The sequence below is a fragment of the Mytilus galloprovincialis genome, chromosome 9, assembly GCF_965363235.1.
Source record: "Mytilus galloprovincialis chromosome 9, xbMytGall1.hap1.1, whole genome shotgun sequence".
Taxonomy (NCBI): domain Eukaryota; kingdom Metazoa; phylum Mollusca; class Bivalvia; order Mytilida; family Mytilidae; genus Mytilus; species Mytilus galloprovincialis.
Genome location: NC_134846.1, coordinates 15,859,340 through 15,972,302, shown reverse-complemented (window position 1 = coordinate 15,972,302; position 112,963 = coordinate 15,859,340). Strand labels below are relative to the sequence as shown.

General features: G+C 32.8%; 4 protein-coding genes and 2 long non-coding RNA genes across 8 annotated transcripts; 2 read left to right on the top strand and 4 right to left on the bottom strand.

The window, feature by feature from the left end:
- Positions 1-17,981: 17,981 nt before the first annotated feature.
- LOC143046655 (uncharacterized) lies at positions 17,982-21,093 on the bottom strand. The gene is made up of 4 exons (XR_012969208.1): positions 21,037-21,093; positions 20,402-20,477; positions 18,788-18,843; positions 17,982-18,042 (listed from the first exon to the last, which is right to left on the bottom strand). It is a non-coding gene; the product is annotated as an uncharacterized LOC143046655 (long non-coding RNA).
- Positions 21,094-21,151: 58 nt separating this feature from the next.
- On the bottom strand, positions 21,152-23,056 carry LOC143046654 (uncharacterized). Its single transcript, XR_012969207.1, has 3 exons — positions 22,845-23,056; positions 22,275-22,407; positions 21,152-21,497 (listed from the first exon to the last, which is right to left on the bottom strand). It is a non-coding gene; the product is annotated as an uncharacterized LOC143046654 (long non-coding RNA).
- Positions 23,057-38,488: 15,432 nt separating this feature from the next.
- On the top strand, positions 38,489-80,667 carry LOC143044509 (zinc finger Y-chromosomal protein 1-like). Of its 3 annotated transcripts, none has more exons than XR_012968696.1 (2): positions 38,489-38,577; positions 41,443-42,527. XR_012968696.1 is itself a non-coding variant. In XM_076216562.1 (2 exons), the coding sequence occupies exon 2, from the start codon at positions 79,619-79,621 to the stop codon at positions 80,546-80,548; it is 930 nt and encodes a 309-aa protein (XP_076072677.1). In that variant the 5' UTR covers positions 38,518-38,577; positions 79,473-79,618; the 3' UTR covers positions 80,549-80,667. The 3 variants fall into 3 exon arrangements, 2 of the variants coding, with proteins under 2 accessions (XP_076072677.1, XP_076072676.1); XM_076216562.1 differs by lacking the exon at positions 41,443-42,527 and adding an exon at positions 79,473-80,667 and having other exon boundaries at positions 38,518-38,577; XM_076216561.1 differs by lacking the exons at positions 38,489-38,577; positions 41,443-42,527 and adding exons at positions 74,464-74,509; positions 79,473-80,667.
- On the bottom strand, positions 65,294-66,512 carry LOC143046653 (uncharacterized). The gene has a single exon (XM_076219775.1). It carries the CDS (start codon positions 66,382-66,384, stop codon positions 65,380-65,382), a length of 1,005 nt encoding a protein of 334 aa, XP_076075890.1. The 5' UTR covers positions 66,385-66,512; the 3' UTR covers positions 65,294-65,379.
- On the bottom strand, positions 67,492-74,323 carry LOC143046501 (uncharacterized). Its single transcript, XM_076219658.1, has 9 exons — positions 73,745-74,323; positions 72,438-72,875; positions 71,850-72,009; positions 71,276-71,368; positions 70,777-70,914; positions 70,061-70,494; positions 69,492-69,743; positions 68,970-69,068; positions 67,492-68,502 (listed from the first exon to the last, which is right to left on the bottom strand). Exons 1-9 carry the CDS (start codon positions 74,282-74,284, stop codon positions 67,492-67,494), a joined length of 3,165 nt encoding a protein of 1,054 aa, XP_076075773.1. The 5' UTR covers positions 74,285-74,323.
- Positions 80,668-106,206: 25,539 nt separating the features above from the next.
- Positions 106,207-111,388, top strand: LOC143044508 (uncharacterized). The gene is made up of 2 exons (XM_076216560.1): positions 106,207-106,281; positions 109,572-111,388. The coding sequence occupies exon 2, from the start codon at positions 109,674-109,676 to the stop codon at positions 110,955-110,957; it is 1,284 nt and encodes a 427-aa protein (XP_076072675.1). The 5' UTR covers positions 106,207-106,281; positions 109,572-109,673; the 3' UTR covers positions 110,958-111,388.
- Positions 111,389-112,963: the final 1,575 nt, after the last annotated feature.

Genomic DNA, 112,963 nt, shown 5'->3' with positions numbered 1-112,963 from the left:
AACAATTTAACAGAACACAAAAACATCTATCTATAAACACATTCATTGATTTGTGTGTCAAAAGATTTATAAAAAGACAAATGGGGGTACATGGACAAATTTTTTTAAGGCATTCAAATGTTTAAAACCAGAGGATTTCGAAAATCTGACAAAAATTCCAAAACATGACAAGCAAACATACTTAAATAGAAAGCAAAATGGACTAAGTGTGAAGGTGACTAATTTCCAACGTTCGGTTGTATTTTTTGTTATATGTTTTTTTTTCTATTTTCATTGGATTAGAAAAACTTTTTAAGTAATATTTATTTTGTTTTCTTTTGTTATACTCTAACATCACTTTCCCAGGTCGCCTGGCGGCTAGGTGACTTCAATAATGTTAATCCCACCATATTCTATATGTATCACACGTCATGAGTCCGTACTTCAGGTCGATCTTATGAGCTAAGCCCTTTTGAACTGATTTTTATAATTTAGTCTTATGCTGTATATGTTGTACTGTAACCCCACTGTCAAATAAACTCATCATAGATGCCAGAATTTAAATTGTGTACGTCACAATTTTGTTACACATATGAAAGACTCAGCAGTGACACTCAAATCTACAAAGTTAATGGGAGGGTTCCAACATGTTTAATCCCGCAATATTATATATGTACAGGTCTAGAACCTGTACTTCAGTGATTGTGGTTGGTTTGTGTCTGTCATAATTTTATTTCATCAATTGTTTCATTCGGATTTTGATGGATAGTTGTCTTATTTACAATTAAACCACATGTTCATATTTGTACAAGGATATCGTACACAATAAATGAGTAGTCGTCACGAAAGTGTTTTGCAAGAGAATTAACAAATATCTGTAACCTGACAATTTGAGAAAAATTGTACACTTAAAAATTTAAAATTTAAAAAAGAAATGTATACTAGAAATAATTTATAGTTTCAAAGATTCAATTTTTAAGTTTTCTTGTAAAATTCCTAATTGTACTAATACAATTTTGTATTTATTTGTTTTATAATTCAAACAAATGCTCCATCTACATGATAGAACCCACAAACCACAACATCTATTGAAACATAAAGTTTATGTTGCAAACACTTGCCTGAGATTGAATAACATTGATCTTTAGACCTATGTCACAATAAGAATGAAATACGGCAAATGAATCAAATAGAAATTTATCACGTGAAAAATAACTTAGTAGTCAATATATGTCATACCCTATCTTATTTATTTTAATCCATGTCGTTGTCAGTTTATTTTCAATCTGTGAGTCTGACTGTCCCTTTGGTATCTTTCGCCTCACTTCTATACTGTCAATCATTTGCATCCATCTGTTAATTAGCATCTGAGTGAGGAGTTTATATCACTTTGTTCGTAGAGGTAACATACATTTGGAGGTGGCTGATTGTCACTCCTGTTTTTTTAAACATGAAAAATCATTAATTTAGACTTATATTTTCGTTTTTATGTTGTAGTGTTATACCACTGTCCCAGGTAAGGGGGAGGGTTGGGATCCCGCTAACATGTTTAATCCCGCCACATTATGTATGTATGTGTCTGTCCCAAGTCAGGAGCCTATAATTCAGTGGTTGTCGCTTGTTCATGTGTTACATATTTGATTTGTAATTTTTTTTGTACATAAATAAGGCCGTTAGTTTTCTCGTTCGAATTGTTTTACATTGTCAATGCGGGGCCTTTTATAGCTGACTATGCGGTATGGGCTTTACTGATTGCTGAAGGCCATATGGTGATCTGTAGTTAATCAATGTGTCATTTTGGTCTCTTGTGGAGAGTTGTCTCATGTTGTAAAGGTAAAAAGTCATGTGTATGACTTTTACAAAACGGTCACTTTCAGTTCTGTTACATTAGGTAAGTTTTATTCGGAAAGTATACAAATATACTTCCTTTTACTTTTGATGTGTTAATTGTTCCAGGTAAGTTTCTTTTACTAAATACTGAATTATTATCTTTTGATAATTAAAGCATACGTGATTGAAAAATAATATCTGTTCTTAAATTATGATTCTTGTTTACCATAGATATGTTGAAAGTAAATGTTTTATACACATTAGAAATTAAATATTGACAGGTTACTAATGTATGATGTATGAGATTTTTGTTTTATATGATAGTACGATATAGTATTAAATATTATTATATTTTTAAGTAAATATAATAAAATATGAAAATGGAATTTTCCTGCTGTCGTAAATGATTCTTCGTCATCATGATTAGATCAAAAACAATATCCTTTTTAATGTTCGATAAAGTAAATTAATTTCCAATATTTAGGTAGGGATCATTCACATGCTGCTGTTTTATTGATTTTCAGTATATATTTTATATATAAATGTTGAAAACTATTAGCATATATAAACTCGTCATAGACGTGAATTAAAATTATGTACGCCAGACCGCACGTTTCGTCTACAGAAGAATCAGCATGAACAGTTCCGCTAGAATTTATAAGTTATAAAAGGCCAAAAGTACGAAGTTAAAGAGAATTGACGACCCAAAATACGTTAAAACGATAATTCATGCATTTCTGGAAGTTAAATTAAATTTGTATCATGTCTCCCAAATTAATCAATCTAAAATTATCCTCATAGGTTTGTTTAGAAATTACTAGTATTATGCCTTCCGTGGAATTTGGTCTTTTATTTTCAATGAAAGATCAAAGATGGTACATTACTTGCGGGAAAAGAGATGCGAAATAAACCAACCGGGTATTCAAACTCTTAAGTCGGAAACAAACTGGCAATGCCTTAGAAAAAAGCGGGAAAAGACAAAAAAATAATCGACAGTACATAAAACACAACATAAACAACTGAGCTACACGAACCCAATCAAATACCGGGTTGATATCATGTGCTCCGTTAGGGTTACAAGTAGATCCTGTTCCACATGTGGCAGTCGTCGTATTGCTCATGAAAGTGCAAAAGTATATAATTTTATTTGAAATGAACCAATAAAAAATTCTGGTGGGTAAACATGAAAACAATAATATGTGTACATACTGTCAAAACAATTCAAAACGAGTTAGTTTCCGAATTAACTTTCGGAACTGTTGTTATTTAATTTCTTCCGGGCGAAATGTAATTCAGTATTATCCCTTTTGTATTAGAACTTTATATATTGTGTTTAATCAACAAAAGAAACGAAATAACCTTTGTATTTAAGTATTAAACATCCATTGAACAGGACATTTTCTTTCTACTATTAAACTTCAAATGCCAAAATAATATCTATTTACAACAAAGGTTTTTTTTTAAATAGATAAAGTTAAAAACAGATAAAAGTTCGTTTGAAATTATGAATGAGATAGTTGACAAAAATTCATATGAATGACCTTAACATTTTAATTTGTATTTTTTATCGTGATAAAAATAAAATGTCAATTGTCTTTCAGGTACTGTTTTTCAAACAAATTCACCAAAGTAAACTTGAAATTTTATTTATCCTGATTTAGAGTAATTTCTCGCAATTTGATTGGCTGATATTGTCCTAATAAATTTCAGTACAATTTTTTAATACATTAATTGGAATTATCTCCCTTATTCCTTACGTCAATTGGAATTATCTCTCTTATGCCATGGACCTAACAAGAAAAAGATAAAATTTGAGTTGCTTTATAGTTCTAATATTTTTAATTTTTCAAAGTTTTAGATTAAATAGCTAAAATATGTTTTGTTGATATTGTCCTAATATTGAATTTGAATATAATAATATGTAATATAAAAAAATAGGATGAATTCGTTACACAGTGTTCAATTGTCCTAATACAGAATTTATCGGGTCACCCGATATGAATGTTATTGACCCGATAAATATCGTATTAGGACAATTGCACAAAACTAATAGTGCTTTTTATTTGCTTGGACATTTTTTAATCATTATTTTAAGAGCTTGACAATGTATTGTCCCCTTAGAAATGTTCTTACTTTTATACATTTAGATTTTCCTTATTATGAATTAGTAAGAAACACATTTGCCTCATCATGTTTTACCTGGTTAATATGTTTAAAGGGGTAAAAAAAATGCTTTTCAAAATCTGATATGACAAAATGTGTTGTTTGTTTTTATTTTAACTGAAATGAAATGTTTTTATCTACAGGATCTGCCTACCCTTCTAGAGCACCTGAGATCACCCCTAGTTTTTGGTGGGGTTCATGTTACTTATTCTTTAGTTTTTTATGTTGTGTACTATTGTTTGTCTGTTTCTCTTTTTCATTTTTAGCCATGGCGTTGTCAGTTTATTTTCGTTTAACTAGTTTGACTGTCCCTCTGGTATCTTTCGTCCCTCTTTTATCAGTATCATGGCATAAATTATTTGAATTTAATTCAATATAATTATATAATTTGATACTTTCCAATTGTCATAATCATAATCCCGACATCTTTCTTCGTATGTAATATTCACGAATTAGACGTATCATTAAGTTTGCACTTAGATATAAAAAGATGTAGTATAAGTGCCAATGAGAAAATTACTTATGTAATAAACAACTAGACGAGTGCACATGTGAAACAGCACAGTATCATGTTATGGAAATATTTACTAGTTAAATAACCAAAAGTGAGGAAGTTACACTTTAAAAGGTCAAACATTACGAAATAGGCTTTCCGTACGGTGACCTATAGTTGTTAATGTCTGTGTCATTTTGGTCTTTTGTGGATAGTTGTCTCATTGGCAATCATACCACATCTTCTTTTTTATAATTTCCGTTCAATGAGCGATTTGCATTAAATTTTGCATAAGATTTACAATTACAAAACTCTTTTTACATGTATCAAAACACATTAAGCAATCGTTTCTTGGTTAAGCATGAATTGAAACCATTTTACCAACGTCTACATATAACAATGTATTCATTGTATCATGCCGTGGTCAAACATATCTTTTTAATATTTAAAAATCTTTTTATTTCAGGTTATATTTCGCTCTTAACTTCTTTTTTATTTTTTAACAAATGGTTTTATTTCTATTGCAAAAATACTCTTTTTCCGTTCATTTTAGCAAAAGATCATTTCTGCCGGCACATGTGTGATGTACATTGCAAACATAATTGATATGTTTCTGTTCTTACTGATCCATTCAACTGTCCTACTGAGAGTTACAGGCCAACGTAAGTTAAGCTTTGTTAACAAAGCAAATCTTTATAAATTTGGTACTTCCGATAATTTTTGCCAGATCTTCTTTCATCAGGATTATAATTTGATAGTCCATTACGTATATGAACGTATCGCGTAAGGAAATTGTGTTTTAGGAGATTTTTTTCTCTATCCGCCGACAATACAATAGATCTTCTTTTTTTCCTCGTTAATTTAACACTTCTCCTGCTTGGTAAGTACGTTGTTATATTGTTATATAGCATACATTTGTCATGCTTTGATACTAATATCTAAGTTACAACATTTTTCGAAAATCCAACCAAAGAAAGTACAAGAACATTTAAAAACAAATTAAGTGAGGTAAGGACCCTATATTGTATTATAGTTCAAAGTTGAATTTTGTAACTTGATAATATAGTGTTATTAACTGGCTGTTTCTGTATTGGCATTGGTATAGATTCAAGGTTTGCTGTATTGGCCTCGAGACCCGTAGGGTCGAGGGCCAATACAGCTGACCGAGAATCTATACCAGTGCCAATACAGAAACAGCCAGTTCATAACACTTTTATTAAATGATTATAAGAGAACTAAAAACCGGAAGTGAACGTCCCGTATTAGCCCATGGGCCAATACAGCTTTTTCCCCGCTTTTTTTCTGTATTGGCCCTGTTTTTTCCGTTTCAAAACTTTAAGACGTTACAAAACATTGCACATCATTTAACCTGTTTATTTTATGACTTTAATGTAAAAAATATTATACAAATGTTTTTATGCATAACGATACTTCCAAAGTTAAGTAATGGCGTAAGAAAATTGAAAACCGGAAGTGAACGTCCTGTATTAGCCCTAGGGCTAATACGGCTTTTTTCCCGCTTTTTTCTGTATTGGCCCGGTTTTTTCCGTATTGGCCCTGTTCGAAGAGCAATATTAAATCTTGATTGATATCGACAGTGGAACGTTTTTAGTATTGCACATGCTGATTTATCCGTATTAGGGCTTATTTACTCATATCATTTAATAAAATAAAATACTTAGCTAATGCTTAGAATGGCATAAATTTTATGAAAACCAATTTTTGGCTTATCGGAATATTTGGGTTGTGGTCAAAATAAATGAATAAGAATTGCAGTAAATATCTTAAAAAAAATAGATGTTTTAAAACAAATGCCAAACAGACGTGGCACGTAAGGGAACTAAGCAAAAAAGTAAATGCAAGAGAAGCGAAAATTGAAGAAATTAAAAAAAAATGAAATAATGGGATCTCCTTATATCTATATGAAATGCCTCCTAATGATCAGAGGATTAGTTTTTGTGTAAGGAACATGGCCCTGCTGATGACACCCGTTTCGAAAACCAGCAAAGCACTCTAATTTGCAATTCAACATGTTTTACCATCCATACCCCAAAATATGCTATTTAAAGATATGTGCTTTATTTTTATTTATATTTTACAGATAATCTTACGCCGTTTGGAACAGCTACACAAAGTTCACATCTGGCTGTTAGAGGGAAACCTCAGTATGCTATTCACCCACCTATATCAAATGACTTTTCTCTAAATATTTGTTCCCACACATTCCCTAGCAATTCATCGGCTTGATGGATGTTTCAGTTTGCTTTCGGATTGGGTTTCATCACAGATATTGTAATCTACTACAGAAAAGACTGTACGTATATATCAATATATTATAAAAAAAAAATACCATCTAACAAAGCTAGGCTTTTTACATATAAGATATAGTATGAAAGCAATCATTATAAATTAGGTGCATTCGCGGCGTAACTGTATAATTACCTCCAACGAGAACAATCTGCATCAAAAATTGGAAAGCCAACTTGATTTTACGGCTTTATAACCGAATTGGACATTACAAATATATTCAAATCCATATCAGGTCAACTCTAATGTGCTGTTGGGATAAAAACTTAGTTTGTTGTTATCTTCTTTATTTCATGTAAAATTTTAGAGCCTCCTCATTGGGTTTTTGATTATGTGATTAATTGGCCGTTTTAATTGTGATATTTGATTACCAGACAAAATATTTCATGTTTTTTTTTTTATTATTTGATAATCAAGAACTGTGTTTCTGATTATTTATTTATCTTGTTTAAAACAAATAAGGATTATGTGATTATATTGACAAAACAAATGTGATTATGTGATTTCTTGGACACCCCATGAAAAGCATCATTTTAGAACTATAATTATGATTAAAATCTTGTAAGGGCTAGCCATTGAGTATTGGACCAATCAAACCATTTTTATATAACAGTTGCAAATCGCATGGATGGATTTGCGTTATATGTGACTAATACAACAACCATTCCACCTGTTGGTTATCTTTGCTATGAGGATCCCGATACTGGTCTTGTCTTCCAAACATTACTCAAACTAATCAATGTAGTGCACTTGGGAAATATGTCATCTACTACGATAATAAAGGGTCACGTGATGGATCATCGGTCAGCGGACCTATAGTTGAATTATGTCACATTGCCATCAATGGTGCGTACAGTTTCATCCCGTATCAACTCTATTTTATTTAAGGAAAGTTTATGTCCTACTGTGTACTTTTAAATCTTTTATTCCTTTTAATTTATTGCATCAGCTTTATATATTAAAATAAGGTTGGAGTTCTCAAATATGTTCGACATTGATCTGTTGTTTCTATGAGTATTATCCAGCATTTCATGCATAAGATAAGACGTAGAATACATGCAACAATACTTGAACTGCTCCACTGTTTTAGAGAAGAAAAAACACTTTAAAGCTAATTCTAGTACTTTTCTTACAATAAGATTAATGTTTCGAGAGGCAAGAGGCAAGACCCAATAATTTAGACCTTATAGTATACACAGACAAATAAGACAAGCAATGGTACATCAAACAATGATATTTATATAAGAATACTTGATAATGCATCGGAAATAAACATATTTATTCCAAAACCAGTTGTTGGCATGACACGGGTTAAGTTCTTTTCATATATTTTATAACGGAATGACACTAAACCACTAACAGGAGGGATTGTGCTTGATTTTCATATGAGATGGGAGTGTTGAGATCTCACTAAACATGTTTAACCCACCGCATGTTTGCGCCTGTCTCAAGTCGGGAACCTCTGGCCTTGGTTAGTTTTGTTTATTTTTTTAATTTAAATTCATTTATATGTTTTGGAGTTTAGCATGACGTCCAGTTTCACTGAACTATTACACATTTTTATTTAGGGGCCAGACGAGTCCAACCTCTGAGTGCGGGATTTTTTCGTTGTGTTGAAGGACCCATTGGTGGTTTCGGCTGTTATCTGTACTTTGGTCGTCTTTTTGACCTTTGACATATTCCCAATTTCCATTCTCAATTTTATAAATGTTTTGAGAAGTCTACCCTCAGTCTTAGCTTATTTTTGTTAAAAGGAGTAAATTTGTTAGCTTTAGATAATATATATTGAAATAATCTGAAAGCTCTAGGTACTTTATTGTATAATGATATGATGTACGACTGTTAACATTTGGTCGCTATTTCGTATTTGGAAATAATAACTAAAAAATATCAAATGTAAAAATCCCGTGGCATTTCGACTCCAATTTTCATTTTCTATGATTATAAATTTTTCCCACCGTAGTTCAGTGGTTTCTTTGGTTACTTTGAGTTCCCCAACCAATTAAAACTGGCTGCCACGAAATATAATAATAGTGCTGAATGAGGCGTTAAGCACAAATCAATCAATTATAGTTGGTAAGTTAATACTAACTTTAACAAATTATACGCCTTGTACTTTTGAGAACTATATGGATTATGAAAGATAACAACCTAAAACAATTTCAAATGTATACTTATTATTCCTTTTCAAAAAATTCTCAAATGAAAAAATACAGTTCTGTATACGATTGCATCTTATTACATAACATTATAGTGTATGGCATTCGGTTGGACACTTTATCCTTAAAATTTGAAGTTATGGAAAACGCAGGAACTTAATACATGACAAAAAAACAAAATAACTGTATAGGAAATAAAACACCAAGAAAACTAGGAACTCAAGTAATAGCAATGTTTCTCCTGCCTTAACATTTGTATTGTTACACTTATATATTATGACAAATTACTTGTTTGTTTGTTTGTTTGTTTGTTTGTTTGTCTTTTTCTTTTTCGTTTTTCACCATGGCGTTGTCAATTTATGTTCTACTGATGATTTTGAATGTCTCTTCGGTATCTTTCACCTCTCTTTTATATAAATATTAATCGTTGTATCATGGTGCTTTTCAGGTTGTCAAAAAAGCCACTGGGGAAGTAACTGCGAGGAATTGTGCTCCGAGAATTGTATAGAGCAACATTGCGACCCTGGAAATAGTTCTTGTGTTTGGGGTTGTAACACTGATAATTGTTTAAATGATATTTGCAATACATTTACTGGAGTTTGCACTGATGGTTGCAAGGAAAGACGAACCGGAAACTATTGTGACAGGTGTAAGTTATTGTATATTTACTTACTTTGTAATAACACAACCTATCAGGCCATTAGTTACTTTTATGTATTGTTTCACATGTATTTGTTGCGGGTCTTTTACAGCTCACTGTGCTCACGGTATAATTCTTACTCGTTGTGACGTATAGTTATTAACTTTTACCTCATTTTGTGTCTGGTGGATAGTTGTCCCATATAACATCATCTTATTTATTTTTATTTATACTGGCTATTCTGATTAAGTTTTTTTGTGTTGACGCTCACATTATAAAACTCTTTGATCGTGTGTACTGTTAGAAGATTTTTTTATTAGAAGTTATTAATATTGCCATTTAAGTCTTCTCTTACGAATTTTATACTTTTGACATCCTTAACTCTTTGATCTTACTAGTCACATATGCCATGTGTAGTGAATTGAAGGCTAATGACATGTATATTTTAAACCACACCTGTTGACAAAACGTCCTGCTAATTATGACATGCTTAAGATTAACAAATAATTAGCTGTTTAATTTAGTTGATGTAACAAGTGTAACCTTCAATACATTCGGTAGAAAAATAATTCTACATACATTTTTTTTATAGATAACATGGCATCAGACGGTTTAGTCGAGCAAACCCCAAATGGTAGCCAACCAGGTAGTTAAGTAACTGATGGAAATAAAACATCATGTACTAAAACAGAGGGAACTGCAGTTACATTTCAGGTTGACCTTCAGACAAACAACATTTTAACTGGAGTGTATATGACTTTTCGTGTATGTTGGTTAACAGTAGATATTCATAATAAAAGAAGATGTGGTATGATTGTCAATTAGACAACTCTCCAAAAGGGACAAAAATTAACAGAAATTAACAAATATAGTTCACCGCACGACCTTCAACAATGAGCAAAGTCCATATTGCATAGTCAGCTATAAAATGCTCCAAATGACAATGTCAACTTAATTATTTCAAAATTGGATATAAAAAGATCTTTTGGAAATTATGAGAACTATCTTACCTGTTCTTAAAAGCTTTAATAGTTGATGTAATTCCACAAGCAACTATTTTTGTCATAAATGTTGACCGTTATAAACCCTTACCAATAAAACTTACTTAGAAAGACAATTTTAAATTGATGAAATTAAAAAACAAATCTACCCAGCGGAAGTACATAAATGTGCATCTAGTACAGACAAACTGGTACTGTTAATTTTATAAGGGACATATCGCTCCAATTTTATTTTTCGAAAGCAATAAAGTGCAAGGGTAGAATATTCGTCTGTTTGACTCACTCTTTTCTTTTTATTTCTCTTTGTGTAGCAATTTATTAAAATGAACAATTCTTGGGACATAATATGATTGTTGTTAACAGCTATTGGGATGACTTTATTGACATTTATATTATTTTCTTATCAAACTTTTGCTGACAGGGCAATCAAAATAGATTTATCGATCAATACCAATGGTTCTTTGGAATTATTTAAATTCTGATCAATAATAGACATGTTCATATAAAAAAAAATGTTATCCATCAATATCAATGAGACAGCGTTCTAACAATTGAAAAAGAAGTACAGGGACAATAAATGGCTGACCCGTGTGAAGAGAGAGCAATATATCTCTTGCACGTTTATAAATAAATATGTTGAAACTAAACTATTAATTAAATGGGTAAGTCAAGCAGTATAATTATGTCTGTTTCAACTGCATTTTATGGAAAATGATTTATTTTGAACTCATTATATTGTTTTAGAACTAGCAAATGCAACAAAAGATGGTAATCATACAGTGTATGCTTCAAATACAAGCTTTTTCTTGGAAAATGGAACTGTTTTATATTATGGAAAAGGTTTCCCTACTGAAATCATCTTCAGCGCCGTTTTCAGATTTTTGACGTATGTACCTCAAATTCAGGGTACATCTTATGAACTTGAAGTATGTGAAATTGGCATTGTCATGAGTGTTTTTATCTCAACAAAATATAACGATTGGAAACATTATATACCAGGAGGTAATAGTCACTACGTGAAAGAAATTATTCAGAATCCTTATAAACTTGCATCACAGTCACATGTCCATTTGTTTGATGTGTTTTATCATTTGATTTTGCCATTTTATTAAGGACTTTCCGTTTTGAATTTTCCTCGGAATTCAGTAGTTTTGTGAAATTACCTTTTTTTCACAACAATTGATTATCAAGTAAATTTCTTTATACATATAGGTCGACTATTTCATTTCTAAACTTTGCATTTACAGAAATGTTATTTGTTTCATCAAGAAAGGGTTCAAAATGTATACAAAGTGGTAAGATAATTCAAGGTTTCGCAATATTGTCAGAATGGACGATCAAAGAACTTTCTCAAATTCATCATTATTTAAAAGCGGCAAATCTGAATTAAGTTTGAAACACTTGCATCTTTAATTTAGCAGTTTTTAAAAGCTACCAATCTAAGACAGTACATTAAAAGACAAGAAAAATCACCTGTAATATACACTACATATGCTACATTCAACCATCATTTTTCAACTTCTTTGATAAATTGAAATTCAAACCAAGAGAAAAAACAAAGAATACAATTGGTGCAGAAACAAAAAGTGATGGGTTCAATAAGTTTTGAATGTGGATAATTTCCATCTTTCACATAAAGTCAATTTGAAATATAACTTCATAAAGACACAATAAAGCCCTGCACAGTGCCGATACCAACAGATTGACAATTAACTTGAAGTATATATAGTACATGAAGTACCGTTTTCATCTTGAAACGTAGAGTCAATACACAATTTCAAATCAATTATAACTCAGTGTATTTAGTTTTTTTTATGTATGATTCATTATGAATTGATATTTGCTTAACGTCTAGTGGCATGTTTTTCCTGTAGTTTGATGACAAAAGCTCATTCACAATACAAAACAAAAAGTTGGTTCAGTAATAGAGGTCTAGCGTTTTGAAGGACTGGACATTTTGAACTTGTTTTATTTTTACATTTTTTTCATTAAAAGTCCTAAACTTTGGAATTAAGATTTTATGTCAGTCATATCAGACATATTACAGAAGAAATAATACAAACTTTAGCATTACGTTTTTATATACTTATATTCTCCCGTTTAGGTTGTCCTCCTTCCCTTTACGGTCCTATATGTAATCAGTCGTGCCCAGTAAATTGTCACGGACCATGTGACCTTGAAATCGGAAATTGTGTATTTGGCTGTTAAGATGGATGGATTGGAGATAAATGTGGACAAGGTACACAGTGTGGCAATAAGAAGATGTGATGAAATTTCAAAAGAAGCAATTATCCACTAGTAACAATTCGAACAAAACACCAACTGTTTGATTAATGTATTTAACAATAACTAATATATCAAATATAATAGACAGTTACTATCAACATCCACTAAATTACAAACACGTGTCTATTACATATTTACTTTTGTGTATTATTAGTAAAATCCCTGAAATAACAAATGTAAAACAATTCAAACAAAAAAACTATCAACCAGATGTATGTACAAAATGATGAACGAAAAACCAAAAGCAACAAACGGCAACATCTAATCGGGGACAGTAATGTAACGGCAGACATACCACAAGAATAACCTTGCAAAAAAATCGGGGGGAAATATGAGAAACAGCAAAAAACGGCAAATACTGCATTACAAACTCCTAACTTCGGACAGGCAAATAAATAATGTGGCGGGGGTAAACAAGTTTGAAGACGCGCATCTTTCCCTAAACTGGTACGGTGATATAACAGTACAACATAACACAAACTATAAAATTTAGTTGAAAAGGTCTTAACTGATTAGATCTTTCAGAAAGACATGTAACAAAAACACATCCTGGACATGGCGGAGTATTTACACATCCCAACAACAACAAAAGTACAGATCTGAGAGTACAAGCAATTACTGACATCTAGTTCAAAGTTAATCGCAACTCATAAACAATCCTGCATCGAAGACTACAATATTAATTGGTAAACACCAACCTTCATAATTATTTAGTGTAAAGACGTCATTAACAGTCAGAGAAAACATGACATTGTGTAAAGCCAAATATTTAGACAGATTGTAGAACCATGAATTTAAAGGATATTTGTATTTATAAAAATAATATTTATTAGATTTTAATTTACTGATAAGAAAATCAATATTAATACCAATAAAAACAATATCCAAAGGTATTGTTACAGTGTTAAATTGGTAAACTTTATAAAACAAAAAACAAACAAAAAATATATTTAAAGGATCGATAAGAGTACCCGAATCGTATTCAAAATTTTCGTGCTCGGTTACCATCATCTCTGTAAAAATTTAAAATGTACCATCCCGTTTGCAATTAGTTTTCTGCAGGTACATTCAAACCTTCGAACCAAGTCAATTTTTGTTTTGTTTTTTGCAGATATGCTATATATTATGTCATCGTTATTGAGGTGTTTGTCCCACGTTGTTTTATTGTTAAGTAGCTCAGTACATATGTAAAGTTAAACCGTTTAAGGCATCAACTAAAGTTCCTAAAACCACGCTCTGTGATTAAACTCACCATAGATACCAGGCTTCAAATTTGTACCGAAACATGCCCATCTTCAAGATAAATATTTGAATTCCAAATCACGAATTTGAAAACAAAATTAATCTGTGATATAGAATTTTAACTAAATTTTTGGAAACTCCAAAATGTGATTTTATAGGTTTAACTTGAGGATTTTAAATCATTTTTTCTCACATCCGTCCAACTTATTTAACTATTATGTTAATATTAATAGCTAATTTGTATTATAGTTTTGGTGTGCACCATTACGACGATGTTAGAATGGAAATATATATACATATCACGATTTAACCAGACATTCGATATCAAATGATTATGACCAAATATATACAGCACATGTAGATCAATAAGCTATTCACGTACAATTCGTCTTTAAGCAAACAATAAAAGTTATACTGATTATTGGTTTACTTATTTTTGATTATTTTTTTTATTATTATTATTAATAATAATATTATTATTATTATTGGTTTCATTTGAATTTCAGTTCGTGCAAATATTAGAGAGTGAGAAAAGTTTATTATGTTTTTTTGTCCATAAATTTACGAATTTTGAACAGCGGTATACTACTGTTGCCTTTATTTATACCTGGCTAATCCTTATGTGATATCAATGTCACAAATGATATTGGATATGTTCCAGTTGTCGTATACATAAAGTCCTCTTTTACTCGATTATGACATCACAATCGAAGAATTTTAAATAAATGGTACTGCACATGATCACCTCAACGTTGGCCACTTAGTCTATGTGACGCGGGAATTGTTAACACTTCCAGAGCAACTGGGTTTGCAATATAGTTCATTTCGACAACGAAACAACAGAAACACTGAAGTGAAACAAAAAACAAAAAACAAACGACAATGCACCCAATTCGTGATGGGATCATAACTTAGACTCCGATCGGTCGATACGATGGTTTAACATTTATTGCAAAAGTTCGTGATGGGATCAAAACGTAGAGTTGAAAAAAGCCATAGGGATGAAGTCGTAATCCAAATTCCGTATGGACTTTTTAAAGCTTTAACATGATTGTTTTACATACTAGATAGAATAAATTCGTCCCATTACGAGACAGGTCTAGACTCTTTAATACATTTAAAGATACGATTAATCTTAAATGAAAAAATTATTTTCAATCATCGATAACTGTTTATATGCGAAAACTTTCCATATTTGATATGAGTGCAAAAGTGTAATTTTAACACAAATTATAAAATCCGAATTGACGCTGAAATCGTATCACGTGACCTTAACTATTTTTTGCATAGCATGGAGGCTGTCGTCCCTCCTGTTTTATAAATTTCTAACGCATTTATGGATGTCACTGTGGCATCATATCAAAACAGGTGTAAGACGAGTCTTCTTGTTGTGTTGGTCATTTACGTGTATGATACTGGGAGTATTTGTGAAAGCTTTAATTTTTTGGGGACAAAGGCGTTTTATCACTTTATTTTACTTGCTTTAAATTGGTCTCCATACTAAAGACAAAAATGTGTTCCAAGCTGTAATTTTATTGTAGTTACACTATGGTTAAACTTCTGCTGCTTTTCGTTTGATTTCTGTGGACAGCATTTCAGCCGTTAGTTCTCTGTCAGTTACGCTAAATGGTTTGCTCGGTTCAAATACAACATCTGTTCCATTTATAGTGTAAGTTACTTTAGATTTTTCGAACGCTCTGTTGACTGTGTCCGAGTCTGGTGTGAGTGAACTGTCATCAACTTCAATCTGGAAGAATACAATGCAACAATTTTGTTTAAACAATAATCTTCATTAATAGTAACTCTAATAGGTTTTCAAACGTGAATATTCTTTTTTAATCTGTAATTAACAAAATTCGCCTACACTTTATATTCTTTTAAAATAGGCTGGCTGCGCATTTAGTCATATTTAATTGCTGATTTTACATTCATTGAGAACGATCAAAGTTGATATAACAGATATACTTATAATATTTGTACGTTATGCTTGCTCATTGGAACATTCTTTGTTCGCATATAGATATTTATGCTTTAATTTTTCAGTATCCCTGAGCTGCAATTGAAGTCTGTTTGTTGTGTGTGTATATATTCTATAGTTTTGGTGTAGAATATAGTTTTGTTTTTCTTAGAATATGCGAATATGAGACTCCCATCATAAATAATTACACACCATATAAAAATACTATGTTATGTACGTTTTTGTTTCTTTTGCTTCAATTTTTTTTCTTAATTTCACAAACTAAAAAGACGAAACATTTTTTAAATTAATCTGAGAAAAATTGATCATTACTGAATTTATTTTTTTAAATGATAATGGACAATATATGATTACAATTCAAATACACCCTAACATTCGGTCATATCGGTTTAAAAATACCATACCTGAAATTTGTAATTACTTGGGTTTAATTAGTATAAAAACTCATCAAAGATACAAACTTATAATTTGGGATGCAAGACATAGGTTTCGTGTGCATTACAGTCATTCGAGAGGCTAGAATTAAATATGAAATTAAAAACCATTAAAACAAATCTGGAAAAAGGCCTGCGAAATACGACAAAGGCAATCTATGCTTGGAGCTAGAAAAACCTGGGTGATTCGAACATGTCTATTAACTCAACATTTTAAAACATTACCTCGCACTATTTAAAACTTACTTGCCAGTGGACTCTCTATAAACAAACAAAGGTCTTACCTTTGTAATAAGTGTCACGTTGATAGCTTGTGTTATATCCTCTACGAGGTATTTTAAACTTTTCATATTATTGTCAACCTCATCAACGTCTAATTGACACACTAAAAAATAATGCCTTTAATTCAAATATTGACAGACTGGTAAATATACTTTTATCAGTTACATTCAGCTACAATTTTTTTTCTAGTTATCGGCCCTTGGTAGAAGACATGAAAATTTATGACGATATAACACAGTTACTCAACAGAATAAAATATTTTGCAAATTAAAAATATCGTCCATTCAAAATGTTGTCAGAGCGGGAAAAAATATAATATAAAAGCCGACGGAATGAAAACTATTATTTTATTGATATAATTGAAATAGTAAAATGCTATTCAAAATAACTTTTATAAAAAAAAATTGGTACACTTTGAAATACATATTTTAGTGTTCACCGCATTTTTTATATTATTTCTTCGTCGACAAAAAAAATAGATCTATTTCTTAAATGGTCTGGAATCACTGAACTGTTTTATTTTGACATAAATACAGTTGTTGTCTGAAAAGACGGTATGAGACGTTATGACGACCATTATAGGTCTATGTATTTACATGTTGTTGGGTTTTTTTTCTGATGGATTAGGAGTATTATGTTGTTTTGTTTATGTCTTATTGGAACTTTATTTTTCTTTTGATAATTGCAACTTTGAAGAACGTATTATTTTTGCTAAATGGGTAACAGCAGGTCGATTTCGGAAAATAAAAAAGTTGCCCGGCCATAACTTAAGAAAACACTTGCCTAAGAAAATATAAAAAGGTATGTTATGTCCAACAAAATAAAGAAAATATAAATGCACACAGTGAAAATTCATATTTGAAAAACTTAATTTGCAGCCATGGTGAAAAAGATAGGCTAGCATAGTAAAAAATGAAACTAATATAAATAGAAAGAACACAAGTAAAACAAAAGCATATTGTAATATTGTTTTAAATTGGTATTTCGATTAATTATGCACCTTCCTGTGGCTGATAAGTTATCGAATTGTAGCAATCGGGGATATGTTGAAGATCGGCAAAATATCACGGCTAGCATTACTTTGGTTACATAATTGTTATTCACGAATCAGATGAGACCCGTTTTCAAAGTTGTTTAATTTTACTATTGAGTTATTCCTACTTGATTCCACAAGATCTGTTTCGTCCATTTGGTTCATTTTACAGACTGAACATTTTGCAGCACATTGGTCTGTATCTCTCTTCTTTCCTGTAAAACAAGTTGTAACACATTTATGGTGGGTTTTTTTTAAATCACAGACACTTAAGTACACGATTTCGTTTTTTTTTTTCCTTGTTGGTACTGAATATTCCCAATTACCTACTATTGTGTCTGTTTGTTTCGTTCACACATCGTTGTAAATATAATGGAATTTGATATGCCAGTCATACAAGTGAGATGTTAAGCTAGCTATAAACCATGTTTAATCCACCATTTTCTATAGAAGATAATGTATGTATCAACTCAGCAATATGACAGTTATTTCCGTTCGTTTGATGTGTTTTAACTTTTTTTTTTTTGCCTTTTGATAAGGGGCTTTCCGTTTTTTCGGAGTTCAGTATTTTTGTGATTTTACTTTTTATAATATATGTTATTGACTTTTGCAACATGATTTTACAGCACGAACAAGTCAACTATCGCGATAATTAATAATAGTTAGCATGTATAGAGTTGTTTTTTTTTATCAATGTCAATTATATATTATCAATCATATAATTCTTTCCCTCATTATTGTTCTTTGATGTTTGTTAAATTGTATATCATTATGATATGATGTTGACATATGTGTCCCTATCATTTGGAACGAAGTACAGTATATACCATTTTATACTATTTGATTAATGCACGATACTAGTAGTTTAAATTACGTCCACAATATGTGACTTTAAAAAAAATTGAATTAATTTAAGGTTTAATTTTATTTTTAAAATGTCCTTAGTATACGAAAACTTACTTCCAGTTAAGATTTTTGCGTTGTTTATAATTGGACAAATATATAACCAAGGTTGCCTACAAATAAAAAAGCATAATTACAGAAAGTCATGAAAGTATAATATAACTTTTCAAAATATGAATTATGTTTAAAAAATGTAACAGTAAAGTAGTCTTTACTCTCGTTCATATCTTTACACATTTGTTTGCTAAATATAGAAAGATAAGCATCCATGTTTACTTAGGAATTTTCGAATTGTAAGTGGCTATTGGTCTTGTGTTAGAGGAAAATTGGATTAACACTGCTTTAACTAAAAAAAATATAGATAGAACTGGATTTGGTTTTAAAAGTAGCATCTCTTCCCTATGCTAAATTTGTTTTAACAATAAATAAAATCGTCAGTTTTGTAAGTATTTTACTGATAACAGTAAAATTCATCAAAGATAGTAAGTGTAAAATCTCAAACCATGCGATAGAGGACACCTGATGACCAAAATAAAATTGTATTGCATGTTGTCTTGTATTTATCTTGGGGTTACTTTTCGAGTTGGATATCTGTTACATTGGAAAGTATCCCAAATTTGTTTATATTCACAGCTTTGGTATCGAATTTCATACAGTATACGACCGACAATTAATCCTATAAGAAAAAACGAAACTAATAACTAGAGGTAGAAATACAAACACAAGAATCACATGACGACTATTAGCAACTGGGCGTGAAGTTATCATCAATCACCCTAACCGTTGATATATTAAATATCGAAATCCAATGTGGGTTGTGTTATGAAAAATGCAGTGGATAAGTTTTTAAGCGTTTTCTACTTCTTTCCTTTGTTTGACAGGAACGGGTTCCCTGTTATATCCCCAGAAAGTTTAATCCAATAACAATCATATTTCAATGGCAGATGTTTCATCCCCAATATTTGACAGTCAAATTTCAATTTTTTTCTCATACTTTTATCACATTCATGGTTTCTGAAAGAAGGCTTGGTGGCCATGATCGGAATTTAAGAGAGCAATACTCTTTTGAGTATTCAAAAAGTCCTCTTAATTAGTCCTAGTTAATACGAAAAATAAATTTGAGCAATTTACTCAGACAATCACCAACCACTTATATTTTAGAATCACGCAAAATTTAAAAGAAGTTGAAAGCTTAATTAATACATTTGAATATACAACAAATACAGCCTATTTATATAAACATCATTTCGTTAAAATATTCTATTCAAAAGACGGCAGTTTTATCAAAGAACTTCATCCGCGGGCCGTGTACTGGGCTGTAATCTGTTACTGTGTTACTTTTCCTGTCACTTCATTCCCCAGTCAATAGCAATATCTAATTATATATTTGAGCATCGTTCATAGATCGTTTTCTAGAACTCAATATTAAGATACATGCTTTTTGGGGGAAAATGAATAACTATTATTCACCTTTACATGATTAAGAAACGTAAAAAACTACTCTTTTTCATCTTTTGATTTATTTTGTAAGGAGTACGCTATTCTGCACTATCTTACAAATATAACGAGAAAACTATAACCTTATTTCATGGCATTGTAATTCAGGTAGTAGTTAAATCGCTGTATTATTAAACACACAGTAACAAATAAATAAGATGAAAGATACTTCACTTTCTAACGGATGTACAGCATTCTGGAAATACGCAACATTTAACTTGGAGTGGCTTCTTCAAAATGCATTTCAATCCTGTAGAATGAAAAACCATGTGTTATACTCGAATAAATGAGAAAATAGGCCATAACATTTACAAGATCGATGACAAGTCGCATTCAGTAATAAGTCTGCAAAATGAATAACATGAACACGTTCAAATTAACAACTGAAGACCTTACAGACCCTACTGCTAACTGAATCATAAATCAACACAATGAGTATAAACAACGGTTTATGTAATTGTATTGAACGTCAAGTGACTTTTATTAAATTTACAGAACGTATATAATGACGATAACAAGTTAATTGTGTAAAGAATATAATTGTGTGCTGATCTAGCTATAGACCAACAATGCGATCAAAATTGTCTTTAAAAAGGTTCACTAGGTGATAAGGCCAAACGTGCCAAATGACGCCATCCCATCCGGACAATTGACTCTGAACTAATCATCTGCTCTTACTAAAAATGTCTCTATCGTGATTAGCGGAGAAGAAGCTATTTATTCAGATGCTTGGTTTTACTCAACTGTTGTTTAATTCAGCGACGAACAGAAATTAGGGAACTTATAAAAATGTGAATATCAATACTCACGCCTTTTAATCCATTCTTTAAACTTCAACTTTTTAAATATTTTCTTCCATACAGCGCTCGCTATCCGGAAAATTTTTCGAAGTCTATCCCACCATTTCAGGACTAATCTTTTTAGACCACGACCAATTATGTTTACTGCTTTCTTGATTGCTTTTCCTATCTTTTTGAATATATTTTTTGCTTTCAATCTCCTGTCTAAATCAATAAAGGTTGAACGTAATAAATCTGCATTTAATGCCAGTTCCTGTAAAGCAGTAAGATTGCTCTTCCTTATGATACTTCCACTTTGTAATGCCACATTTGCATTATTCTTTGCATATCGTGAGAATCTCACTCGTCCAAGAATATCTACCGATACTTCAACTCTGCTCAAGACAACAGTGAGAAATTGTATTGAATTAATCACAGGCATCACCGCTTTAACTTTTAAGGCGGCAAAATCGTCATCCGGAATAGCTGGACTAAATAAATATAAAACATAACAAGTTTAAGCGTATATGCCTTTATATAGATTCAGCCCCGCCATCTAACATGAAGGCGAAAAGTGAGTGCGTGCGATGTTAGGTATTTCCCAAAAAAATCCCAACATGAAGTGTAAACACATGTTTTTGTCTTGCTCACTTCACTTCGCGCCTCCAATTGTTAATACTTAGTCGATATCTGCATGAGTATCTTTGTTTAATTCATGTACCAAAAAAATGATTCCGTTGTAAAGAAAATAGCTTTCTTGCATAGGAAAGAACCTGACAGATTAACTGAACTCGAAAAATTGTTTGTTTAACAACTCATCGAAGATAAAAAGGATTTTGATAATAATTTAATCGGGTAAATGAAAGGATACAACTTAAAATAAAAATTCGTTTACCAATTTCCTTAATTGATCCTTAGTTTGATTAATTGATTAATTGGTGTTTAACAAAACTTTCAACACTTTTGTGCTATTTCATTGCGGTCATTGTTTATTGGTGGAGGTAGCCAGAGTACTCGGACAGAGCCAGCGATCGTCGGTGTGAATAGTTATTAAAGGTATCAGCTGGTTTATAATTTAATACGCCAGACGCGCGTTTCGTCTACATAAGACTCTTCAGTGACGCTCAGATCACAATAGTTAGAAGGTCTAACAATCCTAGTCAATTTAGATTAGAGTCGAACGCACCTGCCGCAAGACATTTGAATAGCGATAAACACTGTTGTTTTAAATTCAATACTTGGCGAATTAGATAACAAGATGTACATACCGTTGGCATTTGCTATCACTGCAGTCTTTACATTGTATGATATTTTGTAAGCAGACAGATGATTGGTTTTGGTATTTCCCTAAATCTTTCGGTATATATTCTAAAATATCAACTCTAACTTCTTTGTCGATACCTGCAGAAATAAGAATTACACTTTGTCATAAATTTGCTATTTGAAAAAAAAAACATCATAACAATAATTTCGTCTTTACAAAGATTATGTCTTGGTGCCTTAAAACTTATTCACAGCGTGATAACTAACGTTCGTATCATAGACGAAAATAATTGATTTTTTTAAGCCTAATTATTTAATACCGATTTATCAAAACTTTTGCCTGAGCCGAGTTGATTTTTGATTTTATAAGAAACTAAAAAAAATAATCAAGGATATTTATAGTCTTATACAAGCTAAACTCATTTAAAGCCAATAGATGAAGAAAGCACACCTAGTAAAGATCAATTAATGATGCCACATTTAAAGCATCAATAACAACAGTTCAATAAATCACTTGTCTATTGTAATTGTGGCCTCAATAACCGTTTAACAGTAGAGCAAATGAAATTATTTACCATGTTTTGTATCCTGGTCAACTTCTACAAATGCGCTATTTACCACTGCTGGCAGCGTTAAACACAGGAAAAACAATTTTGTGTATAACTCTATCATATCGGAACACCACAACAAGGTCTTTCGAATCCTACCTGAGGTTGTGATTGCGCACAAAGAACACCTGGTTGGTTCTTTTTATAGTCCATTTTCGTAATCCATACATTCATTGACACCTACAATCTATAATATTTGATACTTTAATAGTACTTTATGAGTAGAACAAACCGTTGACTTCATATTATGTCAAATGTGAATATACAACCAGTGGTCGTATGAAACATGTAAGCCACGCCTACCGCTGAGATAACTTTTTAAAGTACACACTCTTGCAAGTCGTGCGTCGACACAAACTCGTTTCCCCTACAAAAATTTAACCTACATCAATATTCTTGTTTTATTATTAGTTGATAAATATGTTTATATTATTTACTTTTATCGTTAGTTTGTTGGTGGTGTCTTAAACTAGTACAGAACAGCGGTATACTACTGTTGCCTTTATTTAGATTGCTTTAAAAGACACGGTATTGACTTGATCATGTTGATTGCAAGATATATGTTATGAATAGAAAGTAAAATCACAAAAACACTGAACACAAAAGAAAATTCAAAATGGAAAGTCCCCAATCTAATGGCAGACAAAATCAAATTATTAAACACATTAAACGAATTATGGACAACAACTATCATACTCCTTACTTGGCACAGGCATTTTCAAATGTAAAAAATGATGAATTGAACGTCATGTTTGTGTTGAAATATAATGAAATAATTTAGGTTATATTAATACATATCACGACTCGTCGTCACCGTCTAACATTAATATAGTCTGAAAATTACAGTTAATACTTGCAATGTTAAAGCTCTTGGTTTTAATGCATTTCACGGTATTGCTATTTTGATGGTACATTGAGTTAAAAAAAAAAGCTACATATATTTTGTTTTCAGCATAATTTTAGAGAGCCATTTGTAAAAGTAAAAATTTTAACGATGAAACGAAAGAAACTTAGAAGGGGCAGAAATTTTGTTTAACATTAGATGATTTGCCATCAACCACTCAAGCATTGCGTGGGTTCCTACGGTGGTAATTTCCCGATTTACACGGGTATATGATTTAACGTCCTCATTCCAACTGGACGTGGCTTTTTTTCAATATGTCGCTGTCAAACAGGTGCCCTATTCCTCGATAAGGATAAAACTGTCGGACTTTTTAATTAACTGTTATCTTATTCTTAGTCTATCACCAGACTATTTGTGTTGGAATTTTCAAGTCCATTACGTACTAACACCGAAAATACTACATAAACATCTAGTCACTGACTATGCAAGAATGCAACAATTTTGAAAATATGTGACAATAAACGATAACACTGATTTACGGTCAAAGATACCAAACTTTTGATTTTGTTCGCAAGACACGCGGTTTGTCTACAGTAACGTTTGATTTAAAAAGAGGTTGAAGAGCAATGGGGTGGAAAAAAAGATGCAGTGCTACAACATATTTATCAGTGACAGAAGTCAAATCATCATTTGCATCAAATGGTTTTTTTGTCCATGAACTATATCTTACAACATTGTATTTATCCAGCTTTCTATTATACAGTCAATTGAAATCGGCTTACTGTTAATTCTAACGGAACAAATTTACTACATGTAAATTTATGTAATAAGCTTATATATGTATGCATCATGTGTATAAAATACGTAAGCACTTTTCCCTTCATAACTAACGTTTACAAAAGGAATTATACAAAAAGAAGGAAGTTTATAAAATAACCCAGAAAAGTTCAAAAACAATCTTATTAAAAATTATTTAACACGACATGACCATATTTTTTAACAATCATCAGGCTTAAGATCATGCACTCAGACAGAAATCCTTTTTCAAAATCTGACATGAATATTTGATTGTATTTATATTTTTGCATAGTAATTTGCTTGTTCCTTTTTTATTACTCCGTCAAAACCAGTTTGATTTATCAATCATTATTTCGGTATTATAGGTAAGTAGAAATTCTCGATGTTTTCTAAACTTATGATATTGCTTGTGCGTTATACTACTGTTCCCATTATTTATGCAGCAACATCAACATTTTAAATTAATAATGTTGTATTGTCGTCTCCAATTTGAGTATGCATTTGAACTGGTTTAGTACAAAAAAGATGTGTGTATTCTTGCCATTAAAAAGTAAAATAACAAAAGTACCAAAAGAACCAAACCTCAAAGGAAATTCAAAACGGAAAGTCCTTAATAAAATGACAAAATAAAAATCTCAAACACATCAAACGAATGGGTGACAACTGCCATATTCCTGAATTGGTACATGCATTTTCGTATTTGGATTAAACCTGCTTTTATATCTAGCTAAACCTTTCACTTGTAGGACAGTCTCATAGAATTCCTTTATAATGACGTAATGTGGGAGCAATACAAACAGACATGATATGTAAAAACGTCACCGATTGGGGTACAGCAGACAACTAAAGTTGTAATGACGTAGAATTAGGTAAATAAATAGGTCACATTACGGCCTTCGAAGATGAGAAAGCCCAATACCGTCAGCTTTAAAAGGCGCTGACACAACAAAATGTTAAGCAATTTATACGACAAAACCAAAGACCTGATTCATGACAAAACAAGAACTGTAAAAAAGAAATATGACAGTCAGAAACCACCTAAAACCCTTAACTTTGATGCATGGGACTGTCAATATATAATGTGGATGCTTCCGATGCGCTTTCCTGTATTTCCCGTCATGCAAGTTCAATTCCAAAAAAAAGGGTATGTTTACTTAGAGTTAAAACTGGCTCGAATTTTTTTTGTTTTTTTTTTAATCTGGCCAAAATTATACACATTTCACATACAAATAATTGTGACAACTATAAATACAAAATAACTTTTTTGGGGGAATATCACATTTAAAATGACAAAGTAAAGGCCTTCTTAAGTACACTTTATTTGTAATGTAATGTAAAAAAAAAACATCATAGATACCAGGATTAAATTTTTTATTTACGCCAGACGCGCGTTATGTCTACAAAAGACTTATCAGTGACGCTCGATTCCAAAAATAAGTAAATAAATAGGCAAAATAAAGTACGAAGTTGAAGAACTTTTAGGACCAAAATTCCTAAAAGTTTTGCCAAATCCATATAAGGTTATCCAGTTTTTGTCAGATTTTCAACAATTCTCAACAGTTTTGGCAAACTTTACTAAGGCCACCACCCCTAATCAAAACACATTTTGGTTCAGTTGCGGTGAACGGTTTTCTCAAGCTTTTAGAACGCAAAATGCTCAAATCAACGTACTAGTATTTAGACATTTTATCCAAAATATGTTAACTTTGATGTCTAGAATGTTCTGTTATGACTTTTGAAGATGGTCCATTTAGGGATTAGGTTATGATAAGTTGAAATACAAAGCCAATTGATGTATGATAACAGTTGTAAACTGTTATGACCAAACAATATCTGAAAATTATAACGAAATACATGATTAACCAATAGCTTTCATTTCTTTATAAAATACAATTTTAGACAGATTCGTAACAAATTATATCAGGACCACTGAGCTGATGATAACTTCAGGGACTGATAGTCCACATGCCTGCATCGATTTTGTTAAAAGCCATAAAATATATGAAAATATTTGATTTTTGTTTTCATGCATTCGAAACACTTTACTTGGGAGGAGTATCAGCATACCATAAGGAACAAACTGTAAAAATCAGTTGGAAAGGATTTGAATCATTATATCGTCCCAAATGACATTTAACAACTAGAATTCCTTTATAATGACGTAATTTGGGAGCAATACAAACAGACTTGATATGTAAAAACGTCAACGATTGGGGTACAGAAGATAACTAAAGTTCTAATGACGTATAATTAGGTAAATAAATAGGTCACATTACGGCCTTCGAAGATGAGAAAGCCCAATACCGTCAGCTTCAAAAGGCGCTGACACAACAAAATGTTAAGCAATTTATACGACAAAACCAAAGACCTGGTTCATGACAAAACAAGAATTGAAAAAGAAATATGACAGTCAGAAACCACCTAAAACCCTTAACTTTGATGCATGGGACTGTCAAATATATAATGTGGATGCTTCCGATGCGCTTTCCTGTATTTCCCATCATGCAAGCTCAATTCCAAAAAAAAAGGATATGTTTACTAAAAGTTAAAACTGGCTCGAATATTTTTTATGGTTTTTTTGTTTTTTTTTTTTTTTTATTGGTTTTTTTTAATCTGGCCAAAATTATACACATTTCACAAACAAATAATTGTGACAACTATAAATACAAAATACCTTTTTTTTGGAATATCACATTGAAAATGACAGAGTAAAGGCCTTCTTAAGTACACTTTATGTGTAATGTAATGTAAAACCAGATGCTCCGCAGGGCGCAGCTTTATACGACCGCAGAGGTTGAACCCTGAACGGTTGGGGCAAGTATGGACACAACATTCAAGCTGGATTCAGCTCTAAATTTGGATTGTGATTAAATAGTTGACACAGCATAGGTTACGGACACAGATTGAATGTGGTCTAATGAACTTAAAATATTTTGTTTGCCTTTGAGCAATTCACTATGCTGTTGAATATTAATCCTCTCAAAAACATGTTTGAAGAAATTTTCTTTTTATTTATGAAATCTGAAATGAGAAAAAAATTACCCCCCCCCCCCTTTTTTCACATCCCCCTTTCCCTTTTTCCAAAACTGATCACAATTCAAATTTCTAATGGAGTTTGAAACAATAACTACTCATTTAAATACATCATAAAATATTAAAATGTAACAAAAGGTGCTTGTTATCACTGAATGGTAAAGATTGTTTTAATTTATCAGTTGGTAGTAAAAGTGAATATACATTGTTTATTGTATAAAACAATGATTTAAGTTGATTCAACTACTATTCTGGACAAAGAAAGATAACTCCAATCAATTGAAAATTTCTTGCTATTGCACAATATTGTGCAATTAGATATTTCTTGCTATTGCCCAATACTGTGCAATTGAAAATATTTGCTATTGCAAAATACTGTGCAATTGAAGATTTCTTGCTATTGCACAATACTGTGCAATTGAAAATTTCTTGCTATTGTGCAATACTATGCAATTGAAGATTTCTTGCTATTGCTGAATACTGTGCAATTGAAAATTTCTTGCTATTGCACAATACTTAATATAATAATTTTGGATCCTGTTTTAAACCAACTTAAAAACTGGGCCCATAATCAAAAATCTAAGTTCATGTTTAGATACAGCATATCAAAAAAGCCCAAGAATTCAATTTTTGTTAAAATCAAACTTAGTTTAATTTTGGACCCTTTGGACTTTAATGTAGACCAATTTGAAAACGGGACTAAAAATTAAAGAAACTACATACACAGTTAGATTTGGCATATCAAAGAACCCCAATTATTCATTTTTTTATGGAATCAAACAAATTTTAATTTTGGACCCCGATTTGGACCAACTTGAAAACTGGGCCAATAATCAAAAATCTAAGTACATTTTTAGATTCAGCATATCAAAGAACCCCAAGGATTCAATTTTTGTTAAAATCAAACTAAGTTTAATTTTGGACCCTTTGGACCTTAATTTAGACCAATTTGAAAACAGGACCAAAAATTAAGAATCTACATACACAGTTAGATTCGGCATATCAAAGAACCCCAATTATTCAATTTTTGATGAAATCAAACAAAGTTCAATTTTGGACCCTTTGGGCCCCTTATTCGTAAACTGTTGAGACCAAAATCAAACCCAACCTTCCTTTAGTGATCATAAACCTTGTGTTTAAATTTCATAGATTTCTATTTACTTATACTAAAGTTATGGTGCGAAAACCAAGAATTATGCTTACTTGGGCCCCTTTTTGGCCCTTAATTCCTAAACTGTTCAGCCCTCAACTCCCAAAATCAATTCCAACCTTTCTTTTGTGGTCATAAACCTTGTGTTTAAATTTCATTGATTTCTATTAACTTATACTAAAGTTATTGTGCGAAAACCAAGAATAATGCTTATTTGGGCCCTTTTTTGGCCCCTAATTTCTAAACTGTTTGAACTAAAACTCCCAAAATCAATCCCAACCTTCCTTTTGTGGTCATAAACCTTGTGTCAAAATTTCATAGATTTCTATTTACTTAAAATAAAGTTATAGTGCGAAAACCAAGAAAATGCTTATTTGGGCCCTTTTTGGTCCCTAATTCCTAAAATATTGGTACCAAAAATCCCAAAATCAATCCCAACCTTCCTTTTGTGGTCATAAACCTTGTGTTAAAATTTCATAGATTTCTTTTCACTTTTACTAAAGCTAGAGTGCGAAAACTAAAAGTATTCGGACGACGACGACGCCAACGTGATACCAATATACGACCAAAATTTTTTTAAATTTTGCGGTCGTATAAAAAAACATCATAGATACCAGCATTAAATTTTTTATTTACGCCAGACGCGCGTTATGTCTACAAAAGACTTATCAGTGTCGCTCGATTCCAAAAATAAGTAAATAAATAGGCAAAATAAAGTACGAAGTTGAAGAACTTTTAGGACCAAAATTCCTAGAAGTTTTGCCAAATCCATAAAAGGTTATCTAGTTTTTGTCAGATTTTCAACAATTCTCAACAGTTATGGCAAACTTTACTTTGGCCACCACCCCTAATCAAAACACATTTCGGTTCAGTTGCGGTGGACGGTTTTCTTAAGCTTTTAGAACGCAAAATGCTCAAATCAACGTATTTGGACATTTTATCCAAAATATGTTAACTTTGATGTCTAGAATGTTCTGTTATGACTTTTGAAGATGGTCCATTTAAGGATTAGGTTATGATAAGTTGAAATACAAAGCCTATTGATGTATGATAACAGTTTACAGTTATGACCAAAAAATATCTGAAAATTATAACGAAATCCATGATTAACCAATAGCTTTCATTTCTTTATAAAATACAATTTTAGACAGATTCGTAACAAATTATATCAGGACCATTGAGCTGATAACTTCAGGGACTGATAGTCCACATGCCTGCATCGATTTTGTTAAAAGCCATAAAAGATATGAAAATACTTGATTTTTATTTTCATTCGAAACACATTACCTGGGAGGAGTATCAGCATACCATAAGAACAAACTGTAAAAATCAGTTGGAAAGGATTTGACTCATCATTTCGTCCCGAAGGACATTTAACAACTAGTGGATACATATTGTAACCCATAGTGTGGTGTTGTAGAATATACATTAGATGGGATTATGAGGAAATACAAAAAAAAAAACATAAAAGGGGCAGTCAATGAATTAACATAAACAGCTGAATACAGAGCCAGAAGAAATACTCATTAAGTAAAAGATTGACAGACAGTGACAGACAGTGACAGATCATTCCATGAAAATGATACAATATGCAGAATCACACCAGGAATCAAGGATACAATAATTGTCTTTGTCCAAACTAACTAAGGACATTTTTACCACGTGTTAGATTGTGGTTTGTCTGAACTTTTAACTACCGAACGTGACTTATTCCCGATTGTGACTGTTTTGCTGAGTGCGAATTCGCATTGCTATAAGACGTGTTATGGTACTTTTCTATCCAAAATTCATGTATATAGTTTTGATATTATATTTGTTATTTTCATCGGATTTTGTCAAATGTTTTATCGTTTGTGGTTGTAAATCTTATTGTTTCCTGTTGTATCCGCGGGTTATGGTTAAGATAATTAATCACCCAGTTCATTTATTAGATTTTTTTTTTTAAACGATGAATCTTTTATTGCACATTTCTCTGCTGTTTAACAAATTACTCGACTCACAGCATTCAGTCGGGTAACCCTGTAAATTAGTTACTGTTTAACCAGGGAGATTACACAGTAAATTTATATTTATATCTATATATAATATGAATCAAGATTAGTTATTATAAATACAATACATTGATTTTAACAATTTGTCAACTTAGTTTTGTGGAGGTCATTATTATGTAAAGTAAATACGGAAGTTGTACTATCTATTGTCCGATGTTGGTTATAATTTAATCATTGACCTTGTAACCTAATCAAAATATTCCCGTGAAAATTGAGATGATCAAATGATTGAAGGATAACACGTGGAGTGATTTCCAGAGCAAAGGATCTTTATTAGATGTTATACAATGTATTTGGTTTATAGTTTGATTTAGAAGAAACACCGACATAGATTGATACTAGAATACAATTCTATATTAATAAGTATTGTAATTTTCATTGTTATAAATAAATATTATATCATATCAGTATTAGAAACCTAATCATGAATTCTATCCTCATTCTATCCTATTTTGGAGAAAATCTTTAAAAGTTCAAATTTGACCTCGCTTGGAGCGTTGATCTCTTTGGCTAACTCGGTTGTGACTTTTTATGTCCTGATTTTGGTTGTATTGTGTATTCGTTTTATTCTGTAGCTAGTCACCACTTCGGTGTTTTCATGTATATCTATTATATAGTCATTTTTATAAATTTACAGTTTGCAAAAATACGATTTATTCTAAATAATAAGGATGTTCTTATCCCAGGTAGAAAGTCCTGAAAATGGCCATTGTCATGTTATAATTTCTTTTCTGTGTGTTACATGTTAGTGTTGTGTTTCTGTTGTGTCGTAGTTCTCCTCTAATATTTGATGTGTTTCCCTCAGTTTAAGTTTGTAACACGGATTTCTTTTTTTATCAATCGATATATAAATTTCGAACAGCTGTATACAACTGTTGCCTTTAATTAGGTTAAAATGAGGGATTTTGGCGAAAATTTTACCAGATCGGTCGGATGTTAGCCAAATTAAGGACCAGGAAACATAGAGCGCAGGCGTGGACAAGCTTAAGGTTCATCATAACCTTTTGGCTAAAATGTAATTTTGGAGGTGTATTACACCTCCAAAATTACTATGAGTACAGACAAACTGGTACATCCAGGAAAGTTTTAAGGCATGGCAGGAACTAGATATATAAAAGTTATATGAAGTCTACGTTTCAGAAAATTAAAAACTTACCTGGATTTTGATGTTCATTTTTTTCCAGTCTGCAGAAGATAGCAAAATAAACAAACACCCGAGTTTCATTTGATACGGTCCACTCAGTTACACAGTTTAAACCTGTTAAATAACCTATTGTTTACAGGTGTCTATTGTCCATCTATTGTCCATTTAAATCAATACTACTCACAACATTGATTATATGAGGGGAGCTTCTCAATCGTTTTCACTACTTAGTTAATTTTTGCACCTTCTGCAGGAACGAAAAAAAATGGATAGCAAAATCTAGAAAAGTTTATAATTTTCTGAAACATAAAATGCATTTAAAATTTATATATCTAGTTCCTGCCATCCCTTAAAACTGTTGCAGGTGTATAGGTTAGTCTGTACTCAGAGTAAAATTTGGGGTGTAAATACGGCCATTTTAGCCAAAAGGTTATGATGAACCTTAAGGTTTATGTACCCTTCTGTAGCCATTTTTGTACGAATTTTTCAAACCTCAATTGTATCAAAACTAAAGATATAATAAATAATAGAGATAGGCCATTTAGTACATGTTCCAAGGGGAAACTTGATGCAAAGCATTATATTTTACTGTTTCATTGCATTTGATAGAAAAAGAGGACTTTGTGGCAAATAAATCAAGATTTTTCTAGAAAATCCACAGCCTTTAATACAGAGATTTTTGTTATAAAATTTGAAACATAAATTACTCACTTGATTTTCTATGATGTGCTAGTGTTTATTTTTTACAAAAAGTTCTAAGTAACCTGTAAATTCCAAAACACCTCGTGCTGAGTCACTAAAGTCGAGCGCACCCTAAAAGGTGTACTTGATTTTGGCCATAGTTATATTTGTCTTAACCAATAACTGCATTTATAAATTAAACTTGTTTTAAGGAAATCAATGCTAGCACTGCATGCAATAATCCTATATCTATCAGTCATCAAATTGCCAAATATGAGAGTACAAGGATAAAGGCTGTGGATTTTCTATAAAAAATCTTGATTTATTTGCCACAAAGTCCTCTTTTTCTATCAAATGCAATGGAACACTTAAAAATAATGCTTTGCATCAAGTTTCCCCTTGGAATATGTACAAAATGGCCTATCTCTATTATTCATAATATCTGTAGTTTTGATACAATTGAAGTTTGAAAAGTTCGTACAAAAATTGCTACAGAAGGGTAAATAAACCTTAATATTTAAAATAAGACATGTAAGTTAACATAACAAACATTATTTAAAAAAAAATGTCAACGTATGCGCTCTGTATTTCCTGTCCAATAATCATTGGAAATTAACCCATTTTCATTGATTTGCCTTGGAAAATCAAAATAAGTACTATTTGTGACGTCATGAAAAATATGCAGGAAGGTAAATTTTCAACAAACAGAATTATTTCCTATTATTATATATCTAGATACTGTATTGAATATGATTCATTGTTATATTGGTCAATAAATTCTAATTTGGAACTGAAGTTAAAAAAGGGAGCCATTCAAGGGACTTAACGAACCTACTTCGTTTAATAATTTTGGCATAGAAAAAATTAACGACAAAATTTAAGACTACCTGCACTGATGGTGGTAAGTGGTAGTGTATTGCAATCTCTTAATGTTCTAGGATAGAACGATTCTTTCCTCACTCTTGTTCTAAATGTAGGAAATTTGAAACTTGCTGTTTAAGGAGGATACCTTAGGTTGCGGTATATTTTTTGAGGTAGAATTTGCGTGCCTTCTGTATTACCATTTACTATATTGTTGGCAAGTTGATGCATCATTACTGGTCGTGCTGCTTTTCTGCGATCTTCAAGGGTTTCCCATTTGAGTTGGTGAAGTATATCACTATCAGATGAGGTGTTTTGATGTTTGTTAGTGGCGAATCTTGCTTCCCTTCTTTCAACCATTTCAAGCCGGCGTTGATTGTTCTGTTGGAAAGGCTCCTATTATGTGTGTGCATACTTCAAAGTTGGTCTAACTAGGGGTATGTATACAGACTCCTTTCTAATGGTGTTGTTAATGTTGATGTTACATTTCAGAAATCCAATGATCTTTTTTGCGTTGTTACGTATGCGTCTGGTGTGTTCGTTCCATTTCAAGTGGTTGTACTTAGATATTTAGCAGAGGTTATAGGGTTAAGGGTTTGCAGTGTGTTCTCTCTAACAATAGGTTTTTGCTTTTTCCTGAAACTTGTAAGTAAATGTACGTTGCATTTATCTGGATGAGAGGCCATTTTCCATTTCGTTTCAAAGATTGCCTATTTGTTGAGGTTTTCTTGTAATTTCTCACTATTTGTGTCTGATGCAATGGTAAGATGTACTATGGTGTCATCTACAAAGACTCTAACCCTTGAGCGAATTCCTTCTGGCATGCCTTTCATATAGAAATAGGAAAAACTGGGTTCGAATAATGAATCTAGTTCGACGCCTGATTCTACATTGATTGTATCACATTTTCCCCTTCTACAACTAACAGTTGTTTCCTGTCAGAATTGAACTTTTGCATTCGTTTGACGGTTTTACCTCTGATGCCATATTGATCCAGTACGTATTTGTTAGTGACTGTGACGCACCTTGACGGCGTTTGCCTAATTGTGTGTATCTATTTTAGATATCAAAATATTATAGTCAATGCAGAATGAAAGTTTCAATAATTAAGGAGGGATGTTTTAAATTTTAACAATTTGACCATATATGTTAATGAAAAGTATGATACTTGTGGGTATCCACTTTCGTTTTAAGGACATCTTCAAAGGTTCAAATAATAATATAATAATGGCAATGGGTGAAATTTTCGGCGCATTTTTCTAGGGAACTTGAAGAATAATAGTTTTCTGAAATTCATTGTCAATATTCTTCCTGTTCTCGTCAGAATGCGATACTGTGTGATGATGTCAGGTTTCTAGGCTTTGAAGTCACTTTATATGGCCTATTAATTAAGTTTAAGTTTATTTACTACATGTGTATCATTTCGGATATATTTACCGTAAAGTATATAACGTCACATTACTCAAACACCGAGTACCCAAATTACATCTATTTAGCACAAAAAGCATCGAAAATGGTCAAAGTTTTCTTAGGGACTTTACAGTTTGTTATTTTCATTATGCTCGTCTTTCAAATAGGAAGATATATATTTAAATATTACATATGATGTAACATTCTGCTGTTTTCATTTGATATTGCGATCACGTGTTGCAAAGGTTATTTTACGTATCCGAAGCCTGGTTTCTGTGACGCCATGTTTGATGCGGTTTTTCGGATGCCCAGCAAAGATTTACAAAAATATAATGTAAACTTTTTCGAATGGAGTTTATCAATAAATGAAATTTTATAAATAAAAAAAAATCAAACAGATCTGCATTATTTTGTAAAACAGCTATCAATAGCGGAGATCTCTGAGCTGTAAGTTAAAACTGGTTAAACCAATTTATCAAAAAGATTAATAGAAATTTCGATTTAGAGATTTCCCAATGACGCTATCTTGGTTTTAACCAGAAATATGACTTTTCTTGCTTTGTGTTCTAGCTAGGACTTCTAAATTTGAAATAAAGAACTGTAAGTGTTACCATTTCTCTTTATAAGAGTTCCTGGGAATTTATATTCAAATACATTTCTTGTCATATTACCACTGAAATTTAGAAATTAAACTAAACTTTTTGTGGCTGTATAAAAATCATTATTTTAATTTTTATATCTATACTATTAAACGAGAAGACTTTATTTTGTTTGTCGCTTCTCTTCCTTCCACAATTAATTGATCATCATGCCTCTGTGTCCTATTGGTACCATGCATAGTTACATTTGTCATCCATTCTTATGAGTATTCCATTTGTGTTATTATGGGAGAAAACGAAACTAAAGGTGTCAGACCACCAATTAAAAATCCCTATCTGTTCAACCAAATTTTGCAATTTTCACAGCTTTCTAAATATTTTACCTTAAGTTTAACTTCATAGAAACCGGGTATATCCTTAATTGTACATGTATCAGCTTTCTACATGCCAACCATACCTTTAAAGCCTTCTAACAAAATAACTGACCTTCAAACGTTCTAAATTGGAGGGAGTAATTGGTGGTCTGACACCTTAACGCGTCCGGATAGTGTTTCTGTTATTGGACGGACTTTATGTCATAGACAAGACTTCTATTTACAGGACTATTTTTTATAAGACTCAGCTTAGACTCGGGGACAGAGCAATTATTTTCGCATTTATCTTTATTTATACTATGATCATACCACTATTTATATGGAGACTCTCTATATCAGTGACCGCCTTGGATAATAAACTTGGAATTGATAGTAAATAGATATCATATACAATTATGTATGTTCATTGTATGTATGTAGAAAACGCTACTGAAAATAATTGAAATTAACAGAAACAAACAAAAACGGACTTTGGGAAAAGGAAAAGGGTTAAAAAAAACATTGTCCTGTCTCCAAGTACCTATGACTTTTAATCCCTTTCCTGAATTTCTCCAGTCCTGAAATATTTTACAAAATTTTATCTTTAACAGGGGGGCAAGCATGAAATTTGAAAAAGGCAGGACAGGAATATATTGATAAAAAGGCAGGATGAGACGCTTTGCCAAAAAATAAGCAGGATGACAATTTATGTAACAAAAGGTTATGATATAGTTTTAAAAAACAACAGGATCTAATAGATAGAAAATAAAAAGGTAGGAAAGAAATTACAACTAGTAAAATAGCTAAACCCCTCCCACCCCTAAAAATCTAATGGCAGCTCCCTTATTTTGAACAGAAATTTATGAATTATATTTTCTGTGACATTGAAAGCCTTTTAAGGCGCTAAACCAGTCAACTTGACAAAGGGCTTCCAACCTCGGGACATTATGAAAACGATTTACATTATTAAAAAGGGCACGTAACACTCACTGGATCCGCCAATACTTTGAATCTCCTTCATACTCACCATAAGACGTTGTCACTGAGATATAGTATACACAGGCACTTGTCTCAGAAAAATAATATTCTTATATACCTTAATATTAAGGTATATAAGATTTTTTTCTGAGACAAGTGCCTGTGATAGTATAGCAATATTATTCTTTTTTTGGACATTATATAAGAATGATTTTTTTTTAAATCTTACAGAACACACATGGTGTTTTATTTCCTAGCTGTCTCCAAGTACCTACATGTATAAAATAGTTATCAAATTAAAGGTACCAGAATTATAATTCAATACGCCAAACGCGCGTTTCGTCTACACAAGACTCATCAGTGACGCTCAGATCAAAAAAGTTGCAAAGCCGCCAAAACAGTACAAGGTTGAAGAGCATTGAGGACCAAAAGTATCAAACAAAATTGCATGTGCCAAATATGGCTAAGGTAATACATTCCTGGAATAAGAAAATCCTTAGTTTTTCGAAAAATTTAAAGTTTTGTTACAGCATGTACAGGAAATAGATAAAAATTACCATATAATTGATATGCATGTCAACACCGAAGTGCAGACTACTGGGCTGGAGATACCTTCGGGGACGAAACGTCCACTAGCAGTGGCATCGTATAACTTTTGATCCCTTTCCTAAAGTACTCCAGACTGGGCAGTCATAAAATATTTTACAAAATTTCAGTGTCCTTCAACACTTTACAAACTTTCAACCACGCTCTAACATGTCTAAATGCCCGCGATTTCGCGGGTGTGTTCTAGTAATATTTATGTTTACTGTTCTCTAGACCTTCTTTACTCTCTAATATCAAAAGAAACGATCATCTACAAATTGTAGTGATCCAAGGGTTTATAATAAAATCTACTGGGATTGGTCTGATTCGGACCCGACTGATCTTTTTTAAGCCAAATCAATTTGCCGTTTTGCTGTTATTGCAATCTAATTAAAAACCGATCTCTCGTCGCTCCTGTTTCTGATATGTCGCGTGGGCCTCCTTTTCCCCTTATTGGATCCTTAAATTTACCCTACCGGGCCATTTTACACTTGGATTTTTTATGAGTATAGAAAGTCCCTGTTTTACATGAAATTCATTTTTTATCAGCAAATTTAACAGTTTAGTTTTATATATACAATATTTATTTTAAATCAGTTTATTTGTGATTTTATATCATGGGCTTTGATATTTCATTGTTAGTTTAGTTACTGTTTCAACATATATGTGAATCTTCTTCTTTATATACAAAAAAAAACTTTCTGTACAACATGCCTGGTTTAATATATAATTGTTAATTGATAATGATTAAAAATATATATATTTTTGATTTCATAATCATTTTCAATTTTTATATCCAGGGACTTTCTATACAAAAACTATATAGAATAATTAGTATAGAAAGTCCCTGGTATATTTAAGTATATATATCATATATAATTTAAGTATTACTTTTCAGTTTTTATTTTTAATTTTTGGTAGAATCTATAAGATAAAAAAAAAACAGATGCATATGGATATATATGTGTTGTAAATTTAAGCGCTTATGATATTTTCAATGTCATACAATGCGCTGTAATAAGGAGTTAGAAACACATTTTTACGTCGAGGCGTGTTGTCAACTTGAGTGGATTTGTACATATCGATAATATCTCAGTATACCTGCCGTACAATTTTATAAAATTGGATAATCTCCCTTTGTTTACATTTCTGGAAGCGGAAAGCTGTTCGATTAGATTATGTTTAAATTGTTATAATTTATAGTTTTAAACATGTAAGTTTTCACTTTTCAAATGACATATTCATAACAATCGTAATATAGATATGTAATTTTTACACACACAATGATAACATTTACTGTAATAATTGTACGTCGCTCTTGTCAAAAAAAACTATGGAAAGCATGTTTAACAATGAATAAACGCCTTGTTGGTTCTTTGATTTAATTTGGGACAATAAACAGTCAGTGGTACAGTACTACGTATACAATATTAATTATTTACTTGAAGCAGTAAATAATAATATACTTATTCAAATAATTTTTGTTTAAATGAATTATCTTCCATTAATTTTCTTTAAAATAAGTTAGCTACGTTTGTACTAATTTTTATAAGATTCATATCATTAATTCAACAGAGAAGCAAAGATCTTAAGTAATTGCTCAAAGCCTTCCAAAATTGCACCTTGGCGGCCGCTTGTAAATGTGCAGTGTAATGTGAGTGTTTTGAACTGATAACAGACAAATGAGATTTTCATCGTCCATGAAATAAGTAAAGACACCAGCAAAGGACAGATATTTGAAATTCTAATAGCACAAAGAATTCCCAAGAATATCAATAAAAGAGGATACTTAGAAAGTATGACTTTTTTACTTGTATAAGTAAATAAATCTGAATGTGTAAGGGATATAACTTTAGCCAATAAAATAATTAACTATATAAGTAAATGAAATACAGCTTGTATCAGTATCATACAAATTTACTTATATATATATATATATATATATATATAGGTACATTAATATTTATTTTTTTATGTAAATAAAAATTACTTGTACAAGTAGAACCCTTGACTGAGTGATATATGTATTGACTGAGACTACTTAAAACTACTGTTATATGATGTCAGATTATGTAATAAACATACCAAATATTCCTTGATTATTTGATTATCTTGCTTTATTAGGGAAAAAAGGAATGATTATGTCATTATATTGTCAAAACATTTGTGCTTATGTGATTATTTGGACACCCTATGAGGGGCCTCATAAATCATCAAAACCTACAAATGCATATGTAACTAATTAATCCCATTTGGAAAAAGTATAGGTTAAAAGACAACCAAATGTATAGTCTGTTGTTTTGTATCATTTAACCTGTTAAGTCCATTTTTCTCATTTCTCATGTTTTTGGCCTATTAGTTTATATCTCAGTTGCCCATTGCTTCCTATCTTCTTAACTCCATCCTAATGTCCATCCAGGCCCTCATTTGTAGCTTTATGTATTATAAAAATATAAAGAAGATGTGGTATATTTGCCAATGAGACACCAATCCTTGAGTCCTCGAGAGGCAAAAAATAACACAGAATGAGAAATAAACAAATATATAGGTCCCTGTAGGGTCTTCAACAATGAATTCAACCCATTCCCCATTACTTACTTACTTAGACCCTTGGCTCCTACGGGGAGCATAGACCATTGAGGAAATCCCTCCATAAGTAAGTATGTAAGATCACTGTAGGGCCTTCAACAATGAGTTCAACCCATTCCCCATTACTTACTTACTTAGACCCTTGGCTCCTACGGGGACGGAGCATAGACCATTGAGGAAATCCCTCCATAAGTAAGTATGTAAGATCACTGTAGGGCCTTCAACAATGAGTTCAACCCATTCCCCATTACTTACTTACTTAGACCCTTGGCTCCTACGGGGAGCATAGACCATTGAGGAAATCCCTCCATAAGTAAGTATGTAAGATCACTGTAGGCCCTTCAACAATGAGTTCAACCCATTCCCCATTACTTACTTACTTAGACCCTTGGCTCCTACTGGGAGCATAGACCATTGAGGAAATCCCTCCATATGTAAGTATGTAAGATCACTGTAGGGCCTTCAACAATGAGTTCAACCCATTCCCCATTACTTACTTACTTAGACCCTTGGCTCCTACGGGGACGGAGCATAGACCATTGAGGAAATCCCTCCATAAGTAAGTATGTAAGATCACTGTAGGGCCTTCAACAATGAGTTCAACCCATTCCCCATTACTTACTTACTTAGACCCTTGGCTCCTACGGGGAGCATAGACCATTGAGGAAATCCCTCCATAAGTAAGTATGTAAGATCACTGTAGGCCCTTCAACAATGAGTTCAACCCATTCCCCATTACTTACTTACTTAGACCCTTGGCTCCTACTGGGAGCATAGACCATTGAGGAAATCCCTCCATAAGTAAGTATGTAAGATCACTGTAGGGCCTTCAACAATGAGTTCAACCCATTCCCCATTACTTACTTACTTAGACCCTTGGCTCCTACGGGGACGGAGCATAGACCATTGAGGAAATCCCTCCATAAGTAAGTATGTAAGATCACTGTAGGGCCTTCAACAATGAGTTCAACCCATTCCCCATTACTTACTTACTTAGACCCTTGGCTCCTACGGGGAGCATAGACCATTGAGGAAATCCCTCCATAAGTAAGTATGTAAGATCACTGTAGGGCCTTCAACAATGAGTTCAACCCATTCCCGACAGTCCGCTGTATAACATTGCAAGAATAACAAATGTAAAACAATTCTAGCATTGAAACTAACAGGCTGATTTATGTTCAAAATTAAAAATGAACACAAATAGTATATACAACCAGTGAATTACTTGGGACAGGCATGTATACATGGTATACACGATGTGGTGGGGTTAATCTGCAAATCTATTTAAATTTGATTAAATAGCATAAAATCTTTAAAAAAAAATGGCTTTTGCATAAAAAAAATCTGACTCAAACAATTTTTAAATATCATACCCCAACCACCACCCACTCATCCACTCCCCACTTGAAGTTAAATGGTTGCTCCCTAAAGAGATATTTATCTTTGAAGGGTTTTTGAATTCTCATTTATATGTTGTCTAATTTTACAGCACATGTTGATTCTGCTGCAAGTCCAGTCTCCATGACAACAGAAATAATTACATGTAACCTTGACATTCTGATATAAAGTTGTTAAGAGGAATAGTTATATAAGATTTCCGAGGCAGTCATAGAAAATTACACAATACTGAATATGAATGAAGTACATTATGGTATATATGGACTTGAAGAGGAACTGTTACCAAAAATAACTGATAACTCCAAAATGTCTGAGGAAGGAGCTGGTCAGAGTTCTGATATGTCTATGGAAGGGGCTGGTCAGAGTTCTGATATGTGTGAGGAAGAGACTGGTCAGAGTTATGATATATATGAGGAAGGGACTGGTCAGAGTTCTGATGTAAAAGTCCATGTAATATCAGACACGGGTAAAGTACATAAATATTTGTATAAATTTAAAGGTGCAAAACCTTATAAATGTGGTGTTTGTGACAAAGCATTTAATGATCAAGCTTCTGTTGAAAGACATATCAGCAGCCATACCATTAGAATTGTCAACCCATTTTCATGCACAGAATGTGGAGCAGAGTTTGAGGACAAATTGTTGCTGGAACAACATAAACTGCATGCAGAATTTAAACATTACAAATGTAAACAGAGTAAACGGTGTAGAAGATCTTTTCATACAAAACATGGATTAGTGATACACGAGAGAACTCATCGGGATAAACCTTTTCACTGTAGTATTTGTGATACCAGTTACTATAGTAACATATTGCTAAAAAATCACATGGCTAATGCACATAATGAAACACTTTATAAATGTGGACTCTGCAAAAAAGTTTTTACACAGCATGGGTTACTACGTAAACATATGAAAGAACATGCCAACGATGAGCATTGTAAAGAATCTGGTAAAGTATACAAGTGTGACGCATGCCAAAAAGAATACAGCGAAACAAGTAATTTACAGGCGCTCTCTATGGATATTGATAACAAGGATCTAAAAATTTATTTTTGTACCGATTGTATGTCAAAGGGAATCAATGTTCACCAAATGAGCAACAGCAAGTATGCATGGAAATAACTAGCCCTTTTGTCGTATTTCTGTCATGAGGGGGAGGACAGGGGTAAGGGAGACAGGGAGAAAGGGGGTAGGAGAAAGGAGAAAGGGGGTGGGAGAAAGGGGATAGGAGAAAGGAGAGGAATGCTGGGAGACAGGAGAAAAAGTTGGAGAAAGGAGAAAAAATAAAATATCTCTCCTTTTAAAATTTTTTCTAATATTTCAAGAAAAAATATCTCAAAAGGAGATGTTTTATTCTAATTGGAGAAAGGAGAACGGGGGTAGGAGAAAGGAGAAGAGGGTGGGAGAAGGGAGAAGGGTACCCCCTGTCCTCCCCCTCTGTCATGGGTTATCATGAATGTTTCCATGCCTTATGTTATAAATAAAACTAGGTGGAAAAGTTTTATTAAGGGGACGACCATTTGATATTCGGAGGAGAGGGGGCAGGAGGATTTTGAAAATGAATAACTCAGCGCTGCTAATCACAAAAATAAATGGTTTGTTCTGTGGTAGTTTGAAATTAAATTACCTGACTTGCAATGTATTGGAAATAAATAACTCAGCAGGTATGAGATGGAACCAGATTCTTCATAAATTAATGTTTGAAATGTCTGCAATTTGTTTTCATTTAACTTGAGCCTATATTTTCTCAGGAACGCTTACCTCACTTTTATTTACAGGGCCGTAACTACATTGAGGCAAATGCATCACATAGGAAATTTCAAAACCAAACGCTTGCTCCATATTAAAATGTGTTCACGGCGAGTGCCTTACAAGAAGCAAGTTTTGTCCTCCCTCAGACGTAGCCCCTATTTTTTAGGATCAATTTTTCTTATTTGTATTTTATTCATTGATGTTCCTTATGTATTCTGTTAGTATGTTGCATTCCTTTTGTAATTTAGTAATTTTTTTTATCAACTTGACCATGAGTTTAAAAAAAAAGACAGAAGCCACAGACTAAACTATGTGAATTACATTTTTGCTTTATCATGCATATTGGTCTTTTGATGTTGTTCCTAGAAACTTAAGTCTTATTCTGAATCTATACATTTTGCTTTGAGACCGTGCCAAAATATTGTCAAAAAAATCATTAAAACAGAACTTGCATTTTCAGATTAAGAAAGAGTCTGGGGAACACCCAGAAAGCATCTTTTGTTCTATAGCTTCTTAGGCCTTCAGCGGCTCCAAAACCCTTCAAAAAAAATTTGCCTCACTCTTTTCGGCAAAACATGTTTGCAAATACTTTTAAAAAAGGCTAGATACAACCAAACTGTAATACTGTATATGTATGCAATACATGTATATGCAGTTGGGAGTACAGAAGATTCATTTCTGCAGAGGATGATGATTAATTCTGATTAAATGGTACATACTTGACTATACATGTATTATCTATAATAAACAAATAATTTATAAGATTGTATGTTTTAAAATATTTTAAATATAGTTGTGAAAATAAATAATCACTCCCTTGCTTTAAAATGAAAATGAAAAATCTTGCTTCAATAGTGTAGAAAATAGACAACCTGTCCTCCTAGTTTACAAAAATAAATACCCCCCCCCCCTTCCGAATATCAAATGGTCGTCCCCTAAATGACTGAAAGTTATAAGAGGGGGGGCAAGGGGTTTAACTGTTATGCTGTTATGGGGCATTTTAATTCTTTGTTATCTGTTATTCTGAAAATATATTTACTGTTAGCTGTTATTGTCTTATTCTTTGTTAGCTGTTATTGGACTATTATCTATTTTGTTATCTGTTATTGTGAGAATCTATTTGCTGTTAACTGTTATTGAAAATTGGAATGTTAGCATTTTGACAGCCAATCTTCCGTAGAAATTGAAGATAATTGAAAATTGTGATTTGAATGATTAATAGTCTCATTGGCACGCTTACCACATCTTCTTACAATGTATATCTATTGGGGTCTTTCTACTGGTAATATCGGGTGGCCCTGTATTTGCAGAAGAATTTCAGTAACATACATCACATAAACATATTAAAATCAATTAGATCCAGGACCATTCCAGTATATATTATTATTATCCTTTGTAATAAATTCCGTTGTCTGTGAACATGTAGCATTTTGTATAAATTATAATTCACTTATTACTTGTACAATAACTTATAGTATGGATTTTGTTATAAAAAAAAAGCATTGGTACACCCTATAGATTTTTTTTTATTCAATGACCACATAATAATCTTTATGCTGTACTATTACACCACTGTCCCTGATTAGGGGAGGATTGGACACCAACTAGCATGCTTAAGTTGACGCAGTCACATTCTGTATGTGCCTATTTCCAAGTCAGGAGCCTGGATTCAGTGGTTGTAGTTTGTTACTGTGTTACTAAGTTTCTCGTTCACTATTTTGTGGATAAATTAGGCAGTTAGTTTTCTCCTTTGAATTGTTTTACATTACTAAGTGGTATGGGTTTGAATTTTGGCTTTGGGAATTATACAACATCTTTTTCTTTTAGCATTTATATTATAAGTGCTACTCCCTCTCTTTTCATTTAAATGAAAGAGAACCCTGACCACCGTATTTTTAAAAGCTTTTTAACTGCTTCACATGGCGAAAATTGAAGCTCAGAAACCATTGATGCAAATAAAGATGTGTCTTCAGTTTAATTTTTCGACAAATACCCTTTTAAAAATCCTACAGCTTCTACAATGCTGTATCCAAATTTTCCATATTCTATAATTTCACATAAGATGCATGATTGGTGTTTCACTTGGTGTCATCCAAATTTTCACTAGGTCCAATTTCTATTTTACTATCAGAATTGTCACTTGAGTCAATTTCTATTATCAGAATAACCGTAACTGGCATGCGTGTGTCAGTTACATGTCCTGTCTCCACTGATCTGGGTATTTTTGTATTTTATAAGTAAGTTTTATCATGAGGTCATTAAATAAAAAAAATATATAGTGCATCAATGTTTTTTTTTATTATTTGTAAAGTACAAATGTATATATATTGCTTTTCAGAAATAAAAAATCTAAAAATCAAATTGATAACAAAGAGTCACTGGCTGCACTACTTTCAAAAATTAAATAAAAAAAACTAAATCATTAAAAATTGATCCCTCAAATGCCTTAGATTAAAAATATCCGTATATCAAAAACAGAAACTAGTAATTTCGTTCAGAAAAATTCAACATCCATGCTATAACTTATATTGTACAAGTTACGGAAAAAAAAATCAACCGAGGCAGAACTACCTCAACGGCCGAAACGTCTTGTTTACACAAATTACAATATTCTAGGTCCATACCACAAGTTATATACTAAGATCTACGAGTCATCTACTGGATGGGTCCTGGACAGATTTATTTTCATATTTCATTTACTGTTATCTGTTATTGTCCCTTTTCAATTCCTTGTTATCTGTTTTTCACCAAATCAATTCACTGTTTTGCTGTTATGGGGACCCCCCTTGCCCCCCCTCTTATAACTCCCCTTCGTGTTGATAACATAACTGTTGGTCCGGCTCAACAGCTTATTACCACGTTTCCAGTTTTGCAACATTAGTGTCTCATCAGTTGATTTATTTCTTCAGTTTTTCCACAACTCTTTAAAATACAGACTTACAAGCAAAATATTTAAAAAAAAATACTTGAGTGCAGTTGTCAAGGTCGAAGGTCATTTGCTTTGTTTAGCAACATAAACAAATGAAGAGATGAGTTTTATCTTGTTTAAAGAAAGTTGTATAAGAACTTTTGTTCATTCAACTCTTAATTCAAACTTGATCTTACTTTGTTAAAGTATTGTAATAATGATCAGAAGTCTTTATAAAATATTTATTGCATTTCAACAAACGGGCCCACAGCCATCATAGTTAGGAGATAACTGTATTGAATTGTTGATTTGATGGTTGGAAATTAAGTTTACTAGCAACGGGTAAGCGGAGCCAGTAGGCGGAGATTTGCGACCATCAAATCACCAATTGATGCTGTCATATGACGTCTGCACTTGTGTGTATTTAACATAGCATCAGTTATGAAATGATGCCATGAAAATTGGTTACGTTATCAAAATGAACGTTACAAACGATGTTTCATTCGAATTTTTATTGATATAATTTGTGTTGTACATTATAATTTATTAGTTTATATTTAAATTTCTCTTGGGCCTTTTTTATGTTCATATTTTTTTACTTGACCCATTATGTGCACGAAGCAAAGGGAAACAGGGACAGACGAACGAACGGACGCACACAGACCAGAAAATATAATGCCCCTCTACTATCGTAGGTGGGGCATAAAAACTCTTTCTCAAATTAGGTAATATTAAAACTGATTGTAATGATGAATAATATAAATCATTAATCAGTCTTTAGAACTGAGGGGGGTCAAGCTATATTAGACTAGCTAATGATTGTGTTTTTACATAAATTGATAATTTCACTCTTTAAATATGTTCTATTGTGTTGTCATGATTCAATTTGTATTGAATTGTAATGACGTATGTAATTAGGTCTTTCCACTTTTCCGTGGAAAGACCTATAGGTTTTGTTCTGATTATTATTAGGTCTTTCCACCTTTCCGTGGAAAGACCTATTGAATTTGTTCTGATTATTATTATTATTATTTTTTTTTTTTTTCTTCCGCCTAATTTTTTTTCTTGCGTATTATTGATGTTTCAAAAGATGTCGCTTAGATATTTGGAATATGGTATCGTATAGTTTATACGCTTTAAAAATTTACAACTGTGTAACAAAATACTTTACGTTGTAAGAGTTATCTCCCCAAACACTGTTTTTCTTGTGGCCACTACTCCTTCGCAACCGTTAAAGATTACGACAAATTTATTTTACCAAATTGCTCGTTACATCTTCAGGATTAGGATATTCATTTGGACCGAAGCTTTACGGAGACTCCATATGAGAGTTATTCCCCCTTTTCCCTTAAATTAAGTGATATGCATTTCTAAATGGTAAACCATAAGTGATAAAGACATAGGGTCTTTAGATTTGGGGTCCTTGGTCCAAAATAATAAAAATGAGGTCAAGGTCAAAGGTCAAGGTCATATTCTAAATTTTGATTTTGGCTTATTTTCATTTATTTTCAAATACCTTATGACATATCGACAAATAATTTTTCATAAATTGTTAGTTGCGACATGTCCTTACTTGTATATTTTGATTGAAAGGGTGCGCAGGCAATAAATAGGAGTTTTTGCCCATCTTACATTTAGAATTACGCGTAAAGTGATATTACTAATAAACCAAACATATTAAAGACCTTGGGTCTTTTGATTTAAGGTCCTTGGTTTGTGAACTTGAAATTGAGGTCAAGGTCATAGGTCAATATGACGTTCTAGATTTTGACCTTTGCTTTAAATTCATATAAATACATCATACAGCCATAGGAACTAACATTTTAAACTGATTTTTAATATTTCAATATCAAAATAGATCTTTTCTAGTGGAAAGACCTACAATTGTTCTCTGAACAATTGGTTTTTAATTATTATTTTTTTTTTTTTTTTTCTTCCGCCTAATTTTTTTTCTTGCGTATTATTGATGTTTCAAAAGATGTCGCTTAGATATTTGGAATATGGTATCGTATAGTTTATACGCTTTAAAAATTTACAACTGTGTAACAAAATACTTTACGTTGTAAGAGTTATCTCCCCAAACACTGTTTTTCTTGTGGCCACTACTCCTTCCCAACCGTTAAAGATTACGACAAATTTATTTTACCAAATTGCTCGTTACATCTTCAGGATTAGGCAATTCATTTGGACCGAAGCTTTCCAGAGACTCCATATGAGAGTTATTTCCCCTTATGTAAATGATATAAGTAATATGCATTTCTAACTGGTAAACCATAAGTGATAGAGACCTAGGGTCTTCAGATTTGAGGTCCTTGGTCCTAAAAAATGAAAATGAGGTCAAGGTCAAAGGTCAAGGTCATGTTCTAAATTTTGATTTTTGCTTATTTTCACTGATTTTCAAATACCGTATGACATATCGACAAATAATTTTTCATAAATTGTTAGTTGAGACATGTCCTTACTTGTATATTTTGGTTGAAAGGGTGCGCAGATAATAAATGGGAGTTTTTTGCCCATCTTATATTTAGGGTTACCCGTAAAGTGATATTACTCTTTAACTAAACATATTGAAGACCTAGGGTCTTTTGATTTAAGATCCTTGGTTTGTGACCTTGAAATTGAGGTCAAGGTCATAGGTTAATAGGACGTTCTAGATTTTGACCTTTGCTTTAAATTGATATTAATACATCATAAAGCCATAGGAACTAACATTTTAAACTGATTTTTCATATTTCCATATCAAAATAGATTTTTACTAGTGGAAAGACCTTCAATTGTTCTCTGAACAATTGGTTTTTAATTATTATTATTATTATTATTTTTTTTTTTTCTTCCGCCTAATTTTTTTCTTGCGTAGTATTAGTGTTTCAAAAGATGTCGCTTAGATATTTGGAATATGATATCGTATAGTTTATACGCTTTAAAAATTTACAACCGCGTAACAAAATACTTTACGTTATAAGAGTTATCTCCCCAAACACTGTTTTTCTTGTGGCCACTACTCCTTCGCAACCAAAAAAGATTACGACAAATTTATTTTACCAAATTGCTCGTTACTTCTTCAGGACTAGGATATTCATTTGAACCGAAGCTATCCGGAGACTCCATATGAGAGTTATTTACCCTTATGCATATGATATAAGTGATATGTGTTTCTAACTGGTAAACCATCAGTGATATAGGCCTAGGGTCTTTGGATTTAAGTTCCTTGGTCCAAAAAAATGAAAATAAGGTCAAGGTCAAAGGTCAAGGTCATATTCTAAATTTTGATTTTAGCTTATTTTCTCTTATTTTCAACAACCGTGAAAGATATTGACAAATTATTTTTACTAAATGGTGAGTTGCAACATGTTGTAACTTATAAATTTTGGTTGGAAGGGTGCGTAATCAATAAATGAGAGTTTTCGCCCATCTTATATTTAAAATCATGCCTAAAGTGATATAACTCATTAACCATACATATTACAGACCAAGGGTCTTTTTATTTGAGGTCCTTGGTTGGTGACCTTGAAATTGAGGTCAAGGTCAAAAGTTAATAGGACGTTCTAGATTTTGACCTTTGCTTTAAATTCATATTTATACATTATAAAGTCATAGGAACTGACATTTTAGATTGATTTTTAATATTTTGATAATAAAATAGATCTCTACTTGTGGAAAGACCTTCAATTGTTCTTTGAACAATTGGTTTTTAATTATATCATTGTTTGTTTGTATTGCTTGACCCAAATTATGAGTGTGTTTTTGCAATAAAGATTTATTAAAAACAATTAAAGAACTTGTCCAAAAAAACTCTCACTCAATATTTATACTGTTGTTTGTGTCTTATTATACCCTACCAGAGATATGTATACATTTGTCATGTTTGTATATTGTCGAGCCTGCAACTTTTGTTGCAGAAAGCTCGAACTAGGGATAGTGATCCGGCGGCGGCGGCGGCGTTAGCTCACTTCTTAAAAGCTTTATATTTTAGAAGGTGGAAGGCCTGGATGCTTCATACTTTGTATATAGATGCTTCATGTTTCGAAGTTTCCGTCAGTCACATGTCCAATGTCCTTGACCTCATTTTCATGGTTCAGTGACCACTTGAAAAAAAAGTTCAATTTTTTTGTAATGTTGAATTCTCTCTTATTATAAGTAATAGGATAACTATATTTGATATGTGTATACCTTGCAAGGTCCTCATGTCTGTCAGACAGTTTTCACTTGACCTCGACCTCATTTCATGGATCAGTGAACAAGGTTAAGTTTTGGTGGTCAAGTCCATATCTCAGATACTATAAGCAATAGGGCTAGTATATTCGATCTATGGAAGGACTGTAAGGTGTACATGTCCAACTGGCAGGTGTCATCTGACCTTGACCTCATTTTCATGGTTCAGTGGTTATAGTTCAATTTTTGTGTTTTGGTCTGTTTTTCTCATACTATATGCAATAGGTCTTCTATATTTGTTGTATGGAATGATTGTAAGGTGTACATGTCTAGCGGGCAGATGTCATGTGACCTTGACCTCATTTTCATGGTTCAGTGGTCAAAGTTAAGTTTTTGAGTTTTGGTCTTTTTATCTAATACTATATGCCATAGGTCAACTATATTTGGTGTATGGAAATATTTTATAATCTGTATGTCAGTCGCGCAGGTTTTATTTGACTGACCTCATTTTCACGGTTCATTGCACAGTGTTAAGTTTTTGTGTTTTGGTCTATTTTTCTTAAACTATAAGTAATGGGTCAACTATATATGTTGTATAGAAGCATTGTTAGCTGTACATGTCTGCCTGGCATGGTTCATCTGACCTTGACCTCATTATCAAGGTTCATTGGTCTTTGTTTAGTTATCTTGGTTAATGTTACGTTTATGTGACAGTTGTAATAAAGCTTAGCTTAATACTTAGGACTATCAACATAATATCAATGATTAGTATAGAAGGCGAGACATTTCAGCGTGTGCACTCTTGTTTACATATTGCATTAGGCAAAAAAAATTAACATGTTTGTATCCTATTTCATCTTTGAAAAAATAGGGTACTTACATGTAGGTAGAGTAATAGGAAATACACATATCTTTTAATTTGGCCTTATATTCATTTTAACCCACGGAACAAACTGAAAATGTTCATTTGCCTAGGTATAGTGTTTTTGGCCCGTTTGTTCGTCTGTCAGTCCGACCAGCATGTTCTTGTCATCACAACTCCTCTGAAACAACAAACCAGACTCGTATGAAACTTTTTTGATAAAAAGGACATACTGTGTAGATGTGCATATATATCGATAGGAATTTATCATTCAATAACGATCAATACTTCTTACAGGTCTGAGGAGTCTCTTCAAAATTAGAATTTCTGCCTAAATATACTGGTAATATTGCAACAGTTGTCATCACAATTCATCTGAATCCACACAACGGAATTTCATGAAATTTTGAAGATAATAAGGACATAATATGCTTATGTGAATTTTAACAAGACATGTTAATCAGTTGACTTTTTTTTTAGAAGTTACAAGTCTTTGAACTTAGAAATTTGTTAATAACTTGTCTGCCCATCGACATGTTGGGTCAGGGGTATGTAAGCGTGCATAGATCACTGCGTTTTAAGTCACATAAAAATTCAAATGAAAAATCAATGACCTTTCGACTAAACTGCCTAATTATAATCAAGTCAGGAGCAGATTTAGGGAGGGCTGGCCCCATTTTTTTGGAGGTTTTTTTTGTTTTTGTTTGCTTATATAGGGAATCACTGAAGCATGACTGGATCGGGACCCCTCCCTTTAGGCAATCAGTGGGCCCGGACTACGGAAAAATCCTAGATCCGCCACTGCAAGTTATAGATCTTGCAAATTTCAAGACCTTTCCTGTCGACCGTAGGGAATCATAAATGTACATATGCAACTTTTTCAGTCATAATTACGTTCGACAACTCTGCATGTTACTTGTTTGATTAGGATAATGTAAAATTTACTGGTTGCCTGTGTGATGATTTAGAAAATTAAAGTATCAAATATGAATGCGTGTTGATTTTTCTTAATTGCATTGGCGGATCAGGGGGCAGGGGACCGCCCCCCCCCCCCCCTTTTCGTTGAAAAAAATGGGTTGATTATATAGTGAACTACTGAAGCACGACTTGAGTGGGTCCCTTAGGTCAGTCAGCGGGCCCCCTTGTGAAAGGTTTTGGATCCGCCACTGATTTGCCTTACTGATTTTATAGACTCTTTACAACTTTTACCACGAGTTTGAAAAAAAATCGAATGTAATATTCCCCCTCTTTTTTCATCAGTTATCAGTAATGGATGATCATGTGCATGGTGATCAACAATACAGGCTACAGCTATGGTCATGAACATTTTTCATTGTGTGCAAGTCAATAGTATCTAAGATATTAAAAAAAATCATTTAAGTATATTTATACGTTGAAAATTGAAATGGGCGAATTTGTTGGTGGTCTGACACCTAAATAGAGGAACATAATCCAGATAAGTATGAGCAGAGACGCAATACAAATTCCTTTTGTGTTATATGTCTCTGGTATGATTCATATATATTCTTAAATGGGACAATAAAACAAATCAAACGAAATTAAAGGGAAGTGCCTGGGGGTCACCCCCACCCCGTTCAGTTTGAGAATATGCTACTATTATCTTGTAAACGGTCCAGATCCCCACCCCTAAACCATATGTATTATTGTAGGGGACAATAAAACGAATGGAATGAAATAAAAGGGAAGTCCCTAGGGGTCACCCCCACCCTCTTCAATTTGAATATGTGCTATTAATTTGTAAACGGTCCAGATCCCCACCCCTAAACCATATATTTTCTTGTAGGGGACAATACAACAAATGGAATTGATTAAAAGGGAAGTCCCTAAGGGGTCACCCACCCCCTCTTGTTTGGAAACTTGTCAACGGTCCAGATCCCCACCCTTAAACCATATATATTCTTGAATGGGACGATAAAACACATCAAATGAAATATAGGGAAAGTCCATGGGAGTCACCCCACCACACATGTATGAAAAACTTTTGAATGGTTGATATCCCCACCCCTAAACCATATATATTCTTGTATTGGACAATAAAACAAATCAAAGTCCCTCGTGGTCACCACCACCCCCTCCTGTTTGAATACTTTTAAATGGATGGGACCATAGGAATGGCGAGTTATAGGAGCTTTGTTTGGGAGACTTCGTAACAGCATCCTGTTACAATTACTTCTTGTTGTTTATTACCTTGGTGTGGTTTCTCCCAACACCATGATTTTTATTGCTATGTTTACCTTTGAAGTGTGCCAGTAGTTGATGACTACAATAAACATTTCTCGTGTTTCCTGTCAATAAATGACAGTCACAAAAATGGTGAAAAGTGTGAGATTTGTTAAATTTAATCAGAGATATATTATAACATGTATAATCTGATTTTATTGAAGAATTCTGCACAACTTTATTTATAAAAAAATATATTCAGCATTTGTTCTGACAGTGTTAGTTTTTCATACCTAAGAAACATAATTAAAACAAACAAAACATCACCTGTAAGTGGAGTATAATTAAAAGAAAATAAAGACTTATATTTTAATTGAATTTATTCAATCTTTTTTTTATAAGTTTAAATAATAAATGAAGATTATATAAATATAATATGTATGAAATTTATCTACATTATTTTATTTTATTCATTTTTTTGTATCATTACTATTATTTTTCATTTTTAACCGGATTTTTGTGACAAAAATGTCGGTTATTGATTTGGGAATGTACGGCGGGCGGTCGGTCGGTCGGGCGGGCGGCAATCAAATGTTGTCCGTGCATTAACTCATGAACCGTTCAACCAAAGCTTTTAAAATTTTAATATGTTGTTACTGACAACTAAATGAAGGTCAAGTTCAATAATGGCGATTTTGACTTTTACCGTTCAGGAGTTATGGTTCTTGAAAGATTGAAAAATGGAGTTTTCAGTCGTGTCCGTGCATTTACGCATGAACTGTTCTACCAAAGCTTCCCAAATTTTAATATGTTGTTACTGATGACAAAATGGAGGTCAAGTTCAATAATGACGATTTTGACTTTTACCGTTCAGGAGTTATGGTTCTTGAAAGATTGAAAAATGGTGTTTCCAGTCGTGTCCGTGCATTTTCTCATAAACCATTCAACCAAAGCTTTTCAAATTTTAATATGTTGTTACTGATGACAAAATAGAGGTCAAGTTCAATAATGACGATTTTGACTTTTACCGTTCAGGAGTTATGGTTCTTGAAAGATCGTAAAATGGTGTTTCCATTCACATTGTTGCATTTACTCACGAACCATTCAATCTTAGCTTTTCAAATTTTAATATGTTGATACTTATGACAAAATGGAGGTCAAATTTGATATTGACGATTTTCACTTTCACCAATCATCGTGATATTGCCAGGACACAAATAAATGTTAATAAATCCGGTTTGCTGTCGTTGTGACAGCCTCTTGTTTGTTTTTAAAACATGTATATATTAATTAATATCTATATGTTTAAACTAACTATAAATACAACTTATTGTAAATATCAAGTTGCCATTCTTAATTATGAGATTATGAAAGAATCTTAATTATGACATTATGAAAGAATGTAAATAATTTTTCAATCTAAAAATACTTTTTGTATATAATTTTTAAAATTCATTTCATTTACCTTTTTATAGCTTTCAGAACTAAAACTAAATAGAAAATGATTGAAATAGGAAGAAGCGAGAGAATAGTTGACATGTTATTATATGTCACTGTCAGACCATGCAGTCATGCTTTGTTGATTTTTATTACTTTCACCTGCAATCAACAGGTCATAAAACCCTCCAAGATGGATGGACGTCAAGTTGGTTACCTATTCCCTATTCCCGATTCGTTACCTATTCCCTATTCCCTATTCGTTACCTATTCCCTATTCCCTATTCGTTACCTATTCGTTACCTATTCCCTATTCCCTATTCGTTACCTATTCGTTACCTATTCCCTATTCCCTATTCGTTACCTATTCGTTACCTATTCCCTATTCCCTATTCGTTACCTATTCGTTACTTATTCCCTATTCCCTATCGTTACCTATTTGTTACTTATTCGATTTTTAATATCCTTCCCCCTTTTTAATTAATTATTATTCTTCTTCTTCCTCTTCTTCCTCTTCTTCTTCCGCCACTTTAAAAATGAACTTGTCCGCAGCATTTCTCCAAAACTACTTGTCAGATTTACTTAGGGTTTCATAAAATGTTAGACTAATATGTCTAGGTGAGCCATCAATCGTTCATTTGTGCATTGGGGTCTATTAAGGGGTTTTTTTGGGGGGGGGGGCAGAAAGAATGGAGGGGTTTACTATAGAACCCTATGGGATTTTATTTTCTAAAATTTTCAAATGAATATAACTTGAAAACTGTAAGTGATAGATACATGCAGTCTTCAGAAATGATTAAAGGACAATAAAACAAATCACATGAAATATAGGGGAGTCCCTGGGGGTCATCCCTACCCCCTTCAATTCGAGAATATGCTTTTTACTTGTAAACGGTCCAGATCCCCACCCCTAAACCATATATATTCTTGAATAGAACGATAAAACAAATCAAATGAAATTAAATGGAAGTCCCCGGGGGTCATCTCCACCCCGTTCAATTTTAGAATGTGCTATTATCTTGTAAACGGTCCAGATCCCCACCCCTAAACCATATATATTCTTGTAGGGGACAATAAAACTAATTAAATGAAATTAAATGGAAGTTCCTGGGGGTCACCCCCACCCCGTTCAATTTGAGAATGTACTATTATCTTGTAAATGGTCCAGATCCCCACCCCTAAACCATATATTTTCTTGTAGGGGACAATAAAACAAATGAAATGAAATAAAAGGAAAGTCCCTAGGGGGTCAGCCCACCACCTCTTGTTTGAAAACTTGTAAACGGTCAACATCCCCACCCCTAAACTATATATATTCTTGTAAGAGACAATAAAACTAATCAAATGAAATTAAATGGAAGTTCCTTGGGGTCACCCCCACCCCGTTCAATTTGAGAATGTACTATTATCTTGTAAATGGTCCAGATCCCCACCCCTAAACCATATATGTTCTTGTCGGGGACAATAAAACAAATAAAATGAGATAAAAGGGAAGTCCTGAGGGGGTCATCCCACCCCCTCTTGTTTGAAAACTTGTAAACGGTCAACATCCCCACCCCTAAACCATATATATTCTTGTAGGGGACAATAAAACAAATAAAATGAAATGTAGGTAAAGTCCCTTGGGGTCACCACCACCCCCTCCTGTTTGAATACTTGTAAATGGTGGAGATCCCCACCAGTAAGCCATATATATTCTTGTATGGGACAAAAAATCAAATCAAATGAACATGGGACCATATGAATTGCGAGTTATGGGAGCTTTGTTTGGGAGACTTCGTAACAGCATCCTGTTACAATTACTTCTTGTTGTTTATACTCTTATATCTGGTATTAGTTCTAAATTTGTTGAGGTAAAATGATCTTTTTATGACCTATTTATATGTGTTTGTGCTCAACCGATCCTTTTAATTTATGTTCGATACTCATTTGTTCCTTATTTGATTTTTATACGTTCTACCTTTTAACTGCTTTATGTCCGTATGTTTGAAGATGGATCTTGGTTCGAAGGGATGAAATCACCGTGTTAGCGCTTGCATAAAAAAAAAAGATGTGGTATAATTGCCAATGAGACAACAACCCACAATAGACCAAAATGACACAGAAACTATCAACTATAGGTCAATGTACGGCCTTCAACAATGAGCATAGCCCAAACCGTGTAGTCACCTATCAAAGGCCCAGATATGACAATTTCAAACAATTCAAACAACAAAACTAACGGCCGTATTTCATATACAAAAAAATAACGGAAAACAAATATGTAACACAAAAACAAACGATAACTACTTAATTTCAGGCTCTTGTCTAGGGACAGGCACATACTAACATAATGTGGTGGGGTTAAACATGTTAGCAGGGTGTACATCGTTTCGGAGCATGCTATTACCTTGTTTAATTCGTTCCATCACTCGCTTATAATTCGCTTATAATACATGTATCATACGTTGCACCTTTTAAAACATGATTTTCAATTGTTTTGTTGTCTCTGGTGGTAGATTTGGGTTCTTAGAGGTGATATAACTCTATAAGCGCATATGTACCCGTTCCAGCGCTCGGATAATACCCTGTTACTTATTCGTTCCTTATTCCCTTTTAATGCGCGGGGTAAGTATACGTTGCACCTTGAAATAAATCGTTTTTTAATTGTGTTCATGTCTCTGGTGGTAACAATGTGTTCTTAGAGAAGAAATGACCCTATTAGAGCGCATGTACCCGTTCCAGCGCTCGGTTAATACCTGTTACCTATTCGTTACCTATTCACCTATAATACGTTTGTTGTACGTTGCACCTTTTAGAAAAGGATTTTCACTTGTGTTCATGTCTCTGGTTGTAACAATGTGTAATTAGAGATGAAATGACCCTATTAGCATGCATGTACCCGTTCAAGCGCTCGGATAATACCTTGTTACTTATTCGTTCCTTATTCGCTTTTAATGCGCGGGGTAAGTATACGTTGCACCTTGAAATAAATCGTTTTTTAATTGTGTTCATGTCTCTGGTGGTAACAATGTGTTCTTAGAGAAAAAATGACCCTATTAGAGCGCATGTACCCGTTCCAGCGCTCGGTTAATACCCTGTTACCTATTCGTTACCTATTCGTTACCTATTCACTTATAATACGGTTGTTGTACGTTGCACCTTTTAGAAAAGGATTTTCACTTGTGTTCATGTCTCTGGTGGTAACAATGTGTAATTAGAGATGAAATGACCCTATTAGCATGCATGTACCCGTTCCAGCGCTCGGTTAATACCCTGTTACCTATTCGTTACCTATTCGTTACCTATTCACTTATAATACGTTTGTTGTACGTTGCACCTTTTAGAAAAGGATTTTCAATTGTGTCCATGTCTCTGGTGGAAGCAATGTCTTCTCAGAGATAAAATGACTCTATTAGCGTGCATGTACCCGTTCCAGCGCTCGGATAATACCCTGTTACTTATTTGTTCCTTATTCGCTTTTAATGCTCGGGGTAAGTATACGTTGCACCTTGAAATAAATCGTTTTTTAAATGTGTTCATGTCTCTGGAGGTAACAATATGTTCTTAGAGACGAAATGACCCTATTAGAACGCATGTACCCGTTCCAGCGCTCGGTTAATACCCTGTTATGTATTCGTTACCTATTCACTTATAATACGTTTGTTGTACGTTGCACCTTTTAGAAAAGGATTTTCAATTGTGTTCATGTCTCTGGTGGTAACAATGTGTTCTTAGAGATGAAATGACCCTATTAGCGCATATGTACCCGTTCCAGCGCTCGGCTTATACCTTGTTACCTATTTGTTACTTCTTATTTCAAGGTGCAACGCATAGCACGCGTATTTAAAGCGAATAAGGAACGAATAAGTAACAGGGTATTAGTCGAGCGCTGAAACGGGTACATATGTTCGATTAAGGTTATTTCACCTCTAAGAACCGACAGTTACCACCAGAGACACAAAAATATTTTTTTTTAAAGTGCAACGCATTACACACGTTTTAAAAGCTTATAAGAAACGAATAAGTAACAGGGTATCACTGAGCGATGAAATGGGTACATATGCGCTAATAGGGTTTTTTCAACTCAGATCAGAGAACACATAATTACCACCAGAGACGTGAAAGCAATAGATAATCGATTTATTTCAAGGTGCAACGTATACCACGCGTATTTAAAGCGAATAAGGAACGAATAAGTAACAGGGTATCAGTCGAGCGCTGAAACGGGTACATATGTTCTATTAGGGTTATGTCACCTCTAAAAACCGACAGTTACCACCAAAGACACAAACATATTTCTTTTTTTTAAGAGCAACGCATAACACACGTTTTATTTTTTAATTTAAATATATTTATTTATAGTGGATTGGGAAACAAGTTTTGCAACTTATATTTACCCCTTTCCACTTTTCGGGTGCGAGTGCTGCCTCTAAGAACACATTGTTACCACCAGAGACATGAACACAATTGAAAATCCTTTTCTAAAAGGTGCAACGTACAACAAACGTATTATAAGTGAATAGGTAACGAATAGGTAACAGGGTATTAACCGAGCGCTGGAACGGGTACATGCGCGCTAATAGTGTCATTTCATCTCTAAGAACACATTGTTACCACCAGAGACATGGACACAATTGAAAATCTTTTTCTAAAAGGTGCAACGTACAACAAACGTATTATAAGTGAATAGGTAACGAATAAGTAACAGGGTAAAAACCGAGCGCTGAAACGGGTACATGCACGCTAATAGGGTCATTTCATCTCTAATTACACATTGTTACCACCAGAGACATGAACACAAGTGGAAATCCTTTTCTAAAAGGTGCAACGTACAACAAATGTATTATAAGTGAATAGGTAACGAATAGGTAACGAATAGGTAACAGGGTATTAACCGAGCGCTGGAACGGGTACATGCGCTCTAATAGGGTCATTTCTTCTCTAAGAACACATTGTTACCACCAGAGACATGAACATAATTAAAAAACGATTTATTTCAAGGTGCAACGTATACTTACCCCACGCATTAAAAGGGAATAAGGAACGAATAAGTAACAGGGTATTATCCGAGCGCTAGAACGGGTACATATGCGCTTATAGAGTTATATCACCTCTAAGAACCCAAATCTACCACCAGAGACAACAAAACAATTGAAAATCATGTTTTAAAAGGTGCAACGTATGATACACGTATTATAAGCGAATTATAAGCGAGTGATGGAACGAATTAAACAAGGTAATAGCATGCTCCGAAACGATGTACACCCTGCTAACATGTTTAACCCCACCACATTATGTTAGTATGTGCCTGTCCCTAGACAAGAGCCTGAAATTAAGTAGTTATCGTTTGTTTTTGTGTTACATATTTGTTTTCCGTTATTTTTTTGTATATGAAATACGGCCGTTAGTTTTGTTGTTTGAATTGTTTGAAATTGTCATATCTGGGCCTTTTATAGGTGACTACACGGTTTGGGCTATGCTCATTGTTGAAGGCCGTACATTGACCTATAGTTGATAGTTTCTGTGTCATTTTGGTCTATTGTGGGTTGTTGTCTCATTGGCAATTATACCACATCTTTTTTTTTATGCCAGCGCTAACACGGTGATTTCATCCCTTCGAACCAAGATCCATCTTCAAACATACGGACATAAAGCAGTTAAAAGGTAGAACGTATAAAAATCAAATAAGGAACAAATGAGTATCGAACATAAATTAAAAGGATCGGTTGAGCACAAACACATATAAATAGGTCATAAAAAGATCATTTTACCTCAACAAATTTAGAACTAGTACCAGATATAAGAGTATAAACAACAAGAAGTAATTGTAACAGGATGCTGTTACGAAGTCTCCCAAACAAAGCTCCCATAACTCGCAATTCATATGGTCCCATGTTCATTTGATTTGATTTTTTATCCCATACAAGAATATATATGGCTTACTGGTGGGGATCTCCACCATTTACAAGTATTCAAACAGGAGGGGGTGGTGGTGACCCCAAGGGACTTTACCTACATTTCATTTTATTTGTTTTATTGTCCCCTACAAGAAAATATATGGTTTAGGGGTGGGGATGTTGACCGTTTACATGTTTTCATTTTATCTCATTTTATTTGTTTTATTGTCCCCGACAAGAACATATATGGTTTAGGGGTGGGGATCTGGACCATTTACAAGATAATAGTACATTCTCAAATTGAACGGGGTGGGGGTGACCCCAAGGAACTTCCATTTAATTTCATTTGATTAGTTTTATTGTCTCTTACAAGAATATATATAGTTTAGGGGTGGGGATGTTGACCGTTTACAAGTTTTCAAACAAGAGGGGGTGGGCTGACCCCCTAGGGACTTTCCTTTTATTTCATTTCATTTGTTTTATTGTCCCCTACAAGAAAATATATGGTTTAGGGGTGGGGATCTGGACCATTTACAAGATAATAGTACATTCTCAAATTGAACGGGGTGGGGGTGACCCCCAGGAACTTCCATTTAATTTCATTTAATTAGTTTTATTGTCCCCTACAAGAATATATATGGTTTAGGGGTGGGGATCTGGACCGTTTACAAGATAATAGCACATTCTAAAATTGAACGGGGTGGGGATGACCCCCGGGGACTTCCATTTAATTTCATTTGATTTGTTTTATCGTCCTATTCAAGAATATATATGGTTTAGGGGTGGGGATCTGGACCGTTTACAAGTAAAAAGCATATTCTCGAATTGAAGGGGGTAGGGATGACCCCCAGGGACTCCCCTATATTTCATGTGATTTGTTTTATTGTCCTTTAATCATTTCTGAAGACTGCATGTATCTATCACTTACAGTTTTCAAGCTATATTCATTTGAAAATTTTAGAAAATAAAATCCCATAGGGTTCTATAGTAAACCCCTCCATTCTTTCTGCCCCCCCCCCCCCAAAAAAAATACCCCTTAATAGACCCCAATGCACAAATGAACGATTGATGGCTCACCTAGACATATTAGTCTAACATTTTATGAAACCCTAAGTAAATCTGACAAGTAGTTTAGGAGAAATGCTGCGGACAAGTTCATTTTTAAAGTGGCGGAAGAAGAAGAGGAAGAAGAGGAAGAAGAAGAATAATAATTAATTAAAAAGGGGGAAGGATATTAAAAATCGAATAAGTAACAAATAGGTAACGATAGGGAATAGGGAATAAGTAACGAATAGGTAACGAATAGGGAATAGGGAATAGGTAACGAATAGGGAATAGGGAATAGGTAACGAATAGGTAACGAATAGGGAATAGGGAATAGGTAACGAATAGGTAACGAATAGGGAATAGGGAATAGGTAACGAATAGGTAACGAACAGGGAATAGGGAATAGGTAACGAATAGGTAACGAATAGGGAATAGGGAATAGGTAACGAATAGGGAATAGGGAATAGGTAACCAACTTGACGTCCATCCAAGATGGAAGTAATTACTTGGTGTTTTTTGGGAGGGAAATCTGTGTTTCACAGTGTGACACTGTGATACACCAGAATCAGTGTTGGGAGTAGAGATTGCATCCTTTTTGTGTGTACTGTATATTCTGGGGCCTGTAACTGTCTAGTCTGACGTGTGTACAAAGTTTAAAGGGGCACTAGCTACGAGATGTATAAAAAATTTAAAGTTTGATTTTTTTTTTTTTTTGTTCAATCAATAATGAAAGTGAAATCATTGGAAATAGTGAAATAAAAATTCGCTTTTTGCAGCCAAAAAGGTTCAATTTTGTCAAATTACGATAAGAAACATTGATAATTATTTATTCACTTGCAAGTGAATGAGTCGACCACTTTAAATCCGTATTCATGTGAACTTCAATTTAACCCCTAGCTAGAGATTGACATCGCATGCATTGTATGTGTACTGGTTATTTAAAGAAAAAGAATGTCAACAATGAAAGTAAAACTACGGTAAATCATTTGATTACCAATTCAATGCACATAAAATCATTCTTATACGGTTAAAAACAATGAGAAACATCTATTTTTAATCTATAAAATCAAATCAAACAGACCAAAATCCAATTGCACTGTTGGTTTAATTTATTCATATCTTTATTTATGTTTACATTGCTTATATGGTAATCTGAGGTCAAATCGATAGCTAATTAGATGGCGTCTGGACTGAAACCTATATACTATCAACCCCATGCTCTGTAAACTGTTTATTTTAGACTTTTGATAGTTTGGATAAATGTTTTACATTGTTATAAATCAAATATGAGAATTTGAGTCAAATCGGTGACAATGAATTTGACAGCTAGTGCCCCTTTAAGGTGATAAGGAATAGTTATATTCTTGGCGCATAGGCGGATTCAGGGGCCCGTCCCCCCCCCCTTTTTCGTAGGAAAAATTTGGTTGATTATATAAGGAATCACTGAAGCATGACTGGAGCGGGTCCTCCTTAGTTCAGTCAGTCTGCCCCCACTTATGAAAGGTTCTGGATCCGCCACTGACTTGGAATGTCAGTGTAAGATCACCCCATTCGTCGAATGGAATAACTTTTTTACATCCCAGCTGTTTTAGATTACATGAAAAACGAGTTGCTATTCATAAAATCTAGTTAGAACGCCCAGAACCATTATAATATACTTTGTATATTTAATTGTACTATATATTACACTTTATGACCCTCGAACAGGATGTTTAAATATGAAACCATGTCAACTCGCCCCACTCTTGTTTACCAAATTGCCCCATTTATAATAAAGGTTAAAATCCAATTGAAAAATCATAGATAGATAGAGATAATTGTAAGCAGCAAGAATGTTCAGTAAAGTAAGATCCACAAACACATCACCTTCACTAAAACACAATTTTGTCTTGAATCCATGTGTGTCCTTGTGTATTCACATAGACCAAGATAAGACTAGAGACACATGCTATTTTGAGCCTCTAGTTTTTAAGGCCTTAAGATTTTGAGCAGATTTAGTATATGTGAGACTACCATCTTGTTTGTGTCCGCATGTGTTGTTGAAATTGCAGATTTTTCAAATTTTTGGAACAGGGCCATTCGTGTCATTCTGACGCATCTAGTTTTAATTTGGTAACATCTTCTGATTTGAAGTTTCACATTGTGTGTACATTTGGCATGTTTGGTTACTTGCATTTAATATGTTTACTGGTCTGGTGTTCTTTCGTTTGTTTGTTCATTTGTCTCTCCAGCTTCAGGTTAAAGTTTTGATGATGTTGATTCGTCCAATTAACTTGAAACTTAGTACACATGTTCCCTATGATCGGATGACTCCCTGCCCGCAGTCTTGGTGACTTTTTTTTTAAAAAGGATCCTAATTTGCATGTGTCCTGTTTTGTTTTATCATAGAACCTACATCCTGGCAAACGTATGCAAAAAAGGATTGGTTCTAAGCAACATGAAGCTTTTCAAGTAACATATTAGCCACTTTGACATTTTGTTTTCATAACAATAACTTGATCATTATTAATATAAATTGAATAAATTTTAATTACAATGTCTGAGGCGGATTTAGAGTGTTTTTTCTGGGGGCCTGGGCCCCCCTTTTTTGGGGAAAAAATTGGTTGACTATATAAGGAATCACTATTACTGAAGCACTGGAGCGGGCTCCCTCTCAGGCTGTCAGTCGGCCCCCTTATGAAAATTTCTGGATTCACCACTGACAGTTGCTATATATATATATAATATTTCAAGAAAAACATCAAAAATATCTTGAAAATTAGTGTTTTCTTATTCAAAGAAATATATTCTCAAAACCGAATTGTGACATTTTGTACATGACTTTTTGTCCTGTGATTTTTATGTCCTACATTTGTTTTTATACCTTCTTTTTTTTGACACATTATTAGATCTATGAATGTAAAGTTGGTAAAGGATCGAGGCTGGTCGTGTTTTTTAAAACGCTGATAAAACGGACACGTAACTACAAATACATTTGCCTAATCTGCATCACACAGGTTAAGGACGTATGAATAAAATATACGTCTTTGTACAATATATAAAAAAGATGTGGAATACAAGGTTAGTTTATCACATTATTTTCAATGTGTGATGCTTATAACATCTCGTGTTAATCTTAGCTAGGGTATTCGGTTTATGCAGTCCCTTTTATTCGTAGCCATCAGAAAAGATGGTGCTCAGTTTTCTTCAAGAGCCTATTCTCTGTCATGTCGCAGTGGCTTTTTATTTTACTTATGCAACTGGAAAATATATAATAAAACTAAAAAAATATGAAAATGGAATTCTGAACCAGTAAAAAATCATTGAATAAACTGAAATAAAAATGTGTTTTCCTTAAAAATCACAGAAACAAAAAACAATAGCTTACGCAAATCTATGGAAATGTGCAGCTTAACAACTTTTTTTTTTTTTAAAGATTTCACTTTTTCTTTTACGTACAATTGCTGTTAACATGTTTCATTGTTTTATGGTCTGATTTTGTTCTCTTATGTACCTTAGCATCCTCTGTCGAAGGATGTTATTGTACATCGTATATTGTCATTGTTTGCTGTTAAATACTTGGTCTTATCCCATTTTCCGTTATGAGTATGGGGTGAGGATATAGCCTAGCCCAAACATCAAAGCAGGGACCGAGTAAATTATATACGCGGGATAGCTGTTTGGCCAAAAATTAAATAATATATATAAAATATACAAAATTGAAATAATTTATTATTAGGAAACACACATATATCATATGTCATAAGAGACAAAATCGTCTTAACACAACATAGCACTATTTGTTAGATTTACATTTCAGAGTAAATTTCACGGAAACATCTCATAGGCAAATCCGTCAGATGTGTCGGAGTATTCAGTAGGACTTCCAGGCTGAGGTCTTTGATACATACAATTCCAATTAAATGATTGTTCATAACTTGTAAATCCGAGAGACGGAGACTCCATGTTTTTCGCAATATGTGCTGTTGGTATACAAATGTGATTTGCTGAAACTGGCGACGATGAAGAAATAGGTGAAAACGATTCTGAAAATCCGGCAGATGTATATCCATTTACGGGAACATATGGAGTTTCTGGATTAACTGATACATCATACATGTCATGATGATGTTGGTGCTGGAAGTAGTTTTGAAAATAGTTTTCTTGAACACTTGCCACTGGTGACGACGTCTGATACGTGAATTGTTGAACTTCACACTCAAATGAAGATTCCTGTATTATAGCACTATTTGTGGAGTTGTCATTTGAAGGCACTTGTACGTTATCCGTCACGGCAACATAGTTTTGTGGAGCTTTATCCACCATGTCCAAGGTCTGTGATAACATCCATATATAGTTGTCTGCCATTCGGAGTGTCTCTATCTTTGAGAGTTTGTTTTCACCAGGATTGACGGGTAGTATGGATCGGAGACTCTCTAAAGCATCGTTAAGTCCGTGCATACGGTTACGTTCTCTGTCATTAGCTTTTGATCTGCGGGTTTTCTTCGACTTCTCTACAAGAGCTGGACTCCTATCAAGTCGACGAGACTTGTTGTAACGTTTCCTCTTTGGAAGATTTTCAGCTCCCGATAAATCAGGTTTAGGTAGTCCTTTTGTTTTAGTGTCTGGAGAAATATTTTTAAAGTCTATCTTTTCTACAAGAGATGCTGCGACGAAAACGTCGTAATTTTCAAATTCATTCTCCGACAAACTGCCAGGTCGTGATATAGACATCGATGATGAAACTGAATCAGCAGTACAAGGACTTCTAAAGCTGCTTGATGCTGGAGAGATTGAATAGCTGGCATCGAACTCGAACTTCATCGTGTCCATGGTGAATTTAAATTTGACTCAGTATATAAAGTGTAGCTATATATTTTCACTTTTAAAATAGATAAATAAAGAATGTGATTTCTCTTTAACCAAGCAGGTCTTTTAAATACATTTTGGGCTAAATTATTTCTTCGACATGTCTTCTCATACTTATGCATGAGTTGATCAATTACTCTGGAATCTTATTGACTGATCAAATCATAACTAACGATAATTTCGTGTGTTTATTCGAGCCATTGTTCTCAATTATCCAAACATATTGGAATTACTTGTGAAAACAGTCAGACACTGATTATTTCAAGTTATCGACCCATAAAAACACTGATTATTTAACAAAGTAATCAACCCATTGAAAATTATAATTAATACAAGAATTTTTCAAATTGTATTGAATGTTTTGGCATGTCAAGGCAGAATACGAAACTGAGTCATTAAAACAAGTATTCGTTATTTTAAGCTAAAGCACATTATCAGAGCTTTTTAAAGGTAAAAAACACACTGTTGAATATTTTAAAGTTGTCAGAAGATTTCATTGAATTTTTACAAATTTGAACCGTTTTTTAAAAGTTAGAGTACTATACCATAATAGTCTTATGGTTTTTTTTTTTTATTGTTTTAATTCTAAACGCGGAAAATTTTGTTCTTGTGTTTTATGATTTTCATCTCGATCAGCAATATGATCTATCTCATCATTAGAGACATATACATTTTGAAATACATTTATGTCTCTGTTATCCGATGATGCATCGCCAAGAATAGAGAATAAGCAAATAAGTCCGGATTCTAACGACGGAAATATTGAATTAAAATTTTAAAGAATTTACATCTAGAAATGACTTAAGAATTGTTTAAGTAAGCAAACGAAGACAATCCCCTTTCCCATTATATTTAAGACTCTAAATCTAGATTTCAAGGTGACAATCAGTACGTTTTTGGTTACGTTAAATTACGTTTCCAGTTGGTTGATGTCGATATCTGTGCTGAAATTATGAGTTGTCTCCACTTTATCAAATCTCGTCCTTAAACTTTTTGTTAACTCGAATAATTCAGCGCCCTCTATCCACTACTTTTCTCGAGGGCTTGAAGGCAGATTGATCATTGGTCGCGTCAGCCCTGTACAAATTGTACAGACCAATCAGAGTCTATCCCATGGCGAGTATGCGCAATGATCACTTCCGTAGTAAATACCGCTTGTTTGTCAACTAACTTTGAAATGTCCTTTTTCATTGATGGTTTTGAATTTGTTGGTTTGCCAAAATACTGATTAAGGCCTCTGGTATAGGAGTCTATAATGTCGTTGCACCCTTGTAGACTTCTTCCACATCTCTGAATGGAGGCTGAGGACATATTGCCATGCAGTGAATTCAATGCATCCTTTGCCCTCATGTTTAAAAACTCAAGTGCTTGGTCGGCTGGAACATTACATCCCTCAACTCCATGAATGTTTATGCATCTGTTGTGTCTTAGCTGATGTGCTAATTTTGGCGGTAAAAGTGCCATTAACTGCGCTTGTAAACGAAAGGCTAAAAGGCGATATTTGGTGTGATTATTCAGTGAAAATCTAAGAAAGTCAAACCTCCACATTCTCACTAGCCTGTCCCCATCGTTCTCCTTTGAAGAATCTTCTCTAATCCAGTCTTGGAGACCTTCTCTTAGCAGACAACAGGAATAATTGAATTTGTAATCTGGTTTTTCCTGCTGTTCCTCTGACTTGTTTAAAGTAGACTGTTGGTCTAAGTCTGTCTCTCTATCAGGTACACTCAAATATGTGAGATGTCTATATGGGCAGATGGCACGATGGTTTAGTCTACATTTTCCGTCCCTAAAAAATGTCTTTTGGCACCCTGGAAAGCCACATGGTACTCGATTCTCCTGATTAATTTTATTTCCAGGTCCTTTCTGCTTTAAAGATGGTGTCTCAGTTTGAAGGAATTTGGAAACTATACTTTTTGATAAATTTTCCATAAAAGTCTTCTTCTCTTCCTTTGTTTTAGTACTTAGGCTCTCTTCAATTTCATTCACTGAGTGCATATTTAGCACATTTAGAGCAGCAAGGATGACATATCCTTGTGTCACAAAACGCAGGAAGTCCCGACAACTATTTACAGCATCTTTTACCTGCAATACAATAATGGTACATATGAAAATCAAGAGAAAAAAAATCTAAATCCCATAAAAGTGCGATGTGCACAATACTAGTCCTTCGCTCATCAACTGGGGTCAAAGTTAGAAATATATATATAATTTTGAGATTAAGAACAGCAATAAAAGTGTTTTCTGGGCTGTGCATGTTCTAATTTTGTATCACAGATGGATTCCCTTAACCTTTATATCAAGTATACATGTAGTTCAATTCTTTAAATTTTTCATATTTTTTTCTCACAAAAAATGTTTATTTCTGTGCAAAAACAGTATAATTATGTTTGGTAATCCCAACTCTTGTTTTCAATGTGGCTTCAAACTTTCAGAACGATCAAAAGTGAACTCTAGTTTGATACTTTTAATTGTCAAATTTAAAGTTGGAAGTGCTGACATATGAAGTGTCTGTGATGTGTCCTTATCTATATACAAATACTAAAACATACCTCAGACTTAACACCTCTATGTTCAAAAAGGTTTCGTAACTGAAATAATGTTCCCTTTTCTGGTGAGGAAGTTCCTTTAAACAGCTGGTTGAATGTGTCCTACAGATAAAAATGTGAACAGTTAGTGGAATAAAAAGTATCTTTGAAAAGATTTATAACAATATAACTTTAATTAAATCAGAATGATGGAGGGTCCGGCACATTTTTTTTTTGGGTACCATTTATAAATTAATTTTCCAAAATGTATTGGTCAGGTGATATCAAATACTATTGAACAAGTTAAACAAGAAATGTACAACACTTTACAGGTACTCAGATGGTTAAAGTTTATATGGGAAAAAAACTGTTTATTTATACTTTGGTAGTCATATAAACAACATGACAATCTGTATCTATATAATGAAAAATAATAGTTCTGATATTTGAACAATGAAATACTTTGAATTGGATTGTTAAAATAAGTGCAAGTTGCTATAAGTTTAAATGCTTTTATAAAAATAAAACCTCAATACTAATTCACACCTGCAATGATATGACATGGGCATGCCAGTCTTCGCTTTTCCAAATAAAACCTTCTAGGCGATCTTCTTGTGAAATCCCATCAGCTCTGGCTCTCTGTGCTCCTTCTCCTCTTTCAACCGAGAGTCCATCCCCTCCCATCAAAAGTGGCATCATCTTATCGTGTGCTTTAGGTGTATACTGTTGTAGATGTTCTATAATTTCTATCATTTCTTCCGTTTTATTTTCATCTTTTTCCAAAATGCCAAGTGGTATCTGAAAAATATTATCATTGATTATCAATAAAAGTACACATAATAACAGCATGTGTTGAACTTTTTTTAATGTTTGTCCTGTTTAATACATGTGTTTAAATTAAATTTGAATTGATTGTAACCATTTAGCTTATTTATCTTTAAATCATCTTATATAACATGAATAATATTAAATATAACACGCATAAGCAGCAACAACTTTAATTTTCCCTGTTAAATATGGAAAATTCTAAGTAGTAGCTCAGTTTTCTAATGCTGATAAAATGAACATCTGTTCGAATTAAAATTGGTTTAAAGTACTTTACACTTGGAACTTACCACACAACTTTTTTTCCTGGATTCTTTTGAAAATTGATGTGGTATATGATAAATTACAAATTCCTTGCATTCTTTCAACTGTATTATGTTCTCAACAAGAACCCTTTGAATTAAAATGTTGTACTCCTGGTTCAGTTGAGTGAAGTCTTCTTTGCTGGGTAGGAAAGCTTCATTTGGTATAGTTAGTATATCAGCCTGAGGTACACAGTCCTCCAGGTCATCTGCCGAAACTCTGTCTTGAACAGCTAAAGCATGGACAAGATTATGCATTTTGTTAGATGTGTCTTCTGTTTTGTGTCTAGCTTTAGTCATCATGTTTAAGTTGTCCATAACGATTTGGAAGGAAGGTATTTCATCTGTTTCTGTCGCCATAATGGTGGTGTAAGGAGACTCTGTAAAGACTTCTGCTGATGTACGATCAGGTGTATCTAGATCTGTTAAAATCAAAATGTAAACAAATAAATTACTTTTATTTCATATCTAGACTCGTGGTTGAATCAATAAAAATAAATGACCTTTCAATTTTACTTTTTTTGTTATGATTGATAAATAAAAAAATAATTTCATTTACCATAATTTTATGACAACCAATTCATGCTCTTACCATACATACATGTACGGGTAAGGAAAAAAATATTCAGTAAGCATATACATGTATATCACAATTTACTTATAAATTGTTTGCCAGACACAAAACCAAAATAAAATCAACATACCATTAGATGAATGTGAAGTCCTAGGTGTCTCTGATAGGGGTGAAACTGGTACTGCTGTATACATGTATGTAGGTGATTCACTTTCGGGAGTTGAACATTCAAATGGTGACTCACAGAATAATTTGACTGGATTGGTACCTATAAAATAAATATGAACCATATAAATATATTTATGTACTGGTGTAAAATATATTGAAACATTTAAGTAGAATGAATAATTAATTACAAAGTCTCACAACTCTCAGTGGAAGGTATTTGTACTGATAATGTCAAAGCTAGCTAATTAATAGTTTAATGTCAAAATATAGCACTTTTACACTTTTTTCTGTTTATTCATATTACTGTACATGTGCAACCATGGATTTAGACTTGTCAAGAAATTCCAAACAGCAAAGTACATTTAACATTATATTCAATCTGCTTGCAATAATATATACATGTACATGTATTAATTACTAAGTTTTCAATCATGAAATATACATTATTGAAGTGAAATTACCTGTATGTCCTTTTGCTGGTGTTTCCAACACTGGCAATGTAGTATTACATGAAGTGAGTTCTTCCACTGATGACAATGCATAGTTATGTTCATCTGCAGAAAATAAAAATAAGTTGTTCATCTTGAGTCTTAAATATGAATCCATCAACATGCATTTCTTACTAAATTCAGAAATTATTAAGATGTTTTTATTATTGTGAAAATTGCAACAGGGTTATTATCACAATTATAATTCAAAGTTAAAAACCTCATTTTGGAATTTTTAATATGAATTAAATAGGATTTAAATTGTATCAATATCGCTAAATATTCTAAATTGATTAAATTGCAATAATAAATGCATGTAATATATTCTGATTTGACAGTACTCAAAAATAAGTTTAAATCATCAAAGAATATTAATATCAGAGTGCTGCTCTGTGCCATTTTTTCTCTTGTGATGAGTTAAAATGTACATCTCATTGGCAATCATACCACATCTACCTTTTTATATACATAAATGAATTTCTATTAAATAAATAGTGCATTTCAACTAATTATATAAAGTTCAAGAATTTAAAGAAGTTTTAATTACCTAAATGAGCACTTTCTCTTAATTTCTTGGTGTAATGACTGGCTACTCTATTAGCCCAATTCCGAACCGGCTGGTCAAAGTTTTGGCATATCTTGTCTACATGTCTGATGGATGATTTGTATGAGCTGCTCAAACCTGCACGGTTAAATGTAGTGTAAACCTGAAAAACAAAACATATAAAATATTCAAATTGAAACAATTCAACGATAGCATTACAAATACTGATTGATAGAAACTCATTTTACTTTACATATACATGTATATTACATGTATATATACAAGTTTCTCTTTTAAAAAACTTTGAAGTTTGAATTTGCTTATTGTTGAAGCTCATAGGGTAACTTATATCATGACATATATAGTTTTTAACTTCTATGACATTTGGTCTTGTGGAGAAGCTGTCTCATTAGCAACCATACCACAACTTTTTAATTAATCAACATGTTCCTTTTGAAAATATTTTTTTGTTTGACAAACCTCAGCCAGATCTGTTAAACACAAACGTTAGCTGTTCAACACTTTCTACATTGCAGATTGTATATTTTTTGTACATGCATGATATATGCTACCATGAAAAGATATAGTTACCTTGGTGCGAATGTGACCTCTGAACATCAGAATACTATTAATAGCTTGTATTGCACCCATCTGTGAGTTTCTGTTGAAAAGCAATATGGCTATGCTGGAAACAATTCTTGGTATATGTTTATTCTTATTTCCAGCAATCAACAACATCAACTCTGTTACCAATGGACATGTTTGTTTCAGTTCATCGTAAGCTTTCTTCCATGAAAATTTCTCTAGATTCTTTGTTCTTAACACGCTATCCTTTGCTTGACATATTTGTTGCAGCTCCTGGCTCATCTTTTTTTTGGTTATTTGAAAAATGTCCTTCTTTAAATCCTCAATCTGGAGTAAATGGTTAATTGCTGTTTTGTACTGCTTCAGCACAATTGCTCTGCAAGCCAGTTTACTTGAACCTTTCAATGTAGTTTGTCTTGAACTTCCTTTAAATCCCAGATGTACCTGTGAAGACAATATACAATGTACCAACATGAGAACAAACAAGGGAGTAATTTGCATGTACATTTGTACCTGCACAGGGACAAATCCAGAAGCTTGATGAATTTGGGGCACCTGACCATGAAGCCAAAATTATATGTTTCTTTAAATATACAAATGTATATATGCAAGTGTTAGTGGTAATAAATAATAAAATGGAAAAGAGATACATACATTCCAACATTAATCAAGTAAAAATAAATATTGTTGGTTATGATAAAAAAAAGTTGAATGAAGACACATAAAAGATTTCATAAATTAATACAAACAGTCTTGACCCGTAACAATTTATATTTATATATAAAAATATATTTTCTTAATTAAAAAACAGATTTAGATGGTTATTATTTTCCTGGTCAAAAGATTTAACATTTTATAATTTTTTGATTTTTTCAAATTTAAAAACAATAAAATAATCATACTATTCCTATTAACATACATTTGTACATGCAGTTTACATTAAAGGATCAAAGAGACATATTACACATACATGTAGGTGTCAATATTTAAACACTCACAGATAAGTTGACAAAATCACAGATAAAGAAGATGGGATTAATTAACAGTTGGTTAAAGAAGACAATTCCAGCTGTGATTAGTTTCATGTCCAGTTGACAAATGGATAAAATGATTCAGTAGCAATATAATTATGTTACAAAATTGTCTCACTAAACAAATCCTTGAGTATACATATATATATTTCTCAGTCTGTATCATTATGTCTATATTACATACATGTGCCAACAAAATTTATCACTGTATTAAACTTAAAAAGTACACATTTTATAACACATTAACTTTAATACCATATAGAATTATTATAAATGACTAACCTTCACTTTTGGACCTGGACTGACAGGAGATTTTGTAGTAGATTTAGGGGTCTGACGAGGAGTTTTGTTGAAATTTAATTTCTTCCTTCTTGCTTTTGGAGTTTGACATGATGCTGGCAATGGTTTCTTTCCATGAGGTGTGTATCCCGACTTCACTGGAGTCAAACATTCCCTCGATCTTTTCTTGGTCGGAGATCGTTTTTCCTCTGCAAGTGGGCATGGCGTATAAACTACAGTTGTGTTTTCTGGATTCAGCGATGAAAATTTTGTAGATGCTACACTTTTCAAAGAGTCTGTCAAAGTAGAAAGTTTCCTCTGACTCCTATATATACCCTGTATAACATTATAGCACTTACTGCAAACAAAACAGTCTTGTTCAAAATCACTAAAATCATGCAGTTCAACACCACCGTAAACTGACTTTAAAGTTTCTAATATATTGATCTCACCGTGAATTTTATGAATATTCCTTCTACATTCCTTTGATAAATTTTTCGGATCAAACACGTGTGTACAATGAAAACACGTCTCTTGCTCCATTGTACATGTTTACAAACAATTTTAACTCCTCCTCTATTTCGCGCCATATGTCAAAATATATTGATCCCATGATGCAGCTCGTTTTTTAAATTTCCGGTTGACGCATTTTTATCGTGGATGCATTCAGGCGTTAATGGAGTGATCGAAGTGATCGTAATATAACGACTGGATTATTCGGGTTAACTTTTTGTTTGTTTACAAATTTCAGATTTCTCATATTATTTGGTAAGATGAATTGTATTTAGATTTTTACACTTAACACTCTATGGAATATGATGGGCATAATTATCACAAATACTAACAGCTAATACATGTATCTTGTCAGTCAAAATAATAATGACGTCTGGAATTTTCTAAATTATTGATCATTATTTATTTTTTTTGACGCCTTTATAGTATACATCGACAGGAAGGAGACTGAGTCCAAGCAAAAATTTAATAAAGCCTTCCTAGACGTCATAATTAATTGGACTAGTATCTTGGTATCCAGTACTGCTGCAACTTACAAAGGTTAAAAAGGATAAACATGTTAAGGTTCATGTGGACCCTATGGTTAAAATGGCCGTATTTTCACCTCAAAATTTTCTCTGAGTACAGGCACACCTGTACATCTGGAAAAGTTTTAAGGCATAGCATGCCCTAGATAAATAGAATTCAAATGCATTGTATGATTTAGAAAATTCATAACTTAACTGGATTTTGCCGTACACTTTTTTTCGTCTCTGCAGAAGATGATTAAATTAACAAACAGTTGAGTTTACCTTGAAATGGTCCACTCAGGTACACAGTTTAAATAACCAATTATTGTCAGGTATCTATTGTCCATCTAATGTCCATGTCAATTAAAAATGCTCACTTTAATTTTTACCTGTGGGGAAGTTATCAAACCTGTTTCCCAACTTAGTTTATTTTGGCACCTTCTGGAGGAATGAAAAAAAGTGCACGGCAAAATCCTGGTAAGTTTTTATTTTTCTAAAACATAAAACATACTTAAAATTCATTTATCTAGGGCATGCTATGCCTTAAATGTTTTACAGATGCACAGGTTTGTCTGTACTCAGAGTAAATTTTGAGGTGAAAATACGGCCATTTTAGCCATAGGGTCCACATGAACCTTAAGGTTTATGTACCCTTCTGTAGCCATTTTTGTACGAATTTTTCAAACCTCAATAATTTGTATCAAAACTAAAGATACAATAAATAATAGAGATAGGCCATTTAGTACATGTTCCAAGGGGAAACTTGATGCAAAGCATTATTTTTTACTGTTTCATTGCATTTGATAGAAAAAGAGGACTTTGTGGCAAATAAATCAAGATTTTTATAGAAAATCCACAGCCTTTAATACAGAGATTTTTGTTATAAAATTTGAAACATAAACTACTCACTTGATTTTCTATGATGTGCTAGTGTTTATTTTTTACAAAAAGTTCTAAGTAACCTGTAAATTCCAAAACACCTCATGCTGAGTCACTAAAGTCGAGCACACCCTAAAAGGTGTACTTGATTTTGGCCATATTTATACTTGCTTAACCAATAACTACATTTATAAACTTGTTTTAAGGAAATCAATGCTAGCACTGCATGCAATAATCCTATATCTATCAGTCATCAAATTGCCAAATTATATGAGAGTACAAGGATAAAGGCTGTGGATTTTCTATAAAAATCTTGATTTATTTGCCACAAAGTCCTCTTTTTCTATTAAATGCAATGGAACAGTAAAAAATAATGCTTTGCATCAAGTTTCCCCTTGGAATATGTACAAAATGGCCTATCTCTATTATTCATAATATCTGTAGTTTTGATACAATTGAAGTTTGAAAAGTTCGTACAAAAATGGCTACAGAAGGGTACATTAACTTTAAGATTTATATATAATTATATATCCATAACAAACGGATTTTACATACCAAAAACTACTCTGAGTACAGAATTACCCGTGAAGTTGGGAAAGTTTTAATGCCTGGCATCAACTAGATACATTAAAGTTAAATGCATTTTGTGTTTCAGAAAGATAAAATCTCTTTAGGATTTTGATCTTGATGGGCATTTTTTCGGTAGGTCTTTTCACCACCTAACACCACTGCACACTGCTGAACACCACCGAACACATTAAAATACCATCTAACACACCTAAATATTTTGTTTTCACCTTATTTGATTTACCTTCTAAATGAGGATAACTATGTTTATTAATGTAAATACACAAATTAATAATAAAGGATAACCAGATAACAAGAGAACCAACAAGAACAGTATTGCCGGGCTGAAAATGTCATCTGTAACAGTACACTTTCAAGTCTTTAACATTTTTTTTAAATATAATTTTTGTGATAATTTCACATTAAATCAAATGTTTTAATTATTTGAACAATTTATTTCTATTGAATTAATTGCAAGTAAAGATCATAAGATAATTAATTATACAACACAACGAAATACTTCAGTCAGGGTTACTACTTAAACAAGTTTAGTTCAAGTTAATTTTATTTACTTGAACAAGTAAAAAAAAATATACACATATAAGTAAATTTGTAGGATACTTATACAAGTGAATTTTATTTACTTGTATAGGTAAAAAAGGCATCCTTTCTTCTTTTCTTGAATTCTTAAGATTGCTTTGCTCTAATAGAATTTTAACTTGTGTACCCTTTGCAGATGTCTTTACTTATCATTTAAGTTTAATTTCATGGACAATGAAAATCCCATTTGTCTGTTATCTTCATAACACTGCTTATTTTCAAGCCCCAAAGAAGCAATTTTTGAAGGCCTTGTGCAAATATACAAAATCTTTGCTCAATCAGTTTCTTTGATGAATTAATGAGATGAAACATTGATCTTTAATGAAAAAATTTGAGCAAACCTGGGAAAAATCATTAAAGGCATGATTTTACATCTCAAAACTTGACGATTTTTGTGGGATTGAAAGAAAATTTTACCTATACAAGTAAATTTTTGAGAAAATTAAGGGGAGATCATTCAAACATTATTTACTTACTTATATGTGTATATTTTTTTTTACTTGTTCAAGTAAATAAAATTAACTTGTTTTAGTAGTACCCCTGACTGTACTTGTAACAATGTAAATCCGGATTTTTTTTTTATTATGATTCTCATCAATTATTAACATACAAAGGCATGTGAAAAACATGAGAATATGATTAAATTTTACGTAATTTAAATGATTAGATTGTTTTATGTTTATTGTGTGATATTATTGTTTTTCTTTATGGTTAATGTTATATTCTAATTCGTCACCTCAAACGTATATAAAGTATTTATAAAATAAAAACAAACACTTGTTTCATAGGAATAGCTCGCCAGCATGTGCAGCTTACTGTGAAAATTTTATTAAAAAAAGAAAATTTGAGTCCTGATGTCATCAGATACCGGATCACCGTTGCGTAGTACACAACAGTCTACAAAATAGAAAATCAAAATGAGAAATCATATATACATATACACATATATTATAGGTATTCATGATCAACCAAACAATGCCATACTGGTAGTATAAATATCTATCTATTCTATCTATCTATGCGTAAAAACATTTCATAAATACAAGCATACAACTCCTGGTGGGGGAGGGGGTTTTACCTAAAACTAAACTGCACTTTTCTGAACGGTATACGAGCGTCAAATGACAATATATCTTAACTTACTTTAACAAGAAAACTATTCGCGCCTAAAAAATCCTGTGCTACAATGTATTTACATATCAAATATCATACAATATACATTGTATTTACGCAATGCGACAAATATTGACCAATCCGAAATATCATATATATTTTAAAACATAAACCTGTTTATCTAATATAAAAAATACATAATAGAAACACGTGCATGCTCTACTTTGATATATAAATTTGTTTTGGGGTGTTTGGTGGTATGCGGTTGTGTTCGGTGGTGGAAAGACTGGCCCGCATTTTTTTTCCTTCAGGCAATAGGTGTGAAAATTAACTAAGTTGTGGTACAACTTTGAGATGCACCCTCAGGTAAAAACCGGTTTGTATTGTTTTGATTCTCCTTAATTGACTTTGGACAAGAGATACATTTTTGTACCTTCACAACTGTAGGTGAGTTAAAGAATTTATCTGAGTCAGTGAGTGGACAGTATCAAAGTAATTCAGGTGTTTGTTTATTTTTACACCTTTTGCAGAAAGGAATAAAATTATTAAAATGCTCATCAAAAACCATGAAAGATTTTATCTTTCTTAAACACAAAATGCATTTAACTTTTATATATCTAGTGGATGCTAGGCCTGAAAACTTTCCAAACAGCACAGGTAAGTCTGTACACAGAGTAGTTTTTGAGGTGCAAATACCGCCATATTTGTCCATATGTTATGATGATTGAACCTAGTCCAAATAATTATGATGTTTGGCAAGGCTATTTGAATTTTTTTAGTCAAGCCCTGGTCTCAGTGACTCATTTATTACTGAGTCACTGAGACCAGGGCTGGACTTAACTTAAGGAAGCAAGTTAACTCGTACCACTTAAAGTCAACTCTTACCAACGCAAAGTTGTTCCATTCAGAACTTTTACCATTACAACATTGTTTTTTCGGGGGGAAAGGGGGGTGTCGGACCTTTATCTGTACTCTGGGATCCGGGAATTCTCTTTCAAATTTTTGGATGTCAAAATATAAATTTCTTAAAATTGGGACCTCAGGATTTCCTGTTTTTAAGCCCTGATTTATGTTTTTAAGCCCAGATTTCGGGATTAGGACTGACCCCCCTCAGTGATTCCTAACATTACTAATTATATCTGACTAGTTGACTCAACTAGGAAAATCATTGCCAATGCTTCAATAAACATGATAAATGTACAGGCACAGTATTGCGTAGTACATGAATAAGGACACATTCAAGTTTCAAAAAAATATTGTGGTCAAGCAGATGGCCAAAAAATGTTCTGAATCCAGCAGAAATCCCCCTTTCCCAACTAGTATTACCTTATTAGTTTTAAAGAATTTTTGTTTTAGTTAATAGCATAAAAGATCATAAAAACCCTTAAAAAATCTTTGCGGTTTTGTGTAAAAAAAATCTGTCTCAGTCAAAAACAACATTCTCTCCATAAAGTTCAATGGTTACTCCCTTATACATGTTATAAAGAAAAGCATATTTATCTTTGCATTCTCATTTATGTCATGTATATATATGTTGTTTGATTTTACAGCACATGTTGATTCTGCTGCAAGCCCAGTCTCAATGACAACAGAAATAACTACATATATATTTGACCTTGACATTCTAATATAAACTTGAGGATTAGGAGGATTAGGTATATAGGATTTTTAAGTCTGTCACAGTAAATTTCGCAATATGAATGAAGAACATTGTGGGATCAGAGAGAAACTGTTACCAAAAGTAACTCACAACTCTAATATGTCTGAGGAAGGGGCTGGTCAGAGTTCTGATATGTCTACAGAAGGGGCTGGTCAGAGTTCTGATATGTCTACACAAGGGGCTGGTCAGAGTTCTGATTTGTCTACAGAAGGGGCTGGTCAGAGTTCTGATATGTCTACAGAAGGGGCTGGTCCGAGTTCTGATGTTCGAGTCCAAGTCGTATCAGACACTGGTAAACTACATAAATATTTGTATAAATTTAAAGGGATAAAACCTTATAGATGTGGTGTTTGTAATAAAGAATTTGATGATCAAGCTTCTGTTGAAAGACATATCAGCAGCCATACAATTAAAAGTGCCAAACGATTTTTATGCACGGAATGTGGAGCAGAGTTTGACAAGAAAATGTTGCTAGAACAACATAAACTACATGCAGACATTAAACAGTACAAATGTAAGAGTGAATGGTGTAAGAGATCTTTTCATACAAAACATGGATTATTGATACACGAGAGAACATGTCGGGGTAGACCTTTTCACTGTAGCATTTGTGAAAACAGTTACCTTAGTAGCATCATGTTGAAAAGGCACATGGCTAACTCACATGATGAACCACTTTATAAATGTGGACTCTGCAGAAAAGTATTTACTCAGCATAAATTTCTACGGAAACATATGAAAGAACATGCCGACGGTGAACATGGTGCAGGAACTGGCAAAGTATACAATTGTGACGCATGCCAAAAAGAATACAGCGAAAAAAGTAAATTACAGGCGCTCTCTGTGGATATTGATAACAAGTATTTGAAAATTTATTTTTGTACCGATTGTATGTCAAAGGAGGCGCTCAGCCAGGTATACGCCAATACGCCCGAGCGTACGCATGAAGTGATCCAAATAGATTAAAGTATCTGTTTACAAGCAATTGTAATGTTGACTTGTCTTTGTTGACTCGTAATTCGAGATAAAAGTGACATAATTTACTTTTAAATCAAATGGTATCAATAAAATATTCATTCATTTTCTGTCAAACTTTGAATGTCATGTATAATTGTAGTATGATGTTTAATCATTTAAGAGCCAGTCTGCCATGCATAAAACCATGCAAAATCTCAAATTTCGTCCAAATTGGTAGTTATAACTGGGCAACATTATATATATTTCCAAAATCTTTGGGTATTTAGGAGTTAAGATAACAATTTTTTTTTGTAAATTCACACTATTTTTCATTTAACAGCCTTATTTGCGTATTTGTGAATTATTAAAAAAAAAATGCAAAAAAAATCACCATATTTAGGTACTTTTTAAAGGTCTGGATAATTGATATATCTCTTAAATATAGCATTATCTTGTTATATTTTGCAAAGAACATTATAAAAAAAAAAAGAAAAAATGCATTTTGACATTTTTTTTACCTTTTGGCAGGTTTCGTGCTACCAGAGAGGTTCGTGCAACAGATGTATTAGATAACTTGCATGTAGTACATGTACTCAGTAGGTGTTTTCTCTCAAGATCATATTTATTTTTTTCAACTTTTAGGATTTTTTTAAAGGTGCATATCAGTTCTATTCTAAGACAAGTAAAAAAATTTAGCCTGGCAAATATTGGGAAATTCGTAAAAAAATGCTCCCAAATATCTATAAAATGCACTAATTGTAATAGTTTTTGCACCTTAATATTTTAACTAAAACTGATCAAAGTAGACTTATATTCCGGACAATAACTTTAGTTTAAGTGTATAGATCTTTATGATTTTTTTTCAGAAGGTTCAATACCACAAAAGGAAGGTTTGGATCGATTTTGGGGATGATGGTCCCAACCGTTTAGGATTTAAGGGCCCAGAAGGGGCCCAAAACAAGCATTTTATAGTTTAAGGATAATAACTTGTGTATAAGTATTTCAATTGCTCTGATATTGTATTCAGGGGTGTGGAAATCCTATGCCCGACTCGCCCGACTCGTACATTTGAACAACCGGACAAGTAATTATTTTTGTCTGGGTTGCCCGTGGACAAGTAAAATAATATAAAAGACAAAGTTCAAATCCAACAGAAATATAGAACTAATTTCAACATGTTCAAAATGTATAAAGATGTTAAATTTATGTAAAAGAAACCAATGGTTCATGACGATAAATATTACATAATACCAAAAATAGATAGACTAACAAAATAAATAACTAGTATCTCAATTGTTTGTAAAACAATTGAAAGGTCTTTCCTGTAAAAGTGATGTTTTCGTAATGTACTTTGTACGACCTTTCGTTTGATATACGACAAGCATACCTTCTGAAACTTTTCCCTTTTAACACTTAATGACCTCATCCGCCTACATTTTTGAGATTGGAATTATGATATATGTAACATAGAGTAGATGACCTTCATTTGATATGCGACAACGCCATGTTCTAGAAAGTTTGATTTTTGCACTTAATAACCCTATCCAACTAATTTTTGGAGGTCGGGAATTTGATATTTCAAATGTACACATTTGATATACAACAACCTTATCTTAAAAGAAAATTAATTTTTTGCACTCAATGACCCCATCCAACCCATTTCTGGGAGACGTCAATTTGAAATTTGAAAAGTACGCTTTATGTTCTTTCATTTGATATGCGACAACCTTACCATATGAGAAATTTGAATTTTTGCACTGAATGACCCCACCGTGCCCACTGGAATGAAAAGGGGGTTTACAATTTTCATTTTTGAGTAGAGCTCCTTAATACCTTCAATTTGATATATCAAATGACCCCATTTTGCAAAGTGCCAAAAATGACGCAATATTAATTTTATAAATAGAACTTATGCAACTTACAAAGTCAATGCAAAACATGAAAATTTCAAATTGATTTTTTGGTGTTTTTTTTTTCATGGAACGTTTTGGGTATTTGGTCAAACATATAACTATGTTAACCTCTTCAATTTCTAAAACATTTTAAGTGGTAAGCTCTTGTTGATTCAGAAATACATGCCTCCGCTCGCAAAACTTCAAACCGCATTATCTCTAAAACAACAATAGATATCTCAAATCTGTTAATTGATAAATGATCTACAGTTAAAGGACAACATTATAGAAAAAGAATTGGGACAATTTCAAAGTTCACCAAGGTCACAATTAATCATCAAATATATGATGCAATACCAAACTTAAGAACCGGAAGTCGTAGAGACATGGGACTATCACCATTCAACTCAGGACTCCTTGACCTTTCAAATATCACAAGGTCAAGGTCATTGTATACTGTGAAGGTCAAGGTGAAATTTCATCATGACCTGACATTGACCTCAAATTGAAGGTCTTGAATTACTGATCATCTTTGCAGTTTATAGTAGGTTGATATCTGTTACCTTTAAAAAGATATACACACAATACTATACTTTTAAGAATCATTCCGTTGTAACTTTTAAACAGACGGTTGGACATTTTTGGGCTTATTGTATAAAATGTAGAGCTCGTCGAGAGGAACATTTAATACACAGTATATATGCAGCAAACTCTTATCGTTTTCTTAATATGCAAGCTTGAAATTGCAGCGTAATTTTTTTGCACTCAGTTACCTTTGACCTTGGGTGCAAATTGAAGGTCACACGAATTAAAGAATATTAGTGAAGGTCCCAAGTCTCTACGACTTCCGGTTCTCGAAATATATTTTTTCTAAAAATTTATAATTTTTCAAGGGGAATAACTCTTTATCAGGGTAAATAACCTACTGATTTTTTATGTTTATTAGCATTGCCATCTGTTCCTGTACATGCTGTCATTTTCAATTCTATTCTATCTCTAATAATTTTTAAGAAAAATGCAAATAAAAAAAATGCTTCAAGGGGATATAACTCTCAAAGGGGATGATGAAATCCTACACAGCCTCATCTGGTAATACGTCATAATGAGATCTATCGATGGTCAATATTTGGTCTTGATGACTTCAATAGAAACGGGGGGAGGGCATGTCAAAGAAATGTTGGAAGAAAAAAAAAACATTAGAACTAGTATCTCAATTGTTTGTAAAACAATTGAAAGGTCTTTCCTGTAAAAGTGATGTTTACGTAATGTTCTTTGTATGACCTTTCGTTTGATATACGACAAGCATACCTTCTGAAACTTTTCGCTTTTATCACTTAATGACCTCATCCGCCTACATTTTTGAGATCGGAAGTATGATATATGTAACACAGGGTAGATGAGCTTTCATTTGATATGCGACAACTTCGTTTTCTAGAAAGTTTGATTTTTGCACTTAATAACCCCATCCAACCAATTTTTGGAGGTCGGGAAATTGATATTTCAAATGTACACATCTTGACCTTTCATTTGATATACAACAACCCTGTCGTAAAAAGAAAATTTATTTTTTGCACTCAATGACCCCATCCAACCAATTTTTGGGGGACGTCAATTTGAAATTTGAAATGTACGCTTTATGTTCTTCCATTTGATATGCGACAACCTTACCATCTGAGAAATTTGAATTTTTGCACTAAATGACCCCACCCTTCCACCTGGGATGAAAAAGAGGTTTAATTTTTTCATTTTTAAGTAGAGTTTATTGAGACCTTCAATTTGATATATCAAATGACCCAATTTGACAAAGTGCAAAAAATGATGCAATATCAACGATATAAATAGAAGTTATGAAACTTACAAAGTCAATGCAAAACATGAAAATTTCAAAATGATTTTTTGGTGTTTTTTTCCATGGAATGTTTTTGGTATTTGGTCAAACATATAACTATGTCAACCTCTTCAATTTCTAAAACATTTTAAGTGGTAAGCTCTTGATGATTCAGAAATACATGCCTCCGCTCGAAAAACTTCAAACTGCATTACCTCTAAAACGACAATAGATATCTCAAATCTGTCAAATGATAAATGATCTACAGTTGAAGGACAACATTATAGAAAAAGAATTGGGACAATTTCAAAGTTCACCAAGGTCACAATTAATCATCAAATATATGATGCAATACAAAACTTGAGAACCGGAAGTCGTATAGACATGGGATTATCACCATTCAACCCACGACCATTTGACCTTTCAAATATCACAAGGTCAAGGTCATAGTATAATGTGAAGGTCAAGGTGAAATTTCATCATGACCTGACATTGACCTCAAATTGAAGATCTTGAACTACTGATCATCTTTGCAGTTTATAGTAGGTTGATATCTGTTACCTTTTAAAAGATATACACTTGTTACTATAGTTTTAAGAATTATGTTGTTGTAACTTTTGAACAGACAGTTGGACATTTTTTAGCTTAATGTATAAAATGTAGAGCTCGTCGAGAGGAACATTTTATGCACAGTATGAGTGCAGCAAACTCTTATAGTTTTCTTAATATGGAAGCTTCAAATTGCAGCGTAATTTCTTTTTGCACTCGGTGACCTTTGACCTTGGTGCAAATTAAAGGTCACATGAATTAAAGAATATTGGTGAAGGTCCCATGTCTCTACGACTTCCGGTTCTCGAAATATAATTTTTCTAAAAATGTATAATTTTTCAAGGGAAATAACTTCTTATCAGGGCAAATAACCTACAATTTTTTTATGTTTATTAACATTGCCATCTGTTCCTGTACATGCTGCCATTTTCAATTCTATTCTATCTCTAATACTTTTTAAGAAAAATGCAAATAAAAAAAGTGCTTCAAGGGGATATAACTCTCAAAGGGGATGATGAAATCCTACACAGCCTCATCTGGTAATACGTCATAATGAGATCTATCGATGGTCAATATTTGGTCTTGATGACTTCAATAGAAACGGGGGGAGGGCATGTCAAAAAAATGTTGGAAGAAAAAAAAACATTAGAAAAACAATAAGGTCTTTCCCAGGTAGAGGAAAGACCTTAACTAGTATCTCAATTGTTTGTAAAACAATTGAAAGGTCTTTCCTGTAAAAGTGATGTTTTCGTAATGTTCTTTGTACGACCTTTCGTTTGATATAGGACAAGCATACCTTCTGAAATTTTTCGCTTTTTACACTTAATGACCTCATCCGCCTACATTTTTGAGGTCGGAAGTATGATATATGTAACACAGGGTAGATGAGCTTTCATTTGATATGCGACAACGGCATGTTCTAAAATGTTTTATTTTTACACTTAATAACCCCATCCAACCAATTTTTGGAGGTTGGGAATTTGATATTTCAAATGTACACATCATGACTTTCATTTGATATACAACAACCCTACCTTAAAAGAACATTTATTTTTTGCACTCAATGACCCAATCCAACCCATTTTTGGGGGACGTCAATTTGTAATTTGAAATGTACGCTTTATGTTCTTTCATTTGATATGCGACAACCTTACCATCTGAGAAATTTGAATTTTTGCACTAAATGACCCCATCCGTCCCCCTGGGATGAAAAGGGGGTTTAAATTTTTCATTTTTAAGTAGAGTTTATTAAGACCTTCAATTTGATATATCAGATGACCCCATTTGACAAAGTGCACATAATGATGCAATATCAACTATATAAATAGAAGTTATGAAACTTACAAAGTCAATGCAAAACTTGAAAATTTTAAATTGATTTTTTTGGTGTTTATTTCCATGGAATATTTTTGGTATTTAGTCAAACATGTAACTATGTCAACCTCTTCAATTTCTAAAACATTTTAAGTGGTAAGCTCTTGATGATTAAGAAATACATGCCTCCGCTCGCAAAACTTCAAACTGCATTATCTCTACAACGACAATAGATATCTCAAATCTGTTAAATGATAAATGATCTACAGTTGAAGGACAACATTATAGAAAAAGAATTGGGACAATTTCAAAGTTCACCAAGGTCACAATTAATCATCAAATATATGATGCAATACCAAACTTGAGAACCGGAAGTCGTAGAGACATGGGACTATCACCATTCAACTCAGGACCACTTGACCTTTCAAATATCACAAGGTCAAGGTCATAGTATACTGTGAAGGTCAAGGTGAAATTTCATCATGACCTGACATTGACCTCAAATTGAAGGTCTTGAATTACTGATCATCTTTGCAGTTTATAGTAGGTTAATATCTGTTACCTTTAAAAAGATATTCACACAATACTATACTTTTAAGAATCATCCCGTTGTAACTTTTAAACAGACGGTCGGACACTGTTGACCTCAGTGTATAAAATGTAGAGCTCGTCGAGAGGAACATTTTATACGCTGTAAGTATGCAGCAAACTCTTGTCGTTTTCTTAATATGCAAGCTTGAAATTGCAGTGTAATTTTTTTTTGCACTTGGTGACCTTTGACCTTGAGTGCAAATTAAAGGCCACATGCACTTAAGATTATTGGTGTAAGTCCCAAGTCTTTACGACTTCCGGTTCTCGAGATACAATTTTTCAAAAATTGTGTATATTTTTTCAAGGGAAATAACTCGTTATAAGGGTTAACAACAAAATGATTGTATATGTTTATTATCATTGCCATCTGGTCTTGTACATGTTGCCGTTTTCAAATCGATTCTATCTTGAATACTTTTTGAGGAAAATGTAAAAGAAAGAAATTGCTTCAAGGGGAAGTAACTCTCATAGGGAATTTTGAAATCCTTAGCAGCCTCATATGGTAACACATCATGATGAGATCTAACTTTTGTCCAAATAAGGTCATGGTATCTTCAAAAACAACGAGGGGGGGCCATGTCGAAAAAAACCAATAAAAGGGAGATAACTTCTAAAGGGGATGATGAAATCCTACACAGCCTCATCTGGTAATACTTTATGATGAGGTCTAACGATGGTCCATATTTGGTCTTGATAACTCCAATAGAAACGAGGGGAGGCCATGTCAAACAAATGCTGGATGAAAAAAAAAAAAAAAAAAAAAAACAGGAGAAAAACAATAAGGTCTTTCCTCGCGGAGAGGAAAGACCTTAAAAACAATAAGGTCTTTCCTCACGTAGGGGAAAGACCTTAAAAATAAGTATGCGAACCCGAGTTGCGTAACATTGCATTGGTTTTGTCCATTGACACGGGATGGTCGATTAGGTTTTATCTATCAAAAAGACCATCATATACCGGAGGGTTTCTTATCGTCGAGTTGCAAGTTGCGAGTTTAGAAAGTTGAGTTGCGAGTTAAGCAAGTCGAGTTTCGAGTTACAACAGTCGAGTTGCGAGTTAAGAAAGTCGAGTTGCGAGTTACGAAAGTCGAGTTGCGAGTTACAAAAGTCGAGTTGCGAGTTACAAAAGTCGAGTTGCGAGTTACAAAAGTCGAGTTGCGAGTTACGAAAGTCGAGTTGCGAGTTACGAAAGTCGAGTTGCGAGTTACAACAGTCGAGTTGCGAGTTAGAAAAGTCGAGTTGCGAGTTACAAAAGTCGAGTTGCGAGTTAGAAAAGTCGAGTTGCGAGTTAGGTAAGTCGAGTTGCGAGTTACGAAAGTCGAGTTGCGAGTTACGAAAGTCGAGTTGCGAGTTAGGAAAGTCGAGTTGCGAGTTACGAAAGTCGAGTTGCGAGTTAGAAAAGTCGAGTTGCGAGTTACGAAAGTCGAGTTGCGAGTTACGAAAGTCGAGTTGCGAGTTACAAAAGTCGAGTTGCGAGTTAAGAAAGTCGAGTTACGAGTTTCAAAAGTCGAGATGCGAGTTACAAAAGTCGAGTTGCGAGTTAAGAAAGTCGAGTTGCGAGTTAAAAAAATATTGTTTACACCGAATTTTCAGGTTTGATGCACATTTGATAAACAAAACATGCATGCACCTGAACTTAGTTATTCCCGTGATTGTGGGATTTGAAACAGTTTATGTGATACTTATTTATTAGAGTCTAATATAAGTTAAGTTCTGGAAGCATTTAAAAAAAATAATGTATCCTTAATGGACGAGATCGATCTTATTTAATTCAATGCGTTTACACTACAACAAAAAAAGAACCGATCTGACCATAAATTACCTTTCGTAAACAAATAATCCTAAAAATAGAATAGTAAAGGAAATTCTGCATCTCGCGCAAACTATAACACATTGCAAAATCATTGAGAAAATAGTTTGCTCATTGGAATTTCGTATGGACTTATTAATCATTATTTTGGATCGTACATCACAAGTCATTAAACAAAGATATGTGTGTAAACTATACATCTATCGCTAAATAACGAACGGCCAATGCGTTTGAAGATGAGGATTTGCAGCAATTAACACATAGAACTTATTGATTTAGAAGATAATAAAAAAATAGCCGAATCTATGTTTACTTTTCGTATTCCATCCATCATTTTTAAACACGCCGAACATGCGCAGATTTATTTTCATATCTGAATATATATTAACATTCACCTGACAAAAGCGATCGATCTAAACATTTAAACCTTGAAAAAAGATCGATTCAAATAAGATTAATCTTTTTAAAACTACATCGATATATATATAGACTTTTTAAATCCGATTGAAGATCGATATTTTCCGTTTTCATTATTACATCCATCGTTTTGAAAAACGTGTGTTTTTGCCGCCAAACATAGGTAGTAATTTCCATGCAATCGTGACAGATATGTATAATAAAAGTGAATTATGTGCGAAAATAGATAATGTGCTTACTTCTAATTTGTATTCCCAAATTGAAGTAAACGAAGGGGATATTTTGAATCCCAACCTTTTTAAGATTTTTATAAAAGAATTTAACCGGATGCATTAAATGAAACCCTAGATGCTGTTGATATAAATGACCGCAAAATTGAGTGCCTCATGTATGCAGAGGATCTTGTTATTTTTTGTCTAGTTCCAAGGCAAGTCTTTCAAACACGAGTGTTTAGAGGTCACTCTATCTAAAACCAAAGTTAATATGTTTAACAAACCTGGAAAAATTTTAAAAGAATATTTGTATAGCGAAAAAGATATAATAGAATGTGTTTACAATTATAAGTATCTAGGTTTAAAATGTATATTGACTTTTTAAGAATGGAAAGGGAGAGCTATACAAAAAATTACTATAAGCAATATTCAAATTGCGAACTTCATCATCTTACAATCCAAGTAATTTTACTCTATAACATATATATATATAGTGCAGGCGATTTGGTGTCACGATATCACAGTAGCATGGGTTCGAATCCCGGCGAGGGAAGAACCAAAAATTTGCGAAAGCAAATTTACAGATCTAACATTGTTGGGTTGATGTTTAATTTAATTAAGTTTAAAATAACTTATAATTGACAATATCAAACATGTGAACACGTCTATATAACTCAAGTTTAAACCTAAGTGACTCAGTTTAATAAGTTACCCAATACTTTCAGAGGCGGATTTAGGAGGGGGCGGGGCCAGGGGCCCCCTTTTTGGAAAAAAAAGTGTTTGCTTATATAGGGAATCACTGAAGCGTGACTGGAGCGGGCCCCCTCTTAGGTCAGTCAGTGGGCCCCCACTTATGAAAATTTCTGGATCTGCCACTGACTTTTAAAAAATACGTATGAAATCACGATGTAGCAATAATCATTTTATACTTTCCAATTAAATCTTACCTGTAAATGGCGCAAATATAGTTTTTACAATAGTATCTTTGACAGCTACATTTATAAAATAAAGAATAAAAATGGGGAATGAGTCAAAAAGACAGCAACCAAATCAAAATATACAATTCAACCAAAGGTCATTAGGTCTACAAATTAACACAGCGAAAAATCACACACCTATAGAGGGAGCCCTGAGCAGGCCCGAAACACAATATAGATAGATAAAGAATGTAGACGCCATTCTATGCTGCTAAATATAAAGATGAACCAAAATTAAAATGTATACAAGAGCAACAAAGGCTAAAGGTTCCTGAAATTGGTCAGACACAAAAAAGCGGCGTGTTTAAACTGGTTTTATTCACGCCCATCATATCCCCTTCATTTCTAGCCAATGCATAAGACATATATAATTTTAACATCCTCAATTTTGAGTGTCACTGACAAACAATAAATTTTGCGGTCCCTAACGAATATTGCCCGGCTCCGCAGCTGCCCCAAAAAGCCCACTTTAAACGAAATCTGCAGAAGGGGTGTTTTACATATATGAAATATAGTTTAGTTGCTATGTCCCTTTACGTTTAATACGACGGTGCTATGTATGAAATTTAAAAATAATTAAAATGCAAGCCATCTGCTGTATTTCAAAAGGCTATCTGCTTCTTCAGAAAATACTAAACGTAGTGATTGTCTAGTCCATTTTATTTTTACAAGAGACTCAGATAGACTCGATTTTCTTAACTCGCAACTCAACTATTGTAACTCGCAACTCGACTTTCGTAACTCGCAACTCGACTTTTGTAACTCGCAACTCGACTTTTGTAACTCGCAACTCGACTTTTGTAACTCGCAACTCGAATTTTGTAACTCGCAATTCGACTTTCATAACTCGCAACTCGACTTTCTTAACTCGCAACTCGATTGTTGTAACTCGCAACTCGACTTTCGTAACTCGAAACTCGACTTTCGTAACTCGCAACTCGACTTTTGTAACTCGCAACTCGACTTTCGTAACTCGCAACTCGACTTCCGTAACTCGCAACTCGACTTTCGTAACTCGCAACTCGACTTTCGTAACTCGCAACTCGACTTTTGTAACTCGAAACTCGACTTTCGTAACTCGCAACTCGACTTTTGTAACTCGCAACTCGACTTTTGTAACTCGCAACTCGACTTTCGTAACTTGCAACTCGATTTTCTTAACTCGCAACTCGATACTCGACAACAAGTGAATCTCCATATACCGGAAGTGTCATTTTATATGTTTTTGTATCAGATTCAGATTGATAAATACTTTATAAAACACCTAGCAAGAAAGACGAAAAGAGTAATGAGTCTAGTAAAAACCCTAAAACGCAAATGGAGGATAAGGAGTATTAAAAAAAAATACGGAAGCGAGAATAATTTTCAGACATCGTGAATATCAGATTGCACCTGGCTATCTAGGATGGAAATTCGGAAAATAAATAATTTTTTTGTCTTTATATTTATAGATCAAAGGTCAACATTATTTGTTGTCAGAGTGGTAAATAGAAGGGACGGTTTAATTGCCCATCAATACAATTTAAAAAAAAAAACCCAAAAAAAACCAAGTGTGTCAGTTGAGAGAAACAGCAAAAAAGTCAATAGTTTATCCATTATTTAATTTCCATTTCTTCACTCACTGTCCTCTAAATTAGTATATCATTATATGTACCTACTGGCTACAATTTTTATTCCAAAACTGCTGCAAAAATTACCTTAACATGTCATTTCATTGGTTGGTTTGCTATAAAGTTTTTGTCCCATAGATGTTGACCTACTTTACTAAATTTTTACACATAATAAACAAATGGATTTCACTTGTTTGTGATGCAGTTGTAACAGTGCTAAGATTCATATATTAACTACAATGAAATACTTCAATATTTATTGGGACCATCAGGGCAAGTAACTTTTTTCCGGACAAGTGAACTTTACAGTTTTACTTGCCCAGGGACAAGTGCCCACAGCAAATATTTCCACACCCCTGTGTATCACAATGTTTAAAACCACACGTAGAAGGTTTGGACTCATTTAAATGGGTCATGGGTTCAAAGTTAGGAATTAAGGGCCAAAAAGGGGCCAAAAAACAAGCATTTTTCTAGTTTCAAGACAATAACTTGTGTGTAATTGTATGGATCTCTCTCAAATTGTACCACAATGCTCCATATAACAAAGGGGAGGGTGGGATTTAGTTTTGGATTAATTGTCCAAAATATGTAGGAATAAGGGGCCAAAAAAGGGCAAAAAAGAAGCATGTTTCTAGTTTCCAAAGAATAACTTGGGTTTAAGTATATGGATCTCTCTGTAATTGTACTACAAGGTTCTATACTTAAAAGGAAAGGATGGGATTGTGTTTAAGGGTTATTCCTTAAAGGGGGTTTCAATAAATGGGGGGGGGGGGATTTGTAAACAATTTTTTAAGGGATTTCTTTTTTTTTTCAAAATTTTTCAAATTTCAAATTTTGAAAATTTTCAAGAAGAAATCTTCAATTGCACAGTACTGTGCAATAGATTTGTTGATCTTTGACCACATTTATTTTGTAACAAAAACCTTTATTTTGTCAAAAATGCAATCACAATCCAAATTCAGACAGCATCAAGCTTGAACATTGTGACCAACTTTAATTTGCCCCAACTGTTCAGGGTCCAACCACTGCGGTTGTATAAAGCTGCGCCCTGCGGAGCACCTAATTTTCAGATACTTTCAATTGATGACAGTCTTTTAAAAAGCTTGTTATATTAAACAGAGTTGTGAACATACTTGTACTTCAAAAAATCTTCCTCTTTGAAACTTTTGATTGGAATGCAACCAATTATAGGGGCAATCACTCATTGAGTGTCTAGATTCGAAATCTGTGTCTATAGAGCGTATGTAAAAAATGTGGCCATTTTTTTTCATCTACGAAAAAAGTTTGTATGTGCATATATAATGTGCCATATAAAAGTTTTTGATTTATATCTCAGATTAAATAAAGATAAAAGAAAGACATTTGAGGTGACCCTACTTCTTCAAAAATCGAAAGCTTTTCCAACATTATCTTGAATGTTCCCTCTCCAAAGAACATCTCTTTCCTGTTTGTTGATACTTTGAGATTTTGATTTTAAGTCCCCTAACGGCTAACGTCTAAGTGGACTTGGGTTTGCACTGCGTTTGCCTGTCTGTCTGTCAGTCTGTCTATCTGTCATTTCGGCAAATCAAGACTGTTTGTGCTTGTAGATTTTGATTTGATATTTGGTTTATTGATTTATCATGACAAGCTACAGGTCGAATTCATTATTCACGCTTTAAGCTTTTCTCTTTGTTCAGTTGAAGCCCTTTCTCTAGAAATAAATTTTTGATGAAATACTTATTCATTAGAAGATTTCTGTTCAAACGGAAATAACTCATTTTTTAAAGACAAAATGACATTTTGAATGTTTTTCCTTTTCTTTGGTATTTAGTGATTCAGTTTTGTTCCAGTCTGATATTTGTGTGCAGAGTTGTGGTCTTTGGACAAAGGAAATTCACTTAGATAGTCAGAATTCAACAAGTTTTTTTTTGTTTTGCTTGAAGATTTTGTCTCGATATTTTTATGTAGTTTACACCATGACAAATTATAGATCAAGTTAAAATTTTGTTCCATTACAATGAATTTGTAACGGGTTGGGGACTATGTATTGTCATGTATTACTCACAGAATGCTTGTTTTTATCCAAAAAAAATCTGATGCTGCAAATTGTTTAATATTTAGTTAAAATAGATATTGATGACTTTATTATGTTAAATTTTTTCAGATCTATCAAACTTTTACTTTTTTTTTTGCTAATACCTTCATCATGTTCATTCATGACTAAAAACTTGTGTTTAGACCATTTTGCACGTTTTTCTTTACGGTAGACCACCATAATATTACATGTATATAAACAGTAAAATCTTACCATTTTAATGACAATATAAAAAAGAAGATGTGGTATGATTGCCAATGAGACAACTGTCCACAAGAGACCAAAATGACACAGACATTAACAACTAAAGGTCACCGTACGGCCTTAAACAATGAGCAAAGCCCACACCGCATAGTCAGCTATAAAAGGCCCCGATAAGACAATGTAAAACAATTCAAACGAGAAAACTAAAGTCCTTATGTATATAAAAAATGAATGAAAAACAAATATGTTACACATAAACAAACAACTACCACTGAATTACAGGCTCCTGACTTCGGACAGTCACATACATAAATAATGTAGCGGGGTTAAACATGTTAGCGGGGGATCCCAACCCTCCCCCTAACCAAGGACAGTGGTATAACAGTAAAACATAAGACCGAATTATAAAAATCGTTGAAAAAGGCTTAACTCATCAGATGGACAAAAATACAAGTGGACGTGGCCGGGTAATTGTATGTCTGCTCAACAGTTTAACCATTTATCTGTGTATATTTGTTTTTATACAACCGCAAAAAATGAAAAATTTGGTCGTATATTGGTATGACGTTGCCGTTGACATCGTCGTCGTCATCCAAAGATATTTGGTTTTCGCACTATAACTTTAGTATAAGTAAATAGAAATCTATGAAATTTAAACACAAGGTTTATGACCATAAAAGAAAGGTTGGGATTGATTTTGGGAGTTTTGGTCCCAACAGTTTAGGAATTAGGGGCCAAAAAGGTTTCAAAATTAAACTGTTTGATTTCATCAAAAAATAAATTATTGGGGTTCTTTGATATGCCAAATCTTACAGTGAATTTAGATTCTTAATTTTTGGTCCTGTTTTCAAATTGGTTTACATTAAGGTCCAAAGGATCCAAAATTAAACTTATTTTTATTTTAACAAAAATTTAATTCTTGGGGTTCTTTGATAATGCTGAATCTAAAAATGTACTAAGATTTTTGATTATTGGCCCAGTTTTCAAGTTGGTCCAAATTGGGGTCCAAAATTAAACTTTGTTTGATTTCAACAAAATTGAATAAATGGGGTTCTTCAATATGCTGAATCTAACCATGTATTTAGATTTTTAATATTTGGGCCCGGTTATCAAATTGGTCCACATTGAAGTCTAATGGGGTCCAAAATTGAACATTATTTGATTGCATCAAAAATTGAGTTTTAGGGGTTCTATGATATGCTGAATCTAACCATGTATTTAGATTTTGGATATTGGACCATAATAGGTAAATGTCAAATTAAATTTTTTAAAGTTTTTAAGTTTAAGTTCTTAGACCACACTCATTCTGTTGTGTCAACTATTTAATCACAATCCAAATTCAGAGCTATATCAAGCTTAAATGTTGTGTCCATACTTTGCCCCAACTGTTCAGGGTTCGACCTCTGCGGTCGTATAAAGCTGCACCCTGCGGAGTATCTGGTTATTACATGTGGTTATGAAATAAATTTTATTGCAATTTGAAATATTTGTGTTTGTCTCAGCTGGTAGTAATAGGTCATCTGTATTTTACATGTCTTATTCCCAAGTCTCAAATTGCTAGAGATTACATTCTAGGAGGAAACTTAACATTACTGTTATGTCCACTGTTCTCCCAGAATTGACATAGGGATAACGAACTGGTTCATGTCAGCGTCACACAATTTCAGTTCCAGTTTTATCAGGAACTACTAGGAGTAGTCTCTTTATATTTGACATAAAGCTTTATCACAATATACAAAATATAGCACTTTTCTAGGTAAGAAGCACAATTCTATGAAATTCACAAAACTATTAAATCTTCCTCTTTTCTGGAAATAGATAACATGGATGTACAAGGCTGCGTAGTTTGTACAATTTTGTCTACATTTTCATACTATTTTAGAAAAGAAAATACTCCGATTTCATCTGAAAGAGACGTGCTTAGAATTTTTAGTACTTTTATGATCTTTTATGATAGTATTTTTGTCTAAATTGCAAGGGGTTGCATTCATGTTGAGTCTCTATCTCTTATATGTTAAACAGTTTTATGAATCATTATCAAATACATGTTTTAAAAATTTAAAACTGAACCACTTTGGCCACTTTGAATTTAGACAAAAAAGCGTCTAAAAACTAGACTATTATAAAATGCTAAAATTGTGAAGAACTCATGATGATATTACCTGATGAGTGTGCATAGTATTGTAAATAAAACAGCCCATTTTAAGTTACTAAAGTAATTTACTTTTGAATAAGTTCAGATTTTAAACATATGGTAAAAATGCTCAGTTTAGGGGCAAAAAATGCAAAAAAGCGGTTTTCCCGGGCTTACTCCTTTTATTCAATTAATATGGGGACGAAGTCCCCTATTACCGTAGAGAATTCAATAAAAAAAAAAAAAAAAAAAAAAAAAAAAAAAATCGGGAAAATTTCCCGAATTTTTCATTGTACTAATGAACTCAAAATCGTTCAATTTTTTTTTTTGTCGCGTTTTTTAATTTCCGGATCTGCGCAGAACACATAACTCTACTTCCTTCTTCCGGTCTTGTTAGACTTTGATTAGTCTAGTAAAATATAGGAACACAATACCAATATTTAATTTTTAATCATTGTTTGTCTTTGGTATGAATAAACGTTACCTGATGCATTGCATTTCTTTGTTTACATTGAAATGACGTCATAACTTAAATAACGTCACAAGTAAAATCCCTAACAACAGAACCAAAATCGGAAACGTTACGGTTTTTCCGTTTCTTTTTTTAACAAATATTTAAGTTACAAAAAAATTAATTTAAACAAACTTCGTCCCCATTCACAGGTAATGCCTGCCTCATATTATAACCAGTAAACATTAGTTCGGTCATTATTTTTCTTATATTTTGACTATTAAGATCAAAAAATTAAAAAATCGGCAAAATGGCCATCACGCCTATCTTTAATTATTATTTTCTCGTAAGAAGGTATCATTTGTCGAGCACCATTTTCTTGCATTTTGTAGATAAATATATAAGCTTCATGAAATATTACATTTTATTGAAAATAAAACATGATCTTACAAGATTCAAGCCTTTAAAAATATACAAATTTTGCTGAATCGGCACTTTTTCAAAACCATGCAATTTCAACATGTTAGTAGGGGTATAGAGAAATCTCACAACTTTTTGAATTATCATAATTTTTTTTCATTTTAAGCTGTTAGTTAAGATATTTGTTATCATTAAGCTGTATTTTTTCTATAAAACAAAAAAAAATCAGGTCAAAATACCCTAAAATAGGCTTGAAATGGCCATTTGTCAGTACAGAAATAGACAATTATCGAATGTTCGGCATACACAAATAATGGCTGAATATTTTTTTAAAATATTTTGCACAAATAGTTATTACATATAAGGTATCTAAAATACAAAATATCAGTCTGATTGGATTATTTTGGATTTGGACCATTTTGCATGGTTTTATCACAGACTGGCTCTTAATATGTATCTTGCCAGCAAGGGCCTTGATAGATTGGTAAAATGGAAGAATGTCTAATGTAATGTAAATATTCTACTCGGATTACTATAATTGATTAAAGGCACTGGCTTACATTGGAGACTAAATGCCGGAATGCATGGTTGGGTAAGGACCTGTTTAATTACGAATGTAACAATAATTATTGAGGCTACGGTTACATTGCGTTATTAATATTGTTACATGAAAAAAAAAATTTACGATGGGACTAGTAATATGTACTAAATAATAAAAGTTGAGGACATTTATTACATACATTTATAACATACAATGTATTTACTGTAATTTTTTATTTACAATGACAATTTCTACAAATCTGTTTGAGATGCGCCCGAGTCAATTACACTTTACTACAGAGTTCGACTCGTAACGGGAAGAAGAAGAAGAAGAAGAAATCCAGTAAGTTGTTTTTAAAGTCCGACACATTTTTGATGAACGAAATTACGTCCTCCACGGATACGTGTACATACAGAATTTCTTAGTATTTAAGTTACAGTTAGCAAACTTTGCTTTTGATTATCAATTTGCGTCAAGTTATAAAGCTGTATGAAATGTATGTCCAAGTTGATATTGTTTCAGTTTCGTTTAAAACGCATCCCAAGTTTTATTTTTTTGACCATAAACAAAATTGGTCCAAAGTATAATGACAGTAATAAGAGTAGGTGTGCAGTTAAATACTTTAAAAAAGTGAAACCATTGAACTATATTTTTCGCCTTTGACAGTCACACTCCTAATCTTGAGTAGTATCTTTAAGAACATCAAAACCAATGTCCATTAATACGTAGTAAAACCATTCAAGTTGTACACTTGTTGAATAATAATATTTTATTATTTATCAGTATTAAATTACAAGTATTGTTTAGTACATATGAAAGAATGAAGCAATACAACTATAGAAGATTTAAGTTTAATCAATATAGCGTACATTGCTGTTTTTCATGTAATAATAACGTAATGTAACCGTAGCCTCAGTAATTATTGTTACATTTGTAATTAATCGATTCCTCACCCAACTTAGCATTCCGGCAATTAGTCTCCAATGTAACAATAATATTTTTTATTATTGTTACATTTCCATGTAACCGTAGCCAGTGCCTTGATTAAATTCTAGTATATGCTGGAATACAATGGGTGTCCCATTTTTAGTTTAGTTTAAACATATCTATTAAAATGGATTGGGAAACAAGTTTTGCAACTTATATTAATCCGTTTCCACTTTGCGGATGCGAGTGCTGCCTTGTAGCGGCATTAGCCTACTCTTTTTCGAAATCTACAAGGGTGTCTTTTACGTGCAAGAGATATGACTTTTTCTTAACACAGCCATTTATCGTCCCCTTCCGACGGACTATCATCGTTTCCTCAAGACCATACTTACAAATGGTGTCAAAGGAGAGCCGAAAATTCAGTTCCTGAAATTCTCATCCCGGAACGGGAATCGAACCAGGAACCTTTGTGTTAGTAATCCGATGCACTAACCACTACACCACGGCTCTCTGGTGCACCAGACTATCTATCAAAATTAATAAATGCATGCGAAAATCAAAGTTAAATAATTATTAATAGAGCTTGCTTTGTATGCCCAATCTATAAAGTTTTGATTTTTTTGACGATTGATTGGTTTACACATCTCCTTTTAAAGTCATATGAAACCTCAATTCGCCGACATATTATCCGTATGTATAGTGACCTTAGGCAGCAACCATTTGATTTTCTGGGGGGGGAGGGGGGTGGGCTATGTCGCCAAAAAATAGAATGGTTTTCGCCGAAGATAAAGAATGAGCGAGTGCGGAGATTTAATTTTAATTAGATTGTAACAGACAGAGAGAGAATAAAATTGACGTTTATTTGATATATTTGCGTAAAAAATGATAAAATCGTGCACAGAAGACTAAGTTTATGATATATACACCCACCATGCCATATAGCACCGTCCCTTGGTGCCTCCTGCAGTTCAGCTAGATATATTTAGCCTACTCACAGTATTCTTTTTTGTTACTTTCTAGAGGTGTGCCCGAGACGAAGTTTTTATATATACTCCTATATATATATATATACTAATATATGAAAACTGTTGTTTCTTATTTGTGTTTGTAACTATGTATACTATAAAAAAAAGAAGATGTGGTATGATTGCCAATGAGACAACTATCCACAAAAGACCAAAATGACACAGACATTAACAACTATAGGTCACCGTACGGCCTTCAACAATGAGCAAAGCCCATACCGCATAGTCAGCTATAATAGGCCCCGATAAGACAATGTAAAACAATTCAAACGAGAAAACTAACGCCTTATTTATGTAAAAAAATGAACGAAAAACAAATATGTAACACATAAACAAACGACAACCACTGAATTACTACTGTATGGTTTATTATATTTGTAAAAGAATAATATTATAATGATATTATATTATGCTCCTTGTGAGCCCATTTTATGTAAATAAAGCATCTTCTTCTTCTATACATGCATTGGTTCAAGAATTGGATAAACATTATTTTTCACCAGTCACTCGTTTCATATGACTTTAAACAAATTCTCAATTAACTGGTTTTAATATTTTTCGCTAAAACAAAGTACGATACCATTAGATTTCAAATCAAAATCAACATAATCAGTAAAATCAACTTGAAAAAATCCCCAAATCAAATTTAAAAAAAGAGGCGATAATATCAGAGGGATATTCCAACCCATCAGTTGAAAACAAACAGACGATGCCATTTTAAAATCTAAACAACAGTACATCTTAAACGACAACATAGAAAAATAAAGACTAGGCAGGTAAGACGAACCCCACGTACAAGTGGGGATCTCAGGTACTCAAGAAGGTTAAGCATATCCTGTTCCACATGTGGAATTAACCCGTCGTGTTGCTCTTGTAAGTCAGTCAAAGCTCGATGATAAGTCAATTTGGAGGAAAAAAGGACTGAATTGTAATTACAACAATGAAACATGTCCGTCGCCATCTGTGAAATAGTCAACTAACTCTTAAAATTTTTGAAGGCATGATAATAACTTCATCACTTGGAGCTATTGGTTTAAAAGCTTCCTTGTATGTAGGAACCTCTTTTAAAAAAATCATTATGGGAAAAACAAGTTCTGAAATATCGTGTCAACTGGGAGATATATACTCAGTCTTTATATAAATGCAGCAAGGATCTACTGGAATGTTGCTACATATAAATGAAAAGTTCACAGCTGGGAAATTGAATATGTAGTAAAGTTTCGTTCTGAACCGACCAAATATGTTGCTATTGATGAATTTTGAATGACAGAAATTATATCTTCTTTTACGATAACACGTGGGCTTTTGGGGATTCCGCCTCTAACCGGAGGTACCATGTACTTTAGCCGCTGGAGGCCTTCCGACCCAGGCCTCGCCAAGGTTCGGGCTTACACTTAAAAAAGGGTTTTAACTTGTTCCTTCAAGTTACGTGCAATTGTTGTTAAAATGTTTCGTTGTTTTATGGTCAGATTTTTTTCTCATATGTACCTTGAGCGTCATCTGTCGAAGGATGCTGCTGTACATGTATTGTCATTGTTTGCTGTTCTGTGGTTGTTAAATATTTGGTCTTATCACATTTTCCGTTGTGAATAGGGGATGAGAATATACATGTAGCCTAGTCCAATTTAACTTTTTGGCAGGGACCGGAGCCCATATACTAGTACTCGACATTGATTAGATACGCTGGATAACTGTTTGGCCACAAATGAAATAATACATAAAATGTACAAAATGTAAATAATTTATTATTAGGAAACGCATATATATCACGTGTTGTAAGAAAAAAAATCTTCTTAACACAACATAGCACTATTTTTTAGATGTACATTTCCGAGTATATTTCAAGGAAACATCTCGTATGCAAATCCGTCAGAAGTGTCTGAGTATTCAATAGGGCTTCCAGGCTGTGGTCTTTGATACATACAATTCCAATTAAATGATTGTTCATTATAACTTGTAAATCCGAAAGACGGATACACCATGTTTTTCGCAATATGTGATGTTGGTGTGCTTTGATGAGTGACAAAAACTGGCGACGATGAGGAGATAGGCGAAAATGACTCTGAAAATCCGACTGGTGTATCTGTATTTACGGGAACATATGGGGTATCTGGACTAAGTGTTACAGCATACATGTCATGATGATGTTGGGCCTGGAAGCAGTTTTGAAAATGGTTTTCTTGAATACTTGCCACTGGTGATGATGTCTGATATGCGATTTGTTGAACTTCACACTCAAATGAAGACTCTTGTATTATAGCACTATTTGTGGAGTTGTCAATTGAGGGCACTTTTTCGTTAGCCGTCACGGCAACATAGTTTTGTGGAGCTTTATCCACCATGTCCAAGGTCTGTGATAACATCCATATATAGTTGTGTGCCATTCGGAGTGTCTCTATCTTTGAGAGTTTGTTTTCACCAGGATTGACGGGTAGTATGGATCGGAGACTCTCTAAAGCATCGTTAAGTCCGTGCATACGGTTACGTTCTCTGTCATTAGCTTTTGATCTGCGGGTTTTCTTCGACTTCTCTACAAGACCTGGACTCCTATCCCGCAGTCGACGAGACTTGTTGTAGCGTTTCCTCTTTGGAGGATTTTCAGCTCCCGAAAAACCAGGTTTAGGTAGTCCTTTTGTTTTAGTGTCTGGAGAAATATTATTAAAGTCTAGCTTTTCTACAAGAGATGCTGCATCGAAAACGTCATAATTTTCAAATTCATACTCCGATAAACTACCAGGTCGTGATATTGACATCGATGATGAAACTGAATCTGCAGTACAAGGACTTCTAAAGCTGCTTGATGCTGGAGAGATTGAATAGCTGGTATCAATATCGTACTTCATCGTGTCCATATTGAACTTAAAATTGACTCAGTATACAAAACAAAGTATAGCTATATATTTTTACTTAAATAGATTAATAAAGAATGTGATTTCTGATTGACAAAGTAGGTCTTTTAAATACATTTTTGGACTAAATGATCTCTTCGACATGTCTTCTCATATTTATGAGTTGATCAATTACTCTAGATAGCTTATTAAATCATCAAATCACAAGTAACGATAATGTTTAATAATTTTTCATTCCGAAGATCTCAATTATCCAAACACGAGAATTACTTGTGAAAACATCCCAACACTGATTATTTCAAACAATCGACTCATTTAAAATGAGTTTGATACAAGAATTTTGCAAATTGTATTTGATGTTTTGGCATGTCAAGGCAGAATATGAGACTGAGTCATTAAATAAAAATATTCATTAAGTTTTGCTTATGCACATTATTAGAGCTTTTAAAGGTAAAAATACCAGTGTTGAATATGTTAAAGTTGTCAGAACATTTTATTGATTTTTTTTCAAACTTTAGAGTACTATACTGTGTTCGTGATAATAGTGTTATGGAATTTTTTTTTAAACATTGGATTTTTTTTTTTTTTTTTTTTGTTGTGTTTTATGTTTTCATGTCGATCAACAATATGATATTATCAGATTATTACATGGCATTTTTCATATCGCATGTATTATCAGCCCTAGGTTCAATATCAGCCCAAGAGCCGCATGGCTCGAGGGCTGATATTGACCGAGGGCTGATAATACATGCGATATGAAAAATGACATGTTATGATCTTTTTATCATATGCTTCAACAGTAGAAAAAAATAACAGATTCATATATTGATCCTTCTACGTGGTTCCCGAAAAGAAGTTGAAAGAGTAAAAAGTTCACCGACGTCGGACCCAAAATTTGATAGTCAATATGAAATCTTTCTATCATATGCCTCAACAGAGAAAAAAAAACACATTTTAATATGGACGAATCGACAAAAAAATAATTCAACAATATACATAATGAACATTGTTTGGAAAAGTCAACTTTTTTAAAGTAACTTTCTAAATTAAGTTTCAGAAAAGCTTAAAAAATGCATTTATTTAATTTTTTTTTCAATTTTTTTTTTTTAATACAATTTAATTATTTTACACAATATTCTTCCACTATTCAAATAATTGTTTTGTACACTACTTTGTAATGTTTTTCACTGAAAACGTAGCATTGAGGTGTATTTTCCGGAATTTGCCGAGTATCACCGGAATGCCATGTGATAACGTTACGGAAAGGCATGTGATAACAATCGAAGCATGTGATAAACTTTTCATATCAGCCCGCTAAGCACCAATTCGAAAAATATGGAAAATACTTTAATTTAATACTATTATCATACGGTAAAAATCATATGTTATTTAGTCTAAGTATATGATAAATCCAGAGACACGTATTATATGTCTCTGATATATCTCCGCCCAATATCATGAAATTTAATTAGATGGAAACCGCTGCATGATTTTTCCCCCCGTCTTCTTCTTATAAATGAAAACAATATCTCTGCTAATATGAGAAATACAAGAATGAGAGATTTGTTAACTCGAATAATTCAAGCCCTTACCGTCTCCGATTCTCTACACCTTTCGAGGTTAATGTAGTGATCGATAGAATATCCTTACTTGGGTCTGCTGATTAAATCAAATGGTAATCTCAGTCATAGTACAACTGAATTAACAAAAAAGGCAAAAAAGGTTTTGTTTTCTATTAAAACATATACTAATTCTCTTGGCAGCCTTCCTATCAGAGTGTCAAATGTGAGACCTATATTAACTTATAATTCTGAGATAACATATTTGGACTCATATATAACATATTTCAAAGCTAAAAAAAGAGCTTTGGTTTCTGGAAAAATTGTGGACCCATTTAATTTTATTGACAAGACTCCAATAGAAAACTTGCATCTTGGTTATTGCAAGTTTACCCTTGGCACTAACAAGAGTGCCTCAAATTTTGGTACAAGGAACGAATTGGGAAGACTGCCTATTGAATGTCATATAAAAACTCAAACTATTATATGTATTTAGCAAGGCTTTTCACCTCAAATTTGAATCCCTTATTACATGAATCTTTTTAATTAACTAAAACTTTGGATTCTAGTGGCTCCTATTCATGGTTCACTTTTGCAAAAGATATTCTTTCTGAATCTAACATTGATATAGATAGACTTAAAACCTGTAATAATTTAAAACAATTAAAAAATATTAAAAGCTATATTAAACCCCAAATAAACTCATATCACAACAACCTGTTGATGGATAAGTTGAAATCTATTGATGATAAAAGTAAATTAAATTTGTATAAAGGACTTGAGACAAATCTATTGATCAAACCTTACCTCTCTAACCTAAACTTTGAATTTAGAAAATTAATTACAAAACTTATAATCAGTGACCATTCATATCGGTGACCATTCATTACTAATTGAAAAAGGAAGGCATTTTAAAATTCCTCGCGAAGAGAGACTTTGCAAAAAAAGCAAAGTACTAGATGATGAGAAACATTTCTTAATAAATTGTTCTCATAATTCAAATATTAGATTAACATATTTTAATTGCATTAACAGAGAAAGTAATTTATTTGCTAATCTCACTGACAATGACAAAGTTATATATATATATACTTAACCCATCAACACCAACACAAGTGAATAAACTAGGATCCTTTATAAAAAAAATCAATGGAATTGAGGACAGGGGACCCTTTAATATTTACCTGAATTTGTGTATATATATTGAGTTACTTAGTTATTGTCTTTATTTGTTTTTGTTCATGTTGTTATATGTCACAAACTGTATAGTTTATATGGCAATAAAACTTTGAATTTGAATTTGAATTTGAATTATTAATTGAAAAAGGAAGGCATTTTAAAATTCCTCGCGAAGAGAGACTTTGCAAAAAAAGCAAAGTACTAGATGATGAGAAACATTTCTTAATAAATTGTTCTCATACTGATTCAAATATTAGATTAACATATTTTAATTGCATTAACAGAGAAAGTAATTCATTTGCTAATCTCACTGACAATGACAAAGTTATATATATACTTAACCCATCAACACCAACACAAGTGAATAAACTAGGATCCTTTATAAAAAAAGTCAATGGAACTGAGGACAGGGGACCCTTTAATATTTACCTGAATTTGTGTATATATATTGAGTTACTTAGTTATTGTTTTTATTTGTTTTTGTTGTTGTTATATGTCACAAACTGTATAGTTTATATGGCAATAAAACTTTGAATTGAATTGAATTGAATTTGAATTGAATTGAATTGAATTGATATAAACTGGTCTGCCGTTCTATCTTTAGCTTCGCACTAACTCGAATAATTCTGCGCCCTCTAACGGCCTATAGCGTATCGTTAATGTAGCAATCGGTGATCAGCGGAATATAACGACTGACATTATTCGGGTTAGCTTCGCACCGAAGGTCAGTGTAGCGATAAGTGAACACAACAGGGGTCCAGTTAGAAACAGGTCAAATCGCCCCACTGGTAAATTCGGTCCAGTTTTTATTCGGGTTGGAGATTTGTGAGATGTTTATCATCATTAGAGACATAGTTATATATAATTTGAAATAGGTACAGTTTTACTTTATATGTCTCTGTTATCATGCATCAACAATAAGCAAATAAATTGGGATTTTATCGACGGAAACAATGAATTAAAATTTTAATGAATTTACATCTTAAAATTACTTAAGAATTGCTGCCCCTTTTCCATTCAAGACATTTATTTTGAGATGGCAAATCAGTCCGTTATTGGTTACATTAAATTACTTTTGCAGTTGGTGATTGTCGATATCTGTGCTGAAATTATGAGTTGTCTCCACCTTATCAACTTTTATTCTTCTATTGTTTACATTTCAGAGTTATAATATTATTTGGTAAGATGACTGTATTGATAGAATATTTCAAAACATTCATTTACAGGACTTAACCCTAGTAAGAATATAATGGGCATACAGATTAAAGGTGTGATAAAGCTTTTGCAACCGTGCTGATATCGATATCATCACGGGTGGCTGATACAGCACGCTTGCCAATGATTGTATTACACATACAATTTATCTGTATTAACTACTAAGTATATAATAAAATATAATTGACAAATTGACAAATTATTTACCGATAAAGAATTTTGAAATCACACAGTTACAGTTACAAATTGACAATTTACGAATTAACAATTTTGAAATTACAAAATATATTTATAGATTATTACATGGCATTTTCCATATGGCCCTGGTATCAGCCCTAGACTCCCATATCAAGCCAGAGGGCTTGATATGGGTCGTGGGCTGATACCATGGACCATATGGAAAATGACATGTCGTAATCTATTTATCACATATTTTCAAGCAGGAGAAAACAAATAGCTTACACCTAATTATGTTTGATATTTCATCAAAAATCAAAAAGATATTTAACAAAAAAAAAAAGATAAATGTATCACTGTGAGTTAAAAAAAAGTTCGTATCACAGTAGGTTAACAACGTTTTGTGAAAAGTTTCAGAAATAATTAACAATAAATATACTAATTCTAAGAATTGCAAATATTAAACGACTTTAAAGTGTTACATTACAAATGTCAAAAAATGCTTAGGAAGAATCCTATATCGCTACTCATTCCAATGTGGCGTCATATATTTTCTAAATTCCTCATGACGTCAAAATTTTACGGGAACTTTTGTGATTTTCAGATTTCTACTTTTTTCTTCTACAGCACATTTGTAACTTTTTAAATTTCTTTTCATTGTGTTCAACTTGTTTACAAATAGCCTTTGATTGACAGGTTACCGGAAGTTAAACTCGGGGGCTTGATATGGATTTCGAGGGCTGATATCGATATCGGCCCTGAGGGCTGATAACCAACCTTGACTTCCGGCTATTATCGGCCATGCAAAAACGTACATATCAGTACAAAATATGTGATAAATACAAGTTACAAACTGACAATTTACGCATTACGAAATATGAAATTACACAACGACAAGTTACGAATTAACAATTATGACCCTGTTGGCTTTCCATATAATATATGCCTTCGCATTATATATATTCACTATTTAACGTTTTCATACTGATATTTTCATTTTTTATTTTTTGTCTAAATCGGATGGCACATTGAGGCCAGGATTTTTTAATTTGTTGGTTTACGGATCCGCCGACCGGATTTTTCCGATTTCCAGAATAAAAATAAAATTGACTTTTCATGCTTTTTTTATTCCCGCCGACCCTAACAAATGCATTATCCCTGAAAAATAATTAAATAATTTTTTTTTATGAAATGAAATGCATTTATCACTAACAAAATTGATAACACTTTCTGTTGTGAAAAAATAAAACTTCTAGTTTACGTTTCTAAAAATAGACAAATCAATTATAACTGACCTTGAAATGTCGTTTGCGCAAATAATATTGCGGAACAAAACTTGTTTTTAAAACCAATTACACAATAAGTTCGTTTCCCTTATTTGTCATCAGTCCGTAAGATTATCATCTCATAGAAATAGACTTGTCCAAATGTGGACAGGGTAAAGGCATCAAGTTGAAGTACTGAATATTAACAAATCATTTGGAATTTTCTTGTTTCATAGATAATAAAAAAATTATCGTCCATTTGGATAAAAAACGGGAATGCGAGACAACAGATTAACCCGATAATCTCGTTTTCCAGTGGACGAGTCTATTAGGTTTTTAACACTTGTGTTGAAACTTATTTTCGTACGACGCTTTTACATTTTTTTCTTTATCAGTTTTCGTGCTTGAAGATCATTATTCACCAAGTTTTCTGGAATTGATAAAGAGCTACGCAAATTTATTTTTCTTGTTTCTGATATGACGATTTAATTTCGTCTTTGTCCGTGCACCCCCCTTTTTTTACTGTAATTTATTAGACAATGTCATGCGATGTTTATAACATTTGAGCAATAATATTTCATCGTACTAAAATTTAAGAAATGATGATAAAATAGCATAACAAACATATTGTTAGAAAGGTGAAATATATATTGATTTTGCATATTTTTCTGTCTTCAAAGATGATTTTTTTTCTTTTTTTTTCCCCGACCGACCGACCCGACTTTTTCATGGGGAAAATCCGTAAACCATCAAATTAAAAAACCGTGGCCTGATGGTAAAAAAAAAATATCAGAACAGTAAATAGAAATAGTAAATAATGCCCCTGAGGTCATATGTTATAGGACTATGGGAGAAAACATGAGACTTAATTAAAGATCCATTTAGTTTAAACTGTGTATTTTCTGCTTCCAATCATACTTCTTACAAATTCCAATATATATATAAGTATTTATTAATAATGCACTATTTTTATATACCCCAGAAAATAATGAGTCCTAAAAAATAGAAGATAAAAAAATGACAATCATTTGACAATGTTAAAGGAATACGAATTGAAATCTTTCACTAAATAAATATAAAGAATTTATAGATCCTTTTACCTGATGTTCATAAGATTATGAGAACTTTGATCTATTGAAATGTTTTGTAATCTTATTCTGGCATTTACCTGATCTGCTAGCTGACCATGCTGACCAGTATGTATAAATTGTACATGTAATATATACAATATATAACTGCACAATTATTAAACAAAGAAACTAAGCTTCAATTAATGTAATATTAAATTTAAATTTTTTTCTTTACACACATTTGATATAATCAATTGACATGAAATATTTGCCACTGGACACTAAGCAAGCAGTAATCCCTCAATAGGTAGACAAGTTTATAGGTATGGTTAGAAGAATGTAACTTTAAATTAAAATTACTGAATTAGTGGTCATGAAGAAATCTTTCAGGCAGGATGAGTGAGACACTTGCAAAAAAAAAAGTCAGGATGACAATTTAGGTAAAAAAAAGTCGGATAAACTAAAAAAAAAAAAGAGGCAGGACCAAATAGAGTGAAAAATAAAAAGGCAGGACAGAGATTACAACTAAAAAAAAATGCAGGACAAAATTTTTCTTCCTAGCCTCCCCCCTCATAAAAATCAAATGGTAGCTCCCTTAGATCTATATCAGACAGATAATATTTTGTTTATCAAATTATAGTTGTGACATTTTAATTGACAGGCTTTGTGATGTACCTGTTCCGGATCATGGAACTAATTATTTAAATTAAATGGATATGTACATGTCATTGCTTTGATTTCAGGTTTATAGAACTAGACATCAGAAGAATATACATTTACATGTAGATTGTGGAAGACTTGTTGCTTTGTAATATAAGAATAATGGAAAGGACCTTTGACCACTGATGAAATTTTCAAAGAATTGTGTACAAGGAAAGAGAACGGGTATGGAGAAAAATCTGGAACACAGTACGACCATGGAGAAGAAAGTGGGAACCAATACAGGCATGGAGAAGAAACCAGGAACCATTGCAGGCACCAAAAGGAAATCAGGAAAAGGTACAGGGATAAAGATTAAATTGGGAACCACTACCGCCAACAAGAAGAAGAAATTCGGAACCAGTACAGACAGGGATCAGAAACTGGCACCCAGTGAGGGCACAGGGATGTTCATCTATAACAGTAATGAACATTCAGGATCTAAAACTGATTTAGACAAAGGGGAGCTTGATAATAAAAAGGCTACAAAAACGCACCATGGTGATGACTCTTTGCAATCTACAACAGACACAGATAGCAAAAGACCTGTACAAACAGATATTAGTCTAGATTCTTACGAATATGTGAAAAACTTAATTGAGAAGTTAAGCCAGGAAAGTAAATGTGAAGAATCAAAACAAAGTAAAAATGAGAAAGGCAAATTAAAATCTCACACTTGTGAGGTATGTGACAAGCAGTTTGTTAGTCGTTCAAGCATGACAAGGCACATGGCAATACACAGTAAACCATTTAAGTGTGGAGAATGTGGTAAAGATTTCGGTAGAGTTGAAGCATTACAGGTACACATGAGCAAACATGCCATCACCACACCTTACAAATGTGATATGTGTGGTAAATGTTTCTGTGAACCTGAAATTTTACAAAAACATATGAAAATACATACAGAGGAAAGACCATACAAATGTGATGTTTGTAGTCAAAGATTTCGGGCCGAGAATATTTTGGAAAAACACAAGAAAATACACGATGAAAAGCCTTATAAATGTAAATGTGAAATGTGTGGCAAAGAGGTTCAGCGTGGTTACTTAGAAGTACACTTGAGAACACATACAGGTGAAAAACCTTTTGAGTGTAATCTCTGCGGAAAAAAGTTCAAAAGGAAGTCCCATGTGCAATGGCATATGAAATACGGACACTCAGACAATAAACCATATTCGTGTGATGTATGCGGCAGGGGTTTTTGTCAGAGTAGCGACATGAGAAAGCACATGATAGTCCATACTGGCGAAAAAGCTTATAAATGTATGGTATGCGGGAAAAGATTTGGTCAGAACAGTGCTTTAAAAATGCACATGAGAATACACAATAGTGAAAGAGCGTTTAAATGTAGTTTGTGTGGTAAAAGTTTCAAACATAATAGTACTTTGAAAGGACATTTAAGAACACACACTAAGGATTTACTACCTTAATATTGGGAGTTGTTTGGAATATATATTATTTTTAGATAAAAAAAAAAAAAAAAAAAGATTTAGCTGAATATTATTAAAATAGTTTTATATATATACATGTATATCTTTTGATAACTTTTTATGAAATTTGTTTTTTTTTGGTAAATGAAATATTATATAAACATAAGTCTTTATTATCATAAACCATTTTTGCTAGCCAACATGGCCAAGGGTTAAGATACAGTCTCTGCCTCCTGCCTCTCCACTGTAGAGGTGAGGGACTGGATCATAACACTTGGCTATATATAAGATGCGTATTAGGAAACATATTTGTAATAATAATTTTGTCAAATCATTAAAAAAAAAATAATAATACATATATTAAAAAAGCAAAATAACTATATCAGTCTGCAGCTCTAAAGACTGATTTAATTTATAATTGATCATGAACTTTTATATTTCAACTTTGTTAAATTTTGAGAGAGTAGAAAGATCATGTATTTTTATACGACCGCAAAAGTTTTAATTTTTTGGTCGTATATTGCTATCACGTTGGCGTCATCGTCGTCGTCGTCGTCGTCGTCGTCCGAATACTTTTAATTTTCGCACTCTAACTTTAGTAAAAGTGAATAGAAATCAATGAAATTTTAACACAAGGTTTATGACCACAAAAGGAAGGTTGGGATTGATTTTGGGAGTTTTGGTCCCAACATTTTAGGAATTAGAGGCCAAAAAGGGCCCAAATAAGCATTTTCTTGGTTTTCGCACTATAACTTTAGTAAAAGTGAATAGAAATCTATGAAATTTTGACACAAGGTTTATGACCACAAAAGGAAGGTTGGGATTGATTTTGGGAGTTTTGGTTCCAACAGTTTAGGAATTAAGGGCCAAAAAAGGGCCCAAATAAGCATTATTCTTGGTTTTTGCACCATAACTTTAGTATAAGTAAATAGAAATCTATGAAATTTAAACACAAGGTTTATGACCATAAAAGGAAGGTTGGGTTTGATTTTGGGAGTTTTGGTCCTAACAGTTTAGGAATAAGGGGCCCAAAGGGTCCAAAATTGAACTTTGTTTGATTTCATCAAAAATTGAATAATTGAGGTTCTTTGATATGCCGAATCTAACTATGTATGTAGATTCTTAATTTTTGGTCCCGTTTTCAAATTGGTCTACATTAAGGTCCAAAGGGTCCAAAATTAAACTTAGTTTGATTTTAACAAAAATTAAATCCTTGGGGTTCTTTGATATGCTGAATCTAAAAATGTACTTAGATTTTTAATTATTGGCCTAGTTTTCAAGTTAGTCCAAATTGGGGTCCAAAATTAAACTTTGTTTGTTTTCATCAAAAATTGAATAATTGGGGTTCTTTGATATGCCAAATCTAACTGTGTATGTAGATTCTTAATTTTTGGTCCAGTTTTCAAATTGGTCTACATTAAGGTCCAAAGGGTCCAAAATTAAACTAAGTTTGATTTTAACAAAAATTAAATTCTTGGGCTTATTTGATATGCTTTATCTAAATATGTACTTTGATTTTTGATTATGGGCCCAGTTTTCAAGTTGGTCCAAATCAGGATTCCATATCAAGTATTGTGCAATAGCAAGAAATTTTCAATTGCACAGTATTGCACAATAGCAAGAAATATCTAATTGCACAATATTGTGCAATAGCAATTAATTTTTAATTGGAGTTATCTTTCTTTGTATAGAATAGTAGTTGATAATATATGTTGGAAATTTGCCAGACATGACTATGATGTCATTTTCTATTTTTATTTGCCAATAACTTTATGTAAATAACTTCATTGGAAATTTGCCAATATAAAATGTTGCTGATGAAGCTTTTTTTCCTTATCTTATCTAAAATGTTTCTAGATAATGTATGTTGGACATTTGCCAGACATGACTATGATGTCATTTTCTATTTTTATTTGCCAATAACTTTATGTAAATAACTTCATTGGAAATTTGCCAATATAAAATGTTGCTGATGAAGTTTTTTTTTATTGTTTTATACAATAAAC

What these genes read in the sequence shown, in the direction of transcription:
- LOC143046501 (XM_076219658.1), bottom strand. Translation starts at nt 74,284, where the DNA reads ATGGAGCAAGAGACGTGTTTTCATTGTACACACGTGTTTGATCCGAAA. An exon ending in GAGGTCACATTCGCACCAAG is followed by an intron (nt 72,010 to 72,437) that starts GTAACTATATCT and finishes TTTGTTTTTCAG; the next exon opens with GTTTACACTACATTTAACCG. An exon ending in ACCAGCAAAAGGACATACAG is followed by an intron (nt 70,915 to 71,275) that starts GTAATTTCACTT and finishes TTTATTTTATAG; the next exon opens with GTACCAATCCAGTCAAATTA.
- LOC143046653 (XM_076219775.1), bottom strand. Translation starts at nt 66,384, where the DNA reads ATGGACACGATGAAGTTCGAGTTCGATGCCAGCTATTCAATCTCTCCA.
- LOC143044509 (XM_076216562.1), top strand. Translation starts at nt 79,619, where the DNA reads ATGAATGAAGAACATTGTGGGATCAGAGAGAAACTGTTACCAAAAGTA.
- LOC143044508 (XM_076216560.1), top strand. Translation starts at nt 109,674, where the DNA reads ATGAAATTTTCAAAGAATTGTGTACAAGGAAAGAGAACGGGTATGGAG.